Source organism: Protomyctophum bolini (assembly GCF_963924005.1).
Source record: "Protomyctophum bolini genome assembly, chromosome: 9".
NCBI classification, from domain to species: Eukaryota; Metazoa; Chordata; class Actinopteri; order Myctophiformes; family Myctophidae; genus Protomyctophum; species Protomyctophum bolini.
This window is the reverse complement of record NC_137870.1, coordinates 2270132-2414310: the sequence shown is the minus strand read 5'-3', so window position 1 is coordinate 2414310 and position 144179 is coordinate 2270132. Positions and strand designations below refer to the sequence as shown.

The 144179-nt window shown below is 42.6% G+C and overlaps 6 protein-coding genes across 7 annotated transcripts in view; all 6 read right to left on the bottom strand.

Moving 5' to 3' along the window:
• LOC308321257 (lysophosphatidic acid receptor 6-like) overlaps positions 1–4543 on the bottom strand; it is a gene marked incomplete at its 5' end in the record, with an annotated part of 8482 nt that extends 3939 nt beyond the window's left edge. The window contains one exon of the mRNA XM_080772096.1: positions 4425–4543. Within this exon, the coding sequence (XP_080628222.1) occupies positions 4425–4543 (119 nt within the window). The remainder of the gene's footprint in view (positions 1–4424) is intronic.
• A 621-nt stretch (positions 4544–5164) lies between these two features.
• On the bottom strand, positions 5165–17246 carry LOC308321256 (NLR family CARD domain-containing protein 3-like; the record flags this gene model as incomplete). The annotated part of the gene is made up of 6 exons (XM_080772095.1): positions 5165–5272; positions 11503–11693; positions 13112–13161; positions 14239–14385; positions 14768–14944; positions 16003–17246. 6 exons carry the CDS (start codon positions 17244–17246, stop codon positions 5165–5167), a joined length of 1917 nt encoding a protein of 638 aa, XP_080628221.1.
• Positions 17247–28320: 11074 nt separating this feature from the next.
• LOC308321255 (somatostatin-2-like) lies at positions 28321–30462 on the bottom strand (the record flags this gene model as incomplete). The annotated part of the gene is made up of 2 exons (XM_080772094.1): positions 28321–28554; positions 30295–30462. The coding sequence occupies 2 exons, from the start codon at positions 30460–30462 to the stop codon at positions 28321–28323; spliced, it is 402 nt and encodes a 133-aa protein (XP_080628220.1).
• Positions 30463–36956: 6494 nt separating this feature from the next.
• On the bottom strand, positions 36957–95019 carry LOC308321026 (uncharacterized protein). Its single transcript, XM_080771803.1, has 41 exons — positions 94167–95019; positions 89300–89374; positions 88311–88355; positions 86737–86799; positions 84484–84528; positions 83807–83860; positions 82914–82955; positions 81840–81921; positions 81251–81286; positions 80111–80275; positions 78108–78191; positions 76448–76543; positions 74609–74679; positions 71626–71814; positions 70801–70969; positions 69588–69680; positions 68506–68610; positions 67650–67744; positions 65517–65667; positions 63855–63968; positions 61018–61185; positions 60303–60392; positions 57371–57505; positions 56963–57061; positions 55432–55521; positions 52587–52726; positions 50416–50542; positions 49630–49710; positions 48747–48848; positions 46845–46892; positions 46092–46277; positions 45143–45273; positions 44442–44514; positions 43892–43963; positions 42973–43098; positions 42284–42382; positions 41632–41847; positions 39642–39819; positions 39397–39511; positions 38269–38441; positions 36957–37172 (listed from the first exon to the last, which is right to left on the bottom strand). Exons 1-41 carry the CDS (start codon positions 94209–94211, stop codon positions 37094–37096), a joined length of 4347 nt encoding a protein of 1448 aa, XP_080627929.1. The 5' UTR covers positions 94212–95019; the 3' UTR covers positions 36957–37093.
• A 462-nt stretch (positions 95020–95481) lies between these two features.
• LOC308320984 (small ribosomal subunit protein mS23-like) lies at positions 95482–102105 on the bottom strand. Its single transcript, XM_080771741.1, has 5 exons — positions 101985–102105; positions 101114–101308; positions 99608–99685; positions 99256–99382; positions 95482–95746 (listed from the first exon to the last, which is right to left on the bottom strand). Exons 1-5 carry the CDS (start codon positions 102026–102028, stop codon positions 95612–95614), a joined length of 579 nt encoding a protein of 192 aa, XP_080627867.1. The 5' UTR covers positions 102029–102105; the 3' UTR covers positions 95482–95611.
• Positions 102106–107561: 5456 nt separating this feature from the next.
• On the bottom strand, positions 107562–112569 carry LOC308321191 (lysophosphatidic acid receptor 6-like). 2 transcript variants are annotated; one of them, XM_080772033.1, is made up of 3 exons: positions 112541–112569; positions 111653–111766; positions 107562–108593 (listed from the first exon to the last, which is right to left on the bottom strand). In XM_080772033.1, the coding sequence occupies exons 2-3, from the start codon at positions 111664–111666 to the stop codon at positions 107603–107605; spliced, it is 1005 nt and encodes a 334-aa protein (XP_080628159.1). In that variant the 5' UTR covers positions 111667–111766; positions 112541–112569; the 3' UTR covers positions 107562–107602. The 2 variants fall into 2 exon arrangements, with proteins under 2 accessions (XP_080628159.1, XP_080628160.1); XM_080772034.1 differs by lacking the exon at positions 111653–111766 and having other exon boundaries at positions 112541–112548.
• Between the last annotated feature and the right edge of the window lie 31610 nt (positions 112570–144179).

Below are 144179 nucleotides of genomic sequence, written 5' to 3'. Positions count from 1 at the left end.
CTATATACCCATGCAATATCTCATTTTAAGACTTATATGACCTGGAGGCCTGTTCCTCTCTCTGTATGCGGTTACTCTGCTGAATCTTCTTGATATATTCTCAACACTCAAAAATCTTTGGAAGATTATTCAATCTACAACACACCGTTTGATGACAGAAAAGAGCCACAGCTATGTCCAGGTTTATTTACTGAAGGGGTTAGTATACAGTTTGACTCTGTATGCTTTAGTGTCGTTGTTGCCTCTGCCTCTGGTGATGCAATAATGCCAGTCGTGTGGTAATACTATTGCCAAGCGTATACAATCTCAACTGACAGACACAAGTTAAAGTATTATCATTATGCATGGAGGCTATTCGAGTCATGTTTGCTCCACCCAATAGGAGTACTGCTGCATGAACTTGCTGCTCATCACAATCAGTGTATTTGTCACATCACACTCGAAGACTTTTGTATTATTCTTTTGTCACAGATGGGTGAACAAATTCTGTCTTCAACATGACTGAAGTCCAAGGCCAAGCCCACTACAAACAAATCATAAAGTACATTTTGACTAGTGATTTCAATGCTTTTGGGGCTATCATATTTGAAAATATTATCATGAAATAAATAAATGGATGAAATCACATGATTTTATTCTGGCACACTGACGAAGAGTCGCGAGGAATCCACTGGGTATGACTTTTGTAAAGTTACTAGTAGTACCAATACAAAGTATTCGTTTAACTGGAGTGTGAAAGGGTATACTCTAAACTAAAGAGTTAGATTAACACTCGTCAATAACAGTTTGTGTTGTAGGCACTGAGAGACATTTTGGAAGAAAGTGAAACACTTACCTAATATTGTTCATGTCTCAAGTGGAAAACACAGCAGTTGCGCGGCCCACACACTCCAAGTCTGTGTCTGTCTGTCTGTCTTACTTCCCGTTTTTCGAAACCTCCTATCTCGTTCTTAAAGAGCCAATAATTATTATTTAATCATACATTATGTGTATTTTATTGAGCCAGGGACATTACATATAGCCTATAGTGTGCTGTCCAAATAAGTGTCGTGTTTAAATGCATGTGCATAAATGCATGTGGATCCTTTCATGAAACCACACATGCGCGCACACACACACACACACACACTCCACACAAGCACGCACGCACGCACGGACGCACGCACGCACGCACGCACGCACACACACACACACACGGTTTCATTTCGGTTCCTCTTTTTTTAAGAAAGAGTTGTGTGCGCTTTCCCCCCCCCCTGTCTGTGTGTTGGTATGGAAAGTATGAAAAAGTGCTTCAGCGAAAGCCTCCTAACTCCATTGGATCCTCAAACTATATCTGCCAAACCAACTAACTCCTCCACACACACACACACACACACACACACACACACACACACACACACACACACACACACACACACACAATGGCATACAAGACAATTAATATTTGAGTTCAACTCACCACAGCCTGTTTTATTGGTTTTGTTTAGATAATGGCCGGCCTGTTTGTCTGACACCTTAACCTGCAGTTCAATCCTTCCTTGAACATTTATTTTTTCCCCCTGAATTGTCTCCCATTACACCTATGATGACATATACCGCGGTATGTCCAGAATAGTGCCCCTATACGGTCCATGTGCTAAAAGCATGCATGTGACTATGTGTCTAAGCAAACAGTTGACTATTGTTGCGGGAATATAAATGACAAATACCTTCTATGCAAACAGACTCTCTACCTTCTATCCAAACAGACACCACGCAATTTCCATACTGCAATGTCTTTCTTCACCACATCCTCTTCTCTGCTTATAATAACAGGGTTTCGAACGCTTCAGCAGTCATGTGCTTCTTTTGCATTGTTGGTTGAACAGTTGGGCCTGGTTGAAATACAGGTGCCTGGTGACATTTCTTTCTTTCTTTTTCTTGACCTCAATTGCACGCAAACCCCCCCCCCCCCCCCCTGAACTTTGAACATTCAGTGGATTTTCTGTGGTCTGGGGTTTTCTGAATAATAAGCCTCACAAAGTGCTCTGCCTGTGGACGCTGATGTCACCAGTGTTGAGGACACAACGATTTCTGACCTGAGATCAGATTCTAAAAATGTCTTCTACACCGTGAAAGTATATATATATTTTATCCCACGATTTTGTAACCCATTTTTCACCCCTGTGCCAATCATCTACTGTGATCTTGGGCTCTACACACCCTCCGCCAACCTGGGGAGAGCAACGGACTTAACTCATGCTCCCTTCATGCCTGAGTGTCCAAGTTGCTCCTTTACACCTGACAGGGGGGAGTTTCCCTGGTTGGACGTAGCGCGTGGAAGGAACACGTTATTCCAACCAGTTCCTTTCCCCTCCATCAGGCGCCCCGGCTGGCCAGGGGGAGGCAGTTTAGTGACCAGGATTACTGCATGTTTTTTGTGAGGGTACCTACCCTAGGGGACACGGGGAGAACATGCAAACTCCACACAGAAAGGCCCTTTCGCCAACCCCCGCCTTCGGGTATGGGCACTGATGACGCGGAGGAGGAAACACGCCGCCAGCACCCACAGTGCCCCGAGCGGGAATCGAACCCAGGACCTTCTAGCTGTGAGGCGACAGCTATGTTTCTATGTCCGTCGTTCTTCGATCTTTTCAAAAATAGCAGACCTACAAGCTCGTAGCGTGCCACTCGGTGGCGCGCTATGAGCTTGACAGCTTGTAGATCTGCTATTTTTCAATAGCTAAAGCATAGCATAATGCTAACACCAAAAGGGGTTCCCGGCCCAAAATGGGTTTTAAGTTGGTGGCTGAGGAACTCTTTTGGATCAGTGAGTCACCGCAGGGGAAGCCCCACGTGTAAGTAAATCACCAAAATATGTTAGAGACATTTTCTATTTATGATAATTTGCATTTAATCTGATATCTATTGCCTGCTATATATGTATTGTTTATTTTGTGGTCATTTAAATTATTATAATCACGCTATGAATTTGATGGCTTGAATGGAGGTTTCCCCTCCCCCTTTTGTGAAATGATTTGTAGGTGCTATAGGCACGCAATGACAGACAGGTGACTCCCTGCTGGGAGAGAATGTGACAGACGGGGAAGCTCACAGTTTGTTGACCGCGCTCACAGGCTCTTTTTGTTTATTTTGAATACAAGTTTATGTTATGTTGAGAAGGAGAAATAAATATGATTTGTTCTGACAAAACAATCCGATCTCCGTGAGTATTTCAATCAAGAAGAGAGGCGACGCGAGTTATACAGCAACAATAGACTGCAACACCACCCCGACAAACCAGTGGCTTTATTTGTTTGCCAAGAAAGGCCACGATACAATCATACTGTAGTTGTTTGCATTCGATGGAAGTGCAGCACACCAAAAGCATCTCTAAGTTGACAGTATATCATAACCAGAGATGGTTCAAAAATACATCACAAAGTATTTTGGCATTATATTACAAATACTGGGTCAAAAATGTATCACAATTACAAATACAAAACACTGGCCTGAGAAATGTATTTGAGATACAAATACATATTTTGTACTACTAAAATACATGGAAATACGCATGTGGCTATTTGTTAAAATTGTGCAAATTAGTCAATTCATAGATTGATTGCCTAAATCATACAAATGTGTTTTTCATGGTGTTTGGTAAACTCTCTCTCTCACACACACACACACACACACACACACACACACACACACACACACACACACACACACACACACACACACACACACACACACACACACACACACACACACACACACACACACACACACACACACACACACACACACACACACACACACACACACACACACACACAAAAGTTGTTAAAATATATTCCACATTCGTCACTCATTTCCCAGATTTTTAAAATAAATAGCAGATCCTACAAGCTCACAAGCTGTTGTGAGCTTGTAGATCTGCTATTTTCAAATAGCCAAAGGGCTATTTTAAAATAGCAGTCTGGTCCAGGACTCGGCCCAGTTGGTTGTCCCCATTGACTCTGTCTATATATATCTAAGGCTCTGGTCAGGCCTACAGCTATTAGGCCTATAGCCTATACAAGCTATGGTTTGTACAGTTAGTTACTATTAGGCCTATAGCCTATACAAGCTATGGTTTGTACAGTTAGTTACTATTAGGCCTATAGCCTATACAAGCTATGGTTTGTACAGTTACGGGCGGTTATAATGATTACAACAATCTGGGATGGAGGTTCTACCTCGGCCTGCTGGGAATGTGTAGGCAAAGTTCTACGTCTAGACTAGTCAGACGCACGCACGCACGCATGTATGGACGCGCGCGCACACACAATCATAAGCAGAATCAAACTACACACAGCAGACACCACAAGCAGCAGCAGAATCAAACTACACACAGCAGACACCCCAATCAGCAGCAAACCAAAAAAAAGCACAATTCCTACCTTGAGACGTCTTCTACTCCGTCCGTCCGGCTGGTTCTTGATGAGCCCTCTCCAGCGGCGTCTCCTCCATCCTCTCCATCCTCTCCATACACCGGGCTATAGCTAGTACTCTCCTCCATACACCGGGCTATAGCTGGGCCAGTACTCTCCTCCATACACCGGGCTATAGCTGGGCCAGTACTCTCCTCCATACACCGGGCTATAGCTAGTACTCTCCTCCATACACCGGGCTATAGCTAGTACTCTCCTCCATACACCGGGCTATAGCTGGGCCAGTACTCTCCTCCATACACCGGGCTATAGCTGGGCCAGTACTCTCCTCCATACACTGGGCTACAGCTGGGCCAGTACTCTCCTCCATACACCGGGCTATAGCTGGGCCAGTACTCTCCTCCATACACCGGGCTATAGCTGGGCCAGTACTCTCCTCCCAGTATCAATGCTCCATACACCGGGCTATAGCTGGGCCAGTACTCTGCTCCCAGTACCAACGGCACCGAGTACCGACCGACCGGGACCCAGCTTCATTCTCCTGGCTGCCATCTTCTCACTGACTCAGCCTTGGATGTTTGGTACTGCAGCATTGTACTGTAGCATTCTGGTCTGGTGTGGTCTAGTGGCCCTGCAGGAGTTTATAGGGCAGGCTCTCTGGGGTCCAGAGCATGCAGAGTGGGTCCTCTAGGAGAAGAGAGCTGAGCCTGGGGGTCTCTCTGGGGTCCAGAGCATACAGAGTGGGTCCTCTAGGAGAAGAGAGCTGAGCCTGGGGGTCTCTCTGGGGTCCAGAGCATGCAGAGTGGGTCCTCTAGGAGAAGAGGGCTGAGCCTGGGGGTCTCTCTGGGGTCATCTACCTGTGGAGCAGGTTGAGAGAGACACAGATATGCTTTTTAGTATCTGCCTTTTTCATACGGCCCATAATAAGTCTTTGCGTTTGTGTGTGTGTGTGTGTGTGTGTGTGTGTGTGTGTGTGTGTGTGTGTGTGTGTGGCTGCATAAGTTCCTCTTCCTCTTGCCGTGTTGCCATGTTTTGCAAGAGAAACAAGTGGCCCAGGTCTATGAAAACACAAATGGAAAATGGAAAATAGCTGATCTACAAGCTCATTGTGAGGTTGTATACTGTCTGTTATTTAAAAAACACATTGAGAATAAATAGATTTTTTTTAAACATTTCAATAAGAAAAGGCACAACATATGTGCAGATGGATGTCCGTGGACAATTACATATTCATCTGGGGTTCCTTGATGTGAAGACATGTGGAAGCAAGCCCAAACAAGCAACTACTGTACTGTACAGAATCAAGACAAAAAAAAAAAAAGCAGACATGGCAACACGGCCTGAAGGAATCAAAGCAAAGCACACAATTCAATTCTATTCAATTCAAAGGGCTTTATTGGCATGAGAAAACATACGTTTACGTTGCCAAAGCAAAAAGAACAATACAACAATACAGTAATACAAAACAAAAATGTACACACACACACACACACACACACACGCACACACACACGGAGCCCCAGACAGTGCCTTGGCTTGGCCTGGCGGGGAAACACGTGGATAATAAGAAAGTAATTTAGAATGAAAGAAAGTACAGTATGCCGACCAAGAGCCACATACTGAACACTTCACAACTCACTTACTTTTACTCGTTTATAAAGCTCTCAATGGTCTCACACCGTCCTACCTGTATACTTGACTGCCTGCCTAAATATGTCCCAAACCGCCCCTAAGGTCTTCCACTGCTGGCCTGCTCGCTTTGCCTAAAAAAAAATACAGGTAAGCAGCTTTTTGCTTCTAGGGGCCGACGGCATGGAACAAACTCCCACTGTATACCTTCGACGTACAGGCAGCCTCTGTGGACATTTTTAAAGCACAGCTCAAGACCCACTTCTACACTCTTGCTTTTAATTGATCTTTTATTATTTTTTTATTTGTCCTCAATGTATTGCATTACTGCTATTGTTTTTTTAATGTTTATGCCTTGCTTTTCCTTTCCTTCTTTCTCCATTGCTCTGTAAAGCACTTTGAGCTGCATTTCATGTCATGAAAGGTGCTATACAAAATACAAATAAAGCTGTATTATTAGTATTACTAGCAGCAGACACCACAGCGGACAATGACACCAAACGTAGACCCTTGGGCAGATCCTTTTGGTTCAAAAGTTCAAGAAGACAAAAAAAACTAGGTGTGTTGTCGTCATTCATCTTTACTTTACTTGCACAAGTTGGTAAAACTGGTTACAGAAATACAAAATACAATAAATGATATGGTATTCACGTACAAACTTCTTGACACAAAATCACAAAATTATACAATAAACTTACAGCCGTGGCCTTAATCTGAGGGCTTCTAGTCAAAGGAAAAGGCAGAAAGTGAGCTCTGCACCAAACATTTCACACACTGAGCATCAGCACGCTGAAAACACACTAAGCTGAACCCAACTACTACTAATTAGGCTGAGCTAATACAATGAATGAGTGAGTTGCAAACTCAAAACACACCAGCAGGTGGCAAACTTTTCACTTGAACACAAAGGTTATCACAATTTCAGAATGCACTTCGATGTAGAATATAGCCATTGGCACCTACTGTAGGGCCATGACAATCTCAAGAGTTAAAGATCTATAAGGGTCCATTTGGTTACCAACCTCTCCTTCATTTATAAGTTTAGCTGGGGACCACCTGGAATCCCCTCAAGGACCACTGGTGGTCGGCCCCCCCTTCCATCTCTCTCCTCCATTTCCTGACAGCCTGATTGATTGATTGATTGATTGAAATATTTATTAACAGTTTGTAGAATTACAGTACATTTCAAGCACAAACTCAATACAAAGACTGTTAACTGTGAGTGGACGACCCAATTAAGCGTTACACTTGTTTACAACAGGGTCCACCTTGTTCAATTCATCAAAACATTTAGAGACATACAAATAGACACTTCTATGTAGTTAAAGAACAGAACAGGAATTCATCTTATAGGAAGCAAAAAGGGAAAAGATACATAATACAATACAGTGAGGGGAAAGGGATTCAGATTTTACAGAGGCCAGTTTATATAGGATACAGTATTGATGCTTTTACTTATTAGGTATAACATGCGAGTATACTTCTTCCATCACTCTCCAGGTGTGCCTGGTCCAGTAGGCCTTTTCATGCGTGTGTGTGCGTGCGTGCGTGCGTGCGTGCGTGTGTGTGCGTGAGTGCGTGTTATAAAAAATTGGTTACAGCGATCCCGTTTTATATCATTAAAAAAGCGTTAATGACGGAAAATTCCTTCAGAAACAGAATTCCTTCAGAAACAGAATTCCTTCAGAAACAAAATTCCTTCAGAAACAAAATTCCTTCAGAAACAGAATTCCTTCAGAAACAGCTTACGGTTGGATTTGATATGATGGGACTTTCTTAAGCCAGAAATGTGTTAATAAATTAATGGCAGTTAAACATTTTCAATGTGTTTTTCTGTTGGGTCCAGCTTAGCTTAACCCATTCTGACCTGAGGTCAGATTCTAAAAAATGTTCTTCTACATCCTGACAGTTTTCCATTCTGACCTGAGGTCAGATTCTAAAAAATGTCTTCTACATCCTGACAGTTTTCCATTCTGACCTGAGATCAGATTCTAAAAAATGTTCTTTTACATCCTGACAGTTTTCCATTCTGACCTGAGATCAGATTAAAAAAAAATCTTCTACATTCATGACAGTTTTCCATTCTGACCTGAGATCAGATTCTAAAAAATGTCTTCTACATCCTGACAGTTTTCCATTCTGACCTGAGGTCAGATTCTAAAAAATGTCTTCTACATCCTGACCAGTTTTCTGAAAAAGCTGTGTTTCTATGTCAGTCGTCAGTGGCGCGCTATGAGCTTGTAGGTCTGCTAATTTCAATCCGGGGACCCCCCTGGAGGACCCCTGTGGGTCCGCGGCACCACCTCAGTGCACCTTGACAAACTCACCCAAAACTACATAGAAATCAATCCGGACACTTCTATCATCAATAACCATTTATTTGATGTTATAGTTTCAGAAATGCTTACAGAGCATTAGGATTGGAATATAATAATGTAGCTGCTTATGAACGCTATAGAGTCTAGACATTTACAATGTACTTTATGAACGCTAATGTACTTTATGAATGCTAGACATTTACAATTGTATATGTCAATATTGTAATAAGAACATTACAGAGTACAACTAATCCAATTTTTTTTTTTTATGAAATAAAATACATGGAAAAAGTAATAAAAAACATGGCCTCCTCACGCATTAGAAGGACAATATCAGTCACCAGAAGCAGAGACGTGTGTTTCCAACCAGTCTAACGTTCATTAGAAGGACAATATCAGCCACCATGAAGCAGAGACGTGTGTTTCCAACCAGTCTAACGTTCATTAGAAGGACAATATCAGTCACCAGAAGCAGAGACGTGTGTTTCCAACCAGTCTAACGTTCATTAGAAGGACAATATCAGTCACCAGAAGCAGAGACGTGTGTTTCCAACCAGTCTAACGTTCATTAGAAGGACAATATCAGTCACCAGAAGCAGAGACGTGTGTTTCCAACCAGTCTAACGTTCATTAGAAGGACAATATCAGTCACCAGAAGCAGAGACGTGTGTTTCCAACCAGTCTAACGTTCATTAGAAGGACAATATCAGTCACCAGAAGCAGAGACGTGTGTTTCCAACCAGTCTAACGTTCATTAGAAGGACAATATCAGTCACCAGAAGCAGAGACGTGTGTTTCCAACCAGTCTAACGTTCATTAGAAGGACAATATCAGTCACCAGAAGCAGAGACGTGTGTTTCCAACCAGTCTAACGTTCATTAGAAGGACAATATCAGTCACCAGAAGCAGAGACGTGTGTTTCCAACCAGTCTAACGTTCATTAGAAGGACAATATCAGTCACCAGAAGCAGAGACGTGTGTTTCCAACCAGTCTAACGTTCATTAGAAGGACAATATCAGTCACCAGAAGCAGAGACGTGTGTTTCCAACCAGTCTAACGTTCATTAGAAGGACAATATCAGTCACCAGAAGCAGAGACGTGTGTTTCCAACCAGTCTAACGTTCATTAGAAGGACAATATCAGTCACCAGAAGCAGAGACGTGTTTCCAACCAGTCTAACGTTCATTAGAAGGACAATATCAGCCACCATGAAGCAGAGACGTGTGTTTCCAACCAGTCTAACGTTCATTAGAGTTGTAAAAGCGTCTGAAAAAGTCTCTCCTGCCGATAAGCTCCCGTCGCTTGCCGTGGATATCGCCGTGCCGACTGGTCGGAAACCCGTGGATGAAGAAGAGAGCATGTTGGGTGGCCGACCTGGGGAGGCGTGGCTGTCTGCGTGGTCGTTATGAGAGGGTCAATACACCTGGGGAGGCGTGGCTGTCTGCGTGGTCGTTATGAGAGGGTCAATACACCTGGGGAGGCGTGGCTGTCTGCGTGGTCGTTATGAGAGGGTCAATACACCTGGGGAGGCGTGGCTGTCTGCGTGGTCGTTATGAGAGGGTCAATACACCTGGGGAGGCGTGGCTGTCTGCGTGGTGGTGATGAGAGGGTCAATACACCTGGGGAGGCGTGGCTGTCTGCGTGGTGGTGATGAGAGGGTCAATACACCTGGGGAGGCGTGGCTGTCTGCGTGGCTGTCTGCGTGGTGGTGACTCCACTGTAGAGTGGATCTCTAGTCTGCTCGTCATGTTGTACAAAAGGTCTGTCTGGACCATATTCTCACTTCCTGAACCAATCCATCAACTCCAATTAAGCTCCAATTAAACACTAAATCAACTCCAATTAAACTCTAAATCAACTCCAATTAAACTCTAAATCAACTCCAATTAAACTACTACCAAAGCAAAACTATAGCGGATAAAATAAATGCCGTGTGTGTTTTGTTTCGGTCTCGGTGAAGCTAGCGCGCGGCTGCAACTTGCAGCGTCGGCAAAGCGTTTGGGGTTTGAGTTAAAAACGTTCGCTCTGAAAGAATATATATTCAAAGATTTACTCCACTTTCATGATTTTTCAAAAAATAGCTATTTTTTCAATAGCTAAAGTATAACATAATTAATGCTTAAAACACCAAAAGGGTTTTCCTGCTGTGAAATCACTTACTCTACCTTTAAACTACCCGCAACTATGGAGTATAATGGATATTTACAAGAGACTACAGGAAAACACAGCCAAAGTCGCTTACAATAAGCAGACCTGGCAACACTGCAAACCAGCGCTGCAGGCTAATTTGCATATGATCAAAAACCATGTTTGATTGGTCGGACCTCAACGTTCAATAGAAGGACAAGGTCTCTCTCTCTCTCTCTCTCTCTCTCTCTCCCCCCTCTAAACAATGTCTCTCTCTCTCTCTCTCTCTCTCTATCTCTCTCTATCTCTCTCTCTCTCTCTCTCTCTCTCTCTCTCTGGAAATTAGACCAACTTGTTCCCAAGATCTTTATCTTTAATTTAACATAAAACTTGCCACTAAATTAAATCTAAAAGTAGTTAAAGTAATTCAATCATTTGCTGGAGCAGGAGCTCATGTCTTCTGCTGCTTCTTCTGCTTCTTCTGCTTCTGCTGGCTCCTCTCTCTCTCTCTCTCTCTCTCTCTCTCTCTCTCTCTCTCTCTCTCTCTCTCTCTCTCTCTCTCTCTCTCTCTCTCTCTCTCTCTCTCTCTCTCTCTCTCTCTCTCTCTCTCTCTCTCTCTCTCTGATCAGAGACGTCGTCTGTCCTAACAAAGACACACTGAGGAGGAGTCCTCAAGCCTAAACGCAGGGTAGAGAGCTTCAGTGAATGTGGTCTGGAAGGTGTAAAGGTGTCTCAGTGAGTCAGAGGACACATCATAGAAGGACAGAGTCCCTGCAGGGCAGTCTAGATACACTGCTACTCTGTAGACAGACTCACCGCTCTCATCCACTGCTCTGCTGGAGACAGAGGGATCAACAGGGAGGATAGTCACCCTACTATTGTGATAGACAGAGTAACGGCCTCCACCACAGAGCAGACTCCAGGAATGATTGAATCCAAGCTCACTATCCTCTCCTCTCCTGCTGATTGCTCTGTAAGCCCCTCCTATCTCAACCAATCCCCTCCTCTCTACCTCCCACAGGTAACGGCCTCCAGAAAGACCCTCTGAACACAGAACCTGATTAACACTATCACTAAATCTATCAGGGTGGTCAGCGTATGGCTGAAGCTCCTCCTCCTCTGGCCTTGTGACCTTCCTGTTGTCGTCAGACAGACAGAGTGTTCTGCTTGCTGTGTTTGGGTCCAGAGTGAGACGATGGGAATCTGATGAGAAAACAACACAGTAGAAAACATTAAATATGAAACATATTTATACCTGTCTCACCTTCCTACACCCCCTCTACCACCTGTCTCACCCTCCTCCACCCCCCCCTACCACCTGTCTCACCCTCATCCACACAGCTACCACTAGCTACTACTAGTGTTGAATTTGTCGACTAAAACAAAATATACTGACAATTTTGTCAACAAATAAAAAACTAGACTAAAATGTTAGGGAGGGACTAGTGGAGAAGAGAACCAGTATAACTTAAAGACAAGTGATGACAAGTGTTGCATCGCAACGCGTTGAGCTTGTAGATCTGCTATTTTCAGCATGTAACCAAGTGTAAAATCAGCCATAACTATGACGACATCAAGGCCGCCAAAATACATTTTAGTCGACTAAGTCAATTGTAGATTTAGTTGACTAAAACTAGACAACATTTCAGATGACTAAAATATAACTAAAACTCAATTAAGTTTTATTCAAAAGACTATGACTAAACTAAAATCTAAACGTTGCTATTAAAATCAACACTGATACGTTTTGCAGAAAACGAATTAACCCATTAAGACCTGAGACCAGATTCTACAAAATGTATTTTTCTGTTTCCTGAAAAATGTGTCAGTGGTTCAGTCAGGACAACTCAAGAATGGATGGAATATATATTTATTGAATTGAAAATGAGCAATATATTTATTATGGTTTGGCGATGAATTGGATCTGCTTTTTAGATTCTCAGATCAAGCACATAGGTCCCAACCATAGGGACTCTGAATTTTAACAGCAACATTTTAGTTTTAGTTATATTTTAGTCATCTGAAATGTTTTTGTGTTAGTCTAGTTTTAATCAATCTACAATTGATTTAGTCGACTAAAATATATGTTGATGTGCCTTGATGTCGTCATATATTAATGGCTGACTGTACACTTGGTCACATGCTGAAAATAGCAGATCTACAAGCTCACAATGTGTCACAAGATATATATATATATATATATATTCAATCTGTGACACATTTTCACGATTTTTCTAAGTTAGCAGAAACATTGATAGAAAAACAACAGAAAATGTACAATGACCTATGACATCACACATCAATCAAATTATGCTCAACAAAGTGTTTTGTATTAATTATTTCAATCCGAAAAGTAACTAGCAACTAACACTTTTGTAATTAAATAAAAGTACAACATTTGCCTCGAAATGTAGTGGAGTAGAAGTACAAAGTATTGAGAAATGGAAATACGCAAGTAAAGTAAAAGTACCTCATTATTGAATTTAGATACATTACTTGAATAAATTTACTTAGTTACTTTCCACCACTGCACACAGACAGACAGACAGACAGACAGACAGACAGACAGACAGACAGACAGACAGACAGACAGACAGACAGACAGACAGACAGACACTCACATTGTGTAGGGAGTTGAGGATTAGTCCAGAGTTCTCCTCCATGTTTCACTCTGTAGGAAGTAGAACAACAATGCATCAATGTCTGACTGTCTAACACAACGTCTCTGACACTACAGTGTTTCTGCTACCATTATCTTCACCAGGGCAGGCAGCCTGACCGGACAAACTCACTGCCACCTGGCTTGGACCAGAGGACGTTAAAATACTTGTTGTATTTACATTTCTAATGTGATTTCTTCCCATGGTACTGGCCAGCAGGCTGTGGTCATACAACGATACACTGAGGACACTCAAATGGAAACTGTTATGAAATGACTGAGAGGGAACCTTCTGTGTCTTCTCCTGTTAGACCTGCTATTTGAGCTTGTAGATCTGATGTTTGAGCTTGTAGATCTGCTAATTGAGCTTGTAGATCTGCTTTATGAGTTCTCAGAATGCTTAGGCATACTAGAGTTCATCTGGTTAATCACGTTTATTTTTATGCCAAATTACAGTTTACATGTGAAGTATGCTACAATATCATCTTTTCATATAATTGTACGTTTCAATTAAAAGTATGTTCCTTACATCCAGCATTATTAATTTGTGTGTAAATATTAACTAAATCAATCAATTTAAAGTTGACTTGAGGGAGTAATGTTCAGATGTGCAGAGTGGGAAGTCGGTCACAATGGTTGTGAAAATCACTCTCATGTGAAGTGAGGGGCGCTCTTATCATCGTACATCATGAATCATCTCATACTGGCCAATCAGAATGCTTGTTTCCTGTTCTCACAAATTGACGTCATACTTGGCAGACATTTGATCTAATGTCTCCTTTCATTGTCGATGGAAAATATGAGACGTGTGCATGGGGACAAGATGACGTACATTTTTCCTTCATTGTCGATGACATTTAATGATTGTGTTGCGAACATTTTGTGGGGACAGAATCTGTATATAGGATTCCCCTCAAAAATACATGTCATCATAATTATGATTCCAAACTCTAGTCTATGAGGTCATAGATTACCCTGGATTCCATATTTGGGCATGCCTCACACGGAACTCCATGTATGGGCATAAAAGGGACACATAGGCAGGCAGACAGACAGACAGACAGACACAGACAGACAGAGTCTACTCACTTGAGCGTTTTCAGTCCAGAGAAGTTCTCCAGTCCAGACACCGGCAAGACGTTGAAGGTCAAGTCTAATTCTCTCAGATGAGGATTCGATCTGAGAGCTGAGGCCAGAAGTTCACAGCTTCCCCCCGACAACCAGCAGTTCATCAGTCTAAATGAGAAATAAAACAGCACATGTTTGATTTTCTGCTATAAAAGACATTATTCTGGATAGAAGACAGTGAAGCTGATAACTGGTGATGTCACAGACACAAGAAGGACATCTGCTGGAGCAAAAGACAATACAATTATTTGTATTATCGGCTATGTTTTTAAATCATGTAAAATGCTAAAATGTTCTCTTACGGGGTCACTAGAAGACCCCCCCCCCCCCCATGCAAATTTTCCCAGTCAATCACTTAATCCACAATACGCGCCTGACTGTACCTTATCATTATTCTCGTCAAAGTGTGTTACTAACTTACTATGATATCAACCTTATTCACACGTATTCAATATTAATACTATAATCACATAAATCAATAATATCTGACCGTAGAGTCTCCAGTCTACAATGTGGACTCCTCAGTGCATCACAGAGCAGGTCCATATATGGCTCCAGGTGGTTGGAACTGATGTCCAGGTGTCTCAGATGGGACGGATTAGAACTGAGAGCCGAAGCCACAACTTCAATGTGTTCCTTATTGAGCTCAATGCCAAAACCAACAAGTCTGTAATGACAGATTCAATGTAAAATCAGAGATGATCAAAACAGGTCAGACAAAGTTCACTGTCAAGGAAGTAAACTGAGAGATCTTCTATTGCAGATCTACAAGCTCAACAATGTGTCACATTGCGATGTTGCAGATCGGCTATTTTCAAAAAAATATTTAAGTAAAATAATTGACAATAATAAATTAACACAATTATGGTGTAGGGGTCCCTGGCACACAATGTATTCAGATAGAGGTCTGTTACATAATACATATTAATTCATACAAAGTCCTTGGTTTGAGAACCTCTGGTTTACATTAAACACTGCAGAATGAACTACTAAGGAGTCTTTTAACACATTTTAGACCTGAGGCCGATTCTTAGAAAATGGCTTCTAAATCATCACAGTTTTCTGAAAAACCCTGTTTCTATGTTCAGTGCACTAGTTCTCAAACCATTTCATGTCAAGGACCCCCAGAATTATATGTAATTGGCTGCGGACCCCCATCTGAAAATGTGTTGTTCCAGGGACCCCCCAGAAGCAAAGATTTGAGTTAAAAAAAATTGCTCTGAAAGAATATTCAAAGATTTGCGACACATTTTCACGATTAAAAAAATCTACAAGCTTGTAGCGCGGTGCGCTATAAGCTTGTAGATCGGCTTTTTTTCAATAGTTATGTATGTAGTATGACATGACTACATACTAACTAACATATATATCGCGGCACAAGGTGTGACGCTACGAGCTTGTAGATCTGCTATTTTTCAATACTTAAGCTGTATAACATAATGCTTAAAACACCAAAAAGGGTTCTCGTCAGAAATGGGTTAATTTGTGATGATATCACTTCTGTTTGCGTGCGTGAGTGCGTGCGTCCGTCCGTCCATGCATGCGTGTGTACAGTACGCATGTGTGTGTGCGTGCGTGCATGTCTGTTTATTATTTGTATTAATTTGTAATGAATGAATGTAGTATTTATAATAATTTTAAATATAGTATTTGTAATGAATGAATACAGTAGTAATATATGAGGGAATGGTGCTCAGTCATGTTGTTGTTCACAGGACTACTAACCTGGCTGTTGTGCAGTTCCTCACAGCTGGGATCAGTCTCAGTCGCCCCGCCTTGTCTGTGTTGTATTTGTCCAGGTCCAACTCCTCCAGAACCTCCTCCGACATCAGCAGCATGGAGGCCAGAGCTGAACACTGGGTCTCAGTGAGTTTCTTCCATGATCTGCTCTGTGACTCCAGGTACTGTTGGATCCCCTGACTTACTGACGGGTCGTTCATCTCCATCAGACAGTGGAAGATGTTGATACATCTGTCAGGAGATAAGTCACCATTCATCTCCTTCAGGTTGTTGATGGCTCTCTGGATCTCCTCTGGACTGTTCTCTGTCTGACCCAGCAGGCCTCCTAAAAGACTCTGGTTGGACTGCAGTGAGAGACCATGAAGGAAGCGGACAAAGAGGTCCAGGTGGCCGTTCTCACTCTTCAGGGCTTTCTTCATTGCAGCCTCCAGGAAGTCCTTCAAGGAACTGACACGGCTGGTTCCCAGGAATGCCTTCAGGACCTTCCTGTTCCTCCGGGTCTTCTGAGTGAAATGGTGGAACCATAGACTCTTGTTCTTCTGAGTGAAACAGTGGAACAGGTAGACTGCAGCCAGAAACTCCTGGAGGCTCAGATGAACGAAGCAGTAGACCGTTTGTTCGAAGAACTTTTCGTCTTCTTTGAAGAAGGTTGTGCAAAAGTCTGAGATCAGCAAGTCCTTGAACACATCAAGACCACACGCTTTCAGGTCTTTCTCATAGAAGATGATTCGTCCTTTGTCCAGTTGGTCAAACGCCAGATTTCCCAGCATCAGAAGGAGGTCTCCTGCATCCTTTAGGAGCTTCTTTTTGTCTGCCTTGCCTAGTGAATTCTTCATCTTCTCCCGCAGTGTCTCGCCTATCAGGAAGTGGCAGAACAGCTCAACCAGGGTTTTGGGCAGCTTTGTCATCCCCGCGTTCTGCACAATTCTAGCAAGGAACCAACAGAAGACTGGGATTTCACACATGGTGTGGAGGATCTTTGATTTCTGGATGTGTGAGAAGATTGAGCTGGCCTGGTTCTCATCACCGATGTTCTTCGTGAAGAACTCCTGCTTCTGGTCATCTCTGATGAACCCTCGTACTTCTGTCATCCTGCTAACAAACGCCTTAGGGATCTGATCGGATGCTGCAGGTCGTGAGGTTATCCAGATGTGAGCAGAGGGGAGCAGCTCTCCCTTGATGAGGTTTACAAGCAGATGTTCCACTGGGTACGAATCCACCAAGTTCATGGGTCCGAAATCTGTTTCGAAATCGAACTTTTCGAAACTTTCATCAAATCCATCCATAACAATCATGACTTTGAAGGGGCTCTCCTTGTAGTCTACTGACTTCTGCAATTCGTTAAAGATGTCATTAAGAACGTCTTCCTCAATAAATCTGGTTTCCGTGATGCAGTGGTGAATTAGCTGTGCCAAACGAAACGTTTTCCCCTTGAGCAGATTTAACTGGCGGAACTGGAGCGGGAACACGAGGTGTGGATCTTGGGGGAAACATTTCTTGGCCCAGTCAAACAGAAATTTGTGCACGAGGAAAGTTTTGCCAATTCCTGCACAGCCAACGGTCAGCACTGTTCTTATGATTAGTCCAGAACGGTCTTTGAACATTTCAATGAGTTGGATTAGGGTTCCCTCTCCTGCCTTCTTCGTCTCCATCTGTCTGACCTCATGGTGGCTGTGGATGTCTGTGTTTTTTATGTCTACATTGTAGAGCCAGATGAAGATATTTTCGAACACGACCATGAGCATTGTACCCAACCTTACACCCAGATATGTACTGCTCATGTTGCGTTGAAGCTGGTCTTCATACTCTGATGTTTTCTCCAACAGAGCTGTAGTGAACAAAGCACATTCCATCTTTAACAGCTTTGCCCAGAGAGAACATACCCCTCTCTGGTATGATGGTATTAGTAGGAGTAAATGGAGGATATAAACACAATGTACAGATGGTATTAGTAGTAGTAAATGGAGGCTATAAACACAGTGTACAGATGGTATTAGTAGTTGTAAATGGAGGCTATAAACACAGTGTACAGGACTGCATTTATTCTCAGAGGCTCTCTCTATGATTGCTGCCAATTAATCCTTCTACTAAACAGTTAGGAATCCTAAGCTAAGTATGTCCTTCTAGAAGTAGTGTTAGTGAACACAACTATAATAAATATCTTTGTCTAACTGTGAGGCACGCACGCACACACACAACTTACCTCTCAGTTTGGCGGCTCTCTCTCGTCTTGCCTTCTCTTCTAAAGCTGAGATGTGAGACAGTGATTGGTCAGAGTGGAGACACATCATCATATTGGGTCCGTCTCCGTGTGTGTGTGTGTGTGTGTGTGTGTGTGTGTGTTACATTAGACATTAAGATAAACTTTTCATGCTTTCAATGAATTATGCAGTCAAACAAAGTAGACGTTACATCCACCTGGCACAACAAATACAATTAAGCGCCTTTTCTTTACATTCTTACCTGGCAGCGCAGCAGAAGGATTCCATTCCTTGAGTCGTGGATACGTGACGAGAATCTCTGGCTCTTTGAGAAGTGTAAGGAACTGAGATGAAGTTCCCTCTCCTCCACTAATCACTGTATCAATAAGCTGAATACAAACCTCTTCTGGCTGTTCTATATTTCTCAGTTTATTATAAACTCTATCATCGATAATTCCCTCACACTGAGCATGCTGTAGAATGAGGAGATCTGATCTGAGCCACTTGATCAGTTTCATCTTGTTGGCCACCAATATGTCCACAGAGCCCTATAGGATGAGTAGCAGGTAGTATTATTTTCAATATGCAAATTAATTGTATTAAAGAACCTTATTTTGAGCTGCTATTTGCCCGTAAACCAACCTGTAGAGGATCTCCGTGAGAGGAAGCCATGGTCTTCTCTGGATGAGGAACAGCTGTTGAACAAAGAAGAAATGTAAACCTTTTCTCATTGGAGGGAGTGTAAACTCCACCTCATTGGACAGAACTCACTGGTCCTCATTCACAACGGAGAAATACGCCACAGTGTAACTGATGCGTAAACAGATGCGCATTGATATCGTATTAATCCGTCCGATCAAGCTACGAATTTTCGCCGTGCAATTCAAAGAGTGGTGTGTTGTACCACAGGTGCGCAGGCGTATCGCAGGTGTATGTCATACTGAATGCAGTGGGTGCAAAGTGATCGGAAAATCACCCGACAACCTCATCTGCATCGATCCACGCCCCATGTCGCACCATAAAAGGCTTCAAGCATGACTCAGCAGACAGCAGTTTGTCTGAGATCCGTCTGTCAAACAAAGAAAAGAGGCTTTGCACTGCAGCTCAAACCAAATGGAGGTCCCTGACGGAGGAACAACTAATCGGCTTCACAGATTAGGCTACTATAAAAATGATTGCTGGAAAGAAATCACAGCCATGGTCACTGCTGTATATGAATAGAATATAGTAGCCCGTACATATTATATATATATATATATATATATATATATATATATATATATATATATATATATATATATATATATTACAGCCGCGATGAGATTGTAGAGCAGTTCATTTTGACAGGCGGGTCTCTGCACGGACAGATCTTCAAGCAAACAGTGCGAGTTATATGTATATAATTATAAAGGAAACTTGGAACGCATTGCTTAATTGTTAAATGTCAGAACGTCAATAAGTTAACTGATGTTACAGTTTCACTTTCACATAATGAGAAAGATGTTCATTTGTAGCCTACTGTTCACCACACGACCAAATGCTATATTAAAACTCTATAAAATAAAGGCCCTATATTGATTAGCCTATACTGCGGTGATTGATTCCCTGCCCTGTCGGATTTGGAAAGCAAATATATGGACATGCATGGACAAAGGACATATTTTCTTTCTTTATTTTCTTGTGGGATTAATTTGTTTTTGGACTAAAGGCTATATTTATTTCATCCGATCCAACTTGTTGTATATGTTTCCTCAGCTGCAGGTAAGAGTTGGCTATTCTGTGTGGCGTCCGCATGTGATCAATATACATTATTATAAATTAATACCACGACGCAATAGGCAGATATAGGTGCTTGCAGCAAAGGCATTTAGACCTATGTGAAACTTTAATTGGCTGAGCGAGTTACAGTGGTAATACTAATCATCATCAACAGCCTTTCTTGTCTGTCTGTCTGTCTGTCTGTCTGTCCGTCAGTCATGTTTGTGAACAAGCGCGAGTGGAGGTGAGCTGGCTTAAAACTATGATATGAGCATAATGACTGGCCGACTTTCAAACACGCTGATGCCATTCATTCAGTAGGCTAATGTGGTCTTCTATTTTTTATATAGGGCTAATTAGCCCTAGTGACTGCTGTCTGTCTGTCTGTCAGACCGGCATGTAGGCTAGTCGGGGCCGGGCCGGGCTCACCGGGCCGTTATATTAATTTTCCAATGTGAATTTCACCCAGATTGTACTGGGTTCAGCGGCAGCATGCTCATGCTGTCTGCCCCCACACCGACAAGGATCTCCAAGGACCTCCGTATAACAGTTTAAATAGGCCTACTGCAGGTTACTACACTAAACAACGTTGGATTCGTACAGTGCAGAATGCAGATAAGTGTATGTTCTTATTATAATTGTGAGCAAATAAACAACTACACTTTAGAATCAAGACCAAATAAACAACTACACTTTAGAAACAAGACCAAATAAACAACTTCACTTTAGAAACAAGACCAAATAAAAACTTCACTTTAGAAACAAGACCAAATAAACAACTACACTTTAGAAACAAGACCAAATAAACACCTACACTTTAGAAACAAGACCAAATAAACAACTACACTTTAGAAGCAAGACCAAATAAACAACTACACTTTAGAAACAAGACCAAATAAACAACTTCACTTTAGAAACAAGACCAAATAAACAACTACACTTTAGAAACAAGACCAAATAAACAACTACACTTTAGAAACAAGACCAAATAAACAACTACACTTTAGAAACAAGACCAAATAAACAACTACACTTTAGAAACAAGACCAAATAAACAACTACACTTTAGAAACAAGACCAAATAAACAACTACACTTTAGAAACAAGACCAAATAAACAACTACACTTTAGAAACAAGACCAAATAAACAACTACACTTTAGAAGCAAGACCAAATAAACAACTACACTTTAGAAACAAGACCAAATAAACAACTTCACTTTAGAAACAAGACCAAATAAACAACTACACTTTAGAAACAAGACCAAATAAACAACTACACTTTAGAAACAAGACCAAATAAACACATACACTTTAGAAACAAGACCAAATAAACAACTACACTTTAGAAACAAGACCAAATAAACAACTACACTTTTGATGAATTGAACAATGTGGACCCTGTTGTAAACAAGTGTAATGCTTAATTGGGTCGTCCACTCACAGTTAACAGTCTTTGTATCGAGTTTGTGCTTGAAATGTACTGTAATTCTACAAACTGTTAATAAATATTTCAATCAATAAAAAAAAAGAAGCAGACTTCACGTTGTACAAGAAAGAACACATGGCTTCTGACAGGGCTGCCAATGTCTCACCCTTTGAGTGTGACAGTCACGCTTTACCACACAACACGCCACACATGCCATTTCACACGCATTATAAATAACAGTTTTCTCCGTGGCTCCGCCGCGTAATAACGCGCGCTCATGTGTGCCTCGATCCTCACAAAGGGTCAAATAGCCGATCTGCATGAGATCATGGCTGTTATATGGAAATGAGCCATGCGGAGTTTAACATAAATATAGCCCCCCACAAGTTACAACAAGTGAGTAATTAAGTGACTATCTCTCTTCTATACTGGTGTGTGGCGTCTGTTGCGTGATATGAGGAAGTAGAACGGTGCAGGTAGCCCGTGCACATTATAGGGACAAAGCCGTGTGTGTGTGTGTGTGTGCGTGCGTGTGCGTGCGTGCGTGCGTGCGTGTGTGTGTGTGTGTGTGAAGTGAAGGGGGAGGGCGAGTTGAAACGTATATATATCTCATTTACGTTTCAACTTTTTGACTTTCTTTTCATCAACAAACTTCATCCTAAATGAACTCCATAACCTCTCCATTCCTTCATCCGCTCCGAGAAATGGGACTCATTTTCAATTACTAAAATTATGTATCCATTATTTGGAACTATTAAACAAATAGCCTATATTTCAATCCACTTGCTAAAAAAAGAAAGCAATACAAATCTAAAAATCTAAAACGTAACTTAATTAATAACTTTACCAAGCTTTACCACGTGACTAACAGTTGATATACACAACATCATCCATGACTTTAAATGAATATACTACTGCTGCTGTTCCTACTAATAATATTAATTAGTCTAGTAATAATACTATGTAGGCTATTTATACTGCTTTCTACTAACTACATTAGTGACATATATAGTTAATGGGCTGACTAATGACCGAGTGTTGCGCCTCCATTACTGTGGCAATATAGAGCTTTTTAACAATTATTTGAACCAAAGATAGTCTCTTACTCTACTTTTAAAAACAATTAAAAAAAAGTAACGCAACATGAAAGTGGAAGTGAATAAACAGCAACATTAATTACCTCTGGATGGAAAAGCTGGCTGGTGGTTTTAAAGCGTGTCTTTCTGCAGTGCAAGTTCCCTCTTTCCTTCCTCAGTTTGATGTAGTTTAATTGTTTATAAAAACAGATTCAAAGCAGTTTGTCTAGAGTTATAAGGTTTGTGTCAGCAGCAGTGCAAGTTCCTCCTTCCTTCCTCAAAACAAACCTTCTTCTGGTTTCCGACAGACTCACCCTTAGTAGGCTAGTGTTGCCAGATTGTGTGAGAGAAACAAGCAACTAGTTGTAACAAGCCAAAAAGAAAGATACTATAGGCCCTATAGTATCTTTCTTTTTGGCTTGTTACGACTAGTAACACAATCTGGCAACACTAGTGTGTGATGTGTCTCTCACACACACACACACACACACACACACACACACACACACACACACACACAAGTTGTTAAAATATATTCCACATTTCCACATATATTCACAAGCTGTTGTGAGCTTCTAGATCTGCTATTTTCAAATAGCCAAAAGGCTATTTTAAAATAGCAGTCTGGTCCAGGACTCGGCCCAGTTGGTTGTCCCCATTCTCAATAGAAGTCAGAAGAGCCGCCATTGACTCTGTCTATATCTAAGGCTCTGGTCAGGCCTATAGCCTACAAGCTATGGTTTGTACAGTTAGTTACTATTAGGCCTATAGCCGATACAAGCTATGGTTTGTACAGTTAGTTACTATTAGGCCTATAGCCTACAAGCTATGGTTTGTACAGTTAGTTACTATTAGGCCTATAGCCGATACAAGCTATGGTTTGTACAGTTAGTTACTATTAGGCCTATAGCCGATACAAGCTATGGTTTGTACAGTTAGTTACTATTAGGCCTATAGCCTACAAGCTATGGTTTGTACAGTTAGTTACTATTAGGCCTATAGCCGATACAAGCTATGGTTTGTACAGTTACGGGCGGTTATAATGATTACAACAATCTGGGATGGAGGTTACCTCGGCCTGCTGGGAATGTGTATAGCAAAGTTTCACGTCCATCGGTCTAGCGGTGATGGAGGTTAGCAGCATGGACTAGTCAGACGCACGCATGCATGTATGCGCGCGCACATGCGCACACGCACACACACACACACACACACACACACACACACACACACACACACACACACACACACACACAGACATCTGTCTGTCTCCTTAAATGCAACTCTCTGGAGTTGCATATCAAGACAATTTAACTTCACATTATAAGACATAGACATGCAGTCTGGGCAGGTGGCCCTATTTTCTCAGCAAGCAATTCTCTCTCTCTCTCTCTCTCTCTCTCTCTCTCTCTCTCTCTCTCTCTCTCTCTCTCTCTCTCTCTCTCTCTCTAGTATGCTGTGATGAGGGATGCCTCTCCTTTTAAAGGTCCAGGCGGTAATAAAGAACATTTTAATTTAATCTAAGTCCTAGATCTTCTCATGTCCTCTCATTAAGCAGCCCCGTTCTGAATTGATGCGATGCCTTTCAGTAGCGAACCAACCACAAACCAGACACTAAAGTGCAGATGAGGGGTACAGGCTTTAGTTTAGAAACAACCACAAACCAGACACTAAAGTGCAGATGAGGGGTACAGGCTTTAGTTTAGAACCAACCACAAACCAGACACTAAAGTGCAGATGAGGGGTACAGGCTTTAGTAAACCAGACACTAAAGTGTAGATAACCGAGGGGTACAGGCTTTAGTAAACCAGACACTAAAGTGTAGATAACCGAGGGGTACAGGCTTTAGTAAACCAGACACTAAAGTGCAGATAACCGAGGGGTACAGGCTTTAGTAAACCAGACACTAAAGTGCAGATAACCGAGGGGTACAGGCTTTAGTAAACCAGACACTAAAGTGCAGATAACCGAAGGGTACAGGCTTTAGTAAACCAGACACTAAAGTGCAGATAACCGAGGGGTACAGGCTTTAGTAAACCAGACACTAAAGTGTAGATAACCGAGGGGTACAGGCTTTAGTAAACCAGACACTAAAGTGTAGATAACCGAGGGGTACAGGCTTTAGTTTCGACATACTCTTGGTCCGACTGTCATTAGAACGACAGCCTATAGAGTGTCGCAGTCCCGCCCCATAGGGTGACTAGATCCAAAGTGTTCATTTGAGGGACAGAACTATCACTTGTGTGGGACAGGGGTGACGGGACAGGGGGGACGGGACGGGGGGCGGAGTAGCAACTTATTACCTTAAAACCTTTGATTCTAACATGTAAACAAAATTAAATAAGAAGGTTGCCTCTTATATCCAATTCTGGCATATTTTCATATAATGCTCAGATTAGGAGCCCACATTCTGAGCTAGGGCTCATGGACTTCCGACTTGTTTTGGTATTGCCATTAACACCTGCATGCAGCCTGACTATACTGACGACCAGTAATGTAAACCAACCAGAATCTCAACTGAGAATACAGGTTCTGTTTCAAAGCTCCGTCTGTAAAGAGACACAATGTGAGAATACAGGTTCTGTTTCAAGCTATGTGGCCATGCAGTTCAAACCTGTCACCCTGCACTGCAGAGCCACTATTACATAGACTTCAAAGACAAGCACTTATACCTGTTGTTGTTCTGTAGCTGCTGATGCCCTTTTAGGACAACCAGAATCAAATCCAAACTGTTCATTTGAGGGACAGAAGTATTTGTGGGGGGGGGGGGGGGGGGGGGGGGGGGGGGCGGCCGGTCCCCACACAATAATTTTATTATTAAACCCCTCTGATCTCACATTTGGTTTTAAATGCACATTTGGTAATGGGTGGCTGACTTGGTAGGCTACCGTACAGCCTAGGGGATATTTCTCATGTTATTTTAACAGACTTAATAGTAGGCTACATTTTGTAGGAAAGAGGCAATGAGAGCTTTACAACAGAAAGCCAACTATTAGGGGACCAAAGGGCATTTGAACACTGCCAGTCACAATGTGGGACAGGGTCTCAATTTGTGGGACGCCTGAAAAGTCCTGGCAATGAGGGACTGTCCCACGCAAAGGGGGACATCTGGGGGACGATGAGGGACTGTCCCACGCAAAGGGGGACATCTGGGGGACAATGAGGGACTGTCCCACGCAAAGGGGGACATCTGGGGGACAATGAGGGACTGTCCCACGCAAAGGGGGACATCTGGGGGACAATGAGGGACTGTCCCACGCAAAGGGGGACATCTGGGGGACAATGAGGGACTGTCCCACGCAAAGGGGGACATCCGGTCACCCTAGGCCTTTCATGACGACGCCAGGCCCAGGAAATAAATCCCTATCAAAAAGTAAAATACCGTAATTTCCGGACTATAAGGTGCACCTGAATATAAGCCACACCAGCCAAATTTAGGGAAAATCCCGTATACAAGCCGCACCGGACTATAAGCCGCAGGTGGCCCTGATGAATATTTCCTACCAACAATCTGCTATTTTTGAAAAATCGTGAAAATGTGACGCAAATCTTTGAATATATTCTTTCAGAAGGAACATTTTTAACTGATATCTTTGCTTCTGGAAGGTCCCTGGTGGAACAACATATTTTCAGATGGGGGTCGGTGGCCAATTACATAATAGTTTTGGGGGTCCTTGACATGAAAATGTTTGAGAACGACTGACATAGAAACATGGGAGTGGCGCGCTACGAGCTTGTAGGTGTGCTATTTTTTATAGAAAGTTTTATACAAAGTTTTTCATGCAGTGTTTGGTGCAGGCATCCAAAATGTTTCCCAAAAATGTTTACCACTCTCTCTCTCTCCCTCTCTCTCTCTCTCTCTCTCTCTCTCTCTCTCTCTCTCTCTCTCTCTCTCTCTCTCTCTCACACACACACACACACACACACACACTTACACGCTTACTGCTTAAGGTATTCCATCGTGTCCGATGATGACTTCTGCTACAAGATACAATACAACAGTTGTATAAAGAAAGGGGTGGAATCATATAGACTTGATTGATTTTTTTTATTGGACAATAAAGACAGCTGCCACACAAAGAGCTCCATGCTGATTGGTGGTTGACTTGGTCAGGTATACAGGCCACCGTCTGTGATTGGTTGATTGGTGATTGGTCAACTAGAGGAGAAACAACAACCGCCGGTCAGAAACAGGGAGTCCCTTTAATATAGGCTATATTATATATGTCTATTTTATAATATAGGCTATATTATATATGTCTATTTTATATTATAGGCTATATTATACCAATGTCTATTTGTCTATTTTATAATATAGGCTATATTATACCAATGTCTATTTGTCTATTTTATAATATAGGCTATATTATACCAATGTCTATTTGTCTATTTTATAATATAGGCTATATTATACCAATGTCTATTTGTCTATTTTATAATATAGGCTATATTATACCAATGTCTATTTGTCTATTTTATAATATAGGCTATATTATACCAATGTCTATTTGTCTATTTTATAATATAGGCTATATTATACCAATGTCTATTTGTCTATTTTATAATATAGGCTATATTATACCAATGTCTATTTGTCTATTTTATAATATAGGCTATATTATACCAATGTCTATTTGTCTATTTTATAATATAGGCTATATTATACCAATGTCTATTTGTCTATTTTATAATATAGGCTATATTATACCAATGTCTATTTGTCTATTTTATAATATAGGCTATATTATACCAATGTCTATTTGTCTATTTTATAATATAGGCTATATTATACCAATGTCTATTTGTCTATTTTATAATATAGGCTATATTATACCAATGTCTATTTGTCTATTTTATAATATAGGCTATATTATACCAATGTCTATTTGTCTATTTTATAATATAGGCTATATTATACCAATGTCTATTTGGTAAATGTTTGTATTTTATTCTCTGTTTGTTCACGTTTCTCTTTTCTTTTTGTTTCTTTTTATTCATTTGTTTCCTCTTTTGTTTATCTTACTTACTTTACTATTTACGTTTCCTTATTTTGTTGTATTTAAATTTATTTTTAATTTCTTATGTTTTGCCTCCCCTACGACCCATGGGAGGGTGAACGGGAGGGTAGGCTGGGCAAGCGTGACCACTCTTGGTCACTCTGCCCAACCTAAGGGGAAGGGTTGCACAAAAAAAAAAAAAACGGGGAATGTCACCAATAACAATAATGATGTAAAACTAACCTTGTACATCCCCCTGAATAAAGAAATATATATATATATATATATATATATATATATATATATATATATATAAAAAAGAAAATAAATAGGAAGTCCCTTTGGTACTTCCAGCATCAAGCCTTCCTCAGCGTGTCTACAGGCGCTGGCTACACAACTCTCTTCTCTTCGTATAAGCCGTGCACCCGCCCGGCTAACTGCATTCTAAAGGCTGAGCATGCCCCGGCCTTTTTTTTTGTTTTCTACAGAAATAGGAAATGACTATATAGGGCTATCTCTAGCGCCACCCCTTACCCCTTATCCCTTACCCCTTACCCCTTATCCATGAACTTATTTGCCTTTTTTTTTTACTATTTTGAAAAAAACGTTTAAATCGTTTATCACCACGTGTCGATGTAGATCGGCTATAGTTGAACTATTTTAAAATGTTTTTCAAAATAGTAAAAAAAATGGCAAAGAAGTTTAGGGATGAAGATAGAGCCCTCGAGTGTGGAAAATAACTAACTGGAAACTAAGTCAAATGTTTATTTTTTTCCGTTTAATTTCTTATAATATATTACATTATCAATAATAATCATAGTGATTATTAACTGTGGTATACCATCAACAGGAGGTGAATCCTTTCCAGTAGAAGTTTTTACATCCAGCCTTCCTCTCTCGGGGCGAATCAACCGAGCGCTCTTTAGCCACGCCTCCCTCCACTTCTGTCACCACAGAGACCGCCTCCCCCTCGCCCGTTGCCCGGGCAACCAGCTCTACTGCTTCACGTTGAGCAGCATCGCCCCCTGGCGACGAGAGCTGGGACAGCAGGTCTTCTACAGCACGCTTCCTCCATTCCTACACGCACGCACACACACACACAGACACACACACACACACACACACACACACACACACACGTACAGACACACACACACACACACACACACAGACACACACACACACACACACACACACACACACACACACACACACACACACACACACACACACACACACACACACACACACACACACACACACACTCACGCACACACACGCGCACGCACACACACACACACACACACACACACACACACACACACACACACACACACACAGACACACGACTCATATATGACCCCTTCTCGAGTCACTTATCTAACTGAGGTTACTGAAGTAACCCGAGGTTAGGTTGTGGGTCACGGGCCAATTTCTAGGGGTCATCATGACCCATTTTATTTTCCCACATTCAATATCAAAGATTATTTTTATTTAAAATAATGTAAAAAAAGAAAAAGAAAAAACTATACATTTTAAAACATACAAACATACAAACAAAAAAAGATTTGAGAAATTCTACAAATAAAAAATAATAATAATCAAGAAGTATACTGTATAGAGCGATTCACAGAGGGGTGCCCTGGGCGCGGCCATTACTGAGGTGTAATCCATGGAGCAGCCATTACTGAGGTGTAATCCATGGAGCAGCCATTACTGAGGTGTAATCCATGGAGCAGCCATTACTGAGGTGTAATCCATGGAGCAGGTGCTCCGTATATAGGCCAGGTGTAGCTAATCAGTGCTGCTGTGCTTAATGGTACACCTCAGTAAATGGCCGCATCCAGGAAACCCTTTGTGAATCGGTCTATATAGCTGATCTATATAGCTCGAAACTTGCGCGCTTGTAGATCTGCTATTTTTATCAGTATACTGTATAGTTTGGGTCACAACGGTGCAATTATGTCTGATCTCTCTCTATAGTCTTAAGGCCTATACATAGTCTGGATTTTAGGTGATGGGGTGACCACCGCTTCACCCAAAACTACAACATGACGTCACTGAGCCGCGGTGAAGAGCAAACCACCGCTCCGGTGGTCAGTTCACCACCGGAGCGGTGGTCACCCCATCACCTAAAATCCAGACTATGTATGAGCCTTTATGGGTCACGTTGGGGGAATAACCACCGTCTGTGAATGTATGTCTGACCTGAGGAAGCAGAGCGACGGAGCGTGTTCTCTGTGAATGTATGTCTGACCTGAGGAAGCAGAGCGACGGAGCGTGTTCTCTGTGAATGTATATCTGACCTGAGGAAGCAGGAGCGTGTTCTCTGTGAATGTATATCTGACCTGAGGAAGCAGAGCGACGGAGCGTGTTCTCTGTGAATGTATATCTGACCTGAGGAAGCAGGAGCGTGTTCTCTGTGAATGTATATCTGACCTGAGGAAGCAGGAGCGTGTTCTCTGTGAATGTATATCTGACCTGAGGAAGCAGAGCGACGGAGCGTGTTCTCTGTGAATGTATATCTGACCTGAGGAAGCAGGAGCGTGTTCTCTGTGAATGTATATCTGACCTGAGGAAGCAGGGCGAGGGAGCGTGTTCTCTGTGAATGTATGTCTGACCTGAGGAAGCAGAGCGATGGAGCGTGTTCTCTGTGAATGTATGTCTGACCTGAGGAAGCAGAGCGAGGGAGCGTGTTCTCTGTGAATGTATGTCTGACCTGAGGAAGCAGAGCGAGGGAGCGTGTTCTCTGTGAATGTATGTCTGACCTGAGGAAGCAGAGCGAGGGAGCGTGTTCTCTGTGAATGTATATCTGACCTGAGGAAGCAGAGCGACGGAGCGTGTTCTCTGCAGTAATGGCTGCTGCCGCAGTAGAGGTTGGAGCTGCTCATGGTTCAGAGGTTGAGACGTGGCGGGGGCGGGGCTCGAGATCACCACGATGAGCGCGACCACCAGCAGGACTCTGGAAGTGGGGACTGACTGCATAGTCTGTATGAAGGAGGATAACATTAATAACTATAACCAGTGTTGATTTACTGCATAGTCTGTATGAAGGAGGATAACGTTAATAACTATAACCAGTGTTGATTTACTGCATAGTCTGTATGAAGGAGGATAACATTAATAACTATAACCAGTGTTGATTTTGTCGACTAAAACTATAAGACGAAAAAAACTGACGAAAACTTAATGGAAACTAAATGAAAGCTAAGCTATGATGACTAAAAACTATAAGACTAAATATACTGACAATTTCATCAACAAATAGACTAAGATGTTAGGAAGGGACTAGTGTGGACAAGAGATCCAGTAGAAGACATTTAACACTTGCAAATGCCGTCGCAGCGCGAGGCGTTGTGAGCTTGTAGATCGGCTATTTTCAGCAAGCGTAAAATATGTCATTACGACCGACGGCATCAAGGCATGGAACCGGCCGGTTGCCTTTAATAGTGTGAGATTTATAGATTTTGGGTCATAAGTAATATATTAGAAGCTTTTTTATTATTGATCAATGTCACCATGGTCTGTTATACCGTTAAGACCTGTTATACCATGAAATAGAAATGTAATAAATGACCTGTAACAATGACGAAATGTGCTGTGATGCCCGACATGACCCACCTGTGCACCGAAAAATAAAAATAAAAACAAACAAATTCCATTCAAGAGAGAGAGAGAGAGAGAGAGTTAAGGTGTTGTACTCACAGCTGTTGTGTTGTTTTTTATTCTAGATGGAGCTTTCTTTGCAGGTCTAGATGAGATTCAGAGATGATCTGGTCTGAGTCAGGTCAGTCAGAGATGAGGTGGTTTTCTGTATGTGCAGGGTCTTCTCCTTTTAAAGACCGTACGTCCACAGCTGGTCACATGATGCCATGATGTTTGACTGACAGCATGGGACTTATGCATGTCTCTGTATAGTGACGATGGAATGTCTCTGACTGTTTTAACGGGTTGTTATAGTTCATTTAACGTGTGTGACGTGTGCGACGTGTGTGCGTGTAATTAGGTCTGATGTATTTTAAATGGAAGCTCCATTAGGAAGGCCATAAAGTCATTATCGTCGAGCACACAGAGACAGAAACATTTAGTGCAACATGCCTTCCGTTTCACCGTGACTAACATGAGCGTCCTGTGGTCGCCAAACACTGGGTTGGGGCAGCCTAAATACCCCCCCCCCCCCTACACACACAGTCACACACACACACACACACACACACACACACACACACACACACCACCACCACCTCGCCCGCAGTTTACTAGAATGTCTTTAATTGTTAACGAATTTAGGCCTGACGTCAAAATTAAAAAAAAAAAGTCTTCTGAAAGAATATATTTTAAAAAATAGCAGACCTACAAGCTCGTAGAGCTTGTAGATCTGCTATTTTTCAATAGCTAAAGTATAACATAATGCTTAGTTAAAACACCAAAAGGGGTTCCCGCCCAGAATGGATTTTTAATACATTGTTATTATACTGTATATATACTCTATTTGTGTATTGTACTGTATGGATAGCATAGCCTCCCTCCCTCCCTTTTTATTTTCACATTTTGTGTTGTTCTGTGTCAGCCTGTCGGGCTGTTGTATTGTAATTTTTTTTTATAATAATTAAAAGAAAAAGAAAACAATTGAAGAAAAAAAGATTCTACAGATTTTCATCAATTTTTAAATTTGAGCAATGTCGATCGAAATCTATTAATGTATGTCTACAGTATGAGTGTAAGAAATAAATTAATAAAAACGTTGAAGAAGTATAGTGAACATAGCAGATCTACAACTACATTGTGAGCTTATATTATAGTCTTGATCAGCTATTTTCAACATACATTTTCTCTTTGTGGTTTTGAGCTACAAGGTTTAAGGAACCACTGTGATAGTCTAATACAGTCATACGTATCTTCAGAACACTTTTGTTTAATAAAGACAAACTTAACAATTCCAAGTTTTTACATTGTGTAATAATATAGTGTGGGGACACACATCTTTTATCAGTCAACAGAAATATATTTTATTAATCAGCAGTGAAACATTTGAACTTAATAAAAAAAACATTTGTCACAACAAACCAAACCAACTATTTTTGTATAAAGAATGTAAAATAATGTTAGAAGGCACAGTTTGCAAGCCAGGGTAACAGCAGGCAGACAGACAGACAGACAGACAGACAGTAAACAGCGGTTACCACAGAGATAGGAGAATTATGAGCCAATTATATTGTTTTAAAACAAACAGTCTCAAAATTAAACCATAATGCAACACAGTATGTCACATCTCCACAAAGCTACAGTACAGTATTATGTAACCCACCTCAGGCTAACTTTGTCTTGAGAATACATAAATGAGAGTTAATAGCTTGAATTCTTATTTCCAGTCAGGGTTAAAACAAAGCATGGCGTGCTAGAATTGTAGAGCTTTGTTAAACTAAACGTTACTTATACAACCAAACCAGACGATACTAGTAGTGCGACCCACTACATAGATAATAAATACTTAAAGAACAATTATAAAGACTGTAGCAAATCATTTGAATAACAGTGTCTATTCAGAGGAACCTTCCAGGACGACCAGCTAACTCAGTACCATGCAGGCCGTCCTGCGATACATCCTGCATTGTCCATCATTTGTGTTACATGATCACACTTATTACACAAAGATATACCCTCCGTTTGTCTGCTGCCAGACACATTCCTTTAACAACAATAACAATCTTCACCTACATGATCCTATACCGTTGACTTCTAGTCACCTGTCATGTTTGGAGTAGAAACAGATTATCTAGTACTTCTTGTGAGTGAAAATAGATTGAAAAGTCTGACATCAATGTGTTCATTCATCTTTGAAAGACTGACTAAACCAGACCTTATACACAGTTGCTGGATACAAATTTGTATCAATACCTCCACATCCTATTTACTTGCAAGCCTCACTTTGAGTAATGTAATGGTTTGGATAATTATCTTGTTTGCAATATTTGCAATTTGCAATAAAGTTTAGCTGCCAAAAAAAAAAAAAACATTGATCTATAATACCTGAAAAAAAAAAAAAATCTTTGGAGTTTTATGTTGCGTCAATATTACAATATCAAAGCAGAAGTCTGACTTTGTTGCTCACTTAAGCTCAATTTATGTATCGCACAACGGTGTTGCTTGCCAAAAAGAATAGCCGTTAATCTTATTAGCTCCAGTGCAAGCCAGATGTTTGTCAGTGTTGGTCACCTGCGCTGCTGTGCTACGCAATGTATAGATTTATGTGTAGGGTATCTGAGTCAGTAAATTACGTCATTGATGTCATTACTAACCCGGTACGTAGTTCTGTCAGGTTCTCCTCCGTCCAGACTGTGGAACCATTGGCGAACCTGTCTGTATGTTCGAAACTGAACATGGAACTCTTTTTATCGTATATTTCTTTCTATATTCATCTTTGCATCTATTATATTGTAGTTTTTTTTACTGTGATATGGATTCCCCTGAGTCTGCAATAAAGATTGAATTGAATTATTCGAAAGTATATATAGGGTGTGTTGGCTTGAAGATCTCGTTACCTGTCCATGTCAAAGTAAAGGTCACGTGAAATGTGCTACCGTATTTATGACAAGACACATGTCATTGTATTGTATTGGCATAGAGGCTGTGATGCAATTGACGTACGGTCATTTCAGCAAAAAACCGAAAGTACAATAAATAAATAAGAACGCATGAATCATCTTTTTTCAAAGGCTATAAGCAACGACATTTGACATGACTATTATTTTTGAGAGGCTGAGGTTGAAGGGCTTGTGATATCATGATACGTCCTGGATAATTTGTGCAAAGCATATATATCTAAAGATATCACAATGGCCTGGCCTGGCGTTTGACACGTGCACAATAAGATTAAAGAGTAATAGAGTATATTGCCGGCAGCAATTTTTTTTTACAGTTTTTCCGTAAACTTGTTTGCCATTTTTGACCATTTTGTAAAAACAAAAAAACAAATATAGTTCAACTAGCCCATCTACATCGACACGTTCATTGTGAGCTTGGAGATTGGCTATTTCAACTATCTTAAAAGGGTTTTTTTTTTTAAATAGTAATAGTATTTTCTGTATTGTAGGATCTGTGGCAGCTGTGTTTGAATGGATACAGTTCAGTGATTACAAGTGATTTCTATTACGGTATGTAAAAAAATACCGTTGTGGTGAATCTGGCACCACGATGAAGTTAGACGCTGTTAAAGTCTCATATTCATTTAGGAGTACAGTATGTTCTATGGCAGCTCAAACCATGAAATCAAGTCATAACTCCCTCAAATATTGACGGATTTACAAACGGGTCGGTTCATTACAAACATTATCAACGTAGCTACAGTATATGATTCAGGATCAGCTTGATGTTATTTATTGTATGTGAACGACGTCATATAAAAACATACATGATATAAAAGTCTCTAACATTCACAACGAACCGAACCATTTGAAAATCGCTTGTAAATTGAGAAAGTCACGGTTATTTAAAAGTACAAAAAGCCCCGAAATGCTCCGAGGTAAGATGACTGCCGCGTGACGACGTCGCTCTCCAGTGGGCAGCAGCGCGGGCGAGTCAACTAGCTTTCTTATATAATATATATATATATATATATATATATATATATGATAGCGACAGCTGTGCTACTCTGTTCCTTCCTGATGAAATTCAACAGGGCTCCCTTTAGGCTCAAAAGTGTATACACAACCCTTACCCAGACATTAACCCATTTTGGACTGAGGTCGATTTAAAAAAAAAAAGGCTTCTAAATCCTAAAGAAAATCTGAAAAGAAAAACATGTTTCTATGTCAGCGGTGCTCAACCTTTTTCATGTCAAGGACCCCCAGAATTATCTCTATTGGGCCACGGACCCCCCCCCATCTCAATCCCCATCTATGTAGTTCCAGGGACCCCCCCCCCCCCTAGAAGCCAATATTTTAGTTAAAAATGTCCGCTGTGAAATATATACCGGTATTCAAAGATTTGCGGCCCCTTTTTCACGACTTTTCAAAAATAGCAGAGTTTGTAGATCTGCTATTTTTCAATAGCTAAAGTATAACAATGCTTAAAACAACCAACAGGGGCTCCCGCCCCAAAATGGGTTAAGGGCTACTATAGTAATAGTATACTGTATAAATGCTACAGGGTACTGTAGTCTATACTGTAGAAACACTGTAGGCTACTGTAACTGTAGCTGTTGCCTCGCATTGTATCAACTCAGATTCCACTGAAACCATATTTCACTATACAAGACGAGAGCGTGTGCCTAACCTTTCAACTTGAATGCCGAGGTCTCCGCCCCTTCGTTAGTATTTACACTCTATACACAACCTGCTATAACTACAACCCTATGGATCATTCCAGGAGAAGAGATAGAATTGAAAGAGTGTGTTTTTGCTTTTACTAAAGATTATGTATATTTTGTTCCGCTAGATCGATAATGTTTCACAAGAGGATATATCGCGATACAGCAAAATGTATGGTTTATTTCACCCACCACTAATAACCGCTATAGATATCATTTTCCACCTACACCGAGTTACACACCTGTGCAAAATATCACCACTACCAGCTGTTTTAGCTATTGTAAGAGGTTTACTAATGCTAAACACTGTAGGGATATTGACATCTCATAACTCTGACTCTGCTTGTTAAACACATACACACGCACGCACGCACGCACGCACGCACACACACACACACACACACACACACACACACACACACACACACACACACACACACACACACACACACACACACACACACTGTATTGTCATCATAGTAACTCCATCATCTCCATTTTGTTACAGCGCTAACTCGGTTGCTGTGACCCAATACAAATTTGGTGGATTATGGGAGTTGTAGTCTAAATTCAGTTCAGGTGCATTCTGCCCCTGGTGACTGACAGAGGAAATGCAGCGTAGGGAACAGGGCGTTGGTAATGGTTACTTTCATGTGCTGATGTTGCTGCCAAGGTAGTCGTCATATGGTTCCCAGTGTTGTTGTTGTCCAAGTAGTCGTGAAGGTTAAAGGGACACTTCACCCTTTTTGCAAAAAAATATATGTTAATGACGTTTAGGAGCTTTAGAACACTTTCCTGGGGGTCTTTATGTGTGTGATATGTGGTTTTAGATATTTTATATTGTAGCAGTGAGCCTGTTGTCTCTGATGTCATGGACACTGGGCTCACTTCCTTCCTGGACTACATGTTGTCTCAGTAAGACAGCTCTCCCCCCTTTCCACAAGGAGGAGCAGTGCACCAAAGAATTATGGGAATTGTAGTCCAGGAAGGTAGTGAGACCAGTGTCCATGACATCAGAGACAACACGCTCACTGCTACAATCTAAAATATCTAAAACCACATATTACACACATAAAGACCCCCAGGAAAGTGATCTAAAGCTTCTAAACGTCATTAACATATATCTTTTTTCAAAAAGGGTGAAGTGTCCCTTTAACAGTACAGGTTGTAGTTGTTGTCCAAGTCGTGGTGAAGGCTAACAGTACAGGTTGTAGTTTGTTGTCCAAGTCGTGGTGAAGGTTAACAGTACAGGTTGTACAGTGAAGGTTACCAGTGTATGTTACCGATGTACAGTAGTCTCCGTGGACACTATTCTTTGATGCATACTCGACAGCGGCTGACGATGTTCCCTGGATGGTCTCCTTTAACTGTCTGGGGCTGGGGCTTACTGTGGGGGCGAGACACATAATGTCATATAGAGGTTAATGCTCATCATTTTGTTCATTTATTAATGTAGTTTACTGTAGTTTTACTGTTATTCGGTGTGTAGTCTGTCGTTGCTGTCCGACAGAAACCTTGTATATCCATATTTCAGTGTCACACTAAAGCAGTGGAAATAGCAGATCTACAAGCTCACATCACCGTGACACGGTGTTAGCCTGTAGATTGACATTTTTCGATATGTTTTTTTTTTTTAATATAAAATAAATAAAAACAGGAATGGTTTTAGACATACAAGGTTTCACCCGAAAGCAATGCTATGTATGTATGTGCTTTTGTATGTTACTGTTTTAGGGTGTGTGTATATATATACAATACATATATATATATATAACACTATACTCTACCCTGCCGTGAAAAATACTGCGTTGCGATTGTTCGGAAGGTGTGTGGGTGTGTGTATTTTCAGATAACCACACAGTATTATGGTCTTATAACCATTCTTGTCTTCCGATATTTTGTTCTGTTCTAATGTATGCTCTGAGTCTATTTTATTGTCTCGTTCATGCTTCTTGTTTATTTTGTATCAAAGCTTTATATTGCTTTGTTCTGTTGTTTTGACCATGTTCAGAACTTTGGGTCAGCCTTGGGCTGTTGTAAATGTGCTATAAGGTTTGATTTGATTTTCATTCTAAATGAATACACACTGCTCATACATTTTAATAGTCGGCAAGTGCCCATGAAATAGCCATACAAATTAAGTCCGAGCCTTCAGGTTATCAATTAGTTTCCACATTGTAATTACACAGTTCATCATGGATTATCCCTATCGTGCGTGCGTGCGCGTGTGCGTGCGTGCAAAGCAAAGCAAAGGTACCATGTTTATTGTTTACCCAGGATAACTGGACTAAGCTCAAGAACTTGTTTACAGCCAGGCCCTGCTCATAGAACATTTCATGGTAGGGGTTCAATGCCTTGCTCAAGGGCACTTCAGCGGTGGTATTTCTTAACGTCCGGGGATACGAACTAGCGACCTTCCGATATCAAGACCGCTCCGCAAACCGTTCGGGCCAACCGCTGCCGGCCAAGCGTTGCACGCTTACCTGAACATGTTGTTGGGGTCTATGGCAGCCAACCAATAGGAATAGGAGTCAGAGTAATAGTTGCAGGTTCCTCGGCCGTGACACTCGATGAACGGAACACGGCTGAAATGCTCCAGACAGGAGCCAGGAGACGCTAGAGGCTGACCAGAACCCTCGGAACCAACTCCAGTTTGCTACACACGCACGCACGCACGCACGCACGCACGCACACACACACACACACACACACACACACACACACACACACACACACACACACACACACACACACACACACACACACACACACACACACACACACACACACACACACACACACACACACACACACACACACACACACGCACACGCACACGCACACGCACGTGATACTGTTATTGACGTTCATTCAACCTGTATTTGAATTCTCTGAGAGATCATTGAGGGAGAGTGAGACCCTCATTTACAATGACGGAGAGATTGCAACAAACAACCATGCTACGACCACAACGAGAACAAAGAAAAACAATAAGTTCACCCATTCTGACCTGAGATCAGATTCATACGAGGTTTCCACTGGACACACACTGGTCTGATTAACCCATTCTGACCTGAGATCGGATTCTAAAAAATGTCAGTCGTTCTTCGATTTTTCAAAAATAGCAGACCTACAAGCTCGTAGCGCGCCACTCGGTGGCGCGCTACGAGCTTGTAGATCTGCTATTTTTCAATAGCTAAAGCATAACATGATGCTGACACAAAAATGGGTTCCCGTTCAGAATGGGTTATAACAACTGAAAACGGTTACAGGTCGACAGCGATCAGTTAAAACAGTGACATGCTGTACAGGTAATGAACGATTGTATTACCTGGCTGTATGTCCCTAAATTGGCCAATATTGCAAAATATTGTAAGAATTGGGTGCACCAATGCTGAGGTTGGCAAAAGGAGCCAGAAGTCCTAGCCAATCAGTGGAGAGCTGAGTGGTACGTAGACGATAAATAAATGACGATAAATGATGTCCAGCACAGATAAAAAAATGTGGCCTCAATGATCCTAAAATCCTATGTAGAAGACTGACTACGATGGGATGCTGTGCATTTAGCAACTGACGTTATGACATACGTACAGTATATGGAGAATACTTACCATGACAAAGGAGTATCCTTTCCACAAAGAGCGCCACCCACTGGGACATTGTGGAATTTGACATGTCTGACTGTGGACGGCGATGACGTTGGCTTTGGTCTCACATACAGAACACCTGAGCGAGAATAAACACACAAACGTTTGACAAAACATGTATAATCCTGTAGCTGAAAAAAAAAAACAGTGTGCGTGCGTGCGTGCGACGTGCGTGCGTGCGTGCATGTGTGCGTGCGTGCGTGCGTTACCTGCTGACGTATCCCTCTAGTGAATCTCCGGAGAGCAGGGCCATGTCACTGGGCATTGCTTTGTCAGTGGACAGCCAATAGGAGTAGTCGTTTCGTGAGGCGTAGCGGCATGTGTCGTCAGTGTTACAGAAGAGAAACGGCATCGTGGAAAAACGAGCAAGACAGCTGCCTAACGAACCTGAGAAACACACCTGCCATTAGTAGAGCCTTCACATTAACATGGAACGAACGACATGACATATGAACACGGAAAGACATGCTCTTAACACAGAGCCGTCACACTAATACCTATAGTGACATTACACCAACACAGAAAGCCATCACATTAACGAGTGCCACCTGGTGGACGAAGCCACGCGATGAGAAGCAATTCCACTATGACCATAGAGCAGGGGTGTCGAACTCATTTGGGGCGAGGTCCGCATTGGTCAAAAGGTCACTTGATGGGGGCCACAACCAGTTGCGGACGCACGCTCGATGTCTCAAGCCCAACACACACCGGCTCCGTCCGACGCGGCGCGTCAGCGCACGTCGGACGCCGCCGGTGTGCGATAGGTTCATTGAAAATGATGGAGGCGGCTGTTTTGACGCGCGGCGTTCGCAGACGGTGTGGGAGGCCCTTCAGTCAGTCACTGCTATAATATCTATCTATCTATCTATCTATCTATCTATCTATCTATGCTCAGACCCAGCCAGCCAGCCAGCAAGCCACACACATAGTGCTCAGACCCAGCCAGCCAGCAAGCCACACACATAGTGCTCAGACCCAGCCAGCCAGCCAGCCAGCCACACACAGTGCTCAGACCCAGCCAGCCAGCAAGCCACATACATAGTGCTCAGAGCCAGCCAGCCACACACATAGTGCTCAGACCCAGCCAGCCAGCAAGCCACACACATAGTGCTCAGACCCAGCCAGCCAGCAAGCCACACACATAGTGCTCAGACCCAGCCAGCCACACACAGCTCCGTAAGGGAGTGGTTGCACCACTCAAAAAATCTTCAAAAAACTGAAGAGGCTACTGGAGATTGGAGAACCTGATTTGGACATGATCTGATGCAGGACAATGTCACTATGACAGAAAGAGAAGATGGGTCTTCACACATTCACACACACACACACACACACACACACACACACACGACTTTGTCCCTATAATGTGCACGGCACCGTTCTACTTCATCATATCACACAAGAGACGCCACACACCAGTATGGAAGAGAGACTTACCTTATTTGTGTTGTTTTTGGCAGCACATTTTGATTTTAGTTTTAGTCATAGTCTCTTGAATAGTTTTAATTTAGTTTTAGTCACATTTTAGTCACATGAAATGTCTTATAGTGTTAGCTCACAGCGCGACGCGTTGTAGATCAGCTATTTTCAGCATGCAACCAGTTGTAAAATGACTTACACTGGACGAAATTGTCAGTATATTTAGTCTTATTTTTAGTCATCATAGCTTTAGTTTTCATTATATTTTCCATTTAGTTTTCGTCAGTGGAAAAAGAAAAGGTAAGTCGGACGAACATTTCTCATCTTATAGTTTCAGTCGAGGGAAATCAACACTGGTTGAGATTTGGATGACATGACTGCCTGCCTAAATATGTCCCAAACCGCCCCCTAAGGTCTTCCACTGCTGGCCTGCTCGCTTTGCCAAAAAAAATGGCAACTAAAGAATACGGGGAAGCAGCTTTTTGCTTCTAGGGGCCTTCGGCATGGAACAAACTCCCACTGTACAGTACCTTCGACAGGCAGCCTCTGTAGACATTTTTAAAGCTCAGCTCAAGACCCACTTCTACAACATTGCTTTTAATTGATCTTTTATTTTAATCTTTTTTGTTATTCATGTCCTCACTGTATTGCATTACTGCTTGTTTTTTAATGTCGTTGCCTTGCTTATTCTCCATTGTTCTGTAAAGCACTTTGAGCTGCATTTCATGTCATGAAAGGTGCTATACAAATAAAGTTTTATTATTATTATGTTGTGTTTACCGAGGTCTTGACCGTGCGCCCGGTTGTTCCCGTTGATGAACAGCAGGGAGTATCCGGTGTAGAGGCGGTCGGAGCCCTCGGGGCACGGCGGTACGTCCCGTCTCTGGCTGTGCTTGGTGAACAGGAAGCCGTCCGGTGCCTGGGGGGTGGAGCTGATGTGGCCCGGGGGCCCGCGGCGACCCTTCAGCCCGCCTGGGCCCTTTTCACCCTGGATACCTATAGACACATATACGCACGCAATGCACGCACACAATATGTAGAGTGTTTTTGTACTCTGTACAACATAGTTCAGTGATTCTCACCCTGTGGACTCCGTCGTGAGGATTATTGCAAGAAAAATGAGTTTTCATTGTGAGGCCGTTGATCCAAGACACAACACAATTGATTGATTGATTGCTTGCTTAACCCATTTTGACCTGAGATCAGATTCTAAAAATGTCTTCTACATCCTGACAGTTTTCTGAAAAAAGCCATGTTTCTATGTCAGTGGTTCTTCGATTTTTCAAAAAATAGCAGACCTACAACCTACGAGCTTGTAGATCTGCTATTTTTCAATAGCTAAAGCATAACATAATGCGAACACCAAAAGGGGTTCCCGCCTAGAATGGGTTAATTGATTGATCGACTGATTGATTGATTGAATGATTGATACCTTGCGGTCCAGGGAAGCCACCGTCACCCTTCACTCCGAGGAACCCAGGTAGACCTATCGGTCCGCCTAGACCCTGCTCTCCTCTGTGTCCCGGTACACCTGGAAACACAAAAACAATACGTCATATACACTGATCATATTGAACCAAAACCAACGTCAGGGTCAGTTAGGGGTCAGGGTTCAGTTTTAAGGTTGGGGGGGGGGGGGGCATCAAATTGTCAAGACGATGTTTCCTTTGCAACAAAAATGCAGACGCCCCGACGACCACAGGAGATGACCCCCCTGAGACCTGACAGGGTCATTCTATTCTGAAACCAAACAAAAAGGACTCCCTGTCCCCCTGTATCTCCTGGTGATAGTCAGGGTCACATTAACCCCCCCCCCCCCCCCCCCCCAGGTCCCCTGTATCTCCTGGTGATAGTCAGGGACACATTAACCCCCCCCTGTCTCTCCTGGTGATAGTCAGGGACACATTAACCCCCCCCTGTCTCTCCTGGTGATAGTCAGGGACACATTAACCCCCCCCTGTATCTCCTGGTGATAGTCAGAGACACATTAACCCCCCCCCCCCCCCCCCCCCCCTGGTGAAAGTCAGGGACACATTAACCCCCCCCTGTCTCTCCTGGTGATAGTCAGGGACACATTAACCCCCCCCCCCTCCCAGGTCCCCTGTCTCAGGGACACATTACCTGGAGGTCCAAACTCGCCCACGGCCCCGAGGTCCCCTGTCTCTCCTGGTGGCCCCGCTGGTCCCGCTGAACCCTTGTCTCCTGGCAACAGCTCAAGCTGTATGTGGAACTCCATTCCTCTGGGACCTACAGGGGGCAGTAGTGAGTAGTCGTTTTATCACTGTCATTGAGTGACACCCGTGACGGGAGCGTGACATTTCATCGTGCAGATCGGCTACTTTCCGAGTTTGATAAAACAATAATCACACCCGTGTGAAGTTAGGCTAAGTGGTGCAACTCTGTGTGGGCTTTGATTGATTGAAATATTTATTAACAGTTTGTAGAATTACAGTACATTTTAAGCACAAACTCAATACAGAGACTGTTAACTGTGAGTGGACGACCCCAATTAAGCATTACACTTGTTTACAACAGGGTCCACATTGTTCAATTCATCAAAACATTTAGAGACATACAAATAGACACTTCTATGTAGTTAAAAAACAGAACAGGAATTCATCATGAAATTCCCCCGGAACTTCCAGACCCACAGGAACGTGCCCAGGGTGCCGGTCCGGTTCCGGTTCGGTTCCGGCGACCGAAACGGTTGAGAAATGACAGAGTTACCGTGTGTGTGTGTGTGTGTGTGTGTTAGGCTGCGCAACAGTGACACTTGGTTGTGAAAACCAACCAAACCAACCAAAATGGAGGTATCAGGATCGGATCGGAAGCGAAACATCCCTAGTTGTACCCCAGCTGCCCTTTTTCTCTTCTTTCTAATCATTTGTTGGGCCCAAATCATTGTGTTTATTGTCATGATTTGTCAGGAGCCGAGTTGGCTTCGTCAGTACAGTATACTGTACCAAGAGTAATGATGAAAACGTATACAGACAAATTAACACAGGATGTTCAGATACTCACGAGTAATTAATAATGTTACCTGGCTTCCCAGGAAGTCCTAGAAGTCCCGACACACCATGGCTTCCTTCTGTCCCCTTATCACCATTCTCACCTGAAATATCAAACACGATCACTGGGCCTTTCCTCAACTAGGATCTGTACTTTGTGCGCCCTTAATATTGGTTGGTTGCAACATCTCTGATCTGGGATCTGAACCTTGTTTTAACTCTATAATTGCGGCTAGCTGTTAGCATAAACCTCAGTTCCCGGTGCCACCATACGCGTTCATTTCAAAAGACGGAGTTTCCCCCCCACACACTCGTAGTCGTTACATACACACTAGAAGTTAGGAAGGTGGACAAGAGATCCAGAATAAGTCATTTTACACTTGCATGCTGAAAATAGCCGATCTACGAGCTCACAACGCGTCGCACATTTCACCCGACTAAATCAACTGTAGATTTAGTCGACTAAAATCGCATTATATTTAGTCGACTAAAACAAGACTAACACTAAAGTTTCATTCCAAAGGCTACGACTAAAACTAAAATAGAAATGTGCTGCCAATAACAACACTGTCTGCCACTTACCAATAGGACCCATGTTCCCAATGTCTCCCATCAGCCCTTTGGGACCCTGGCCTCCCGGAGACCCATCCTCACCCTGATGGGAAAACACAAAGGAAACCAAAACCAAAATAGACTCATAATCAGTTTCTATATTCTGTTCTGTAATTGTACTCAAATATTATACACTAGCCCTTAACCCGTTGTGAAATACTTGCCGGGTATGCACCCTGGGTGCGTTTTCGCATTTTTTTTATTCACTAATAAATTAATTATTAATTTATAATGTGTTAAATTGGAAAAAAGGGCTTCGTTAAGACCTCCATATTATTATGGTCAATGCCTGAGTGAAAAGTGGGAGTGATTGGTGCAGGCAGTGAGGAGCTACGGAGGTGTTTCTGACACACAGACAGTCACACACACACAGACAGACATTGTCAGAATTATAGTATGATGATGATGATGATGATATAGCATTTGTTTTGTCTCACCGGTTGGCCAGGTAACCCAGGGTCTCCATGGTAACTTACCGGTTGGCCAGGTAACCCAGGGTCTCCATGGTAACTTACCGGTTGGCCAGGTAACCCAGGGTCTCCATGGTAACTTACCGGTTGGCCAGGTAACCCAGGGTCTCCATGGTAACTTACCGGTTGGCCAGGTAACCCAGGGTCTCCGTGGTAACTTACCGGTTGGCCAGGTAACCCAGGGTCTCCATGGTAACTTACCGGTTGGCCAGGTAACCCAGGGTCTCCATGGTAACCTGGAGTGCCCAGCAGTCCCATTGCTCCCTTGGCTCCATTGTCTCCCTTAAAACCTGGACCTGGCTCACCAGGGGGCCCCGACGGGCCCTCAGGGCCTACAGAAGATAATATAAACATGATATACACACACACACCCACCACAATAGAGCGCCGCAGTCCCTCCCCCTTTCAGAAAAACGAGTGGCCCAGGAAATGAAACCCCAATGCATTCTCCCATCGGCACTTCTTATTTAATTTATTTAAAGACGGTTACGCCGCGGACAAAGCCAACTCGGATCGTGACAAATCATGACAATGAACACAATGTTTTGGGCCGATCAAATAATTTATAAGACGAAAAACAAAACAAATAGTGTTGTCTCCTGACTTTCTTTTCTTCTTTCTAATGATTTGATCGGCCCAAAACATTGTGTTCATTGTCATGATTTGTCACGATCCGAGTTGGCTTTGTCCGCGGCGTAACCGTCTTTAAATAAATTAAATAAGAAGTGCCGATGGGAGAATGCATTGGGGTTTTCATTTCCTGCTTTGCTGGAGTATTTCCACTTCTCTGTACTTTTACTTCTACTCCACTACATCTCAGAGGCAAATATTGTACAGTACTTTTACTCCACTACAATTATTTGAAAACGTACCAGTTACTTTTTGTATTATCACTACAAAACATACATTAACCACTTCAGCCGTGCAGTGAATAATACATTTTATACATTAACCACTTCAGCCGTGCAGTGAATAATACATCTGTTATTTTTCAAAAGATTATTATAGATTTTATCCGTGTGAACACTCACGCAGATCAGCTATTTTCGTTGTTTGTATTAATACAGTGTATTTATAAATTGATACTTTTTGTATCAGTACATTGAGTACTTTTACCACCACTGATATATAAAATGTGTGTAAAGTGTACCTCTTTCTCCTGTTTCTCCAATGGGGCCCCTGTCTCCTTTGGGCCCCTGGATACAAGACCCATCTATGCCCGAACTGCCCGGCTCCCCAAGTTCTCCCGCCTGTCCCGTGGGACCTCTGTCCCCCAGTTCCCCTTGAGGACCCGGGGGTCCGTAGGCCCCTGGAGGCCCCTCGTCTCCTTGTATACCTTGACATGGGAAGAGGAGAAACGAATGGTTCCGTTGGTCTATGAACTGATAATGACGGGTTCATTATTGGTTATCGCTGGTTATCAAAAGAAACCACCAAAGTGGAAACAGTGGCACGAGAAGTGCCCATTTCTTTATCTGGGCTAACGTGTTTTGGGCCTCAGCCATTTCTCGCCGCAGATAAAAAATGTTAAATTATATGTTTCAATTCGTTGTTTTTTGTAGCACCCACTGTTGGAGAGATGTTCAGAGGAAGCGCAACCGCCCCATATACTGTACTGTCTGTACAGATGTAGTTACTAGTTCATTATTATTACATCAATATTATAACTAGCTACTAGTTTTTAACACTAGAAGGTCTAAGAGGTCATTTTGACCGTTTTTTTTATTATTTTAAAGTTGATTATCTTTGAGCCCATGAAGCTTTCAGAAGGTTCCCCTTCCATGAGCATCATCATCCATCACCATTCTATCATCTCAGAAAATCTTGACATCTGAAAAAAATTCTAAATGTGAATTTAAGCACATGCAAATTTAGCTGATTTTATTTCTTAAGGGAAACTCACCAAGTTGACCTTTTTGTCCGACTTGTCCGAGAGGTCCAACACCAGGAACTATAATGAACCAATCACAGCAAAGAATGCCACAATTACTAACTGGGATTCAGAAGTTCATTAAATAAAATAATAAAAAATCATTAACACAGGTTTATTGTAAATATAATGTAAATATATTTACAATATATTTTACAATGTAAATATATTGGTTTTTAGCAAGAATGCACCATCCGTAATCCCTGAAAAGTACCAATAACACGAAAAACAGGATGAAATACAAATAATTGTAATGCATAGATGGAAATGTAAAAATGAACTGCTACCAGACCACTCTGAGCTCTGAAATCGGAGCAGATTCTCAAGAGCGTATTTATGAATGCACCTTAATATCAGGCTATACATAATATGTGACTAAATTTGACGGAGGGACTGCCATTGATGCCAATTTTGAATTTTGAATTCATATGTCATATGAAAGCAGGGAATCATAGCTTCAAATTGACATATTGGTTGTTCAGTTTGACCCACCAGTTTTGGAGATATGGCTTAGAGAGTAATGTCTTGCAGAAAACAGCGAGTTGAGAAAACAGGCTTGTAAGGTTGCCGTCTATGGTTTCTCACATTACACCTAGCTACATGTTTGGGCATTTATTTCATATTTACATGTCTATTTCAGCTCCGATACTTATTTCAGACATGCTCTATGTGAAGAGTATGCCTGTGTTATTAACTCATTAAAAAAAAACCTTTCTCCTCTGGTGAAAAGCTGGAATTTGCGCGATGGCAGGCTCTCAGTCAAATCTGGTCACATATGATGCCATTCTGTTTTGTAACCATTGGTATAGGCTTAATATTCCTTTCGATAAACATAGGAATGTAAGACACAATGCTAGTATTAATACAATTTACAGTAGATATCTCTGCTGTCGAAAAGAAACCACCTAACTCCAAAATGTCAGGAAATGAAAAATATACATTTTTCAGCTTATATTTTGAAAACTCTGCCGTTGACGTTGTGACTTTATATATTGTCAATGACTTGCATGACGGGGGGAGGAGAGGTGGTGGAGTTAGTTGCTTGTAGCAGACAGTTTGAGGAGAGGTGGTGGAGTTAGTTGCTTGTAGCAGACAGTTTGAGGAGAGGTGGTGGAGTTAGTTGCTTGTAGCAGACAGTTTGAGGAGAGGTGGTGGAGTTAGTTGCTTGTAGCAGACAGTTTGAGTGTCCAATGGAGTTCCGAAGCGCTTTTTTACTACCGATACTTTTCATTGGTTCAATATTTCCAAAATAACACACAGAAGTAAGGGTGTTCAATAGCACTGATTTATGAAAAAGAAAAAAAAACAATTTTAGTTTTAGTCACATTTTAGTCACCTGGAATGTTTTAGTGTTAGTCTAGCTTCAGTCGACCAAATATCATAAGAATTTAGTCGACTAAATCTACAGTTGTTTTATTCGAACAATTTATTTTTTCTGCGGTCCTTGATGCCATCGCAATGACTGATTTTTTCACATGCTGAAAATATCAGATCTACAAGCTCACAAGCTTGTAGCTTGTAGATCTGATATTTTCAGCATGCATACCAAGTGTAAAATGACTGAATCTCTTGTCCACTAGTCCCTTCCTAACATTTTAGTCGAGTTTTTATTTGTTGACGAAATCGTCAGTATATTTAGTCTTAGTTTTAGTCATCATAACTTTAAGTTTTCATTTAGTTTCCATTTAGTTTCAGTCAGTGAAAAAAGGTAGTCGACGAACACTTTTCGTCTTAGTTTTAGTCGACGAAAACAACACTGCTGGTCACGCGACTGCTCCTGTATACAATACCTCCCATCTCTCCTCTTCTGCCTCCTACTCTCTCCTGTCCTCTCCTATCTCATATTATCGGACCTTTCTACAGCATGTCTCCTACCTCCCATGTCTCCTTTCTCTCCAGCCGGTCCTGGTATTCCATCTCGTCCTTGACTCCCTCTGGGCCCCGGAAGGCCCGGGTACCCGGGGTGGCCGTGGTTACCTATAGGTGACACACAGTCGTAGAGTCTTAATAACATGAAGTAATAACCATTTTTATGTAACCACCATGACTTCTAATAACATTACTGGAATAAATAGATACTGTAATACTGTAAATAAATACTGTAATATAATACGTAAGGGATAATATATGGCTAGGTGGTCAGTGTCGGGAGATAATTCACCGACAGGGAGTTTAACCACCGAGGCAAAGCTGAGCTGAGCTTCCTGAAATAAAATGGGCCACTTCAGAGCCAGCATTTCAGGATTAAACTTGAAATGTCCACCATTTCCATTTCCCTACACCTTTAAAAGAACTGAACTTTATTCCTATACAAAATCACGACCGTACGTTCACAGTGAATGAGTGGGCTGCCGACCGGAAGTGCACCGGCAGGCCCAAAGGGTTGGCTGCATATTATAGCCCATTGTAGGAGTTGAGGCATTACATTTCGTTGACTCGCTTCCACTGATAAATATTGTGAAAATAGCAGATCTACAAAGCTTGGAGACAGTGGCGTGCACAGAGGGTGTGTACAGTGTACAGTATGTGGGCCATAAAAAAAAAGGTTCTAATATATGAATTATGTTCCAAAATCTATAAATCTCACACTATTAAGGCAACCGGCCGGTTCCACGTGCTGCACAAGGTGCCCTTTTTTCACTTGAGCACCTGCCCCTCTAAATGTCTGTGCACGCCACTGCTTGAAGATTGGCCCACACACACACACACACACACACACACACACACCAGAACCATTGGGTATGCTATGCTGGGGTACCTGGGAGCCCATTGGGTCCATCGGCTCCCGTAGCTCCGGAGGCTCCGTCGACACCCTGCAGCCCGGGTATCCCTGGAACACCTGACATACAGAGATAGACACGTCGTTAGAAGTACATTCAAGTAATCCTGGTCTCTAAACTGCCTCCCCCTGGCCAGCCGGGGCGCCTGATGGAGGGGAAAGGAACTGGTTGGAATAACGTGTTCCTTCCACGCGCTACGTCCAACCAGGGAAACTCCCCCCTGTCAGGTGTAAAGGAGCAACTTGGACACTCAGGCATGAAGGAAGCATGAGTTCAAGTCCGTTGCTCTCCCCTTGTCCCCCATATATGGGGACTAGGTTGCTCTCCCCTTGTCCCCCATATATGGGGACTAGGTTGGTGGAGGGTGTGTAGAGCCCAGGATCACATTAGATGATTGACACAGGGGTGAACAATGGGTTACAAAATCGTGGGATAAAAAAGAAAATAAAAAATAAAAAAAGTACATTTAAGTACTCATTCATTTTATGAATTCATGGAACGACATTGACAATATTGACATCACGAACAAATCATTGCTATAGGCAGTTGCTACAGTAAATATAGTTTCTATTGTGTCTTCTAGCTAGACAGACGGACGGACGGACAGACAGACAGACAGACAGACAGACGGACGGACGGACGGACGGACGGACGGACGGACGGACGGACGGACAGACAGACAGACAGACAGACAGACAGACAGACAGACAGACAGACAGACAGACAGACAGACAGACAGACAGACGGACGGACAGACAGACAACCTCTTTCTCCAGCGTCGCCCTGTGAGCCTCTGTCGCCACCGGGACCGCTGTTTCCTGGCACTCCAGGCGTTCCTGCATCTCCCCTATCTCCCTTCACTCCTGCTGTTGCTCTAACTCCCACCACCCCCTGACAGGAGCACACAGTGAAAGGATATGGTCAAAAGGGTGTGTGTGTGTGTGTGTGTGTGTGTGTGTGTGTGTGTGTGTGTGTGTGTGTGTGTGTGTGTGTGTGTGTGTGTGTGTGTGTGTGTGTGTGTGTGTGCGACGTGCGTGCGTGCGTGCGACGTGCGTGCGTGCGTGCGTGCGCGCGTGCTGATATATCCTCCGTGTCTGGTGGGTGGTCAATTTCTTCATCAAACTATCAATTCTGCCAAAAGGAAACTCATGAGAGAATGAGATCTATACCAAGTCGGAGAACAATATATTGATTGATTTATTGATTGATTATTTTATTAGATAATGAAAAATGCAAACACCACAGGGTACAGTCTAGCATTTGGTCCAAAAGGATAGCACCGAAGAAAGACCTTGCAGTCTTCCATTCGGGTCTTATGCACGCACACGCAATCAAGACATGAACAATAAAGAATGGACAACAAAAATTGATCTAAAAAACATGACATCTATGTACAGGTTGGAGTAGAAGTAAGTCAGAAGGGGGTTAAAGAGGTGGGCGTGGGGGGATCATTTCCTCTCCTTTTGACCTGCTTACAGGTGAATTTCCAGGCCTGTTTTAACACTTTCAGCGCCTCCTGCTGGCCATTTGAAATGACCGCAGGGAGCCAGCAATAATTATACCCTATATAGGCGCCATTCTATTACCGTCAATACAGCCCAATACAACGAGTAGAGGCGCAAAAACTTTTCCGAGCAGCAACAGACATGTCTCAGGTTTCACCACAAGCGGTGACATGGCTGGCGCGATGCGACCAGAAATCACTGTTTACATCTGAACGGTTTGGACTAAAACAACAACAACCTTTGGAGTATTTTTCGGAGAAAACAAGCAACAAAGAAACGACAATGAGTGGATCCTTATGGGAGGCGAGCATTGATGCTCACGAGGTACCGTCTTGCAGCCTGGGCAGCACGGAAGGTTAGTGTTGAGCTTCGGCTGCATGGTACTAATAATATAACCCTTACTAAACGCCATCTGACGGGTTTGGCGACCTCCGGGGTTACATCTTAACCCCGTCATTTGACGGGTTGCGAGGCGATCTGGCGTCCATCGTGTTAAAGGAAGACATTGATTTGCTTGTTTTCAGGGCATTCCACACCGTGGAATGCCCTCAAAACAGTGCAGTGCTGTGGAAGGTGAATTTACCCATATTTGTTTTAAAACTGGATTCATGCACCAGTTCATTGTTCACGCTAGCTCTCGTATTGTGGCTCTGGGTGTTGCTCACTTTTTTTGTTTTGATTACCGTCGTGTTCTTGGCCACAAGTAGGCTACTGAGAGCAGGGAGGGCAGAGTGGCATGTACCATTTTTTAGTCAGTCCCATTTTCAATTGCTTGATTCTATCTTCTAACCGGAGCCAGCCTAATATTTATGCTATCAAAATGCGCTGCACAAAAGGAGGCTCATGGGCTCCAGGCCTAGAAGAAGTGGATAATATTTAGTTTTGGGATGTTTTTGGATGCTTAGTTTTCTGTGCTTCCCTTAAACAAAATGAAGAAGATGCAGTACTGCAACGTCCCGGAATTTAACTGCAGCTTCCTCCCCTGGCCTAGATGGCTCTAAAGGGCCCATACATTTATACTAGCAGGAGAAGTACACGGAATGTAACAGGCAGTCAATCCTTACATGGGCTTCATTCTATAGATGACTCTCACACAGTCGGCATCCGAGAAATAGGTTTTGCGTGAACCGCGGCTGTTAGTAAAGGGGTTGTCAGGAAAAGGAGTTTGTCAGAGAAGTGATGATGTCAGCCTCCTTGCCGAGGGTGACATGTTTCATCTACTAATACATTAAAAGAAACAATACCACGATTACTGTTACTGTTAAGGTGGTTGCACACCGGCCGCGTTTTTCGGAAAACCCGATGGAGAAACGCAGCTAAAAATCAGAATTTGCACCCGATTCGCGCCCGGTGTGTGGAGACCTTTACTGTGCGTGCAGCTGTGCAGGTGTGTGTGTGTGTGCGTGCACATGTGCGTGTGTGGATGCTACCTTTTCTCCCTGAGCTCCTTTGGGTCCTGGTCCTGGGATACTGGCTTCCCCTTTAGAGCCTTTAACTCCAGTGAGGCCTGGGACTCCGTCAGAACCGGGCTCTCCGCGGGAACCTGGGTCACCTTTGCCACCCTTTTGACCTGATGGAAAACAAAAACCCCAGACAACTTGTGAAAAATAAATGCACAAGAAAAATAACAAATACAAAAATATATAATCATAACTGCGCGTGTGCATAATCACAGGGGAATGCATCGTTTGCCTGATGTATGTGTATTATATTAATGAACAAGTATATCTATATACAAGTCAAATCAATATGAATATGTTAATCTATTTATAAATGCACCACATCTCTGTCTCTCTCTCTGTGTGTGTGTGTGTGTGTGTGTGTGTGTGTGTGTGTGTGTGTGTGTGTGTGTGTGTGTGTGTGTGTGTGTGTGTGTGTGTGTGTGTGTGTGTGTGTGTGTGTGTGTGTGTGTGTGTGTGTGTGTGTGTGTGTGTGTGTGCATGTGTGTGTGCGTGTGTGTGTGTATTTCATGAGATTATGTAATACAGGCGCAGACTATGTGTTAAATCTGTTATATGAAGCAGCAGTAATCACATACGCAGGACGACGAATCATGACGAGAATGACACGCGGCGGTTCTGACGCATATGTCACCGGGGACAGTGGTTTTATATACAAGGGGGCCCTGGTCATTTTTCAGTTCTTTACATATTATGAACCTGCACACTGTAACCTTTCATATGATCTATTGCTCATTGAAATTGGGGGGGAAATGAAGAAGATATGACCATTTGAAACTTGTTTAACTGAAAACACCAAAGTACAGAATTTGCCATTTTAAGATTTCATAGTATTTAGCATCTCTGAGCCCAGGAATGGGTGTGACAATAGATACTTGCCTCCACCCCTAGGCCTTGCATAAACACTCCCCCCATCCTCTAACCACTCCACACTGTCAACTGCACAGAATGACTTGAGTGGACACACATAATAAGGACATCTAAACTCTTAGAATAAAAATAAATAGAGATGAGAAAGTATCAATATTGCAATATAGAAATATAGGACGGACGTTGTTTAGTGTATGTTTTGTAATGATACAATCTAAAAAGTAACTAGTATGCTAATTGAGTTTTCAAATAAATAACACTGCAAGTAGGCTATAATTTATTCCATGAAGTTACTTGTAGTTTTAGACCCATGCTTTTAATTGCTAAATTCAAAACCTTACCAACAGAAAGTCAGGGGGAAAAATGGATTGATCAAATTATATAAAAGACGGATTTCACCGCGACTTTTTTTTCTCCAACGTTGGTGACATTATTGTAAATAAATCTTTAACAATTTCTTTTTTTGAATGGTGTATGTCATGCCTTTTTATTAGTAACGTATCATTGTGTTTACTATAGGTTAGTACAGCTAACTTGAATCACTTCAAACTGTTCAATTGTAACTGCAATAACATAGATGGAATGTATTTTACATTTACAAAATTTGCATTATTATCTAGTTTTCAAATCGAATCTAGTTTTGAGAAAATGTCCACCACATGGCATGGTGGCGCCCCCCCCTGGTCCTTACATTGAACAGCACTTGTCCTATGCTTTTTGTTTTCCTGCATAGGCCTACTGTTAATAGTAGCTGTTTTCAATCAATCATACCGCTACCTGAAAAGCAGATGATCAGTTCTCAAACTTCTCAGATCATGCCTTAAAAAACTACATCTATGCATGGGTCAAAACGATAACATGTATAGGTTTGTCAAATACGTTATTTCTTTTTTATAGAGCACCGAAGTCTGACGTCACTTTCAGTAGAGGGCGTCTGTCCCCAGGTTCATGTATTTTTTTAGTTGCATTGAAATCGCCATAGGAGGATTTTTAGATTGCTTCATATAAGAACTGTGTTTGAAAAATAAACATGTCATCCCGGCCGCTTCACTCATATGGATATGAAGAATCGACTGACTGAGAGAAAACGCTAATGTTACTGCTGCTGAATTAGTTACATTTTCGCTAGAAGCAGACTGTATCATATATGAGTGACTGACTGTTGCAAACGATACAGAGACACCTCCCAGACAATAACGCAGAGACAGCTTGTTTATTTTTGGACCACAACGCTTATAGTAGACGATATTAAGATCACCCCATGTTATTCTCCATAGAGAAATTACTTCCGCGAACCAGGAGGGGAATCGAAGGGATGAGCGAGTTACGTCAGGACTTCGGTAATCATCAATACGTGTGTGTGGGGCACACAATGTCATTGTAGTAATTTTTCTCAATACATCACATTTCTTCTCAAATAATTTGGACGTTTTATTATCATTGTCTACATCGGCCTAACTGCGTTCACCATGTTAAAAAAACTAAACAAGTTGTGCCCTCTCAGACCAGACCAATATAATCAAACAAATACCAACATTGATGAGGCAGACGTCACACCCCCTGAATTTAATTTAGTTCACTTTAGGGTGACTGTGAAATAACCTGTTTGAAGTTGACAGACGTGGTAATCTTTAGTTATAATCATTTGAGATAAGAACACAATTGTCTCTCTCTCTCTCCCGCTGAGGGGGAGATTGGGTAGGGGGGGGCATCTGTCTCCCCCTGCCCTCACACATGTCCCACAGCACATTACCCCAACTCAGCCCTCAGAAGATAAAAAAATGATGATGTAAACAAAATGGCGGCAGCGCCACGCCCACAAAGTGCCCTAGAAAAAACATGATGACGTAAACAAAATGGCGCCCACAAAGTGCCCTAGGAATAAAAGTCAGAAAAAACAATAACATTGTCCATATATGGACAGGGTAAGGGTGTTTTTTGTTACCTGGCAACCCCATGTCTCCTATGTTACCGGGGTGACCGTGGGCACCGGGGACTCCTTTGTCTCCATGTCTGCCCGCATCTCCGGGAGGCCCTACACGCACACACACACACACACACACACACACACACACACACACACACACACACACACACGCACACACACGCACACGCACACACACACACACACACACACACACACACACACACACCATTTCCAGTTCTGCCCTCAACATGTTCATTTTCAAAGGAGCAAACGTGAAAACCTCATATCTGCACACACTGATGCTCAAACATAGCAAATGGAAGTTGCAGTTCACACACATCCACAAGGGAGTGGTTTTTATTAATGGCCCTCATTTAGGATACCAGGATTATTATATTATTATATGCCACACCTGTGGAATCATCCCCTCATTAATATGCCAATATGACACAGTTGTGTCATACACTAGTATGACACAACTAGTGTTGTTTTCTAACCCATTCTGACCGGGCACCCATTTTGGTGTTAGCATCATGTTATGCTTTACCTATTGAAAAATAGCAGATCTACAAGCTCATATCGCGCCACCAAGTGGCGCGATACGAGCTTGTAGGTCTGCTATTTTTTAAAAATTCGAAGAACGACTGACATTTTTAGAATCTGATCTCAGGTCAGAATGGGTTCATCAGACCAGTGTGTGTCCAGTGGAAACCTGGTATGAATCTGATCTCAGGTCAGAATGGGCTAAGTGTTGAAACTAAGACGAAAAATGTTCTTCGACTACCTTTTTCCACTGATGAAAACTAAATGAAAAACTGAGGCTATGATGACTAAAACTAAAGATTAAATATATTGACAATTTCGTCAACAAACTTAGGAAGGGACTATAGTGGACAAGAGATCCAGTAGAAGTCATTTTACAATTAGTTGCATGCTGAAAATAGCAGATCTACAAGCTCACAGCGCACCACACTGTGACGCGTTGTGGGCTTGTAGATCGTCTATTTTCAGCAAGTAGGGGGAAAAAACAGTCATTACGACGGCATCAAGGCCCGCCAAAAAAATACATTTTGTTCGACTAAATCAACTGTAGATCTAGTCGACTGAAATCTTATGATATTTAGTCGACTAAAACGAACACTAAGACATTCCAGGTGACTAAAATGTGACTAAAACTAAATGAAAACAATTCAAGAGACGTAGGATTAAAACTAAAATCTAAATTAGCCACCAAAGACAACACTGGAATCAACTTGCAGAAGTCATTACTGTGATGTTGGTACACAATCCTAGAGTCTACCTGCTTTGCACACTTAATCAACTCTACAGCAAAATCTGTAAATATACTTAGCTAATAACAGATAGCTAACATAATAGACAATATTTGGAGTTCAGACTTTTGCAGTGTGCCATTGTTGAATGCATGTTGAACGCATAATATTGGATCATGTTAGAACTATGACCTTGTGTTTTTATGAATCATTCATGTAATTGTCACTGGTTTTACACTGTTGTTTAAAATGTGTTAAAAGATGAAGTGGTACTGTACCTTGGGGCCCAGCACTACCAGGGAGTCCATTGTTACCGTTGGGTCCTTGGGGTCCTGGTAAACCTTGCTCTCCCTTTGACCCTGTCAGACCCGAAGGCCCTGGAGACGACAGCACCAGATCACAAGGTTAGGTCTAGGTGTGCTGCCCCCTGTGGGAGGTTAGGTTTAGGTGTGCTGCCCCCGTGGGAGGTTAGGTTTAGGGTGAGGGTTTGAGATAGGTTGTAGTTGTAGGACTAATGACTGGTCTAACCAATGACTAGTCTAAACCAAAAACTGTCTAAACTAAGTACTGCACCCGATCACAACCACAGACAGACAGGCAGGCAGACAAGTAGGCACGCGTGCGCACGCACACGCACACACACACACACACACACACACACACACCTGCATTTATAGTATTAATACCTGGCTCTCCAGGGTTTCCCAGGTCTCCATGCACCTCTATGACAGTCTGGCTGCCTTTAGGTCCTTGGTTACCAGGCTCTCCTTCAGCTCCCTGCAGTCCTGGAGCTCCATCCAAACCATACACCCCTGTCGCACCTACAGACAGACAAACAAACAGACAGACAGACAGACAGACAGACAGACAGACAGACAGACAGACAGACAGAAGTTAGGGGATGCCGTGGCACAGCATACGGCATCCCCTGATCCTGTCAAAAGTGTCCTATAGTGTGCAAGACTCTGAAACCCCCCATTAAAACACATTCTGAACGGGAACCCATTTTGGTGTTAGCATCATGTTATGCTTTAGCTATTGAAAAATAGCAGATCTACAAGCTTGTAGGTCTGCTATTTTTGAAAAATCAAAGAACGACTGACATTTTTAGAATCTGATCTCAGGTCAGAATGGGTTAATCAGACCAGTGTGTGTCCAGTGGAAACCTCGTATGAATCTGATCTCAGGTCAGAATGGGTTAAAACACATTCCCCGCCATATGCTCCTGTATAGTGGTTTGTAATAGCTCGCCGTCGTCGTAGCGCCACGTGTACATTAGCATCGCGTTGCTAGGCAACGACGTAAACAGGAACTGTAATAACCGCAAGCAAGATGGCCGTGTGCATCCACTCGTTGTCGTTGTAAATGCATTCTGGGCGGGAAGGAACCACCTTTTGGTGTTTTCAAGATTCAAGATTCAAGATTCAATAATTTATTTGCCATGTCAACAAGTTGATAGGAATTTGTCTAGGTTCATACTCAACATATACAGACAACCATAGATACACAAACAAGAAGGACAGTACAATACAAAAACAAAAACCAGCAGCATAGGAAATTACATCCAGTTTTTTAAAGTGCTATAATTATGCATATACTATGAGTTCAGATGTCTAATGGCTACGGGTTAAGTGCTATCCCTGAAGCGACATGTTGAGCTCTGGATACTTCTATATCTCCTGCCCGATGGGAGGAGATTGCAGAGGTGATGTGCAGGATGGGAGTTTTGTCTGCAATGATTTTATTTCCTTCCTAATTATTCTGGTGGAATAGAGTGAGGAAAGTGTAGGGAGGCTGCATCCTATGTTTTTTGATGCGTGACGTACTACTCTTTCCAGCTTTGATTTGTCTTGAGAGGTTGTGTGACCAAACCAGACAAGCATGGAGAAGGTGAGAACACTTTCAATAGTGGCCCTATAGAAGTGAGTCATGGCTGCTTGGCTGACTTTGAACTTCTTAAGCTGCCGCAGGAAATAGAGACGCTGGTGTGATTTGCTTATTATGAGACTGGTGTTAAAATACCATGATAAGGATTCATGGATGGTGGTCCCTAGGAACCGGAAGGAGGAAACTCTTTCTACCTCTTCCCCATTGATGAAGAGGGGGGGGGAGGGGACACCATTTCTTTTTCCTAAAATCTATGAACATCTCTTTGGTTTTAGAGATGTTTAGAATCAAGTTGTAACTCTCACACCATCTCACCAGCTCCTCTACTGCTCTGCGGTAGTCGGTTTCAACCTCGTTGGTAATAAGACCTACTAAGGATGTGTCATCAGCAAACTTATACATCATAACTGTACTAAAGTGAGATTGACAGAAATGAGTGTATAATGAGTACAGAAGTGGAGAAAGGACGCACCCCTGGGGGGCCCCAGTGTTTAGGAGCCTCGACAGCGAGACGAGGTCACCTATTTTGACCTGTTTCCTGTCACATAGAAAATTAAAGATCCATTTACATAGATGTGTACTGACGCCTAGCTCCTGTAGGGTTGAAATCAGCTTCCCAGGCACTATTGTGTTAAATGCGGAGCTGAAGTCAACAAAAAGTAAACGAGCATAGGTGGATCTGGATTCTAGATGTTGAGTAATAGTGTGCAGACAGAGGGACACTGCATCATCTACACTCCTATTTGCTCTGTAGGCAAATTGGTGGGGATCTAGTGCTATGCTGGACAGGTGTTTACATACCAGTCGCTCAAAGACTTTCATAATGACAGATGTTAGGGCAACAGGCCTATAGTCATTAAGACAGGTGATATTATTTTTCTTTGGGACAGGAATGATAACCGCAGATTTAAAGCAAGCAGGCACAGTACAGAGTTCAAGTGACCAGTTGAAAATGGAAGTGAGGACAGGTGCAAGTTGGTCGGCACAGTGCTTTAGTGTGGCAGACGACACGCCATCAGGCCCTGCCGCCTTTCTGGGGTTTTGCTGACGGAGCAACAGTCTGACATCATGTTCATGTATGTTGGGTGGAGAGTCACCCTGCTCTCTTGGAAAAGAGGGGGACTGATGGTCTTCACTGTCGAACCGACAATAAAAATCATTAAGCCTCCCAGGAAGGGAGGGGTCCAGGTCTGGAACATGGTGCTTGGCTAAGCATTATGCTATACTCATAGCTATGCAGCTTCTCTTATTCTTTCAGAAGACTTTTTTTTTTTTTTTTTTCGACGTCAGGTCTAAATGGGTTAACCCATTCTGGGCGGGATCACCTTTTGTCTACAAGCTCGTAGCTTGTGGGTCTGCTATTTTTGAAAAAAGTCGTGAAAATGTGGCGCAAATCTTTGAGTATATATTCTTTCAGAGACAGACAGACAGACAGCCAGACAGACGGACGGACAGACAGACAGACAGACAGACAGACAGACAGACAGACAGACAGACAGACAGACGGACGGACGGACGGACGGACGGACGGACGGACGGACAGACAGACAGACAGACAGACAGACAGACAGACAGACAGACAGACAGACAGACAGACAGACAGACAGACAGACAGACAGACAGACAGACAGACAGACAGACAGACAGACAGACAGACAGACAGACAGACAGACAGACGGACGGACGGACGGACAGACGGACAGACAGACAGACAGACAGACAGACACATGCCTTTAGGTCCCTGGCGTCCGTCCTCTCCTGGTTTCCCATCAGAACCATGCTTCCCACTGGCGCCAGGAGGGCCCACGTCACCTCGGACCCCTACACACACACACACATTTATTAGCAAATGTAAATTGTGTGTGTGTGTGTGTGTGTGTGTGTGTGTGTTTGTGCGTGCGTGCGTGCGTGCGTGCGTGCGTGCGTGCGTGCGTGCGTGCGTGTGTGTGTGCACGTGCGTGCGTAGTTCTTTATGAGGACGGTAGAGAAGTGGTATGTTACATTATTTGACCACCTATAGTCTGGAAGAGGCGTTCCTCACCAACGGTGCTAAAGTAACAAGGCCTAAAAGGTCGCTATTATCATACAGATGAATCTACTATTGTTTGTGTTCAGGCGTGGTCCCTCAATAATAATCTGGACCAATTCCATTTTCCAATAATATCTACATAAAGCATATGTTCCCCCCACCTTCACTCACTGCGGCCCACAGGTTAATACCCGAATACTATTAAAATGTTATTGTCTTTTTTTATGTCCAAAAAATATAGCCGATCTACAAGCTCAAAACGTTGTCGCAGAGCGACACGTTTTGAACGTGTAGATCGGCTATAGTTTTTGCTCCTGCAGTAATTATGCAACGCGTCCCGCTCTGGAGTGAGTGTGGAAATATAGTGGCCGTCTCCGTAGTCAAAGTTGCACCACCCCTGGTCTATCTCTACTGTACCTTGGTTCCCTGGCTGTCCGTCTGTTCCAGGGAAGCCATCGGCCCCTGGTTCACCCCTGGTGCCTGGAGCTCCGTCAAACCCTGGGGGTCCAAATGGCCCGCGAGCGCCGGCCATGCCCTCCCCCGGCAGGCCAGAGTCTCCCTTCAGTCCCTTCACACCCCGAGGACCTGCACACACACACACGCCGTAGCCAAACAGAGTCAATGTACCACTACTAGTGTAGAGCTTAGACGTATATATTAATAGAGACGGCACCGGGTTTCTCCTCCCATCCGCTCAAAAGCGCACGAGGCGATTTCACTCCTCCTTTCTGGGTAAGAACAGAGTGCATTCTGGGATGGATTGGGCCCAGAAACACACGAACACGCTGGGCCGTTGACTATCAGTGCACGCGCAATACCAAATTCGGCCACTATGTCCATTTCGCCTCAGGGTTTCCTCCGGGTGCCATCTCTATTAATATATAGTCCTGACGTCACTCGCTCGTCCCCTCGATTCCCCCCCTGGTTCACGGAAGTCATTTCTCCATGGAGAATAACATGGGGGTCATCTTAAAGTCATTTCTCTATGGAGAATAACATGGGGGTCATCTTAAAGTCATTTCTCTATGGAGAATAACATGGGGGTCATCTTAAAGTCATTTCTCCATGGAGAATAACATGGGGGTCATCTTAAAGTCATTTCTCTATGGAGAATAACATGGGGGTCATCTTAAAGTCGTTTCTCTATGGAGAATAACATGGGGGTCATCTTAAAGTCATTTCTCTATGGAGAATAACATGGGGGTCATCTTAAAGGCGTTTCTCTATGGAGAATAACATGGGGGTCATCTTAAAGTCATTTCTCTATGGAGAATAACATGGGGGTCATCTTAAAGTCATTTCTCTATGGAGAATAACATGGGGGTCATCTTAAAGTCATTTCTCTATGGAGAATAACATGGGGGTCATCTTAAAGTCATTTCTCTATGGAGAATAACATGGGGGTCATCTTAAAGTCATTTCTCCATGGAGAATAACATGGGGGTCATCTTAAAGTCATTTCTCTATGGAGAATAACATGGGGGTCATCTTAAAGTCATTTCTCTATGGAGAATAACATGGGGGTCATCTTAAAGTCTTTTCTCCATGGAGAATAACATGGGGGTCATCTTAAAGTCATTTCTCTATGGAGAATAACATGGGGGTCATCTTAAAGTCATTTCTCTATGGAGAATAACATGGGGGTCATCTTAAAGTCATTTCTCTATGGAGAATAACATGGGGGTCATCTTAAAGTAATTTCTCTATGGAGAATAACATGGGGGTCATCTTAAAGTCATTTCTCTATGGAGAATAACATGGGGGTCATCTTAAAGTCGTTTCTCTATGGAGAATAACATGGGGGTCATCTTAAAGGCGTTTCTCTATGGAGAATAACATGGGGGTCATCTTAAAGTCATTTATCCATGGAGAATAACATGGGGGTCATCTTAAAGTCATTTCTCTATGGAGAATAACATGGGGGTCATCTTAAAGTCATTTCTCTATGGAGAATAACATGGGGGTCATCTTAAAGTCATTTCTCTATGGAGAATAACATGGGGGTCATCTTAAAGTCGTTTCTCCATGGAGAATAACATGGGGGTCATCTTAAAGTCATTTCTCTATGGAGAATAACATGGGGGTCATCTTAAAGGCGTTTCTCCATGGAGAATAACATGGGGGTCATCTTAAAGTCGTTTCTCCATGGAGAATAACATGGGGGTCATCTTAAAGTCATTTCTCTATGGAGAATAACATGGGGGTCATCTTAAAGTCATTTCTCTATGGAGAATAACATGGGGGTCATCTTAAAGTCGTTTCGTATAAGCATTGTGTTGTGGTCCAAAAATAAACAAGCTGTCTCTGCGTTATTGTCAGGGAGGTTGTCTCTGTTATCGTTTGCGACAGTCATTCACTCATATCATATATGATACAGTCTGTTTCTAGCAAGAAAATGTAACTGATTCAGCAGCAGTAACATTAGCGTTTTCTCTCAGTCAGGTTGATTTTTCATGTCCATGTGAGCGACATGTTTATTTTTCAAACACCGTACTTATATGAGGCGGTCTAAAATCCCCCTATATTATATGGGGCTTACAATGCAAATACAAAGTACATGAACCCGTGGTTCAACCCGTGGGTTTGCGCCCTCTATACCGACGTTGACGGTCAGACTTCGATGCTCAATTACAACCAAAATACTAATTTATTTATATGACTAATTCACTATTATTTATTTATTTTCCTAATAAAGTAGAAAAAGTACATGTTGAATCACTTAGAAAAGAGACACGTAAATTATTAGTATTATTATTATTATTCATTACTACTAATAATAACCCATTTTAGGCGGGAGAACCCCTTTTGGTGTTAGCATTACGTTAGCTTTAGCTATTGAAAAATAGCAGATCTACAAGCTCACAGCGCGCCACCGAGTGGCGCGCTACGAGCTTGTAGGACGACTGACATAGAAACATAGCTTTTCAGAAAACTGTCAGGATGTATAGAAGACATTTTTTTTTATCTGATCTCAGGTCAGAATGGGATAATAATCATGACACTGTTATATATATGAACATGATTAGAATCTGATCTCAGGTCAGAATGGGATAATAATCATGACACCGTTATATATATGAACATGATTAGAATCTGATCTCAGGTCAGAATGGGATAATAATCATGACACTGTTATATGAACATGATTAGAATCTGATCTCAGGTCAGAATGGGATAATAATCATGACACTGTTATATATATGAACATGATTAGAATCTGATCTCAGGTCAGAATGGGACTGTTATATATTTACCAGTGAAGCCGATGAGTCCTCTGTCTCCATCCTGTCCAGGAGGTCCTCGTTGTCCTTTAATACACAAGCCGACCACGCCCAGCGGTCCTGCCACGCCCACAGCACCCGCAGTGCCTGATGGGAAATAAGCAGTGGGGTTGGGAAATGTTCATTGGACGAGGGAGAGAGAGAGAGAGAGAGAGAGAGAGAGTACTGCTACTACTGACACCAGTTGAGTTCTATACTGAAACCATTTGAATTCTATTGAGGAGACAAAAAGGAACCAGAACAGGCCAGTATAAACAGTGAGCTTCAACTGTTTGCACTTTGCAGAATTTTGTTTTTTTATTCGATAGGGAAGAGGGAGAGAGATACAGCTGTCCCCGACTAAGGATTTTTATAGTATAAATTAATATGAATAAATTTGCTGTTAGTCGACTGATAGTCGACTGAGCACCCCCCCCCCCCCCCCCCCCATCGACATCGACTGAGAGGCTCATCTCAGCCAGATTGAGCACAGCAGGTGAGCTTGAGATTCTGTAGTCTATATCAGGCCAGCGCCCCCACTGTGCAAGTCACAGGCAGTGGCACATTGCCACACAGGCAGACACACTCCACATGCACATTGGAGATTGATTAAAAACAGTCAGAAAGCATGTTCAAATGTGTTTACTGTATGTCCCCCCGCAGACCTAGTGGAATAATACAATAATATTTAGACTGAGAGGTGGTCAGTCGACCGAGACCCGTTCCGATCGATTAGTCGACCATTCGGACTAATCGAGGTCAGCCCTGGAGTGACACGCAGCGAAAAGGCTGTCGGGGCTTGGGAGTCGAACCCGCGGGTGGCACGCCGTCCGGCTGGCTTGGCTAGCCTATAGGTGGCCCAGACGGTTCCGGGCCAGAATGACTTGGGCTTTCTGCCTGGGAACCAAATAACTTGGACCTCGAACCGTTGGTCAAAATGAAAGTCACGGACAAAATGACATCATCTCAGGAACGGATCAGTGATGTGGAACAAAGAGATGTTGGCAGTGGAAGGGATTTTATACCTCCTTATTCTAATTATTAGATGAGGGACGATCAGTCAACAAAAAAGGTTGCTATTCCCAAATACATCTGATTTATATTTTTCTGGATCCGGTTCCCAAAGTGGGGTCCTTGAGGCAAATGATAGTTATCAGCGCCGGGATTCCTTCAAAATAAGAGCTCTGGGGTGACGTTGACGGTCAGACTTCGATGCTCAATTACACCCAAATACTAATTTATATGACTAATTCACTATTATTTATTTATTTTCCTAATAAAGTAGAAAAAGTACATGTGAATCACTTAACACGTAAATTATTATTATTATTATTCATTACTACTAATAATAACCCATTTTAGGCGGGAACCCCTTTTGGTGTTAGCATTACGTTAGCTTTAGCTATTGAAAAATAGCAGATCTACAAGCTCGTAGCGCGCCACCGAGTGGCGTGCTACGAGCTTGTAGGTCTGCTATAGGTCTGACATAGAAACATAGCTTTTTCAGAAAACTGTCAGGATGTATAAAGACATTTTTAGAATCTGATCTCAGGTCAGAATTGGGTTAACCAACTGATATAGATCATAATAATCAACATGTAATACATGTGGCAGTACAGTATGAACTCTAGTCGTTGTGTATTATTGCATTGTGACCTTTAGGTCCATGCGGTCCTTCTTCCCCTGCTCGTCCATGACCTCCGTCAGATACAGAGGGTCCGGGGTCTCCTCTCTGCCCAACAGATCCATCCTCTCCCTGGGCACCGGGCCTACCCGCCTGGCCCGGGACTCCAATACCCAGAACACCCTGAAACAACACAGTCACAGTCACACAGTGGACTCCAATACCCAGAACACCCTGAAACAACACAGTCACAGTCACACAGTGGACTCCAATACCCAGAACACCCTGAAACAACACACACAGTCACAGGCTGCGTCCGAATTGCTAGGGTTGTTCCCTACTCCCTATCCCCCATACGGGGATCCAGATTCTAGTGGACTCTATAGTGATGATTTCGGACAATACTCCCTGTATGGGGAGCACCGACTCTGACGTCAATATCGATAGAGGGCGCTGTAGTTCCGCGGGTTCATGTACTTTTTATTTGCATGAAATCCCCATTAGGTTTTTTCAGATCGCCTCATAAAGAAGTTAAGAACTGTTTGAAAAATAAACAAATCATCCCGGCCATTTCACTCATTTGGATATGAAGAATCAACTGACTACAAGAAACCAATCAAAACGCTGCTGCTGAATTTCCGCTAGGAACAGACTGTATCAAATAAGTCTGGCTGTCACCTCCCTGCAAGGACAGTTTGTAAAGTTATTTTTAAATTCATGAATGAATAAAGGAAAAAATAGGTTAATGAAAATATGTTTGCAGGCATTTAGGCCTATATATCTATGATAAAAAGGTTATTTAGGATAATGGATATAGTCTAATATTAATTTATTGATAATAATCATAGGCCCATTGTTATGGGAAAACAGTGCACAACCTTGACAATATATGAAAATATCAGCAGCATGATTTAATCTTAACCACATGAACCCCCGCTAATCCTGTGGCGGGGGGGATACGGCAAAAATAGCCGATCTAAGCAACGCGCGACGTCCGTGTTGTGAGCTTGTATACTTTTACTTGGGTACTTTTGGTAAAGAATTGCCAAAAGTAGCCGATCTACAAGCTCTTCTCACAATACGGACGTTTGGTGTTAACAGAAACAGCAGTCCAATAAATGACTGCCTACACAATGAAGTTGCAATTTATTGCAATTCAATGAAATAATGTTAGATAGCATATTCATGGCAGGAATGAATGAATATTAATAAAACATATGTTCGGACACAATTAATATGTGTCTCACATGCATGTATTTAGCCTACGTTTGTGATAAAGAATCTCACAAATATATTCTACAGCAAGCAACTGATTGCTCTCCTAACGTCATGCGCTGGGCCTGGGTGATACAATTAATCAGATTAGTAATACTATTGCAAACGAGTAGATTTATTATAAATAAAATAAAACAATTTCAAATAAATGCACAGATCATTTGTCTCGAGATCTGTAGCTTCGAGATCCGCCAGGGAAGAAAAGAGGGGAAAACGAAAGTTTAAAAAGTACATTTGTGTTGATTTCTTTCGCTGGTTCAACTTCTGCCTCTTCTGAGTTGGAGCGCAATGAGCGCATGCATGCAGAAGCAGCGCACGTGCGCAAACGCGTGCATGTGCGCTCAAGAGCGAGCTTGCGCAATGCATTATGGGGCAGATTTGCTTCGCTGTGTTTTTGTAGTGACCATCGGATGCTCCCTACAATTCCCGGTGCATTGTGGGATACTTCAGTCCACTACGTTAGGGTGCAAAAATGCTCACTACATATTCGGACACTATAACAAAATGGCGGAACCTCAAAGTAGTGCACTATATGGGGCATAGGGAATGATTTCGGACGCAGCCACAGTCACAGGCCCGGGACTCCAATACCCAGAACACCCTGAAACAACACACACAGTCACGGGACTCCAATACCCAGAACACCCTGAAACAACACACACAGTCACAGACAGTCACGGGACTCCAATACCCAGAACACCCTGAAACAACACACACAGTCACAGTCACAGTCACACACACACACACACACACACACACACACACACACACACACACACACACACACACGCGCACACACACACACACACACACACACACACACACACAGAGAAATGGCCCCAGACAAACACACAGCAGCGTATACAGTACACACACACACACACACACACCTTAAGTCCGGGCATCCCAGGGGCCCCTGAGGGCCCCGGTCGTCCCACGATGCCAAGACCCGGAGAGCCAGGAGGTCCTGGTAGACCTGCATCTCCTGACCAATCACATTTAGACAACAAGACATCGTTCAGTTTTTTTAAGCCATTTTGGGCAGGAACGCCTTTTGGTGTTAACATTATGTTATGCTTTAGCTATTTTAAAATAGCAGATCTACAAGCGCCACGAGCTTGTAGGTCAGCTATTTTTGAAAAATCGAAGAACGACTGACATAGAAACATAGCTTTTTCAGAAAACTGTCATTTTCAAAAAAAATAAATAATCTGATCTCAGGGCAAAAATGTGTTAACACAACGTCGATAACATTAATACACTGAGAACATTATGGGCGTTACGGTTTTTACACAACAATGATAACATAATTACACTTTAACCCATGCAGCGCCAGGTCAATCCTACTACACTTCTGTCAAACAAATAAACAAGACGATCCTAGTTTTAAAAGTTAAAACCAAAACATTTGAGGTTTCTTCTAAATGGCTGACTGTACAGTCGTATACTTTGGCATTACGTGGTTGCCAACGCCCAGGGAGGATGTTCAGACATAATATGCGCTCAACTAACTGAAGTCCAAAAAAAAGTTTCCATAGAGACAGAGTAGATAAAGTATCATAAAGTATATTTATTCTGGCCGTTGTCCCATACTTGTGTCCCATGTGGCCCGCGGGCCCATGTATGCCTTAGGGCTTATAGGGCCGATTCATAACCTCAAATGACGTCACATTGTAGACTCTACAGAGCCCAACCCACTTTTATTCGGCTCTTAAAATAGGATGAATGGCGCTTCATTACACTGACCTTTAGATCCAGTATTTCCTGGAGGCCCCTGGACCGAGAGGCCCCGTTCCCCCTTCTCTCCGAAGCGGCCGGGGAAGCCCGGGAACCCGGGCATGCCTGTGTTCCCTAGAATAAGAATAACGCAATGAGAAGAACCAGCAATCCTATATGAGAATCAACTAGTGAAGCCAATGAAGAATGGTTTGTGTTGAGAACGTTTTCAGCATCGTGTTGTGCTTTAGCTATTGGAAAATAGCAGATCTACAAGTTCATAGCGCGGCACCGAGTGCCGCGCTATGAACTGCTAGGTCTGCTATTTTAGAAAAATCGTGAAAATGTGGCGCAAATCTTTGAATATTATATATTCTTTCAGAGCCAACGTTTTTAACTCAAATCTTTGCTTCTGGGGGGGCGGGGGGCGGGGGGGGGGTCCCTGGAACAACATATTTTCAGATGGGGGTCGGCGGCCAAATAGGCTACAGATAATTCTGGGGGTCCGTCACATGAAATAGTTTGAGAACCGCTGACATAGAAACATGAGGTTTTTCAGAATTTCGAAGACATTTTGAAGAATCGTCATCAGGTCTAAATGGGTTAATACATTTTGTAGTTTACATAAAGAAGCACACAATAGAGCACCGAAGTCTGACGTCACTGTCAGTAGAGGGCGCCAGTACACAGGTTCATGTTATTTGTTTAGTTGCATTGAAATCCCCATTGAGGCGATTTTAGATCGCCTCATATAACAACTGTCACCCCGGCCGTTTCACTCATATGGATATGAAGAATCAACTGACTGAGAGAAAACGCTAATGTTACTGCTGCTGAATTAGTCAGACTGTATCATATATTTATGAGTGACTGACTGTTGCAAACGATACAGAGACACCTCACTGACAATAACACCGAGACAGCTTGTTTATTTTTGGACCACAACGCTTATAGTAGACGATATTAAGATGACCTGCATGTTATTCTCCATAGAGAAATTACTTCCGCGAACCAGGAGGGGAATCGTCGGGATGAGCGAGTTACGTCAGGACTTCGGTGCTCTATATCGTACAACGATACAAACATGTCTGATAAAACGTCCTTGCTCTCACCTTTAGGCCCGCGGTTTCCCCGCAGACCCTTCTGACCCTTCTGGCCTGGCTCGCCCGGGGTCGTCTTCGTTTCACCTGGAGACCCTTTCTCACCTGGCAGGTATAGAGGCTATTAGAGGGTACGCGTGTGACATCATCATCAAACCAGGAAGTTATGCAGGAATGCCTACTGATAGTGGCAAAAAACTACTTTCTGGCCTTGACAGCCCCTGCGTCCACACAGAAAAGTCATATCTGATTGCATTAAACAACGTTAAACAATGTTAAACTCACTTTGCATGTTGCTTTGCCACTCGATGTGCCATTCAATTTAAGCATGCGCATAGCCTCTATAGAGCACCGAAGTCCCTCCCCCTTTCAGAAAAACGAGTGGCCCAGGAAATGAAACCCCAATGCATTCTCCCATCGGCACTTCTAATATAATTTATTTAAAGACGGTTACGCCGCGGACAAAGTCAACTCGGATCGTGACAAATCATGACAACGAACACAATGTTTTGGGCCGACAAAACAAATAGTGTTGTCTCCTGACTTTCTTTTCTTCTTTCTAATGATTTGATCGGCCCAAAACATTGTGTTCGTTGTCATGATTTGTCACGATCCGAGTTGGCTTTGTCCGCGGCGTAACCGTCTTTAAATCAATTAAATAAGAAGTGCCGATGGGAGAATGCATTGGGGTTTCATTTCCTGGGCCACTCGCTTTTCTGAAAGGGGGAGGGACTGCGGCGCTCTATAGAAGTAGCAACCATTGCATAACGTATTTATAACAATTGTTCTGGACCACAGTTAGCGGTCCAGGCACCTAGCCCTATATCTTGCTCCACCCCTTATCCCTAAACTTATTTGCCATTTGTTATTATTTTAAAATATTTTAAAAATAGTACAAATAGCCGATCTACAAGCTAACAACATGTCGATGAAGATTTAACTAGTTGAACTATTTTTAAATGTTTTAAAATAGTAAAAAAAATGGCAAACAAGTTTAGGGATAAGGGGTAAGGGGTGTAAGGGGTTGAACAAAATTCTCCACCAGAAACAGTAATGGCTGCATTATTAGTATGATGTGGAAATACGTATCGGAAGCTCTTTTATGTTACTGAATTTAATTAATCTAGTTTGTTTACTTTTTTTTTTACAGTCAAGTAAATAAATTCTACAATGTACACACAATTATAATAATGAAATCATATAATTAATATATATTATATATTACCTGGGTCTCCGGACCTGCCCCAGAGCCCCGGCACGCCGAGGCTACCCTTCGGTCCCGGCGTTCCCGACGGTCCGATGCCAGGTGGTCCCGGTGGCCCAGCCTGCCCTGGAAGACCTCTGGGTCCATCGATGCCACTCGGACCCCCGTCCCCCTTTGGCCCCGGAGGCCCCTGCAAGCAACACCCATCAGAAACAACAAATCACACAGTAAAAAACAAAAACATTACATAAACGAAATGTCCAATCGATTTATGGGTGAAGCCTGAGGTATGCTTTGGTTGCGCACCAAATATAGCCAAGCTAGGAGATCACTGTGTGTGTAGTTTGCAGTGGTGGAAAAACGTAATAATAATAATAATAATAATAATACATTTAAGGTTGTCCTACGACCTACAAGCTCATAGGACGGCACCGAGCTGCAAGCTTGTAGGTCTGCTATTCTTTGAAAAATCGTGAAAATGTGGTGCAAATATAATACATATTCTTTCAGCGTGAATGTTTTTAACTCAAATCTCTGCTACTGGGCGGGGGTCCCTGGAACTACATATTTTCAGATGGTGGTCGGTGGCCAATTACATATGATTCTGTCAAGGGGTCCTTGACATGAAATATTGAGCACCACTGATACAGAAACATGAGGTATTTCAGAAAACTGACAGGATTTAGAAGACATTTTTATAATATTTATTTTGACGTCAGGCCTAAATGTATTAAGTAGCCTAAATGTACTTCACACCACTGGTATATTGGCTATTGTTTTGTGTGCGACAGTATAAATAATAGCATAGGTATAAATCAGGCTTAAATGTCCTCTGCTGTCACTCACAGGATTACCCTTCAATCCAAGAATGCCTTTCAGTCCAGGGAGTCCAGGGGTGCCGTTAGTCCCGTCGATGCCAGCCTCTCCGGGGGCTCCTGGGGCACCCGTCCCCCCCTTCTCCCCCCCCGCCTCCATGAAACCCTGCTCTCCTTTAGGCCCCGGGGCCCCAATTACACCTGGGAAACCAAAGGACCCCTATACAGAGAGAGAGAGAGAGAGAGAGAGAGAGAAGACAAGACAGACAAAGAGCACAAAGACAGACATGTACAGGCAGATAAAAAGACAAGGCAGACAGACAATGCCCTTAGAGCAGGGGTGCCCACACTTTTTTGACTTGAGGTCTACTTTTAAAATTGCCAGCTCAAGGTGATCTACCAACCCAAAAAATATTATCCCATTGCTTAAAATACTCAAAATAAATAACATTAAGGCATTTGGACTGTTTCAAATTCAATTCTATTTATTTACCTTTTCAGTTACCCCACATTGCAAAGAAGAGATTTTTTGTTAAAGTTACTCTTTGTAATAACGTCAATCAATTTAAATTTGTAATATATTGCTCATAAAATGTTACAAATATTAAAAGTATAACACATAAAAAGCATACACAATCACATGAAGGAATAATGCACCACTCAACTCAACCAGAGCAGAACTCCCACCACAGGACTCTGGTAATCAATTAATACAGTTGAAACCACTATATTAATGGAAAGTATTTCATACAATTTAAGTTAAAAAAATCTGAACTATCCCTTTAATCAGATGACTGCTTGCAGCCTTGCACTGAATGGAGTCCGTCAGCGCTGCGTAATCCGGACAGTCACTGCTGACAGCTAGTCTAACAGGCCTCCAAATGATCGTCCGTCAACGTGGAACGATATTTGGACTTAATTATCTTCATGTGGGAAAACGCTGATTCACATAAATACGGTATGTGGAGCCAAATAACGCTGTGAGCGAGGCTGCACAAGTCCTGATGTTTGGATACTTTTCCTCCACGAGTAATTTCCAAAACTCTCCATCGCGGGCACGCAACTTTAACTGTATGTCAGCCTGCAGCGCCATGACCTCATTCTCCAACGCAGAAGAGTTCATGTTAAAAAGTGTTGCTATTTTCGAGGCAATGGAATCAACATCAGCTTCTGAATGGGAAGCACATGAATGTAGCGATGGGCTCGAGTAAAGGCAAACGCAGTTGGACTTGGAATGTGACATCGTGAAAAAATAATCTTCTTCCCACTCTGCATGGAAGTGATATGTTTTAGGCTTCTTTGCCGCGCGCATATTCCTATATGAACAATGATGGATAGATATCCTTTTAATGTGTTTGTTTAACAACATAACAGACCCGACGTTCCCCACACTTGAAAACAAGGCACTGCATTGTGGGGGGTTTTAAAGCCGCCGCCGCCGCGCCGCCGCCTGCCCGAGGCGAGGATTGTTGTTTTTTTGTTTTTTTTTTGCCATGCGGTCTACTTGCGGAGCGCTTGCGATCGAGTGGTCGACCGCGATCGACGTAATGGGCACCCCTGCCTTAGAGTATATACAGTATGAATAGAGACGGCACCCAGAGGAAACCCTGAGGCCAAATGGACATAGTGGCCCAATTTGTCATTGCAGCTCGAGCCAGCGCTGCTCCGTTGACTATCATTGCGCACGTTCATGTGTTTGTGACAAGCGGCACAATGATAGTCAACGGCAGCACGTTCATGTGTTTGAGGCAAATCCATCCCAGAATGCACTCTGTTCCTACACGGAAGGAGGAGTGAAATCGCCTCATGCGCTTTTGAGCAACTCAATGCAAGTGGATGGGAGGAGAACTCTGGTGTCTTCTCTATTCATACATAACTCTAAGACAATGCCAGACTATAATAATAGGACACTATTATGCCATAAGGTAGGCTAAAGACCTAAGATAATGTAAAAGGAAGTGAAGTCATGCTACAGGTGTCCAGGTGAATAATACCACTATATGAATGCAAGAGGTTGGAGAGTTTACAGGCAGACCCAGACAATCACAATAACGAGCGATAAAGACTGTGTCAAATAAATGCAGTAATGACACACCACAACTACAGGTAGTATTGTTGTTTTTGGCAGCACATTTTCATTTAGTTTTAGTCACATGGAATGTTTTAGTGTTACCGGTAGTCTAGTTTTAGTCGACTAAGGTGACATTCACACCTGAGAGCTTTGCTGCGATTAAAACGAATCCTGCTGCGCATTTTCAGAAAGTTTGTTTGGCAGGTGTGAATCCTAATGCCTATCAGTCCCAGACGGCACGACACATGCACGTCATGAGCATAATTTCAATAATCACACCATAGATTTCACTGTGTAGGCTAGTTTATGAATGGGACACATTGATAAAGGTCCCCCCTGCTGCGTTTCCAATTGCTGCGGATGACAGTGTGATGGCAAACCGCAGCAAATTACGGTAAATATGCAAGAATGCCAATTTCTCCGCCCATTCGCATCGAGTCTACCGAAGTATTAGGTGGGGATGTGACCTAAATATCATAAGATTATAGTCGACTAAATGTATTTTGGCGATCCTTGATGCCGTTACAAAATAGGCAATCTACAAGCTCACAACGCGTCGCGCTAGACTGTCTATTTTCAGCATGCAACTAATTGTAAAATGACTTATACTGGATCTCTTGTCCATTAGTCCCTTCCTAACATTTTAGTCTAGTTTGTATTTGTTGACGTAATTGTCAGTATATTTAGTCTTAGTTTTAGTCACCGTAGCTTCGTTTTAATTTCGTTTCCATTTAGTTTTCGTCAGTGAAAAAAAGGCAGTCGACGGACATTTTTCGTCTTAGTTTTAGTCGACGAAATCAACACTGGCTGAAAGCAGACTCAAGCAGTGACCTACCTATATTGTAGCTTGTTGAGTTTGTAATAGAGCTACCACGACGGTTGTATCTTGTCTCATGAAATCTCCTTTTTCTGACTACCTTTTTGGATTTGTAGAAAACTATACCTGTGGACCAGATGGTCCTGAAAGGCCTTTGACTCCTTGGTCACCTCTGCTCCCTGGGACACCAAATGGACCTGGAGAAAGACAGCAGAGAGTTTAAAGGCCTTTGACTCCTTGGTCACCTCTGCTCCCTGGGACACCAAATGGACCTGGAGAAAAACAGCAGAAAGTTTAAAGGCCTTTGACTCCTTGGTCACCTCTGCTCCCTGGGACACCAAATGGACCTGGAGAAAGACAGCAGAGAGTTTAAAGATGGAGTGCCACAATCTTTGTATTTTTTCCAGTTTTTCCATGTGTCTATGAGGTGACAGTACTTCATTAGACACCTGGGGAGTCGTTTTTATGTGCAATGGTGTATTAACTTTGTATTTAGGGTTTCTTCCTGGAGGCTGAACCCTTGACAGTCAAACGGGCCAATGAAATAAACAGTAATAGTGACATCACATTATTTGCCCCTCCCCTAACCCCTCCCCCTTTATCATACAACTACAGCTGTGGGTGTGGCTTCAGTTCAGGTGGATCACCACCCATCACCACCCACCAGGCAAACCAGGCATACTTAATGAACTGGTGGGCGTGTCCACATAAAAACAACATTTGAACAAATACTGTACACTTTTTTGAAAAGATTATACCTCCTTATATAAAAATCACGGCACTCCACCTAGGTCTGCTATTTTTGAAACATCGAAGAACGACTGACCCAGAAACATAGCTTTTTCAGAAAACTGTCATTTTCAAACTGGGTTAAGAGTTAAGAGTGGGTTAATGGGTTAAGAGTCTAGAGAGCCCCCAGAAAAAACGTGAAGGATGGTTGAAGAAGCCCTGGAGGCTAATTAAATCTGATGTTGTCTATCGTCTGAAACCACTCCTGCTCTAATTTGTACTGGAATGGAAGTACATTAGATTTAAAAAATGGTTTGTATCAGCATCAACTAAGATGCTGAACGAGGCTCTGAAACAGCAGTAACTACGTGAGGCTAGATTATCCCCATCATGTGTGCTATATGGTGTAATGTTGTGTCTTCCTCTGTAATGTATTTGTGTTGTCATTGATGTTTTATATGTGGCTGCAGCTGGGGTGAAAGCCCAAGACAAATTTCCCTTGTGCACAATAAAGTTTACCTTGACCTTGTACAGGTACTTCATGCGCTTGTGAGCAACTTTTATTGAAATGGATAGGTGGCTAAACTCTATGGTTTAGACATGATGATACTATACAACTAACTAAAAGAGGTTCTCTATAATATTGTCAGAATCAGCTATATTGTGACATCACAGGTTTACAGAAGTAAATAAGTCAGTATTATTTTCCATAGAAAATAATACTGACCATAGAAGACTCTTCACATACGGGAGCATGTCAGAGCTGAAATGTAAATATGAAATAAATGCTTAAACATGTAGCTACTGTAGCTATAGGTGTAATGTTAGAGACCACAGAAGTGAACCTTCCAAGCCTGTTTTCTCAACTCGCTGCAAGACATTATTCTAACAGCCATATATATCTCCAAAACTGGTGGGTCAAACTGAACAACCAATATATCAATTTGAATGATTCCCTGTTTTCAAATGACATGAAAAAAAAACCCGAAAATTAAAACAAATCCAAAGGCAGTCCCTCAGTCAAATGTGGTCACATATTTACATGGTACCTGAGATAATACTGTATATACAACATGGGTGAGCATAGCAGCAGATACCGTTCATGGTATATTTATGCCATGAAAGAACCATTGTTTCTTTAATGTACCGCAATGTTTGTTGACTATGGTTATTTACTCTGACCTTGCACTCCAACTGATTTTAAATTGTATATATCGTCATGTTTTGTGTCAGCACCTGACTCTCCAGGCTGGCCGGGCTCTCCAGAGGCTCCTGGTGGTCCTGGATCTGTGATAGTCCGAGTGCACAACACGCACACATCTCCCTTTTCACCTGACACACGCACACACGCACACGCACGCACGCACGCGCACGCACACGCACACGCACACGCACGCACACACACACACACACACACACACACACACACACACACACACACACACTTTATTTGAATCCACAAATTACAATTAATTTTTACAAGGAAACAAATATAAGTTTTGGGGGAATTAAAGATTCCCCCAAAACGTCTTGACTTCTTCCACAGACGACACAGTCATATTCTACGTATTGACAACATCTCTCAATCTCTGAGGTCTACAAATAGTGCCAATCATGAAAAATAAGATTACGTATGAATGATACTAGGTTGCAATGAAACCGATAAAACTGGAAATGAAGAAGTCCACCTCGCTCTCTCTACATGTAAACACATTTTCCCAGATAGCTTATTTTGTCCAAAACAAGCTTTATTCAAGGCATAACTAAAGTAGCCTCGGAAACCCAGACGTTTTTATTTCCAGGGAGAAAAAAACAAAGTCTGGGACCGGCAAACGTTGCTCACTCTCTGCTGATTTCTGATCGTCTGCACCTTTGTTAAATTGACTCACACGCACGCCTTCAAAATATGGGTATGCATAGCCTTATTTTGAAGGCAAAATGGTCCCGGGTCGTGAACTTTGAGGGTCACCCACTACATCATCGTAAAAATTCCATAGACTTGGCTGCGACATGACGTAACAGCATCCCCTTAAAAAGTAAATTAAATACATTGGTAGAAAAGTAAAAAATAATTAGATTCATGAACCTGTGGGCATTGGTTGCAGAGTGGCCGGATAGCAACCACAAGGTTGTCAGTTCGATCCCTGTGGGCTCCCCCAGAGTTAGTGTCAAAGTGTCCTTGAGCAAAGACACTGCATTGAACCCCTAATTGCTCCCGTTGTGCAGGTCGGTGCCCTGCATGGTTTCCTCCGTCATCGGTTTATAATGGATTGCATTTTTATAGCGCTTTTCCAGGTGCTCAAAGCGCTTTACCATGGTCCATTCATCCATATGGGGGGCGTGTGAATGGGTGAATGTAATTAGCCTGGTTAATAAACCAGACTAATATCGCACGGACCGCGGGATATTAGTCTGGGGAGGCTCAGCTTGGATTTCATTTCCAGGGCGGCGGGTTGAAACATTTTCTCTTTGACGCAATTGGTCAGAGCTACTGTCAGTCAAAGGTCTCAAGCATTGAAAGTCACTGTATCAAATATATTGCATACCGTGTCCCGATTGGCCGCCCCATTTCTCTGGTGTAGGAAATGGGCGTACAATTGAGCCTCTCCAGACCGTAATCCGCCGGCAGGCAATTTTCTTTTTGCCAACGGCTGATTCGGTGTGGTTTATTAACCAGGCTAGAATGTAATGGCTTCCATCTATGTAAGGCGCTGTAAATGCCCCATTTACAGCGTGGGCTTGAGTACAGCTCGCTACTCGATGATGATGTATTGACCCACATGACGTCACAGACCCAGCAGGAGAACGGGCCCGGGAATAAAGATGTACGAGGCTGGCCCACAATTTCATATACTGTACCATTGTAGTATTCATAATAATTGTTCATAGAATGTACCTCTTGGTCCAAAATTCCCTTGGTTCCCTGGAACCCCTGGAAGGCCACGGACACCTTTAGGCCCTGGATGGCCCCAGAATGATTCTGTTGATCACAATGAAGAAAAAAACAATCAACATTATGTCTGTCTGTCTGTCTGTCTGTCTGTCTGTCTGTCTGTCTGTCTGTCTTTCCAACTGTAACTTTGTCACAACTCTATTTGCACGGATTATATTTTTCAGCACTTTTCCGGTGTTTTTTGACATGGGTTAAGATTAGGTTTAGGTGTGCTGCCCCGTGGGAGGTTAGGTTTAGGGTGAGGGTTTGAGATAGGTTGTAGTTGTAGGACTAATGACTGGTCCAACCCAATGACTAGTCTAAACCAAATACTGTCTAAACAGAGTTTTAACTAGAACTAAGATGAGAGAACATATTACTCCAGTTTTGGCATCACTGCACTGGCTTCCGGTTGTTTTTAGGATTGATTTTAAAATGATTTTACTTGTCTATAAAGCTCTCAATGGTCTCGCACCTTCCTACCTACATGACTGCCTGCCTAAATATGTCCCAAACCGCCCCCTAAGGTCTTCCACTGCTGGCCTGCTCGCTTTGCCAAAAAAAATGGCAACTAAAAAATACGGGGAAGCAGCTTTTTGCTTCTAGGGGCCGTCGGCATGGAACAAGCTCCCACTGTACTTTCGACAGGAAGCCTCTGTAGACATTTTTAAAGCTCAGCTCAAGACCCACTTCTACAACATTGCTTTTTATTTTTGTTATTCATGTCCTCACTGTATTGCATTACTGCTTGTTTTTTAATGTTGTTGCCTTGCTTTTCTTTTATTCTCCATTGTTCTGTAAAGCACTTTGAGCTGCATTTCATGTCATGAAAGGTGCTATACAAATAAAGTTTTATTATTATTATTATTATTATTAAACTAAGTACTGCACCCTGTTTTTTCAATCTGTTTATTTTTATTTTTTATTAATTCTGGATTCCTGTACTGTACAGCACTTTGAGCTGCATCTTTATGTATGACAAGTGCAGTGGTGGAAAGTAACTAAGTACTTAAGTACTGTACTTAAGTACAATTTTGAGGTATTTGTACTTTACTTGAGTATTTCCATTTTCCAATACTTCTACAATCCAATTTCCAATTTCCAATACCACTACATCTCAGAGCCAACATTTTTACTTCTACTCCACTACAATTACTTGAAAACATTAGTTACTAGTTACTTTGGAGATTTTAATTTTGATTAAAAAACATACATTAACCACTTCAAATCCTATACATTTCGGCCATTTGAAAATAGCCGATCTACAAAAAAATAGCCAAGCTACAATCAATAGACTGTAAAAAATATGGACAAAGCGTTACCCGGGTCTAACATGAACGTAACATGAAGCCTGTCAGTCCTTGCAATGGAAGTCGCCATCTTTCTAGATCCGTTTGGGCCCAGCTGAGCCCATTGGCTGGCCCAGAAAACGAGGCGGGACTTCCCCCCTTCTTCTCCGTTGGTTTTTATTTTGACTCGAGTGGGTGGGGGATCCCGTTCATAGACTGTAACGGTAGCCACGCCCCTCAGAACATGCACGACTTTATGGTCTTTTTTTTTTATAAATGGGGCCATAATTTTCCAAAAAGAATATTATGACATGAGAAATGAGACTTTAAACTAGTGACTGGAAGCAGAAAGTATTCATGACCATGATTATTAAGGTAATACAGTCTAGGTGAAGTTGGGCCCAAATACATGGACTTCTATGGGGCTATGGGGTTTTTTTTGGGCCCAATGACAGCGCCACAACAGGCGAACTGTTCATTTTTCATCTTTCAACTTTCATTTCCTTAGTGGCTTCACAAAATATCTGTCTGACTGCCCCCCTGGTTGCGACGCATTGTTTGTAGCTTGTAGATCTGCTATTTTCAATAGATTTTGTGCACATTTTGAACTTGCAACGTGAAATGAAATGACATTCTGCACAATGAGTGAATTCCATGTGTTCCAGGTCATTTACCCACCTATTATTCCAGGTTCTCCCAGATCTCCCACAGGTCCCACGTCTCCTGGAGGTCCAGTGATGCCTGGAGGTCCAATAATAAATGGACCCGCGTCTCCTCGGTCTCCTTTGGTTCCAGGTAAACCCGATGGCCCAAGTTCACCTGTAGCTCCAGGTATAGGCACTCCTAAACACACATCATATTACGAGTAAGACGCGCGGAGGACGCGGGAAGTGAACGCAGCTCGTACATTGCAATAACAACAATTAGAATAAATTACGTACTTTAAAAAGGGTTTTTTTATTTTCTGTTCTTTTTCAAGTTTTCTTTTTTTAAGTTTTCTACTGTGTGTGTGCGGGCGGGTGGTGTCACAGCATGACACACAGACAGACATGTTTTGCTGGGTTACATACTGTAGTAAATGGCTCACTAAATTCGCAATTATTATTATTATTAGCAGTAGCAGTTCAGTTCAGTACATACAGTACATACAGACATACAGTACAGTTCATACATAGCACACATAGTTTCCATCTTTTCTGTGGCCCCTTTTCCACTGGGGTTGAACTGGTTCAGTTATTTTACCCCGACTGATATTGAACCAATTCAGAGCAGTGTTGTTTTCGTCGACTAAAACTAAGACAAAGAATGTCCGTCGACTACCTTTTTCCACTGACAAAAACTAAATGGAAACTAGATGAAAACTAAGACTAAGCTTGTAGATCGTAGTGTTAGTGTAAAAACAGTCATAACGACTAATACGACGGCATCAAGGCCCGCCTTGATGCTAAAATCTAATGATAGCTTTTTGCTTCTACGGGCCGTCGGCATGGAACAAGCTCCCACTGTACCTTCGTCAGGCAGCCTCTGTAGACATTTATAAAGCTCAGCTCAAGACCCACTTCTACAACATTGCTTTTAATTGATCTTTTATTTTTTATTTTTTTGTTATTCATGTCCTCACTGTATTGCAGTACTGCTTTTTTTTAATGTCGTTGCCTTGCTTTTCTTTTATTCTCCATTGTTCTGTAAAGCACTTTGAGCTGCATTTCATGTCATGAAAGGTGCTATACAAATAAAGTTTTATTATTATTATTATTAGCACTCCTGTGTACAGTATGTTTCTCTGAGAGATACAGCAAAAAACAGGTAAGCGTTTACCTGGCTCGCCCTTCATCCCAGGAAACCCAATGACCCCTGGATGTGAAAAGAAGACTATTTACTATGATAGATAGGTAATAATTATTACATCAACATAATATGACAATACTGTATATACGGTACATCATCACAAAGTATCTGAACCCAAACACAATCGTAAAACCACTCAAAACATAACTTTTCATTTCATAATAATTCACACTTTGGTACAGTTTAAATACATATACGGTCTATAGTACATCACTGTTCCATTATTAAAGTTGACGGATTACATTAATATCCATTAACCCATTTTGGGGCGGGAACCCCTTTTGGTGTTTTAAACATTATGTTATCATTTAGCTATTGAAAAAGCAGATCTACAAGCAGATCTAAAAGCAGATCTACAAGCTCATAGCGCGCCACCGAGTAGCGCGCTACGAGCTTGTAGGTCTGCTATTTTTGGAGGTCGGAGGCCAAATACAGATAATTCTGGGGGTTGATGGTTGTGACTCATTCAAAAAATATGTTTTCTTCAGGCTTTCTTCCTTAGATGAAATACATAATACGATACTTATAATACAATACAAACGGTGTGTGAAGTGTTTACCTGGCTTTCCCGGGTATCCGGAGGGTCCATGGGGTCCAGGTACACCTTGTTGCCCTTTCACTGGGTTTTTAACCCTAATCAACTGTGGGTTAAAAAAACATGACTTTGTTTTTAGTACAGGGCAGAATGTTGAGCATGCTCTTTCACATGTTTCAGAACCACACAAGTTACCCCAAAACACACAAATTACATTACATAAAAATCAATAGTTTGGTTAAAACAGTCCCTGCGTGTGGAGTTTGCATGTTCTCCCCGTGTCCCCTAGGGTAGGTACCCTCACAAAAAACATGCAGTAATCCTGGTCTCTAAACTGCCTCCCCCTGGCCAGCCGGGGGACGCCTGATGGAGGGGAAAGGAACTGGTTGGAATAACGTGTTCCTTCCACGCGCTACGTCCAACCAGGGAAACTCCCACCTGTCAGGTGTAAAGGAGCAACTTGGACACTCAGGCATGAAGGAAGCATGAGTTAAATTCCGTTGCTCTCCCCTTGTCCCCCATATATGGGTACTAGGTTGGTCTCCCCTTGTCCCCCATATATGGGTACTAGGTTGGTCTCCCCTTGTCCCCCATATATGGGGACTATAGGTTGGCGGAGGGTGTGTAGAGCCCAGGATCACATTAGATGATTGACACAGGGGTGAAAAATGGGTTACAAAATCATGGGATAAAAAAAATATATATATATTAAAAAAAACAGTCCCTGCTCTTGACAAAATTTAAACTATCTTAGACAGACAACTGTTTCTTAACCACCACCATACACACAGTAGATTAGAACATCGTTAGAGGAACAAATCCACAGGAGGGACCATCGTTAGAAACGGCCTGCGAAACACAGCCCCGCTAAAACCACAGCACTTTCATGATGTTTCAATCTTGGTAGATTTTCCATTGAGAATATGATTGCTATACGTGGTTGCCACACCCTGTCACATTCAACAATCACTGCCCTCCTTTTATATATGTCTAGAAACGTGTAATGCATCATGAACTGAATGGATGGATGTCTGTTGTCTGCCTGGCCTCTTCTTTCTCAAAATTAATCAACAATAGTATTATCATCATATTTCTCACCTCTCCAGGTTCCCCATTAAGACCATGGTCACCTTTCTCCCCCTGTGCACACACACGCGCACACGCACACGCGCACACACACACACACACACACACACACACACACACACACACACACACACACACACACACACACATACACAGACACACAGAGACACACACACACACACACACACACACACACACACACACGCGCACACACACACACACACACACACACACACACACACACACACACACACACACACACACACACACACACACACACATTAAACACACTGGCCTAGGAGATTGGACATCAGCATTTGCTTCCGGTCTTTGGTCAGATTAGACTTCAGAGGTTTCCCTAATCTGTTCATTTCGGTATCAAGGACAGGGAGGGGTTTTTTTCCACCCATATACTGTAGGTTTCAGTCTTTACGATTGTTTGGGCAATATATATGATGTTTATTTATTTTTTAATCTATAAACGATCTATCTATCGTTTACCAAAAAATTGACATTGGGACATTCATGCTAAAGTGCATTATTGTATGTGTATTATACTGTAGGTATGTGTATAGGTAAGTGTATTTCTAGATTTAAATGACTATATAAAAATGGAGATATGTTTTGCCAAAGGGACTTTTGTTGTGGCAGATTTTATTTGTCAAGCTTGGGAAAGAAGACAGAGTACTCTGTATAAATCTGAGTTGTAATATAATGAATTATGTAATGTAATCATACTGTAAATGCATGAATTATGTAATTTAAACATGCTGTAAATGAAATTGTGAAATGGTGTCTTATAAACCCATGAGGGTTGGGCACATTGTGAGAAGGACACGAAAATAAATAAAATCAATACAAAAATATTTCTATACACACGACCAAGTTGGTGAAAATTCCCAAACCTTAGATCCCTTGATTCCTTCCGGGCCCAGATCACCACGGTCGCCCGTTTCACCCTGAAACACAGACCAGGCCGACTTTAGGCTGAAGGAATTAACTGTCAAAAGAAGTGTGTCTGACTTTGGATGCGTCTAGTGTGTGGGTGTATAGTGTGTCCAGCGGTCACTTCTCACTCTCAAACGTCGCCACTGGCTCGCAGAATGCCAACGGGAGAGCCCAGTGCGTTATCGTCTGTCCCTGCCAGCCTCTCTGACGGCAAGGTCTAATATGTAGTGAAGTGCTTTCACCTGTGTCGTTTTGGGCAACAGATTTAGATTTATGTTGCAGTCATAGTCTTTTAATGTGTTGACGATATTGTCAATATATTTAGTCTTATAGTTTTAGCCATCATAGCTTAGTCGGCCCCAGACCTTTTTCTTCTCTCCCTGAGTTTCCGAGGCTTATATATAGTTAAACTGACTCAAAGAAAAAAGATCTAATCAACTAAAAGTACGGTAGATGCACTCTGAGTATGAGAAGCAGTTATTTTCATATTTTCTAAACAAATGCAGCTTTGAATACTGTATTCACATTTCTGTTTTACAACAATATTATGTAATAGCAATTATAGCATGTCCCCTGAGCACATGGTACAGTAGCTGTTACAGTAGCTGTTACAGTAGCTGTTACAGTAGCTTACCAATGGACCAAAAAATCCGGGGACGCCGTCTTTCCCTTGTTTACCCTGAAATAACATCAACAACAACATAATCAATAACAAGTACAGTAACAAGTTAACAACACAATGAGCAGTATGTGTTGGGCAACTTACTTTACTAGTTTCTGCTCTCAAAAATAAATTAGGTATACAAAGGAAAGTACATTTTCTGTTTTAACGTTGCTTCATTACTAATGCACTGTATACTGTTGCATAATGTCTATTATGTTTTCATGTCGCTGTTCACAAATAGGCGTGTCCTTGATTGGGAATGCGTAACCATAATTGAACATGCGTGCGTATTCCTCCATGTTACATTTGGTGCGGGCTGTAAAACCCGGTTTAAAGAGTTGTTTCAAACCATCAATACATTTTTCCAGACCATCGGAACCATCTGTAGGATATACAGACAGACAGGGCTGATTGATTGATTGATTGAACATTTAGTTTGTAGAAATGGGTACAAAAGAAAGTACAGGTCAATACAAAAACTACTGCAAGGATATATCCAGGAAAAGCACTAAGACTTGTGTACATCAGGGTCCTCCATTTATAATATGCACTTCCAAATATACACTTCCATGAAAAACAGGAAATCATCCTATATACAGCCAGTTTACAGTTTATAAATTCAGCCGTCCGTAGGTGCGTAGGAGTCTAGGGATTCATATTTCTTAACGGCTGTTGGTAGGGCGTTCCACATTTTAGTGGCATATAGGAGCAAACGTATCCCTTGTTTGAGCCGAATCGGGGGTTGCGCGTGGCTTGTTGAACGCCCTCTGGTGTTGCGATTGTGGACTTCGTTGACATTTAAGGTAAAGTATTTGGAGTAGCTACATGGATGTCTTGGTGGTGTGACTAGAGTGAGAGTAGGAATTGGATCATATCGAAATGTACAGTATGTAGCACTACGCCTGGAGGAAATGTATGTGCCCTGATATAAAATACCAATGGTATTTTATATATACCATGACTCTGCATCTGAGCGGAAAGAAAAACCAATGACCTTCCCCAAGTGATTAAACAAAAAAACATTAACCCTCCCCTAAAAATAACATGACATTTACTTAAATAAAATGAGGCCTAAAACCCCAATCTTCTCAGTAGAAGTAGAATTCTATCGGGAAAAAAAAGTTAATTCACCGCAAAAATCGCGGAAGATTATTGTCCGCTGTGATATTAAATCTCGCAGACCATGGTCTTGTAGTCCAATGCTTAACACAGTACGCTATCCAGACCATGGTCTTGTAGTCCAATGCTTAACACAGTACGCTATCCAGACCATGGTCTTGTAGTCCAATGCTTAACACAGTACACTATCCAGACCATGGTCTTGTAGTCCAATGCTTAACACAGTACACTATCCAGACCATGGTCTTGTAGTCCAATGCTTAACACAGTACACTATCCAGACCATGGTCTTGTAGTCCAATGCTTAACACAGTACACTATCCAGACCATGGTCTTGTAGTCCAATGCTTAACACAGTACGCTATCCAGACCATGGTCTTGTAGTCCAATGCTTAACACAGTACACTATCCAGACCATGGTCTTGTAGGCCAATGCTTAACACAGTACACTATCCAGACCATGGTCTTGTAGGCCAATGCTTAACACAGTACACTATCCAGACCATGGTCTTGTAGTCCAATGCTTAACACAGTACACTATCCAGACCATGGTCTTGTAGTCCAATGCTTAACACAGTACGCTATCCAGACCATGGTCTTGTAGTCCAATGCTTAACACAGTACACTATCCAGACCATGGTCTTGTAGTCCAATGCTTAACACAGTACGCTATCCAGACCATGGTCTTGTAGTCCAATGCTTAACACAGTACGCTATCCAGACCATGGTCTTGTAGTCCAATGCTTAACACAGTACACTATCCAGACCATGGTCTTGTAGTCCAATGCTTAACACAGTACGCTATCCAGACCATGGTCTTGTAGTCCAATGCTTAACACAGTACGCTATCCAGACCATGGTCTTGTAGTCCAATGCTTAACACAGTACACTATCCAGACCATGGTCTTGTAGTCCAATGCTTAACACAGTACACTATCCAGACCATGGTCTTGTAGGCCAATGCTTAACACAGTACACTATCCAGGCTAACGAAAAAATATGGTTTGTGGAAGTTACTTGAATGTGACACCGCTCATACGCAGCGTTCATAATGAATTCAAAGCAATAATACTTTTTTTCAAAGATGTATTTTGTGTGTGTTACCAGTGGTCCAGGGGCTCCTATTTCTCCCTTGTGTCCTTTGATGCCCTCTCGCCCCGGGAGACCCTGAAATAAACAATATTCAAGATAATGCAAATAGTTTAACACTAGTCCAGTAGCTACTGTAGTAATGGTAAGCAAATAGTTTAACACTAGTCCAGTAGCTACTGTAGTAATGGTAAGCAAATAGTTTAACACTAGTCCAGTAGCTACTGTAGTAATGGTAAGCAAATAGTTGAACACTAGTCCAGTAGCTACTGTAGTAATGGTAAGCAAATAGTTTAACACTAGTCCAGTAGCTACTGTAGTAATGGTAAGCAAATAGTTGAACACTAGTCCAGTAGCTACTGTAGTAATGGTAAGCAAATAGTTTAACACTAGTCCAGTAGCTACTGTAGTAATGGTAAGCAAATAGTTTAACACTAGTCCAGTAGCTACTGTAGTAATGGTAAGCAAATAGTTTAACACTAGTCCAGTAACTACTGTAGTAATGGTCAGCAAATAGTTTAACACTAGTCCAGTAGCTACTGTAGTAATGGTCAGCAAATAGTTTAACACTAGTCCATTAGCTACTGTAGTAATGGTCAGCAAATAGTTTAACACTAGTCCATTAGCTACTGTAGTAATGGTCAGCAAATAGTTTAACACTAGTCCAGTAGCTACTGTAGTAATGGTCAGCAAATAGTTTAACACTAGTCCAGTAGCTACTGTAGTAATGGTAAGCAAATAGTTTAACACTAGTCCAGTAGCTACTGTAGTAATGGTAAGCAAATAGTTGAACACTAGTCCAGTAACTACTGTAGTAATGGTAAGCAAATAGTTTAACACTAGTCCAGTAGCTACTGTAGTAATGGTAAGCAAATAGTTTAACACTAGTCCAGTAGCTACTGTAGTAATGGTAAGCAAATAGTTTAACACTAGTCCAGTAGCTACTGTAGTAATGGTAAGCAAATAGTTGAACACTAGTCCAGTAGCTACTGTGGTAATGGTAAGCAAATAGTTTAACACTAGTAGCCAGTAATCCAGTAACTAGTGCAGCAATTAGTCTGATAACTGTCTAATAACCAATAATTAGTCCAGTGACTAGTCCACTAAGTAGTGCAATCATACAGATTGTTAACTAATAATTAGTCCAGTAACTGGAGCGCAGTGGATATTTAAATGACCTATTCCAGTAACTATAGTGCAATACATGTACAGTACAGTATGTACAGTAACACAATGAGACCTAGTGCAATAACTAGACCAATGAGTAGTCTAATAACTGAGTGTAGTACAGTATGTGTACTGGATAACAAAGTATTGTACCACAGTACATATTTAAAATGCATTGATGTTGCCATTGAGGCAATTTCAGAACGCCAACCTAATCTTAATTGCGTTTATTTTTTAATAGCATTGATGTTTTTTATCTGTCTTTCTCTGCATGAAGAGCATGTTGCAACTCTAATAACCATACATGCTTTATAATGTTCTATACAGTATATGAGGAATTTCATTTGGGATCGATACAGTAACAAAAGAGGAGAGTTTATCTATGCAAGTATTGTTGTATAATTTGTGTCGTTCTGTAATACATTCTGTCCAAGACAGCCTTTGTCTCCAATGTCTCCAGGTTCTCCCTGAAAAAAAGAAAAAAAACACAAAATGCCAATATATCAATTTCAGTCAGATAACTCACAAATAGATTGAACAAATATTTATTATAGAATGAGAATAAAAGTGTTCATATAATATTTTATGTTGGTGTTCGGCTCTGCTACATTTTTCTCCCTATGCAGCTCGGCACAATCATCATCAATAACACGCCAGGATATCGCCGCATTCAACCCTTATTTTGAAGATCCAAAACACTGCGACCGGATGTTGTGTCAGCTTAATGGTGTGTGTGTGTGTGTGTGTGTGTGTGTGTGTGTTGTCGGATCGATTGTTATTGTTTCACAAGCCGATGAGAAGCATAGGCCGGCACCATTACTGCAACCGCCAAGGCTCTGTGCAATAAGCGTTGTTTTGACCAATGAAATGCCGCCTGGGAGGGGGATTTGGAGACTAAAGTGACTGAAAGCGTGCGTGCGCAATCAAGATGGCGCAGTCCAGTGTCTCTAAGCTAACAACAGATAGCCATCCGAAGCTAATGTGAGTAGCCTTTCCACTAACACACAACACATTTATACAACTGAATACGTATTTTGGCAGCGTCACTTCCCGACAAATAACGCAGGCTATGTTTTTTGGCGGGGAAAACGGTTAAGAGCAGGGAGATAGATAGGCTATACAATAACACCCCCAATAGCAGAGCCCTCCGGTGGTGCTGGGGTGGCGGTGGGAGCAAGCAGTACATAACGACACCAGGAACGCAGGAAATATGCAGTCTTAGGTGAATACGTAGGTGAGCTTAAATACGCTGCCCAATTTTCAGGGCAGGATGATTACCTATAGTCATCGTACGGCATGTGGGTCTGCAGAACACTGAATACATCCCTCGAGTATATCTGACTGAACGAACTCCGCAAGCTACGTATCATTTGTTGAAAATCATAATACAGACAGATGCAGACAGTTATACCTTCAGTTCTGTTGGACCTTTGGCATAGAGCTTGATGCCTTTCTGACCAGGGAAACCAGAGGGACCACGTTCACCCTGGCAACAGCAAAACAGTCAGATGTAAAACTGTGTTCACATTAGGGACAGAATGTATTGGTCAAATGCACTTCTAACTGTACGATACCAGGAGAACCAAACCAAACCGACTTCTGATTCTTACTACAAGTAGTGTTGACAGTGAATTTAGATTTAGTTTAGTCATAGTCTTTTGAATAAATTGTCATTTACTTTTAGTCAACAAAATCAACACTAGCTACAACCAGTGTTGGGACGTAACGTAACGTAAATAACGCGTTACAGTAACGCCGTTACGTTCGGCAGTAACGGTTGCTGTAACGCGTTATTTTTTTAAATTCAGTAACTTGTTACAGTTACTACATGGTGCGTTATTCCGTTACTCTTCCGTTATTTTTCATGTAGTCTCGATCGGGGGAGAATGAGAAGAACTGTCATGCTTGCCTTGCGGGAGAGAAGGGGGAGGAGGAGGAGTGTGTGTGCGTTTGTGTGTGTGTGGGTGTGTGTGTACTACACGTGGTGATGCGCAAGTTTGTTTACTCTGACTATAGTGTCATGGCGGCGCCCATATCGCAAATGGCTATATTCCTCCTTATTTCCTTCAGCTGCTCCAATCCAGCACAAAGTACAGTCAAAGTAAGTTGTTGAGTCCCAGCAAATGATGATGATCCCATTCCCACCGGCTATACCACCGTGTGTTTGTTTATGTCGGTCGCGCGTGTGTGTGTGTGTGTGTGTGTGTGTGTCGTGTGCGCCGTATATGCACATCATGTGAGCGAGCGAGCGAGAGAAAAAGAGAGAGAGAGAGAGAGACACTGAAAGAGGCTGCACGTGTGCGTTCGTGGGTGCGTGTGTGTGTGTGTGTGTGTGTGTGTGTGTGTGTGTGTGTGTGTGTGTGTGTGTGTGTGTGTGTGTGTGTGTGAGACAGTGCGTAGCCTAGCTACTTTTGAGCGAGAGAGAGAGACGGACAGATACTGAAAGAGACTTTGCGCGTGTGTTTGATTATCAAATATTAATTCTGGTTTTGGTCTTACTTTGTTTATAAATCCAGACTCAAATTAGTATTGCCACCACCACCAATAAGAGCAGCTATGAGCTATATCAGCCTATCTGCACAGTATACAACCTTCACTGGAGCAGTGGAAATGGAACCCTCATGTTGTTGGTTGTAGCCTACTTGTATTTAGTTGTTTGCTATAAATATGTATTGATAGGCCTACATAGCATCATAAAAATCACCACCAGTCCCCCCTGCTATTGGTATATTATTATCACTGTACTGAACTGAAGGCATGAATGAATGGCCTGGAAGTGGGAGCCCGTTTTTCTTTTTGAGTGGTGCTATTATAGACAACTATGTGTGTCCCTGGTTGGCTGGCTGTGTCCCTCGGTCTGAGCACGGAAATAGCATATTTTCTCCACCAAGTGTTTTGGATGCGGGGCGGCTCGCCGGAACCGGCACCGGCGAGCCGAGCCGAAAAGTAACGAAAAAGTTACTTTTTGAAGTAACGCTTTACTTTTTGGTTTAAGTAACAGTAAAGTAACTAAGTTACTTTTGAAATGATGTAACTAGTAACTGTAATTACTAATGATGTACTAATTTGTATTACACTTTAACTCTTACAACTCTGTCAACCAGATGAAATGAATGTAATTCCACCAGTTACAAACAAGTCTGAGTCCGTTATGCACAGCTGAATCATTTAGTATTCCAGGATCCTAGCCAAGACTCTGACAGAAAAAGTGAAAATCACTTGACTGGAAAATAAGTCTTGATATTATTTATTTTTTTGCGTGCCAGCATCACACAATGAAGTATAACTCAGGCATAAATCACTCTTGGAAAAGTTCCAACTGCTGTCCAGTCTCCTTTGACTTCACAGTGTGCGATTGCTGTAGTTCCCCCCCCCCCCCCCCCCCCCCCCCCCGGTCTGCAGACAGAATGCAGTGCAACTGGAATTTAAAATGGCTTTTCTTTTTTCTATAATTCTTATCACACGATTTTCTTTCACCCAGTGTCGATTATCTAATGTAATCCTGGGTGCTACACATCCTCTGCCAACCTGGGGGTCAGCTGACTGACCTCATACCTTTTCACCTGACAGGGGGCGGGGGAGTTTCCCCGGCCGGACGTAGCGCGTGGAAGGAACACGTTATTCCGACCAGTTCCTTTCCCCTCCATCAGGCGCCCCGGCTGGCCAGGGGGAGGCAGTTTAGAGACCAGGATTACTGCATGGTTTTTGAGAGGCTACCTACCCTAGGGGACACGGGGAGAACATGCAAACTCCACACTGAAACCCCTTTCGCCAACCATACATATACATACACACACACTCTGGAAAAGTGGGTATAAGCACAACAGGAATGAATATACAGAGGCAGCGTGCGTGCACTGTTGCAGCCAGACAGACACGGGGCTCACTCTCCTCTCCTCATTCTCCCTCTCTCTCCGTGTTCATTAGGCCAGGGGCAGTGGCCCAGCCTAGCTATCAGCCGCAGGATTGCTTTCTCTTTGACTGTGCACAGACAATCACCCATTCCATTAAAGTGGCGATATCATTTCTCCTCCTTGTGCAGGTGCAGAATAGAGGCCTTGGAGATGGACAGTTTTCTCTCTCTCTCTCTCTCTCTCTCTCTCTCTCTGTCTCTGTCTCTCTCTCTCTCTCTCTCTCTCTCTCTCTGTCTCTCTGTCTGTGAACGGGGAGATGTCGGGTGTCAAGGTCATCTCTTCAGCAGAGGGAACAAAAAAAAAAACGCATGGCAACTCTTCATCTGTAGTGTTGCTTTTGTGAGAGGTGAAAGCGATTGGTTAAAAAGGCGCCTGGGAACATTTCGTTGTCTTTTATCCACCCCCCCCACCCCCCCAAAATACCAGCAAATCTCAACTGTGCTTTCAACAGGGCATGGGGTTAGGGTAACAAAGACAGTCAGAGCACAAGCATATTGATATGCCACACTGGGCTCTTGGTAAGTGGATTTAGCTTACACTTCTGTGAGCAATGTCCTAATGCTTCATTTGTTGCTCGGCCGTACGACCGCATCACGCGGCAAACAGAAAAGATCTGCAAGTTGCTGCGATGCGTTGGGACCTGGCTTGTAAGATCGGCTATTTTCAGCATGTAACAACCGCCGTACGGGAAAGTGTAAATGGTGGATTAAGCTATGGTCATAATAAGGATGTTCATTAAAATACCATATTTCTATGCATAAAATGTAATGGTCCTGTATTTGTCATTGCCTCGTCTGCACTCAGCTGATGGAGAGCATGCTGGGGGGGGGACGGGGGGACGGACGCTGCTTATTTATTGAACATAGCTAAATTACATCCACATCAATACGTGTTCCAGTCCATAACGTTGTACGCTTTCATGTGACCTTGTTTCACTCTACGGCCCTACATGGATTTATTAGATGTGAAGAGCAATAGGGTCTATGTATTGTAAACCAGTGGTTTTCAACCTAGTGGTCCGGGGGCCACCAGTGGTCCCTCGAGGGGGTTCCAGGTGGTCCCACATGCTAAATGACGGAGAGTTGGTAACCAAATGGACCTTTATAGATTCTTTGGGCTGTATTTTGCGTGTCTTAAGTACCAGGTCTTATTACCTAACTTGAGTAAACTAAAGACATGGAGACGTGATCAATGCTCTTTGGCCACTCAGAATAGCCAAATGGCATTGATCACGCCTCCAGGTCTTTAGTTTACTCAAGTTAGGGAATAAGACCTGGTACTTAAGACACGCAAAATACAGCCCTTTAACTCTGGAGTGTAGAACTCCAGAGTTAAAGAATGTTCATTTTACACTCTCAGGAGTTAAATTATTGCTAAACATCTTGCATTACTTAATTGACAAGAAGTCTACACAATTAGAACATGTAGAATGATTGCTGTTTTGATCGACGTTTGCCAACAGCATGGAATTGTGTGTCAACTATAACAAAATATTCCTTCGTTTGAGGCTAAACGTCATCAAATGGTGGTCCGTGGCTCCAAGTTATAATGCCTAATAAATAACGGTCCTTGATATGAAAAAGGGTTGAAAACCACTGTACTGTAAGTACAGTAGACTCATACTATAGTTCGTCTCGCTGCAGCATGACTTGCATTTGACTGTGTCAATCACAGCTACAAGATATAACACGCAACTGGTGGACACTTCAATAAATAAAAAATGTGGACTTTTTTTAACATGTAGCCTACATGCATTTATAATTGTGTGTGAGCGCGCGCGGCCGCGCTCGTGTCTTGCACATTTTTAAGCACTATACTGTAAATGTACGTCTTAAATGTTTGTTTACAAACACAGACAGATGTATATTTTCGTCCCTCACACTTTTGGTGAACTGCTTTACCTTTAACTAGCTGGTTGACTGCAGTCGTTTTAAATGTGCTCTGTAAATAGTTTGATTTGATGGTGGCGGCTATATCTGTTCTAGTCGTATTTTTCAATGAAATAATTGCGGTTTTATAGGGCCAATCAAAGCCAGACCGCTTCTTTCAAACCAATGACAAAGGCAAAATAGCCTCACAGGGTTTGCAAAATATTGTCCATAGACCTTCATGTAGTTAAGACTGAGAGAACATGCATGGCATTGTTCTTCTACATTATCAATATGATTGAGTATTAGGCAAAATAAAGCAATCCCTATGAAAGAAAATGCCATGTTGAATTCCAGACAGCAGAAGTATACCGGTAAACACTCTCTCGCTCTTTCCAACAGAGACTGAACTTTACTGTAAATGGTGCTGAAGCATATATACCCATTCTGAGGACTCTATTATGCCTTCTTCATATTGTTCATTTCTCATACTTACATGCTGGCATCTGGAGTGGCTGCTAAGTACTTTGAGGCTGAACATTAGAACTGTGAGGAAAAGAAAAAAGAAAAGAGAAACTTGCGGTGCATGACGAACAGTGGTGATCTGTTAGGAGACTGGAGGGGTAACTTCAAGTCTAATTAAAAATTCTGCAATTTCCTGCTGAGTTAGCGGAGTGCACATGCACTAACCCATTTTGGGCAGGAACTCCTTTTGGTGTTTTAATCAATATGTTAACTTTAGCTATTGAAAAATACCTACAAGCTCGTAGCGCGGCACTCGTCTGCTATTTTTGGGGGAAAAATCGCGCAAATGTGGCGCAAATCTTTGAATATTCTTTCGGAGTGAACGTTTTAACTCAAATCTTTGATTCTGGAGAGGTCCCTGGTGGAACAACGTATTTTCAGATGGGGGTCGGTGGCCAATTACATATACATTTTTGGGGTCCTTGACATGAAATATTGAGAACCACCGACAAAGAAGTTTTTCAGAAAACTGTCATGATGTAGAAGACATTTTTTAGAAGATCGTTCCCAGGTCTAAATGGGCTAATGGAGTACGTACATTTTGCATCTCCGCCTTCCCCACACGCTTGGACTCAACAGATTATTGCATGGACACTCACTATGCAATGGGAGGACTGACTGACATGCCGGTCTGTACAGGTCAGGACAGATACAGTGGGCCGTATTGCTCCATATTAGCTTGAAATATTATTGTTTTTTTATTTGGAAGTTATGACAACACAAAAAAAGTATTTACAAATAAAGTTAATAAAATAAAAATTGTAAAGAAACAACCGTCCCTCCACATGAACCCATTTTGGGGGTGGGGAACCCCTTTTGGTGTTTTAAGCATAATTTAGCTATTTTAGCTATTGAAAAATTGCAGATCTACAAGCTCATAGCGCGGCACCGAGTGCAGCGCTACGAGCTTGTAGATCTGCAATTTATTTTTTAGAACATTCGTGAAAATGTGGCGCAAATTAGGAATATATATTCTTTCAGAGTGAACATGTTTAACTCAAATCTTTGCTTCCATGGGGGGGTCCCTGGAACTACATAATTTCAGATGGGGGGGGGGGGTCCGGTCCACGTCCAAATACAGATAATTCCAGGGGTCCTCGACATAGAAACATGAGTTTTTGTTCAGAAAACGGTCAGTATTTAGAAGACTTTCTTCTTTTTTTTTTTATCGGCCGCAGGTCTAAATGGGTTAAGAGAGAATTGTTTAAGTGCATCCTCCATGTCAGAAACACAGCGGGTGTGTGAATGCAGAGGAAAGGTTGCAACCATTTTGTCCTGGTGTCACAGTAGAGAGGTCCGTGCTGCGTGTCACTGTGGAGACGTCTGTGCTGCGTGTCACTGTGGAGACGTCCGTGCTGCGTGTCACTGTGGAGACGTCTGTGCTGCGTGTCACTGTAGAGAGGTCCGTGCTGCGTGTCACTGTGGAGACGTCCGTGCTGCGTGCACCACCTCCGAGTCCTCCTGCTTCTCAGCGGAACCGGCTCCATGCTGCTCTTCCAGTGTGTCTGCCAGCTTTACCCCCAGCACTGGATTCCTGGACTCTGCTGCCACCTGCAGGAGAAAAGCCAAAAGGGGACATTTTTGGGGAGGGCGTTCAGATGTAAGGTACAATTGTAGTTTATATCGTCACATCTTTGCCTATATCTTTGTCATAATAATATTTGTTATTCATCAAAACACAACAAATGTACCCAATATTAAAAGGTTAATGCCGTCGTGTTCTTATTTTGAAGTCCGCTGACCGGAAGTCTAATTGCTTAACTTGACTAGTAATGTTTGACGAACCTGCTATACAAACAGGAAAATCCCTAATCATTCAGCATACAATTTTTTTTTATAATCGTCATGGGGGGGCCCGCCCCCCCCCACTTATTTGTAACACTTTTCAAACGTGTCCCACTGCACAGTGTTTAGATTACAAACAGAAGAGCATGTTAAAAAATGCCATGATTGCACCGAGTCATCTGCCCCGGACAGTGAGGACAAAAGAGTCGTTCAGACTTCAGACTTGGATGGTTAGAGCGGCGCGATTACATTGCATACAAAGTCAATGCAAAGACGAGCATTGCGCGAACGGGCGCGTCACGACCTGCCGCGGTACAAAGGGGACGAACCGAGGTCTAATTCCTCATGGGGGCTGGAGCCCCGCCGCCCCCACGGAGTCTACGTCACTGTCATTCAGTGTCCAACAGACTACACTACTGCTGTAAAGCATTTTATATAGAAGGCTTTGCTAAGCTAATTGCTGCATAAAAAGGTCTTTCACAGAGTTTAACGTTTAACTTTTTTATAGCATGGAACCTGGGGGGCAAGCCATCATCAAGAGTAGATTCTTGTCTTATTGTTGTAAATATTATGACAACATGACATCCGAGATCCACACGGAAGATTATTAGACCCCATTATTTTATTCTTTATCCTACCAAAATAAAATAGTCTTTTGCGTACAAAATTGCATAATAATTATCCAAAGGCCATTTATAAATGCCATCTGTAACAGCAGGGGTCAAATAACATTGTGTCTTTCCTGATTGATCTCTGACATCATGTTGATTACATACTGTATCGATGATGTCAGTGTTTCCCAAATATGGAAGGACAGTGGGATGGTGGATCTGAAACCCTCGACAAAATGTAAAAAAAAATATTGACACACACACACAAAAAGCCACATATAATATTGTATATTGCATGTGCCCAATGTCCATCCTAGGAGCCACGCTATAAAAAATAATTTGCCAGGGAAAGGAACACGAATTATGACCCTTTCCGGCTTTTCATAGAAGTATGCTGCAACACGTTCTCTGTCCTCCATGGCAAACATCAGTTTTGTGCTTCTGTGCGCAATAAGTCAGTAATAGAAAACTGTGATTTGTTTAAGCAGGAACCCCTGTTGGTGTTTTAACTAAGCATTATGTTATAATTTAGCTATTGAAAAATAGCTAAATCTGCTATTTTTGAACAATCGTGACAATGTGGCTCAAACCTCTGAATATATATTCTTTCAGAGCGAACATTTTTAACTCAAATCTTTGCTTCTGGTGAGGTCACTGGAACTACATACAGTATTTTCAGATGGGGGGGGGGGGGGGGGGGGGTCGGCGGCCAATTACATATATATTTGAGGGTCCTTGACATCAGTGTTGTTTTTGGCAGGCTTTTTTTAAATTTAGTCAGTCTTAGTCTTTTGGACGAAATGCTTATTAGTTTTAGTCACTCTTAGTCATTTGGACAAAATGCTTAATTAGTCTTAGTCAGTCTTAGTCATTTCTATCCTTGATAGTTTTAGTCGACGAAAACTCTTAAGAGTTTTAGTCATTTTATTCGACGAAAACGTAAAAGGTTTTAGTCCAGTTTTAGTTAAAAAAAAAAAGAACACCACTTTAATGCATGGCCAGCGCATGAGCGGCACGCGCCGTCATGGTTCAGTGTCTGTGTGAGAGTGAGAACGGTGCTATTATCGCCGAAATAAAGGATATATGTAGCTCACGTTAGACTGTTAATGTACCATTTCCATATCATTCTAATGGATTCCATTTGCAGTGGTGGTGAGTACTAGCTCCCCTTAAGTTTCCTCTGAAGTGAAGCTATATGTCCAAGACCCCGAGTATCGTCCCCGTTCGGTGTCCAAAAGAACAAACAAAGTTTACAAACCATCCATGCACCCGCTCATGGCGTGTCTCGACAGCTTAGAGATCTGTTATTTTAAATGGGGCACATATAACGAGGAGCGCCGCTGCCGCACAGAGGGACGGCGGTTATAATACTAATCATTTTGTAAATCAAATAGCCTGCAGTGGACTGTAATATTGCGTGGTCAGATCATACACTACAGAATGATATGGATCGGTTGGTGACTATTATGACTTTGATAATAGGCCTAATGATTAGGTTATGCATCGCAGCAAGCTGGGTTTTAACGAGATGGCTCAGTGCAACTGTTTTCGTCATGTTGCAGTCTATCGTGTGATAATCCGATTGATTTATAAAATATTTAGCATATGAACTGAAGCTCATTTGGTGCGCCGCAAACCAGAGGCCCGCCAGCGGTATAAACATTAACCCATTCTGAACGGGAACCCATTTTGGTGTTAGCATCATGTCGTGCTTTAGCCATTGAAAAATAGCAGATCTACAAGCTCATAGCGCGAGCTTGTAGGTCTGCTATTTCTTTTTTAATCGAAGAACGACTGACATTTTTAGAATCTGATCTCAGGTCAGAATGGGTTAATCAGACCAGTGTGTGTCCAGTGGAAACCTCGTATGAATCTGATCTCAGGTCCGAATGGGTTAAACAACCACCCCACCCGGGCCGGCCCACCGTTCACTTCTCATTATGCATGCGTGTAGTGATGGGCGTGACCAACGAGGAAAGGAGAGGAGGATAGCAGTGAGAGCAGCATTTGTCGGCGGAACATTTTCATGCATTTAAAACTTTGCTCGTCAATCCACTAACATTTTCGTCTAGTCTCGTCAACGATAAGACACACACACACACACACACACACACACACACACACACACACACACACACACACACACACACACACACACACACACACACACACACACACACACACACACACACACACACACACACACACACACACACACACACGCACACACGCACACACGCACGCACGCACGCATCTCGTCAACGTCATAGTCATCAAACAGATGATTTAGCTCGTCAGCGTCAAGTCTTGTCCCGAACTATTTCAGTGTCGTTCGTCAACGTCACGTACTTAGTCCTGTAAAAACTAAAACAACACTGCTTGACATGAGGGTTTTTCCAGAAAACTGTTAGAAGACATTTGTAGAATCGTCCTCAGGTCTTAACCCATTTTGGGCGGAAACCCCTTTTGGTGTTAGCATTATGTTATGCTTTAGCTATTGAAAAATAGCAGATCTACAAGCTCATAGCGCGCCACTGAGTGGCGCGCTACGAGCTTGTAGGTCTGCTATTTTGGAAAAATCGAAGAGTGACTGACATAGAAGACATTTTTAGAATCTGATCTCAGGTCAGAATGGGTTAACGGGATAAGGAGAATGCCTCTCACCACGGGAGCTCTGTCTCGTCTCCTCAACACAACTCCTTCTGCCAGCAGGGCCTTTGCAGTCTCCTCGAACAAACTGGATTCCTCCAGCGACCCACTCCTCTCCAATTCTGTGTACCTCTCCACAAACCTTAAAAGGATGTAAATAGAACCCAGAAGAAAAAAGAAAAACTATATATTTTTACAGTGGTACATGTAATAAAGATTAACACAGTAATCCGTCAAGATAATAGTACTTGGACTATTGCAAAGTCTACACACAATAAAGACAATTCTTTATTATTACCCATTTATTACATGGATAGCTTTAATTATCGCAATTTTAATTCAATAAAAAAACGATACATTGACATACCTTTGGCATGAAGAAACGAAGTTTAGTCTGGAAAGATCCAATGGTCTAGGTCCAGTCGCATACACCTCATAGAATTTCCTAAAATCAGACATTAATTCTCATTATAAAACATTAAATATACACTTGCTGGCCACTTAATCAGGTACACTTGTCCAACTGCTCTTTAATGCATTTCTAAATCAGCCAAGACATGGCAGAAACTCAATGCATTTAGGCAAGTACACACATGGTCAAGACGATCTGTTGCAGTTAGCTTCAAAACTGAGCATCCCAATTAGGGAAAAGGTGCGACTAAGTGACTTTGAACATGTTTGTGACGACACCAAACGGGGCTGGTCTGAGTGTTTCGGAAACCTGCCGAGCTACTGGCATTTATACCTACAAACATCTCAAATTGTGCTCGTTCGTAATTGTACCCACCCCGATATATCAATCAATAAACTTTATTTGTTCAGACTCAAAATCCAATAACGGACAACATAAAACACTACATACAGAGAAGAAACACCCCTAAACCATAAAAACATAATTTTACAATAAACATTCATACTCACTGCTCCACCTCGGTTTGTTCAATAGTATACGCACGCAATCATTATAGGCAACCTGCAGTTTATACAAACTTGCTTTCTTATATTTTACCCACAAGGGGGCGGTATAGAGGAGAGTACAGTATGCTCTGAAGGGTAACAAGATGACTCGCCCCGTTTCTGTTTTCCTCCCAGAATTTTCCCCAGTGAGGGGTGGGTGGGAGAGGCTGGACAGCAGACGGCTGGACTTTGAATTTCTCCAACTATAAACTTTCATGACAGCAGAACAGCCTAAGTAAGTACAAATATAATTTATGAAAAGCTACTACAGTAAAGTCTGTTTCACAGAAGTTGTTGTAGGATATGTGGGGATTATCTGACGAGGTACCATTTGAGTGGGCAAAACCTTACATATACTAAATAATACTACATTGTTTATATAGGGTCAATATAAGTCAAATAATATAGCCTTTCCACAGGAGTATCTTTTTATATTTTTCCAAAAAGAATACAAACAGCCAATAGCATATTACAAAGTTATCCTGTTATCCAGTTATACACTGCTGAAAATTCCAGGAGGAAAAACGGGCAAGCACCGGGGCGAGTCATCCAGTATTGAAGAGATTAACCTTAACCTCAAGTGAACATGAGCGTCATTTCCTCCCCAGCATGTTTGCCTGAGCATACAGTAATTACAGTATACGGCGCTGCCTATACAGATCCTCATCATCAGACAGTTGGTCAGTTATCACATGTCCCAGATACTTAGCTTTACTGCAAATGGATACCACCTGATCTGATAAATAAGAGGAGGGAAAGGAGAGGTCTTTATCCCCTTTCGTTCTGCAGAACAATTACTACGCTCTTTTTGGCATTATATTTAACATCATACGCTACCCCATATCCAGAGCATACATTTAGCAGCTGTTGAAAGCCAGCACTACTGGGAGAAATATAAGAATATAATAATACTTACGCTCTAACCAAGTCCTCTTTGTAAAAGATGTCAGGCACGGCGTCCTCCTTCTTCCCATACGACTCGCGTCCATATGACTTGGGGTAAGTTCTGACGTAAAGGGGGTTCCTCTTGGGTGGAAAGGCCTTGTACACCTCGTACCATATGGGTTTGTCTGCCTGCTTGATGATCCCGGAGCGCAGCAGGTCTCGGACCCTGCAGGGAATCAACCATGTGATTGAAAATCATGAATGATAACAATAATAATAATAATAATAATAATAATAAAAGTTTATTCTAAAATCATTCAAAACATTATAGAAACAAATGCGGGCAATTTTGCAAGCAGCAATCATTCACACCACCCGTCCACAATTCAAATTATACAATATTTACAGACAGACAGACAGACACTATTAGTACCAATAAAGGCCTGTAATTTATGTTGTGATGATGGTATGATATAGGTATAAAAGCAAGTTCTGGAATGTACGTCGGGGGGTTCTGCAGAGCAACAAAAATGCTAGCCCCTCTCGGAACCCTACATAAAGCTTTTATGAAACTTTACTACATTCGGGTTCTGCTTGCGGGGCTACAAAAATGCATGCATGGCTTAGCGTTAGCGCTGTTAAGAGACCCTATAATTCCTTAATGGGATAAATGGCTCACAATGTTTTCTTCTTCTAAAGAACTAAACAAAAGAAAAACCTTCGCCGTCGCTATAAGTTCACTACCCCATGTATGTATTTAACTTGGCAGAAGAGGAGTTGATAACCTTGACAGGAGACTTGTATTGAGTTCACAGCACCACACAAGACAGATGCTAATCGAATTTATAGCTGGATTAGCTATAAACTAAATGTGTCAACCTTATGAACCTTTAGTGGCTTACCGTGTGTATATTGTCCCAAATTTCTCAAGCCTGCTGCCAGCCATTCTAGTGTAGAAAGAAAGCACAATTAAGTGATTGAAAGTGTGTTATTATTGCTGCTGGATAAACGTGTAGTAGGGCCTTACTCTAAGAGTAGGGCAGCCGACATCAGCTCCGACGAAGAAGAAGAAACTCTTCTTTGGTGTTTTATTATGGTAGCTTGCATTGCAACGTTGCAATGCTGCCACCTAATGGAATTTACGTTTGAAGTTTATTTCTACTTCAGTGTACTGTGTGTAGTCTGTAGTGTGTGTGTGTGTGTGTGTGTGTGTGTGTGTGTGTGTGTGTGTGTGTGTGTGTGTGTGTGTGTGTGTGTGTGTGTGTGTGTGTGTGTGCCACGCACGCACGCAATACACATGCACATGCACGACATGCATGCGCACGTGCACGTGCGCATGTGTCCTCTTTTTGGTAATTCAGAATATGGTATGCCTATGGTAGGCCTAAAGTTAAGTACAAAGGTAGCATATCTGGAGCCAGTTGCACCACCTCACACATATAAATTCAATCTTAGCCTATATATATACAGTAGTTATAGCTATTAGCTAACTATATTGATCTTAGCGTGGTGCAACTGGCTCCAGCTGGGTTGTAAGGCCAGATACCTTAACCCATTTTGGGCGGAAACCCATTTTGGTGTTAGCAGCCATCATGTCGTGCCACCGAGTGGCGCGCTACGAGCTTGTAGGTCTGCTGTTTTTGAAAAATCGAAGAGCGACTGACGTTAGAAGACATTTTTTTAATCTGATCTCTCGGGTCAGAATGGAAAACCGTCAGGATGTAGAAGACATTTTTTAGAATCTGATCTCAGGCCAGATACCTTAATTCAATTGGCTCGTATGGGTTGAGATTGAGATGTGCTCGATCGTGCTCCTCCACCTCTACGTGAGCGAGGTCAAAGGTCTTGAAGGTAGAGTCTGGAAGAGGTGCGATGTGTCCTGTCGTGTCGTGTCGTGTCCACATGTGTCTGAGAAGAGTCCTGCTGGAGATTCTGCGGAGAAGGTATAGATTCTGGGGAATTGAGATCTTCGGCGAGTCCCGAGTGCGTTTGTTGGAATCTGTTATAATTGGGGAGGTCTGCTCCTCTTGTACTATATTCTACTGAGCTGGTCACGTGACGTCCATCCTGCTGATCTCAGAGTGACGGCGGCGTCTTCTCTATACTATGGAGATCCATGATGATGTTAATTCAGGTTCTAACTTCTGCTCCATATACAGAGATCCAGATGATGTTAATTCAGGTTCTGCTCCATATACAGAGATTCAGATGATGTTAATTCAGGTTCTGCTCCATATACAGAGATTCAGATGATGATGTTAATTCAGGTTCTGCTCCATATACAGAGATCCAGATGATGTTAATTCAGGTTCTGCTCCATATACAGAGATTCAGATGATGTTAATTCAGGTTCTGCTCCATATACAGAGATTCAGATGATGATGTTAATTCAGGTTCTGCTCCATATACAGAGATTCAGATGATGATGTTAATTCAGGTTCTGCTCCATATACAGAGATTCAGATGATGTTAATTCAGGTCCTGCTCCATATACAGAGATTCAGATGATGATGTTAATTCAGGTCCTGCTCCATATACAGAGATTCAGATGATGATGTTAATTCAGGTTCTGCTCCATATACAGAGATTCAGATGATGATGTTAATTCAGGTTCTGCTCCATATACAGAGATTCAGATGATGATGTTAATTCAGGTTCTGCTCCATATACAGAGATTCAGATGATGATGTTAATTCAGGTTCTGCTCCATATACAGAGATTCAGCTGATGTTAATTCAGGTTCTGCTCCATATACAGAGATCCAGATGATGTTAATTCAGTTTCTGCTCCATATACAGAGATTCAGATGATGATGTTAATTCAGGTTCTGCTCCATATACAGAGATCCAGATGATGTTAATTCAGGTTCTGCTCCATATACAGAGATTCAGATGATGTTAATTCAGGTTCTGCTCCATATACAGAGATTCAGCTGATGTTAATTCAGGTTCTGCTCCATATACAGAGATTCAGCTGATGTTAATTCAGGTTCTGCTCCATATACAGAGATTCAGATGATGATGTTAATTCAGGTTCTGCTCCATATACAGAGATCCAGATGATGTTAATTCAGGTTCTGCTCCATATACAGAGATTCAGATGATGATGTTAATTCAGGTTCTGCTCCATATACAGAGATCCAGATGATGTTAATTCAGGTTCTGCTCCATATACAGAGATCCAGATGATGTTAATTCAGGTTCTGCTCCATATACAGAGATCCAGATGATGTTAATTCAGGTCCTGCTCCATATACAGAGATTCAGCTGATGTTAATTCAGGTCCTGCTCCATATACAGAGATTCAGCTGATGTTAATTCAGGTTCTGCTCCATATACAGAGATCCAGCTGATGAAGAGTCGAGGTTGGTCAGCTTCATATATGGAGATCCAAGTGATGTAGGATCTATGTACGGAATCTATGTACCAATGTGGAAAGGCTTTGTAACATGTAACAGGATAACTGTCAGGAATGCATTACAGGTGGACCCAAGAGCAGGCAACAGGATGCAAAGCAGACTATCTTCAAAGTGTTTATTTCAATAAACCAAGATAGGGCAAAACAAAGGCACAGCAAAACATGTACACTCACTTGACAGAGGTCTATGGACCAACCAGGACACACTGCAAACAAAGGGCTTACATAGACACTAGACAGGGGTAACACTGAGGACACAGGTGAACTCAAAATACAATCAAACACAGGATAGGCTAGGGGACTAAAAGGACACAGGTGGACACACTGACAAATAACAAGGTAGGATAGACAAGGTAACTAACAGTAACTAGGAAGACAGGAAACACTAGGAACAATACTACAAAATAAGATACACAAAACTAAGGCAACAACAGAGTAACAGAAAACCAAAACCAACGAGAAACAGTCAGGAATACAAGAGCAAATACATACAAGACATAAATACATATTATAGTCCAAACTCAAAATAAGGACATTCAAAGTTCACGGTCCGAGGAGCGGATCGTGACAATAACTGTGTATACTGTAGGTGCAACAACTGTATAACAAAAGGCTTTCATTTATTTTACTTTACAGTTTTTACTCATGCGGCTCATTGACGATTCCGAATGATATTCTTATCATTAACGGTATTAAACCGAATAGTTGTTAGTATAACTTGACTGTAGGGAGAGAAAAAAGATGTTTCAAAATAGTTAAATACTGGCAAAAATGTATTGTAAAATATATTTAGGACCATGCATGGAAGTAACTCTCCCATATAAAGATCATACTTTATTTACATTTTCTTTGTATATAAAAACATGTGCTTTATACAGAACAAGATAAATAGCAATTCACAGTAAATAATAAGTCTTACAGCTCTGTACTGTATGCCTAAAATAATTGCAGCCGTTCTGCACATGTGTGAAGATTTAACAACGTTGCCGTCCACAAAGTTTCTCTTTGGCTTTTGGAAATTCATTGAAAACCGCTATAGGTTAATGCTATAGGGTTGTTATGTCAAAGCAAGTAACCGAGGCTGATACTAGACATGACTCATGAGGGTTATTATAAAAAAATACTTTATACAGTTATACTGTATACTTGTTCTGTTTTGCATGTGTCTATCATATACATTACTCTGATAGACCAACAGGTGCATGGTTAGAATATTGAAATAATGATAATAATAATTTCAATCAAACCTTGTACCTTACAGTCTAATTTCCCTGAAGGGCCCCTGAGAGCCAAGAGCCCCTGGGCCACGGCCCCACTGGCCCAATGGCTAATTTGTCCCTGATCACATATTGTGACATCACAATAACATCCCCTCCCCTTTTGTCATAATGTTGACATACAACAAACATCACCAGCCACCTGAAAACCAGGCATATTTAATGCACCGGTGGGTGTGGCCAAATAAGTGCTATTAACACTTTCTGTACACTTTTTGGGAAAACTCTTTCTCCTATAGTACAAGTATGACACCCTGAGGGAGAGAAGCGACATCGCTCTATAAAAGGACGAGGTCACGCTGAAACAACAGAGCTTCTTAATATGGCACAGTTGAGAAGCAGGAGTTAAACTAATAGTAATCTGGTGTCAGATGTGAGGTCAGATGTATATAGAGTTGCTGGCCGGCTCCATAATATTGCAGATAGTATAGTCAAACCATGTATGGCTATCCAGGGTTCGATGAGGTCAGTGTTGTGATCTTCACATTATGCAGATCCATGTGTTGTATACCTTGACTTGGTTCATTTTCAAGTGTGACTCGCGTCGCGGCAACCACACTGGTTTATCATGAGACGGTCACAATATGGCCCTGTATTGACACTGCCATATATGGGCTTATAATCTTGATGACATCAGAGACCTCCATATATGGGCAAAACGGGGATTGCGTTAGGGGGCATCGGCTGGGTGGGAATGCCCATATATGGACCTTTTTCACATGGATACATATATATATATTTTCATTCACCTTTTCGGTCCGGGTAGGGTGTGAAATGTGTGCTAATTGCAAACGCAGTGATTGCGAACGCAGTGATTGCGAACGCAGTGAGCACTTACTATGAGACCTAGCAGATCATGTCTGTCTGTGTGTCTGTCTGTCCGTGTGTGTGTGTCCCCTTTGTGCCCATATATGGAGCCGAGTGATTTGTTTGTCATTGATGCAACACACTCCATATTTGGACGTATAGCTGCTTTGGGGACTCCTTATATGGTTATGGCTGAGTCATGGTGAATTGTTATTGCAATTTACGATCTGCGTTCCCTTCCCGCGTTTGCGCGTCTTACTCGTTAGTAAGGCCATATACAGTAAGTAGCCTATATGGGCATATAACAGGGATTGTAGGCGTGACGTCACGAGGCGTAATGGACTGGCAACCATATTTGGAGGCGCCACGTGACTACCGGGTTTTTCAAGTTTCCATAGTAATCTGCGACCTTCGGTGGCAATAATGATATAGTGTCTGATGATCATGTCTTGGGGGGGGGGGGGCCCGGGGGGGGGGGGGGGGTAATCACGGCATAACCGCTTTATGACATATTAGACTTATTATTATATACAGACTTATTTAGACTGTGTAAAATGTCAAAATTGTTAAATTGTTCCCACCTGGGAAGCAGAAGCCCCGGCAATGTGTCGAGGTGTCCTTAACACAATATTTGCCACACACGCCAAGTCTCACGATTCGAGCTCGCAGCCGTCTTTGCCAACACGAGATCTCTCGGGTTTGTTTAATGTCATTTAATGGTCATTTATTTACCGTTTTTAGCAGCCATCGTTAGCCACGTCCGGGTCAGAAGTGTCACTAGCCCATCGTAGTGGCATGGAGTCACCCTGAGACTTAACACCTGGTTTCAAATGTATACACGTTTTCATGCTTCTTCCATGCAGAGTTACACTCACAAATCTGGTTGGTGTAAAAAAACAATGATTTGCTTAAAAATAAATTGTACAAATCTATTATATTGTATAAAATAAAGACAATAAAGAAATCATCCAAACAGATATTCTGACACTGTATACGTCCGGGGGACCTCTGGTCTGATATCAATAGGCTGCATTCAATTTCTCCAAGTCCATTTGAGGTTGTTCGCTCAGTTTGTCAACAGAGTTCCTCACTGTGGTCCCTCTGCTGGACAGCCTCCGTCTCTCCAGCTGTGCGGACTGCAGACTCTCCGTCAGAATGAGGTAGTAGCACATCCCATCCGTCAGGCAGTTGATGCTGCTCAGAGACGTGCTGATGTGCACCACCTTCCTCAGCGGCCCGATCACCCCGTCTCCCAGGTCACTGTGCTTGGCCAGGAAGTAGACCAGCGCTATGGCGTGGTACGGGACGAAGCACACCAGGAACGCCACCAGGTTCCTGAGGACGATCTTCACCGACCGGTTGCCGCGCAGCTTGCCGTCCAGCGGGTTCCTGCTCCTCAGCTTCCTGAGGATCTGCATGACGCGCACCGAGAGGTACAGCATGGTGACGGCGCAGACCACGAAGACCGCCTCCATGACGCCGATGATCCAGAGCCGCGACCAGGTGTTCTCGGAGAAGCCCTGGAAGCAGTACGTGTGCGTGCTGTTGTTGTTCCGGTCGTCGTTGTGGAGCGTGTGGACGGGCGCCGTGCCGATGAACACCAGCAGCCACACCGCCAGGCTGACGAGCGCGGCCCGCTGCGACGAGCACAGCGTCTTGTACCTGAAGGGGAACTGCAGGGAGACGAAGCGGTCGCCGGAGATGCACACGGTGAGCACGATGCTGCCGTAGATGTTGACGAAGACCAGGCTCTCCAGGAAGGTGCAGAAGCCTCGGCTCAGCTCCCAGTGCGGGTTGTTGTAGGCGTACATCTTGAAGGGCAGGGAGAAGATGAGGAGGCAGTCGTTGACGACCAGGCTGGTGAGGTAGACCACGGAGCTGGTCCAGCGGCGGATCCGGAACAGGATGAGCCACAGCGCCGCCAGGTTGAGCGGGAGGCCGAACACGAACGCCGGCACGGAGATCATCCACTGGACGACGCGCACGGCGGGGTCGTCGGACATCGTCTCACTGCAGGGTGACACAACACACTGAACACTGAGAACGTCTCACTGCAGGGTGACACAACACACTGAACACTGAGGACGTCTCACTGCAGGGTGACACAACACACTGAACACTGAGAACGTCTCACTGCAGGGTGACACAACACACTGAACACTGAGAACGTCTCACTGCAGGGTGACACAACACACTGAACACTGAGAACGTCTCACTGCAGGGTGACACAACACACTGAACACTGAGGACGTCTCACTGCAGGGTGACACAACACACTGAACACTGAGAACGTCTCACTGCAGGGTGACACGACACACTGAACACTGAGAACGTCTCACTGCAGGGTGACACAACACACTGAACACTGAGAACGTCTCACTGCAGGGTGACACAACATACTGAACACTGAGAACGTCTCACTGCAGGGTGACACAACATACTGAACACTGAGAACGTCTCACTGCAGGGTGACACAACACACTGAACACTGAGAACGTCTCACTGCAGGGTGACACAACATACTGAACACTGAGAACGTCTCACTGCAGGGTGACACGACACACTGAACACTGAGAACGTCTCACTGCAGGGTGACACGACATACTGAACACTGAGAACGTCTCACTGCAGGGTGACAACATACTGAACACTGAGAACGTCTCACTGCAGGGTGACAACATACTGAACACTGAAACGTCTCACTGCAGGGTGACACAACACACTGAACACTGAGAACGTCTCACTGCAGGGTGACACAACACACTGAACACTGAGAACGTCTCACTGCAGGGTGACACAACACACTGAACACTGAGAACGTCTCACTGCAGGGTGACACGACATACTGAACACTGAGAACGTCTCACTGCAGGGTGACACAACACACTGAACACTGAGAACAAAGCTTTCTGAAACGTATAGCTTTCATTATTATTTATTTACCAATTCTGACCTGAGATCAGATTCTAAAAATGTCTTCTACATCCTGACGGTTTTCTGAAAAAGCTATGTTTCTATACAGTGTTTCTACGTAATCACTCAGCTCCATATATGGGCACAAAAGCGGGACAGACAGACACACAGACAGACATGATCTGCTAGGTCTCATAGTAAGTGCTCACTGCGTTCGCAATCACTGCGTTCGCAATTATGAGTTGCTATACAAGTGATACTGACATGACACTGTCGACGACTGTAGGTCACAGTTTACTATGAAAATCTGCCTAACCTGTCAGTCAGTCCGTCAGTCACACCTCGTGATACGCTCCATATTATGGCCAATACAGAATTCATTCCATATGTTGATCTGACCTCTGACCTCATCAAACCCTGTACACGGCCACCGCTGCCACCATCACATCTCCATATATGGAGCTGATCTGTTCTGAAATTCCGGATGTTGATCTGACCTAATCAAACCCTGGCCAGTACAGAATTCATTCCATATCTGACCCCCCCCCCATGCCAAAGCGCCAGCGCTCGCCCAGCAGTCTGCCGTCACCCAGGCGGGTGCGTGCACGTCACCTCAGAGGTCTTACTGGCTATGATACTATGATACTGGCATGATACTGCCCATAATATTGACATGATATTGTAATCGTACCATGATCTGACATGATTCTGACCATGATACTGCATGGGCAGCAACATGTCAGTATCGTGCACATCGTTATTTATTATGACTACGAGTTGCTATACTTTCATCATGATCATGATACTGACCATGATACTGAAACATACTACAATTGTAATGGTTATTTTAGAATGCCAAATAGATATGCCAAATATAATGTATCATTCTATATTTGTCAATCTCAGTCAATAGCACTTTTGCCACTTTTCACAGTACATCAATGTACTCATTCTGACTCCAACTGCAGATGTCAATCTAACAGCTGACCTGACTTCTCCATGCTTGCTATCACTATGTCAGCGAATGTGTACTTGTGTAACTATGTGTGTGTCGCCCTTATCTTTAGCACAGATCCTTAACTCTTTGACAGATCAGCTGATTTCATTGGAGTTTGTAAGATTCTCTATGGCAGAAAGGCGTTTTTGAATGATTTATTGAAAATTCTCTGTTGTGACTGTGCGACAACGAAAGAAGCCATTTAAAAGAGCCTGCATTTCCCCCGTGTAGTGTTTCTAGGACAACACAAAAAAGTTATGGCTGTTTGAAGTTTTATTTTCGAAATAACGTTTTTTCTACTGCACCTATATACCCATGCAATATCTAATTTGAAGACTTATATGACCTGGAGGCCTGTTCCTCTCTCTGTATGCGCTTACTCTGCTGAATCTTCTTGATATATTCTCAACACTCAAAAATCTTTGGAAGATTATTCAATCTACAACACACCGTTTGATGACAGAAAAGAGCCACAGCTATGTCCAGGTTTATTTACTGAAGGGGTTAGTATACAGTTTGACTCTGTATGCTTTAGTGTCGTTGTTGCCTCTGCCTCTGGTGATGCAATAATGCCAGTCGTGTGGTAATAGTATTGCCAAGCGTATACAATCTCAACTGACAGACACAAGTTAAAGTATTATCATTATGCATGGAGGCTATTCGAGTCATGTTTGCTCCACCCAATAGGAGTACTGCTGCATGAACTTGCTGCTCATCACAATCAGTGTATTTGTCACATCACACTCGAAGACTTTTGTATTATTTTTTTTGTCACAGATGGGTGAACAAATTCTGTCTTCAACATGACTGAAGTCCAAGGCCAAGCGGGTGGGTCTCGAATAGCCCACTACAAACAAATCATAAAGTACATTTTGACTAGTGATTTCAATGCTTTTGGGGCTATCATATTTGAAAATATTATCATGAAATAAATAAATGGATGAAATCACATGATTTTATTCTGGCACACTGACGAAGGGTCGCGAGGAATCCACTGGGTATGACTTTTGTAAAGTTACTAGTAGTACCAATACAAAGTATTCGTTTAACTGGAGTGTGAAAGGGTATACTCTAAACTAAAGAGTTAGATTAACACTCGTCAATAACAGTTTGTGTTGTAGGCACTGAGAGACATTTTGGAAGAAAGTGAAACACTTACCTAATATTGTTCATGTCTCAAGTGGAAAACACAGCAGTTGCGCTGCCCACACACTCCAAGTCTGTGTCTGTCTGTCTGTCTTACTTCCCGTTTTTCGAAACCTCCTATCTCGTTCTTAAAGAGCCAATAATTATTATTTAATCATACATTATGTGTATTTTATTGAGCCAGGGACATTACATATAGCCTATAGTGTGCTGTCCAAATAAGTGTCGTGTTTAAATGCATGTGCATAAATGCATGTGGATCCTTTCATGAAACCACACATGCGCGCACACACACACACACACACTCCACGCACACACACACACACACACACACACACACACACACACACACACACACACACACACACACACACACACACACACACACACACACACACACACACACACACACACACCACCATTTCGGTTCCTCTTTTTTTAAGAAAGAGTTGTGTGCGCTTTCCCCCCCCCCTGTCTGTGTGTTGGTATGGAAAGTATGAAAAAGTGCTTCAGCGAAAGCCTCCTAACTCCATTGGATCCTCAAACTATATCTGCCAAACCAACTAACTCCTCCACACACACACACACACACACACACACACACACACGCAACATGGCATACAAGACAATTAATATTTGAGTTCAACTCACCACAGCCTGTTTTATTGGTTTTGTTTAGATAATGGCCGGCCTGTTTGTCTGACACCTTAACCTGCAGTTCAATCCTTCCTTGAACATTTATTTTTTCCCCCTGAATTGTCTCCCATTACACCTATGATGACATATACCGCGGTATGTCCAGAATAGTGCCCCTATACGGTCCATGTGCTAAAAGCATGCATGTGACTATGTGTCTAAGCAAACAGTTGACTATTGTTGCGGGAATATAAATGACAAATACCTTCTATGCAAACAGACTCTCTACCTTCTATCCAAACAGACACCACGCAATTTCCATACGGCAATGTCTTTCTTCACCACATCCTCTTCTCTGCTTATAATAACAGGGTTTCGAACGCTTCAGCAGTCATGTGCTTCTTTTGCATTGTTGGTTGAACAGTTGGGCCTGGTTGAAATACAGGTGCCTGGTGACATTTCTTTCTTTCTTTTTTTTGACCTCAATTGCACGCAAAAACCCCCCCCCCTGAACTTTGAACATTCAGTGGATTTTCTGTGGTCTGGGGTTTTCTGAATAATAAGCCTCACAAAGTGCTCTGCCTGTGGACGCTGATGTCACCAGTGTTGAGGACACAACGATTTCTGACCTGAGATCAGATTCTAAAAATGTCTTCTACACGGTGAAAGTTTTCTGAAAAAGCTATGTTTCTTTTTTATCCCACGATTTTGTAACCCATTTTTCACCCCTGTGCCAATCATCTACTGTGATCTTGGGCTCTACACACCCTCCGCCAACCTGGGGAGAGCAACGGACTTAACTCATGCTCCCTTCATGCCTGAGTGTCCAAGTTGCTCCTTTACAACCTGACAGGGGGGAGTTTCCCTGGTTGGACGTAGCGCGTGGAAGGAACACGTTATTCCAACCAGTTCCTTTCCCCTCCATCAGGCGCCCTGGCTGGCCAGGGGGAGGCAGTTTAGAGACCAGGATTACTGCATGTTTTTGTGAGGGTACCTACCCTAGGGGACACGGGGAGAACATGCAAACTCCACACAGAAAGGCCCTTTCGCCAACCCTGCCTTCGGGTATGGGCACTGATGACGCGGAGGAGGAAACACGCCGCCAGCACCCACAGTGCCCCGAGCGGGAATCGAACCCAGGACCTTCTAGCTGTGAGGCGACAGCACTACCAACTGTGCCACCGTGCCCCTTGAAACGTATTCCTGAAGTTAGGAGAAAGACACATTTAACCCAAACCCAGAAGACAGAAGAAAACTTTTTTTTTTTACCTCAAATCAAAATCAAGTTATACTGTATGCCGAGTTGTGTGTCCTCTTACTGTAGCTGCCTTTACACACAAACACCACTGTACTGCACCACTATACACTACTGTACTACACACCACTGTACACTACTGTATGCAGAGTTGTGTGTCCTCTTACTGTAGCTCCCTTTACACACAAACGCCACGACCAGTGTTGTTTTCGTCGACTAAAACTATGACTAAAAATGTTCGTCGACTATACCTTTTTCCACTGACGGAAACTAAATGGAAACTAAATGAAAACTAAGCCATGACGACTAAGACTAAATATACTCACATTTCGTCAAATAAAAACTAGACTAAAATCTTAGGAAGGGACTAGTGGAGAAGAGATCCAGTATATGTCATTTTATAAGTTGGTTGCATGCTGAAAATAGCCGATCTAAAAGCTCACAAGCTTGTGTAAAAGTGTAAAATCAGTCATTACGACGGCATCAATGCTATTTTCAGCATGCAACCAAAGTGTAAAATATGTCATTACAACGACATCAAGGCCCGCCAAAACACATTTTGTTCGACTGAATCAACTGTAGATTTAGTCGACTATGAAATCATATGATATTTAGTCGACTAAAACTAGACTAAACACTAAAACATTCCAGGGTGACATTAAAATGTGACTAAAGGAAAGCTATTCAAGAGACTAATGACTAAAACTAAAATGAAAATGTGCCGCCATAAACCACACTGACCACGACACAAGCCACGCTCCTAACAATGTGCTACTTACTGTAACTATAAGCTCACAAGATGATTATAAGGGCCAATGTTTGCTGCATTATCAGGGGTATCGGCTCCATTAGAAAATGCATTAGATACAGGGCACTGAAACTCGTACGTTCCTCCCCCAGACAAACACACGGTCATCGGCACGCTGACTCCCGTCAGCGTGGTGACGGTTCCAGCAGAAGAACCCTGGGAGTATACGGTCCATATTTACGCCACCAGAGTTCAATTAAGACTCTGGATTTTACTGTATTTTGGCAGACTTGCATGATTTTCTGCCTTGTTCCGCCTTGATTATGTTGAATTTGCTAAAACGTCATTTTTGGAAAAAGAAAACTAAAAACAAACATGATAATACTGCCCTGCAGTCACCATGCTGTGATGTTCCTTTTTACTGACACCAAGTTTAAAATAAGAATTTAACTCTGAAACAACTGAAAAACATGTTATTTACAACGCACACGTTCAACTGCAGATAAAACACAGCATATACAGTAACAGTACACACTGAGGATTCAAGTCAGCATTCAATTCAGCTTGAATCAAACTACACACAGCAGACACCACAAGCAGCAGCTTGAATCAAACTACACACAGCAGACACCACAAGCAGCAGCAGAATCAAACTACACACAGCAGACACCACAAGCAGCTTGAATCAAACTACACACAGCAGACACCACAAGCAGCAGCAGAATCAAACTACACACAGCAGACACCACAAGCAGCAGCAGAATCAAACTACACACAGCAGACACCACAAGCAGCAGCAGAATCAAACTACACACAGCAGACACCACAAGCAGCAGCAGAATCAAACTACACACAGCAGACACCACAATTCAGCTTGAATCAAACTACACACAGCAGACACTACAAACAGCAGGTTGAATCAAACTACACACAGCAGACACCACAAACAGCAGGTTGAATCAAACTACACACAGGAGACACCACAAGCAGCAGCAGAATCAAACTACACACAGCAGACACCACAAGCAGCAGCAAACAAAAAAAAGCACAATTCCTACCTTGAGACGTCTTCTACTCCGTCCGTCCGGCTGGTTCTTGATGAGCCCTCTCCAGCGGCGTCTCCTCCATCCTCTCCATCCTCTCCATACACCGGGCTACAGCTGGGCCAGTACTCTCCTCCATACACCGGGCTACAGCTGGGCCAGTACTCTCCTCCATACACCGGGCTACAGCTGGGCCAGTACTCTCCTCCATACACCGGGCTATAGCTGGGCCAGTACTCTCCTCCATACACCGGGCTACAGCTGGGCCAGTACTCTCCTCCATACACCGGGCTACAGCTGGGCCAGTACTCTCCTCCATACACCGGGCTACAGCTGGGCCAGTACTCTCCTCCATACACCGGGCTACAGCTGGGCCAGTACTCTCCTCCATACACTGGGCTATAGCTGGGCCAGTACTCTCCTCCCAGTACTCTCCTCCATACACCGGGCTATAGCTGGGCCAGTACTCTCCTCCATACACTGGGCTATAGCTGGGCCAGTACTCTCCTCCATACACCGGGCTACAGCTGGGCCAGTACTCTCCTCCATACACTGGGCTATAGCTGGGCCAGTACTCTCCTCCCAGTACTCTCCTCCATACACCGGGCTACAGCTGGGCCAGTACTCTCCTCCATACACTGGGCTATAGCTGGGCCAGTACTCTCCTCCCAGTACTCTCCTCCATACACCGGGCTACAGCTGGGCCAGTACTCTCCTCCCAGTACTCTCCTCCATACACCGGGCTATAGCTGGGCCAGTACTCTGCTCCATACACCGGGCTATAGCTGGGCCAGTACTCTCCTCCATACACCGGGCTATAGCTGGGCCAGTACTCTGCTCCCAGTACCAACGGCACCGAGTACCGACCGACCGGGACCCAGCTTCATTCTCCTGGCTGCCATCTTCTCACTGACTCAGCCTTGGATGTTTGGTACTGCAGCATTGTACTGTAGCATTCTGGTCTGGTGTGGTGTAGTGGCCCTGCAGGGGTTTATAGGGCAGGCTCTCCGGGGTCCAGAGCATGCAGAGTGTGTCCTCTAGGAGAAGAGAGCTGAGCCTGGGGGTCTCTCTGGGGTCCAGAGCATGTAGAGCGTGTCCTCTAGGAGAAGAGAGCTGAGCCTGGGGGTCTCTCTGGGGTCCAGAGCATACAGAGTGGGTCCTCTAGGAGAAGAGAGCTGAGCCTGGGGGTCTCTCTGGGGTCCAGAGCATACAGAGTGGGTCCTCTAGGAGAAGAGAGCTGAGCCTGGGGGTCTCTCTGGGGTCCAGAGCATGCAGAGTGGGTCCTGGGGGTCTCTCTGGGGTCCAGAGCATACAGAGTGGGTCCTCTAGGAGAAGAGAGCTGAGCCTGGGGGGTCTCTCTGGGGTCATCTACCTGTGGAGCAGGTTGAGAGAGACACAGATACGCTTTTTAGTATCTGCCTTTTTCATACGGCCCATAATAAGTCTTTGCGTTTGTGTGTGTGTGTGTGTGTGTGTGTGTGTGTGTGGCTGCATAAGTTCCTCTTCCTCTTGCCGTGTTGCCATGTTTTGCAAGAGAAACAAGTGGCCCAGGTCTATGAAAACACAAATGGAAAATGGAAAATAGCTGATCTACAAGCTCATTGTGAGGTTGTATACTGTCTGTTATTTAAAAAACACATTGAGAATAAATAGATTTTTTTTAAACATTTCAATAAGAAAAGGCACAACATATGTGCAGATGGATGTCCGTGGACAATTACATATTCATCTGGGGTTCCTTGATGTGAAGACATGTGGAAGCAAGCCCAAACAAGCAACTACTGTACTGTACAGAATCAAGACAAAAAAAAAAAAAGCAGACATGGCAACACGGCCTGAAGGAATCAAAGCAAAGCACACAATTCAATTCTATTCAATTCAAAGGGCTTTATTGGCATGAGAAAACATACGTTTACGTTGCCAAAGCAAAAAGAACAATACAACAATACAGTAATACAAAACAAAAATGTACACACACACACACACACACACACGCACACACACACGGAGCCCCAGACAGTGCCTTGGCTTGGCCTGGCGGGGAAACACGTGGATAATAAGAAAGTAATTTAGAATGAAAGAAAGTACAGTATGCCGACCAAGAGCCACATACTGAACACTTCACAACTCACTTACTTTTACTCGTTTATAAAGCTCTCAATGGTCTCACACCGTCCTACCTGTATACTTGACTGCCTGCCTAAATATGTCCCAAACCGCCCCTAAGGTCTTCCACTGCTGGCCTGCTCGCTTTGCCTAAAAAAAAATACAGGTAAGCAGCTTTTTGCTTCTAGGGGCCGACGGCATGGAACAAACTCCCACTGTATACCTTCGACGTACAGGCAGCCTCTGTGGACATTTTTAAAGCACAGCTCAAGACCCACTTCTACACTCTTGCTTTTAATTGATCTTTTATTATTTTTTTATTTGTCCTCAATGTATTGCATTACTGCTATTGTTTTTTTAATGTTTATGCCTTGCTTTTCCTTTCCTTCTTTCTCCATTGCTCTGTAAAGCACTTTGAGCTGCATTTCATGTCATGAAAGGTGCTATACAAAATACAAATAAAGCTGTATTATTAGTATTACTAGCAGCAGACACCACAGCGGACAATGACACCAAACGTAGACCCTTGGGCAGATCCTTTTGGTTCAAAAGTTCAAGAAGACAAAAAAAACTAGGTGTGTTGTCGTCATTCATCTTTACTTTACTTGCACAAGTTGGTAAAACTGGTTACAGAAATACAAAATACAATAAATGATATGGTATTCACGTACAAACTTCTTGACACAAAATCACAAAATTATACAATAAACTTACAGCCGTGGCCTTAATCGGAGGGCTTCTAGTCAAAGGAAAAGGCAGAAAGTGAGCTCTGCACCAAACATTTCACACACTGAGCATCAGCACGCTGAAAACACACTAAGCTGAACCCAACTACTATTTGGCTGAGCTAATACAATGAATGAGTGAGTTGCAAACTCAAAACACACCAGCAGGTGGCAAACTTTTCACTTGAACACAAAGGTTATCACAATTTCAGAATGCACTTCGATGTAGAATATAGCCATTGGCACCTACTGTAGGGCCATGACAATCTCAAGAGTTAAAGATCTATAAGGGTCCATTTGGTTACCAACCTCTCCTTCATTTATAAGTTTAGCTGGGGACCACCTGGAATCCCCTCAAGGACCACTGGTGGTCGGCCCCCCCTTCCATCTCTCTCCTCCATTTCCTGACAGCCTGATTGATTGATTGATTGATTGAAATATTTATTAACAGTTTGTAGAATTACAGTACATTTCAAGCACAAACTCAATACAAAGACTGTTAACTGTGAGTGGACGACCCAATTAAGCGTTAGACTTGTTTACAACAGGGTCCACCTTGTTCAATTCATCAAAACATTTAGAGACATACAAATAGACACTTCTATGTAGTTAAAGAACAGAACAGGAATTCATCTTATAGGAAGCAAAAAGGGAAAAGATACATAATACAATACAGTGAGGGGAAAGGGATTCAGATTTTACATAGGCCAGTTTATATAGGATACAGTATTGATGCTTTTACTTATTAGGTATAACATGTGAGTATACTTCTTCCATCACTCTCCAGGTGTGCCTGGTCCAGTAGGCCTTTTCATGCGTGTGTGTGTGCGTGCGTGCGTGCGTGCGTGCGTGTGTGTGTGTGTGTGTGCGTGAGTGCGTGTTATAAAAAATTGGTTACAGCGATCACGTTTTATATCATTAAAAAAGAGTTAATGACGGAAAATTCCTTCAGAAACAGAATTCCTTCAGAAACAGCTTACGGTTGGATTTGATATGATGGGACTTTCTTAAGCCAGAAATGTGTTAATAAATTAATGGCAGTTAAACATTTTCAATGTGTTTTTCTGTTGGGTCCAGCTTAGCTTAACCCATTCTGACCTGAGGTCAGATTCTAAAAAATGTTCTTCTACATCCTGACAGTTTTCCATTCTGACCTGAGGTCAGATTCTAAAAAATGTCTTCTACATCCTGACAGTTTTCCATTCTGACCTGAGATCAGATTCTAAAAAATGTTCTTTTACATCCTGACAGTTTTCCATTCTGACCTGAGATCAGATTAAAAAAAAATCTTCTACATTCATGACAGTTTTCCATTCTGACCTGAGATCAGATTCTAAAAAATGTCTTCTACATCCTGACAGTTTTCCATTCTGACCTGAGGTCAGATTCTAAAAAATGTCTTCTACATCCTGACCAGTTTTCTGAAAAAGCTGTGTTTCTATGTCAGTCGTCAGTGGCGCGCTATGAGCTTGTAGGTCTGCTAATTTCAATCCGGGGACCCCCCTGGAGGACCCCTGGGGGTCCCCGGCACCACCTCAGTGCACCTTGACAAACTCACCCAAAACTACATAGAAATCAATCCGGACACTTCTATCATCAATAACCATTTATTTGATGTTATAGTTTCAGAAATGCTTCCAGAGCATTAGGAATATAATAACATGTGTAGCTGCTTATGAACGCTATAGACATTTACAATGTACTTTATGAACGCTAATGTACTTTATGAATGCTAGACATTTACAATAGTATACGTCAATATTGTAATAAGAACATTACAGAGTACAACTGATCCAAAAAAAAAATTATGAAATAAAATACATGGAAAAAGTAATAAAAAACATGGCCTCCTCACGCATTAGAAGGACAATATCAGTCACCAGAAGCAGAGACGTGTGTTTCCAACCAGTCTAACGTTCATTAGAAGGACAATATCAGTCACCAGAAGCAGAGACGTGTGTTTCCAACCAGTCTAACGTTCATTAGAAGGACAATATCAGTCACCAGAAGCAGAGACGTGTGTTTCCAACCAGTCTAACGTTCATTAGAAGGACAATATCAGTCACCAGAAGCAGAGACGTGTGTTTCCAACCAGTCTAACGTTCATTAGAAGGACAATATCAGTCACCAGAAGCAGAGACGTGTGTTTCCAACCAGTCTAACGTTCATTAGAAGGACAATATCAGTCACCAGAAGCAGAGACGTGTTTCCAACCAGTCTAACGTTCATTAGAAGGACAATATCAGTCACCAGAAGCAGAGACCTGTGTTTTCAACCAGTCTAACGTTCATTAGAAGGACAATATCAGTCACCAGAAGCAGAGACCTGTGTTTTCAACCAGTCTAACGTTCATTAGAAGGACAATATCAGTCACCAGAAGCAGAGACCTGTGTTTTCAACCAGTCTAACATTCATTAGAAGGACAATATCAGTCACCAGAAGCAGAGACGTGTGTTTCCAACCAGTCTAACGTTCATTAGAAGGACAATATCAGTCCCCAGAAGCAGACGTGTGTTTCCAACCAGTCTAACGTTCATTAGAAGGACAATATCAGTCACCAGAAGCAGAGACGTGTGTGTTCAACCAGTCTAACGTTCATTAGAAGGACAATATCAGTCACCAGAAGCAGAGACGTGTGTTTCCAACCAGTCTAACGTTCATTAGAAGGACAATATCAGTCACCAGAAGCAGAGACGTGTGTTTCCAACCAGTCTAACGTTCATTAGAAGGACAATATCAGCCACCATGAAGCAGAGACGTGTGTTTCCAACCAGTCTAACGTTCATTAGAGTTGTAAAAGCGTCTGAAAAAGTCTCTCCTGTCGATAAGCTCCCGTCGCTTGCCGTGGATATCGCCGTGCCGACTGGTCGGAAACCCGTGGATGAAGAAGAGAGCATGTTGGGTGGCCGACCTGGGGAGGCGTGGCTGTCTGCGTGGTCGTTATGAGAGGGTCAATACACCTGGGGAGGCGTGGCTGTCTGCGTGGTCGTTATGAGAGGGTCAATACACCTGGGGAGGCGTGGCTGTCTGCGTGGTGGTGATGAGAGGGTCAATACACCTGGGGAGGCGTGGCTGTCTGCGTGGTGGTGATGAGAGGGTCAATACACCTGGGGAGGCGTGGCTGTCTGCGTGGCTGTCTGCGTGGCTGTCTGCGTGGTGGTGACTCCACTGTAGAGTGGATCTCTAGTCTGCTCGTCATGTTGTACAAAAGGTCTGTCTGGACCATATTCTCACTTCCTGAACCAATCCATCAACTCCAATTAAGCTCCAATTAAACACTAAATCAACTCCAATTAAACTCTAAATCAACTCCAATTAAACTACTACCAAAGCAAAACTATAGCGGATAAAATAAATGCTGTGTGTGTTTTGTTTCGGTCTCGGTGAAGCTTGCGCGCGGCTGCAACTTGCAGCGTCGGCAAAGCGTTTAGGTTTTGAGTTAAAAACGTTCGCTCTGAAAGAATATATATTCAAAGATTTACTCCACTTTCATGATTTTTCAAAAAATAGCTATTTTTTCAATAGCTAAAGTATAACATAATTAATGCTTAAAACACCAAAAGGGTTTTCCTGCTGTGAAATCACTTACTCTACCTTTAAACTACCCGCAACTATGGAGTATAATGGATATTTACAATAGACTACAGGAAAACACAGCCAAAGTCGCTTACAATAAGCAGACCTGGCAACACTGCAAACCAGCGCTGCAGGCTAATTTGCATATGATCAAAAACCATGTTTGTTTGGTCGGACCTCAACGTTCAATAGAAGGACAAGGTCTCTCTCTCTCTCTCTCTCTCTCTCTCTCTCCCCCCTCTAAACAATCTCTCTCTCTCTCTCTCTCTCTCTCTCTCTCTCTCTCTCTATCTCTCTCTCTCTCTCTCTCTCTCTCTCTGGAAATTAGACCAACTTGTTCCCAAGATCTTTATCTTTAATTTAACATAAAACTTGCCACTAAATTAAATCTAAAAGTAGTTAAAGTAATTAAATCATTTGCTGGAGCAGGAGCTCATGTCTTCTGCTGCTTCTTCTGCTTCTGCTGGCTCCCCTCTCTCTCTCTCTCTCTCTCTCTCTCTCTCTCTCTCTCTCTCTCTCTCTCTCTCTCTCTCTCTCTCTCTCTCTCTCTGATCAGAGACGTCGTCTGTCCTAACAAAGACACACTGAGGAGGAGGAGTAATCAGCCCCAAACCCAGGGTAGAGAGCTTCAGTGAATGTGTCCTGGAAGGTGTAAAGGTGTGTCAGTGAGTCAGAGGACACTTCATAGAAGGACAGAGTCCCTGCAGGGCAGTCTAGATACACTGCTACTCTGTAGACAGACTCACCGCTCTCATCCACTGCTCTTCTGTAGACAGAGGGATCACCAGGGAGGACAGTCTCCCTACTATTGTGATAGACATAGTAACCGACTCCACCACAGCCCAGACTCCAGGAATGATCATTCCATCCAAGCTCACTATCCTCTCCTCTCCTGCTGATTGCTCTGTAAGCCCCTCCTATCCCAACCACTCCCCTCCACTCTACCTCCCACAGGTAACGGCCTCCAGAAAGACCCTCTGAACACAGAACCTGATTAACATCATCACTAAATCTATCAGGGTGGTCAGCGTATGACTGAAGCTCCCCCCCCTTTGACCTTGTGACCTTCCTGTTGTCGTCAGACAGACAGACTGTTCTGCTTGCTGTGTTTGGGTCCAGAGTGAGACGATGGGAATCTGATGAGAAAACAACACAGTAGGAAACATTAAATATGAAACATATTTATACCTGTCTCACCTTCCTACACCCCCTCTACCACCTGTCTCACCCTCCTCCACCCCCCCCTACCACCTGTCTCACCCTCATCCACACAGCTACCACTAGCTACTACTAGTGTTGAATTTGTCGACTAAAACAAAATATACTGACAATTTTGTCAACAAATAAAAAACTAGACTAAAATGTTAGGGAGGGACTAGTGGAGAAGAGAACCAGTATAACTTAAAGACAAGTGATGACAAGTGTTGCATCGTAACGCGTTGAGCTTGTAGATCTGCTATTTTCAGCATGTAACCAAGTGTAAAATCAGCCATAACTATGACGACATCAAGGCCGCCAAAATACATTTTAGTCGATTAAGTCAATTGTAGATTTAGTCGACTAAAACTAGACAACATTTCAGATGACTAAAATATAACTAAAACTCAATTAAGTTTTATTCAAAAGACTATGACTAAACTAAAATCTAAACGTTGCTGTTAAAATCAACACTGATACGTTTTGCAGAAAACGAATTAACCCATTAAGACCTGAGACCAGATTCTACAAAATGTATTTTTCTGTTTCCTGAAAAATGTGTCAGTGGTTCAGTCAGGACAACTCAAGAATGGATGGAATATATATTTATTGAATTGAAAATGAGCAATATATTTATTATGGTTTGGCGATGAATTGGATCTGCTTTTTAGATACTCAGATCAAGCACATTAGTCCCAACCATAGGGACTCTGAATTTTAACAGCAACATTTAGATTTTAGTTTAGTCATAGTCTTTTGAATAAAACTTAATTGAGTTTTAGTTATATTTTAGTCATCTGAAATGTTTTTGTGTTAGTCTAGTTTTAATCAATCTAAAATTGATTTAGTCGACTAAAATGTATGTTGACGTGCCTTGATGTCGTCATATATTAATGGCTGTCTGTACAGTGTACACTTGGTTTTGTATTAATTATTTCAATCTGAAAAGTAACTAGCAACTAACACTTTTGTAATTAAATTAACATTTGCCTCGAAATGTAGTGGAGTACAAAGTATTGAGAAATGGAAATACGCAAGTAAAGTAAAAGTACTTCATTATTGTATTTAGATACATTACTTGAATAAATGTACTTAGTTACTTTCCACCACTGCACAGACAGACAGACAGACAGACAGACAGACAGACAGACAGACAGACAGACAGGTACTCACATTGTGTAAGGAGTTGAGGATTAGTCCAGAGTTCTCCTCCATGTTTCACTCTGTAGGAAGTAGAACAACAATGCATCAATGTCTGACTGTCTAACACAACGTCTCTGACGCTAAAGTGTTTCTGCTACTCTTATCTTCACCAGGGCAGGCAGCCTGACCGGACAAACTCACTGCCACGTGGCTTGGACCAGAGGACGTTAAAATACTTGTTGTATTTACATTTCTAATGTGATTTCTTCCCATGGTACTGGCCAGCAGGCTGTGGTCATACAACGATACACTGAGGACACTCAAATGGAAACTGTTATGAAATGACTGAGAGGGAACCTTCTGTGTCCTCTCCTGTTAGATCTGCTATTTGAGCTTGTAGATCTGATATTTGAGCTTGTAGATCTGCTAATTGAGCTTGTATATCTGCTTTATGAGTTCTCAGAATGCTTAGGCATACTAGAGTTCATCTGGTTAATCACATTTATTTTTATGCCAAATTACAGTTTATATGTGAAGTATGCTACAATATAATCTTTATTATAATTGTACGTTTCAATTAAAAGTATATTCCTTACATCCAGCATTATTAATTTGTGTGTAAATATTAACTAAATCAATCAATTTAAAGTTGACTTGAAGGAGTAATGTTCAGATGTGCAGAGTGGGAAGTCGGTCACAATGGTTGTGAAAATCACACTCATGTGAAGTGAGGGGCGCTCTTATCATCATACATCATCATGGATCATCTCATACTGGCCAATCAGAATGCTTGTTTCCTGACGTCATACTTGGCGGACATTTGATCTAATGTCTCCTTTCATTGTCGATGGAAAATATGAGACGTGTGCATGGGGACAAGATGACGTACATTTTTCCTTCATCGTCGATGACATTTAATGATTGTGTTGCGAACATTTTGTGGGGACAGAATCTGTATATAGGAGGGGCTAGCGCCCCTCAAAAATACATGTCATCATAATTATGATTTCAAACTCTAGTCTATGAGGTCATAGATTACCCTGGATTCCATATTTGGGCATGCCTCACACGGAACTCCATGTATGGGGCGGGCGGGCGGGCGGGCGGGCGGGCGGGCGGACAGACAGACAGACTCACTTGAGCGTTTTCAGTCCAGAGAAGTTCTCCAGTCCAGACACCGGCAAGACGTTGAAGGTCAAGTCTAATTCTCTCAGATGAGGATTCGATCTGAGAGCTGAGGCCAGAAGTTCACAGCTTCCCTCTGACAACCAGCAGTTCATCAGTCTAAATGAGAAATAAAACAGCACATGTTTGATTTTCTGCTATAAAATACATTATTCTGGATAGAAGACAGTGAAGCTGATAACTGGTGATGTCACAGACACAAGAAGGACATCTGCTGGAGCAAAAGACAATACAATTATTTGTATTATCGGCTATGTTTTTAAATCATGTAAAATGCTAAAATGTTCTCTTACGGGGTCACTAGAAGACCCCCCCCCATGCAAATTTTCCCAGTCAATCACTTAATCCACAATACGCGCCTGACTGTACCTTATCATTATTCTCGTCAAAGTGTGTTACTAACTTACTATGATATCAACCTTATTCACACGTATTCAATATTAATACTATAATCACATAAATCAATAATATCTGACCGTAGAGTCTCCAGTCTACAATGTGGACTCCTCAGTGCATCACAGAGCAGGTTCATATATGGCTCCAGGTGGTTGGAACTGATGTCCAGGTGTCTCAGATGGGACGGATTAGAACTGAGAGCTGAAGCCACAACTTCAATGTGATCCTTCTCGAGGTTACAGCCAAAACCAACAAGTCTGTAATGACAGATTAAATGTAAAATCAGAGATGATCAAAACAGGTCAGACAAAGTTCACTGTCAAGGAAGTAAACTGAGAGATCTTCTATTGCAGATCTACAAGCTCACATTGTGTCACATTGCGATGTTGCAGATCGGCTATTTTCAAAAACATATTTAACTAAAATAATTGACAATAATAAATTAACACAATTATGGTGTGGGGGTCCCTGGCACACAATGTATTCAGATAGAGGTCTGTTACATAATACATATTAATTCATACAAAGTCCTTGGTTTGAGAACCTCTGGTTTACATTAAACACTGCAGAATGAACTACTAAGGAGTCTTTTAACACATTTTAGACCTGAGGCCGATTCTTAGAAAATGGCTTCTAAATCATCACAGTTTTCTGAAAAACCCTGTTTCTATGTTCAGTGCACTAGTTCTCAAACCATTTCATGTCAAGGACCCCCAGAATTATATGTAATTGGCTGCGGACCCCCATCTGAAAATGTGTTGTTCCAGGGACCCCCCAGAAGCAAAGATTTGAGTTAAAAATGTTTGCTCTGAAAGAATATTCAAAGATTTGCCACACATTTTCACGATTAAAAAAATCTACAAGCTTGTAGCGTGGCGTGCTATGAGCTTGTAGATCGGCTTTTTTTCAATAGTTATGTATGTATGTAGTATGACATGACTACATACTAACGAACATATATATCGCGGCACAAGGTGTGGCGCTACGAGCTTGTAGATCTGCTATTTTTCAATACTTAAGCTGTATAACATAATGCTTAAAACACCAAAAAGGGTTCTCGTCAGAAATGGGTTAATTTGTGATGATACCACTTCTGTGTGCGTGCGTGCGTGAGTGCGTGCGTGCGTGCGTGCGTGCGTCCGTCCGTCCATGCATGCGTGTGTACAGTACGCATGTGTGTGTGCGTGCGTGCATGTCTGTTTATTATTTGTATTAATTTGTAATGAATGAATGTAGTATTTATAATCATTTTAAATATAGTATTTGTAATGAATGAATACAGTAGTAATATATGAGGGAATGGTGCTCAGTCATGTTGTTATTCACAGGACTACTAACCTGGCTGTTGTGCAGTTCCTCACAGCTGGGATCAGTCTCATTCGCCCCTTCTGTTTTGTGTTGTATTTGTCCAGGTCCAACTCCTCCAGAACCTCCTCCGACATCAGCAGCATGGAGGCCAGAGCTGAACACTGGGTCTCAGTGAGTCTCTTCCATGATCTGCTCTGTGACTCCAGGTACTGTTGGATCCCCTGACTTACTGACGGGTCGTTCATCTCCATCAGACAGTGGAAGATGTTGATACATCTGTCAGGAGATAAGTCACCATTCATCTCCTTCAGGTTGTTGATGGCTCTCTGGATCTCCTCTGGACTGTTCTCTGTCTGACCCAGCAGGCCTCCTAACAGACTCTGGTTGGACTGCAGTGAGAGACCATGAAGGAAGCGGACAAAGAGGTCCAGGTGGCCGTTCTCACTCTTCAGGGCTTTCTTCATTGCAGCCTCCAGGAAGTCCTTCAAGGAACTGACACAGCTGGTTCCCAGGAATGCCGTCAGGACCTTCCTGTTACTCCGGGTCTTCTGAAAGAAATGGTGGAACCATAGACTCTTGTTATTCTCAGTGAAACAGTGGAACAGGTAGACTGCAGCCAGAAACTCCTGGAGGCTCAGATGAACGAAGCAGTAGACCGTTTGTTCGAAGAAGTTTTCGTCTTCTTTGAAGAAGGCTGTGCAAAAGTCTGAGATCAGCAAGTCCTTGAACACATCAAGACCACACGCTTTCAGGTCTTTCTCATAGAAGATGATTCGTCCTTTGTCCAGTTGGTCAAACGCCAGATTTCCCAGCATCAGAAGGAGGTCTCCTGCATCCTTTATGAGCTTCTTTTTGTCTGCCTTGTCTAGTGAATTCTTCATCTTCTCCCGCAGTGTCTCGCCCATCAGGAAGTGGCAGAACAGCTCAACCAGGGTTTTGGGCAGCTTTGTCATCCCCGCGTTCTGCACAATTCTAGCAAGGAACCAACAGAAGACTGGGATTTCACACATGGTGTGGAGGATCTTTGATTTCTGGATGTGTGAGAAGATTGAGCTGGCCTGGTTCTCATCACCGATGTTCTTCGTGAAGAACTCCTGCTTCTGGTCATCTCTGATGAACCCTCGTACTTCTGTCATCCTGCTAACAAACGCCTTAGGGATCTGATCGGATGCTGCAGGTCGTGAGGTTATCCAGATGTGAGCAGAGGGGAGCAGCTCTCCCTTGATGAGGTTTACAAGCAGATGTTCCACTGGGTACGAATCCACCAAGTTCATGGGTCCGAAATTTGTTTCGAAATCGAACTTTTCCAAACTTTCATCAAATCCATCCATAACAATCATGACTTTGAAGGGGCTCTCGTTGTAGTCTACTGACTTCTGCAATTCGTTAAAGATGTCATTAAGAACGTCTTCCTCAATGAATCTGGTTTCCACGATGCAGAGGTGAATTAGCTGTGCCAAACGAAACGTTTTCCCCTTGAGCAGATTTAACTGGCGGAACTGGAGCGGGAACACGAGGTGTGGGTCTTGGGGGAAACATTTCTTGGCCCAGTCAAACAGAAATTTGTGCACGAGGAAAGTTTTGCCAATTCCTGCACAGCCAACGGTCAGCACTGTTCTTATGATTAGTCCAGAACGGTCTTTGAACATTTCAATGAGTTGGATTAGGGTTCCCTCTCCTGCCTTCTTCGTCTCCATCTGTCTGACCTCATGGTGGCTGTGGATGTCTGTGTTTTTGATGTCTACATTGTAGAGCCAGATGAAGATATTTTCGAACACGACCATGAGCATTGTACCCAACCTTACACCCAGATATGTACTGCTCATGTTGCGTTGAAGCTGGTCTTCATACTCTGATGTTTTCTCCAACAGAGCTGTAGTGAACAAAGCACATTCCATCTTTAACAGCTTTGCCCAGAGAGAACAGACCCCTCTCTGGTATGATGGTATTAGTAGTAGTAAATGGAGGCTATAAATACAATGTACAGATGGTATTAGTAGTAGTAAATGGAGGCTATAAACACAGTGTACAGATGGTATTAGTAGTAGTAAATGGAGGCTATAAACACAGTGTACAGGACTGCATTTATTCTCAGAGGCTCTCTCTATGATTGCTGCCAAGCAATCCTTCTACTAAACAGTTAGGAATCCTAAGCTAAGTATATCCTTCTAGAAGTAGTGTTAGTGAACACAACTATAATAAATATCTTTGTCTAACTGTGAGGCACGCACGCACACACACACACACACACACACACACACACACGCACACAACTTACCTCTCAGTTTGGCGGCTCTCTCTCGTCTTGCCTTCTCTTCTAAAGCTGAGATGTGAGACAGTGATTGGTCAGAGTGGAGACACATCATCATATTGGGTCCGTGTGTGTGTGTGTGTGTGTGTGTGTGTGTGTGTGTGTGTGTGTGTGTTACATTAGACATTAAGATAAACTTTTCATGCTTTCAATGAATTATGCAGTCAAACAAAGTAGACGTTACATCCACCTGGCACAACAAATACAATTAAGCGCCTTTTCTTTACATTCTTACTTGGCAGCGCAGCAGAAGGATTCCATTCCTTGAGTCGTGGATACGTGACGAGAATCTCTGGCTCTTTGAGAAGTGTAAGGAACTGAGATGAAGTTCCCTCTCCTCCACTAATCACTGTATCAATAAGCTGAATACAAACCTCTTCTGGCTGTTCTATATTTCTCAGTTTTGTATAAACTCTATCATCGATAATTTCAATACCCTGAGCATGCTGTAGAATGTGGAGATCTGATCTGAGCCACTCGACCAGTTTCAACTTGTTGGCCTTCAATATATTCACAGACGAGCCCTATAGAAATGCAGAGTAGCAGGTATTATTAATATTATATTTTACAATATGCAAATTAATTGTAACAAATACACCTTATTTTGAGCTGCTATTTGCCAGTAAACCAACCTGTAGAGGATCTCCGTGAGAGGAAGCCATGGTCTTCTCTGGATGAGGCACAGCTGTTGAACAAAGAAGAAATGTAGATTAGAAACAAGCCAAAAAAAAGAAACATCAACCAGTGAACCACCAATATTTACAAGCAACAAAAACAAGCCCAAAGTTGCTTATAATAAGCAGACATGGCAACACTGGGTCACTTCCATGTGTATGTGTTGTTTGTAGAAAATGGGAGGATAAAGTCACACCCTCCCCCTGAGGAACAGCGCAGCAAAGCATTATGGGCATTGTAGGAATTCAGCAATCCACAAAGACCCCTTTTTTACCGGTTGGTTCCCAATGGGAACCGGTTCAGTTCTTTTTGGTTTTTAGTCCATGAGCCAGAGCTCCAAAATTGGTGGGCAAACTATACCCTATATTAAATTGTTTATAGGATCAATACAAGTACATTAATACATGATAACCCTTCCACAGTAGTAGCCTTTTCATATTTTTGATTATTTAGCATATTTTCCTACATAATGCCTCATTTGCATATTTAAAAATGTAAAATGTAATACAATAAATCATTGTCTTCTCAATTGGGGAAGTTTAATGGTGATAACAATCTAATATAGGTATGGTTTTGCCCACTCAATTCATAATTAACGTTTCAATTTTGGAGCTCTGGCTCTAAGTGACCGAAACTTTCCCTCTCTCTCTCTCTCCCCCTCCCTCCATAAGTCCGTATCTCTCTCTCTCTCTCTCTCCCTCCATATCTCTCTCTCTCTCTCTCTCTCTCTCTCTCTCTCTGTTCCTGTTCTGTTCTTTAACTACATAGAAGTGTCTATTTGTATGTCTCTAAATGTTTTGATGAATTGAACAATGTGGACCCTGTTGTAAACAAGTGTAACGCTTAATTGCGTCGTCCACTCACAGTTAACAGTCTTTGTATTGAGTTTGTGCTTGAAATGTACTGTAATTCTACAAACTGTTAATAAATATTTCAATCAATCAATCAAAACTCTCTCTCTCTCTCTCTCTCTCTCTCTCTCTCTCATAACGCGGGAAGCAAACGCAGCTCGTACATATTTGGGGTTTTTTAAGTTTTTTTTTTTTTTTTTTTTTTTTTTAAGTTATTATTTTTTTAAGTTAAGTTTTTAACTTAGCCATAACCATATAAGGAGTCCCCAAAGCAGCTATACGTCCAAATATGGAGTGTGTTGCATCAATCACAAACAAATCACTCAGCTCCATATATGGGCACAAAGGGGACACACACACACAGACATGATCTGCTAGGTCTCATTGCGAACGCAGTGATTGCGAATGCAGTGAGCACTTACTATGAGACCTAGCAGATCATGTCTGTCTGTCTGTCTGTCTGTGTGTCCCCTTTGTGCCCATATATGGAGCTGAGTGATTTGTTTGTGATTGATGCAACACACTCCATATTTGGACATATAGCTGCTTTGGGGACTCCTTATATGGTTATGGCTAAGTTAAAAACTTAACTTAAAAATAACTTAACTTAAAAAAATAATAACTTAAAAATAAATCTTAAAAAACCCCAAATATGTACGAGCTGCGTTCGCTTCCTGCGTCTGCGTGTCTTACTTGTAAGTGCTCATTGCGTTCGCAATAATATAGTCCTCACCTTGGACATTGGCCTATAGAAGCTGTAAATCAGGCGGGGCTGCGGGGAGGCGGGGGCCCCCGTGAGGATCATGAGAACTCTTCAGCTCTGCTGTAGGCCTACTGCTGCTGTTGCAGCTACTACTAATAATATTAACATTAGTCTAGCAATAATACTGTGCATTTATACTGCTTTCTACTAACTACATTAGTGACATAGTTAATGGGCTGACTATAATGACCAAGTGCTGCGCCTCCATTACTGTGACAATATAGAGCTTTTTAACAATTATTTGAACCAAAGATAGTCTCTTACTCTACTTTTAAAAACAATTTAAAAAAAAGTAACGCAACATGAAAGTGGAAGTGAATAAACAGCAACATTTACCTCTGGATGGAAAAGCTGGCTGGTGGTTTTAAAGCGTGTCTTTCTGCAGTGCAAGTTCCCTCTTTCCTTCCTCAGTTTGATGTAGTTTAATTGTTTATAAAAACAGATTCAAAGCAGTTTGTCTAGAGTTATAAGGTTTGTGTCAGCAGTGCAAGTTCCTCCTTCCTTCCTCAAAACAAACCTTCTTCTGGTTTCCGACAGATTCACCTTTAGTAGGCTAGTGTTGCCAGATTGTGTGAGAAAAACAAGCAACTAGTTGTAACAAGCCAAAAAGAAAGATACTATAGGCCCTATAGTATCTTTATTTTTGGCTTGTTACAACTAGTAACACAATCTGGCAACACTAGTGTGTGATGTGTCACACATTTTAATCATTTATTTATGTCCATAAGAGATACAAATACAAGGACACAAATATTTACAAGGTGCCGTACAGAATGCAATCAGCAAATCCCGAACAAGTACCCACACACCCTTCAGGGGTACAGGTAACAGCGTCTTCGCCATATTTGGCGGCTACCGATAGTGGAAGATATTGCACAGAATTTCGCAAGCCGTTTGGCTGCTTTTTTTGGCATCCCAAGTTGTTGGAAGCCTCTTACAACCAAACTGTGTACATGTCCTAAACTGCCGAAGATAAACACATATAGATTGCACCTATAGCCTAGTTCAATGATGGTCTGGAGGACCACACACACACACACACACACACACACACACACACACACACACACACACACACACACACACAGTTGTTAAAATATATTCCACATTTGTCACTAATTTCCCAGATTTTTAAAATACATAGCAGATCCTACAAGCTCACAAGCTGTTGTGAGCTTGTAGATCTGCTATTTTCAAATAGCCAAAGGGCTATTTTAAAATAGCAGTCTGGTCCAGGACTCGGCCCAGTTGGTTGTCCCCATTGACTCTGTCTATATATATCTAAGGCTCTGGTCAGGCCTACAGCTATTAGGCCTATAGCCGATACAAGCTATGGTTTGTACAGTTAGTTACTATTAGGCCTATAGCCTATACAAGCTATGGTTTGTACAGTTAGTTACTATTAGGCCTATAGCCGATACAAGCTATGGTTTGTACAGTTAGTTACTATTAGGCCTATAGCCTACAAGCTATGGTTTGTACAGTTAGTTACTATTAGGCCTATAGCCTATACAAGCTATGGTTTGTACAGTTAGTTACTATTAGGCCTATAGCCTATACAAGCTATGGTTTGTACAGTTAGTTACTATTAGGCCTATAGCCGATACAAGCTATGGTTTGTACAGTTACGGGCGGTTATAATGATTACAACAATCTGGGATGGAGGTTCTACCTCGGCCTGCTGGGAATGTGTAGGCAAAGTTTCACGTTAGACTAGTCAGACGCACGCACGCATGTATGGACGCGCGCGCACACACAATCATAAGCAGAATCAAACTACACACAGCAGACACCACAAGCAGCAGCAGAATCAAACTACACACAGCAGACACCACAAGCAGCTTGAATCAAACTACACACAGCAGACACCACAAGCAGCTTGAATCAAACTACACACAGCAGACACCACAAGCAGCAGCAAACCAAAAAAAAGCACAATTCCTACCTTGAGACGTCTTCTACTCCGTCCGTCCGTCCGGTTCTTGATGAGCCCTCTCCAGCGGCGTCTCCTCCATCCTCTCCATCCTCTCCATACACCGGGCTACAGCTGGGCCAGTACTCTCCTCCATACACCGGGCTATAGCTGGGCCAGTACTCTCCTCCATACACCGGGCTATAGCTGGGCCAGTACTCTCCTCCCAGTATCAATGCTCCATACACCGGGCTATAGCTGGGCCAGTACTCTGCTCCCAGTACCAACGGCACCGAGTACCGACCGACCGGGACCCAGCTTCATTCTCCTGGCTGCCATCTTCTCACTGACTCAGCCTTGGATGTTTGGTACTGCAGCATTGTACTGTAGCATTCTGGTCTGGTGTGGTCTAGTGGCCCTGCAGGGGTTTATAGGGCAGGCTCTCTGGGGTCCAGAGCATGCAGAGTGGGTCCTCTAGGAGAAGAGAGCTGAGAGGGGGGTCTCTCTGGGGTCATCTACCTGTGGAGCAGGTTGAGAGAGACACAGATACGCTTTTTAGTATCCGCCTTTTTCATACGGCCCATAATAAGTCTTTGTGTGTGTGTGTGTGTGTGTGTGTGTGTGTGGCTGCATAAGTTCCTCTTCCTCTTGCCGTGTTGCCATGTTTTGCAAGAGAAACAAGTGGCCCAGGTCTATGAAAACCACAAATGGAAAATAGCTGATCTACAAGCTCATTGTGAGGTTGTATACTGTCTGTTATTTAAAAAACACATTGAGAATAAATATAATTTTTTAAAACATTTCAATAAGAAAAGGCACATGGATGTCCGTGGACAATTACATATTCATCTGGGGTTCCTTGATGTGAAGACATGTGGAAGCAAGCCCAAACAAGCAACTACTGTACTGTACAGAATCAAGACAAAAAAAAAAAAAGCAGACATGGCAACACGGCCTGAAGGAATCAAAGCAAAGCACACAATTCAATTCTATTCAATTCAAAGGGCTTTATTGGCATGAGAAAACATACGTTTACGTTGCCAAAGCAAAAAGAACAATACAACAATACAGTAATACAAAACAAAAATGATGTACACACACACACACACACACACACACACACACACACACACGGAGCCCCAGACAGTGCCTTGGCTTGGCCTGGCGGGGAAACACGTGGATAATAAGAAAGTAATTTAGAATGAAAGAAAGTACAGTATGCCGACCAAGAGCCACATACTGGACACTTCACAACTCACTACTTTTACTTGTTTATAAAGCTCTCAATGGTCTCACACCTTCCTACCCGTATACTTGACTGCCTGCCTAAATATGTCCCAAACCGCCCCTAAGGTCTTCCACTGCTGGCCTGCTAGCTTTGCCTAAAAAAATACGGGTAAGCAGCTTTTTGCTTCTAGGGGCCGACGGCATGGAACAAACTCCCACTGTACCTTCGATGTACTCTCGTACAGGCAGCCTCTGTAGACATTTTTAAAGCACAGCTCAAGACCCACTTCTACACTCTTGCTTTTAATTGATCTTTTATTATTTTGTATTATTCATGTCCTCACTGTATTGCATTACTGCTCTTGTTTTTTTAATGTTTATGCCTTGCTTTTCCTTTCCTTCATTCTCCATTGCTCTGTAAAGCACTTTGAGCTGCATTTCATGTCATGAAAGGTGCTCTACAAAATACAAATAAAGCTGTATTATTAGTATTACTAGCAGCAGACACCACAGCGGACAATGAAACCAAACGTAGACCCTTGGGCAGATCCTTTTGGTTTCATTCTACGTGTGTTTTAAGTGTTATTGGCCTCCCTCTACACTGCAGGTGATCCAACAGCTCAACCATTCAAAAGTTCAAGAAGACGAAAAAAAACTAGGTGTGTTGTCGTCATTCATCTTTACTTTACTTGCACAAGTTGGTAAAACTGGTTACAGAAATACAAAATACAATAAATGATATGGCATTCACATACAAACTTCTTGACACAAAATTATACAATAAACTTACAGCCGTGGCCTTAATCGGAGGGCTTCTAGTCAAAGGAAAAGGCAGAAAGTGAGCTCTGCACCAAACATTTCACACACTGAGCATCAGCACGCTGAAAACACACTAAGCTGAACCCAACTACTACTAATTAGGCTGAGCTAATACAATGAATGAGTGAGTTGCAAACTCAAAACACACCAGCAGGTGGCAAACTTTTCACTTTAACACAAAGGTCAATCACAATTTCAGAATGCACTGACATTCTATGTAGAATATAGCCATTGGCACCTACTGTAGGGCCATGACAATCTCAAGAGTTAAAGATCTATAAGGGTCCATTTGGTTACCAACCTCTCCTTCATTTATAAGTTTAGCTGGGGACCACCTGGAATCCCCTCAAGGACCACTGGTGGTCGGCCCCCCCTTCCATCTCTCTCCTCCATTTCCTGACAGCCTGATTGATTGATTGATTGATTGAAATATTTATTAACAGTTTGTAGAATTACAGTACATTTCAAGCACAAACTCAATACAAAGACTGTTAACTGTGAGTGGACGACCCAATTAAGCGTTAGACTTGTTTACAACAGGGTCCACCTTGTTCAATTCATCAAAACATTTAGAGACATACAAATAGACACTTCTATGTAGTTAAAGAACAGAACAGGAATTCATCTTATAGGAAGCAAAAAGGGAAAAGATACATAATACAATACAGTGAGGGGAAAGGGATTCAGATTTTACATAGGCCAGTTTATATAGGATACAGTATTGATGCTTTTACTTATTAGGTATAACATGCGAGTATACTTCTTCCATCACTCTCCAGGTGTGCCTGGTCCAGTAGGCCTTTTCATGCGTGTGTGTGCGTGCGTGCATGCGTGCGTGCGTGCGTGCGTGTGCGTGAGTGCGTGTTATAAAAAATTGGTTACAGCGATCCCGTTTTATATCATTAAAAAAGCGTTAATGACGGAAAATTCCTTCAGAAACAGAATTCCTTCAGAAACAGAATTCCTTCAGAAACAAAATTCCTTCAGAAACAAAATTCCTTCAGAAACAGAATTCCTTCAGAAACAGCTTACGGTTGGATTTGATATGATGGGACTTTCTTAAGCCAGAAATGTGTTAATAAATTAATGGCAGTTAAACATTTTCAATGTGTTTTTCTGTTGGGTCCAGCTTAGCTTAACCCATTCTGACCTGAGGTCAGATTCTAAAAAATGTTCTTCTACATCCTGACAGTTTTCCATTCTGACCTGAGGTCAGATTCTAAAAAATGTATTCTACATCCTGACCAGTTTTCTGAAAAAGCTGTGTTTCTATGTCAGTCGTCAGTGGCGCGCTATGAGCTTGTAGGTCTGCTATTTTTCAATAATTTCAATCCGGGGACCCCCTTGGAGGACCCCTGGGGGTCCCCGGCACCACCTCAGTGCACCTTGACAAACTCACCCAAAACTACATAGAAATCAATCCGGACACTTCTATCATCAATAACCATTTATTTGATGTTATAGTTTCAGAAATGCTTCCAGAGCATTAGGAATATAATAACATGTGTAGCTGCTTATGAACGCTATAGACATTTACAATGTACTTTATGAACGCTAATGTACTTTATGAATGCTAGACATTTACAATAGTATACGTCAATATTGTAATAAGAACATTACAGAGTACAACTGATCCAAAAAAAAAATTATGAAATAAAATACATGGAAAAAGTAATAAAAAACATGGCCTCCTCACGCATTAGAAGGACAATATCAGTCACCATGAAGCAGACGTGTGTTTCCAACCAGTCTAACGTTCATTAGAAGGACAATATCAGTCACCAGAAGCAGAGACGTGTGTTTCCAACCAGTCTAACGTTCATTAGAAGGACAATATCAGTCACCAGAAGCAGAGACGTGTGTTTCCAACCAGTCTAACGTTCATTAGAAGGACAATATCAGTCACCAGAAGCAGACGTGTGTTTCCAACCAGTCTAACATTCATTAGAAGGACAATATCAGTCACCAGAAGCAGAGACGTGTGTTTCCAACCAGTCTAACGTTTTAGGACAATATCAGTCCCCAGAAGCAGAGACGTGTGTTTCCAACCAGTCTAACGTTCATTAGAAGGACAATATCAGTCACCAGAAGCAGAGACGTGTGTTTCCAACCAGTCTAACGTTCATTAGAAGGACAATATCAGTCCCCAGAAGCAGAGACGTGTGTTTCCAACCAGTCTAACGTTCATTAGAAGGACAATATCAGTCACCAGAAGCAGACGTGTGTTTCCAACCAGTCTAACGTTCATTAGAAGGACAATATCAGTCACCAGAAGCAGAGACGTGTGTTTCCAACCAGTCTAACGTTCATTAGAAGGACAATATCAGTCACCAGAAGCAGAGACGTGTGTTTCCAACCAGTCTAACGTTCATTAGAAGGACAATATCAGTCACCAGAAGCAGAGACGTGTGTTTCCAACCAGTCTAACGTTCATTAGAAGGACAATATCAGCCACCATGAAGCAGAGACGTGTGTTTCCAACCAGTCTAACGTTCATTAGAAGGACAATATCAGCCACCATGAAGCAGAGACGTGTGTTTCCAACCAGTCTAACGTTCATTAGAGTTGTAAAAGCGTCTGAAAAAGTCTCTCCTGTCGATAAGCTCCCGTCGCTTGCCGTGGATATCGCCGTGCCGACTGGTCGGAAACCCGTGGATGAAGAAGAGAGCATGTTGGGTGGCCGACCTGGGGAGGCGTGGCTGTCTGCGTGGTCGTTATGAGAGGGTCAATACACCTGGGGAGGCGTGGCTGTCTGCGTGGTCGTTATGAGAGGGTCAATACACCTGGGGAGGCGTGGCTGTCTGCGTGGTGGTGATGAGAGGGTCAATACACCTGGGGAGGCGTGGCTGTCTGCGTGGTGGTGATGAGAGGGTCAATACACCTGGGGAGGCGTGGCTGTCTGCGTGGCTGTCTGCGTGGCTGTCTGCGTGGTGGTGACTCCACTGTAGAGTGGATCTCTAGTCTGCTCGTCATGTTGTACAAAAGGTCTGTCTGGACCATATTCTCACTTCCTGAACCAATCCATCAACTCCAATTAAGCTCCAATTAAACACTAAATCAACTCCAATTAAACTCTAAATCAACTCCAATTAAACTACTACCAAAGCAAAACTATAGCGGATAAAATAAATGCTGTGTGTGTTTTGTTTCGGTCTCGGTGAAGCTTGCGCGCGGCTGCAACTTGCAGCGTCGGCAAAGCGTTTAGGTTTTGAGTTAAAAACGTTCGCTCTGAAAGAATATATATTCAAAGATTTACTCCACTTTCATGATTTTTCAAAAAATAGCTATTTTTTCAATAGCTAAAGTATAACATAATTAATGCTTAAAACACCAAAAGGGTTTTCCTGCTGTGAAATCACTTACTCTACCTTTAAACTACCCGCAACTATGGAGTATAATGGATATTTACAAGAGACTACAGGAAAACACAGCCAAAGTCGCTTACAATAAGCAGACCTGGCAACACTGCAAACCAGCGCTGCAGGCTAATTTGCATATGATCAAAAACCATGTTTGATTGGTCGGACCTCAACGTTCAATAGAAGGACAAGGTCTCTCTCTCTCTCTCTCTCTCTCTCTCTCTCTCCCCCCTCTAAACAATGTCTCTCTCTCTCTCTCTCTCTCTCTCTCTCTCTATCTCTCTCTATCTCTCTCTCTCTCTCTCTCTCTCTCTCTCTGGAAATTAGACCAACTTGTTCCCAAGATCTTTATCTTTAATTTAACATAAAACTTGCCACTAAATTAAATCTAAAAGTAGTTAAAGTAATTCAATCATTTGCTGGAGCAGGAGCTCATGTCTTCTGCTGCTTCTTCTGCTTCTGCTGCTTCTTCTGCTTCTGCTGCTTCTGCTGCTTCTGCTGCTTCTTCTGCTTCGGCTGGCTCCCCCCTCTCTCTCTCTCTCTCTCTCTCTCTCTCTCTCTCTCTCTCTCTCTCTCTCTCTCTCTCTCTCTCTCTCTCTGATCAGAGACGTCGTCTGTCCTAACAAAGACACACTGAGGAGGAGTCAGTAGAAACCCCAAACCCAGGGTAGAGAGCTTCAGTGAATGTGTCCTGGAAGGTGTAAAGGTGTCTCAGTGAGTCAGAGGACACTTCATAGAAGGACAGAGTCCCTGCAGGGCAGTCTAGATACACTGCTACTCTGTAGACAGACTCACCGCTCTCATCCACTGCTCTGCTGGAGACAGAGGGATCAACAGGGAGGTGAGTCACCCTACTATTGTGATTGACAGCGTAACTGCCTCCATCACAGTACAGACTCCAGGAATGATCATTGGTTCCAAGCCTCCTACCCTCTCCTCTCCTGCTGATTGCTCTGTAAGCCCCTCCTATCACAACCATTCCCCTCCTCTCTACCTCCCACAGGTAACGGCCTCCAGAAAGACCCTCTGAACACAGAATCTGATTCTCATCATCACTAAATCTATCAGGGTGGTCAGCGTATGGCTGAAGCTCCTCCCCCTTCTTTGACCTTGTGACCTTCCTGTTGTCGTCAGACAGACAGAGTGTTCTGCTTGCTGTGTTTGGGTCCAGAGTGAGACGATGGGAATCTGATGAGAAAACAACACAGTAGAAAACATTAAATATTAAACTTATTTATACCTGTCTCACCCTCCTACACTGGGGTATTTTCTAAAACTAGACTAACACAAAAACATTTCAGATGACTAAAATATAACTAAAACTCAATTAAGTTTTATTCAAAAGTCTATGACTAAACTAAATCTAAACGTTGCTGTTAAAATCAACACTGATACATTTAGCAGAAAACCAATTAACCCATTAAGACCTGAGACCAGATTCTACAAAATGTACTTTTCCGTTTTCTGAACTTGAGTAAATGTACTTAGTTACTTTCCACCACTGCACATGCCAGTAGCAACACATAGCAGACAGACAGACAGACAGACAGACAGGCAGGCAGGCAGGCAGGCAGGCAGGCAGGCAGGCAGGCAGACAGACAGGCAGGCAGGCAGGCAGGCAGGCAGGCAGGCAGGCAGGCAGGCAGGCAGACAGACAGACAGACACTCACGTTGTGTAGACAGACAGACAGACAGACAGACAGACAGACAGACAGACAGACAGACAGACACTCACATTGTGTAGACAGACAGACAGACAGACAGACAGACAGACAGACAGACAGACAGACAGACAGACACTCACATTGTGTAGACAGACAGACAGACAGACAGACAGACAGACAGACAGACAGACAGACAGACAGACACGTTGTGTAGACAGACAGACAGACAGACAGACAGACAGACACTCACGTTGTGTAGACAGACAGACAGACAGACAGACAGACAGACAGACAGACAGACAGACAGACACTCACGTTGTGTAGACAGACAGACAGACAGACAGACAGACAGACAGACAGACAGACAGACAGACAGACAGACAGACAGACAGACACTCACATTGTGTAGACAGACAGACAGACAGACAGACAGACAGACAGACAGACAGACACTCACATTGTGTAGACAGACAGACAGACAGACAGACAGACAGACAGACAGACAGACAGACAGACAGACAGACAGACAGACAGACACATTGTGTAGACAGACAGACAGACAGACAGACAGACAGACAGACAGACAGACAGACAGACACATTGTGTAGACAGACAGACAGACAGACAGACAGACAGACAGACAGACAGACAGACAGACAGACAGACAGACAGACAGACAGACAGACACTCACATTGTGTAGGGAGTTGAGGATTAGTCCAGAGTTCTCCTCCATGTTTCACTCTGTAGGAAGTAGAACAACAATGCATCAATGTCTGACTGTCTAACACAACGTCTCTGACACTACAGTGTTTCTGCTACCATTATCTTCACCAGGGCAGGCAGCCTGACCGGACAAACTCACTACCACCTGGCTTGGACCAGAGGACGTTAAAATACTGTTGTATTTACATTTCCTGCTATTTGAGCTTGTAGATCTGATGTTTGAGCTTGTAGATCTGCTAATTGAGCTTGTAGATCTGCTTTATGAGTTCTCAGAATACTTAGGCATACTAGAGTTCATCCGGTTAATCACGTTTATTTTTATGCCAAATTACAGTTTACATGTGAAGTATGCTACAATATCATCTTTTCATATAATTGTACGTTTCAATTAAAAGTATGTTCCTTACATCCAGCATTATTAATTTGTGTGTAAATATTAACTAAATCAATCAATTTAAAGTTGACTTGAGGGAGTAATGTTCAGATGTGCAGAGTGGGAAGTCGGTCACAATGGTTGTGAAAATCACACTCATGTGAAGTGAGGGGCGCTCTTATCATCGTACATCATGAATCATCTCATACTGGCCAATCAGAATGCTTGTTTCCTGTTGGCACAAATTGACGTCATACTTGGTAGACATTTGATCTAATGTCTCCTTTCATTGTCGATGGAAAATATGAGACGTGTGGGGACAAGATGACGTACATTTTTCCTTCATCGTCGATGACATTTAATGATTGTGTTGCGAACATTTTGTGGGGACAGAATCTGTATATAGGAGGGGCTAGCGCCCCTCAAAAATACATGTCATCATAATTATGATTCCAAACTCTAGTCTATGAGGTCATAGATTACCCTGGATTCCATATTTGGGCATGCCTCACACGGAACTCCATGTATGGGCATAAAAGGGACACATAGGCAGGCAGGCAGGCAGACAGACAGACAGACAGACAGACAGACAGACAGACAGACAGACAGACAGACTCTACTCACTTGAGCGTTTCCAGTCCAGAGAAGTTCTCCAGTCCAGACACCGGCAAGACGTTGAAGGTCAAGTCTAATTCTCTCAGATGAGGATTCGATCTGAGAGATGAGGCCAGAAGTTCACAGCTTCCCTCTGACAACCAGCAGTTCATCAGTCTAAATGAGAAATAAAACAGCACATGTTTGATTGTCTGCTATAAAAGACATTATTCTGGATAGAAGACAGTGAAGCTGATAACTGGTGATGTCACAGACACAAGAGGGACATCTGCTGGAGCAAAAGACAATACAATTATTTTTATTATCGGCTATTTATAATTTTATTTAAATCATGAAAAATGCTAAAATGTTCTCTTACGGGGTCACTAGAAGACCCCCCCCCATGCAAAATTTCCCAGTCAATCACTTAATTACAATTTAGGCATTTAGCAGACGCTCTTAATCCAGAGCGACTTACATTAAGCAAGAACAAAAAAGCATGGGAATACATCACAAAAAAACATTTATCATGAAACATGCGTAAGCTAAGAAAGTAACAGTGGAATATCTATAATGAAACTATACATATAAGCTATACATCTATACTACTATGCTATACATATGTACTATGACGTGCTATGACAATAGCACATACAATGCACGTATGCTGTCTACATAACATGCTATAAGTCTGTATCAAATGCTATCTAAGTCCACAGAATTGCTATCTAAGGGGGTGGGGTAAGTGCTATGGGCCATGATGGAGTCTGAAAAGGTGGGTTTTCAGACTACGGCGGAACCCACAATACGCGCCTGACTGTACCTTTTCATTATTCTCGTCAAAGTGTGTTACTATGATATCAACCTTATTCACACGTATTCAATATTAATACTATAATCACATAAATCAATAATATCTGACCGTAGAGTCTCCAGTCTACAATGTGGACTCCTCAGTGCGTCACACAGCAGGTCCATATTTGGCTCCAGGTGGTTGTAACTGATGTCCAGGTGTCTCAGATGGGACGGATTAGAACTGAGAGCCGAAGCCACAACTTCAATGTGTTCCTTCTGGAGGTCAACGCCAAAACCAACAAGTCTGTAATGACAGATTAAATGTAAAATCAGAGACGATCAAAACAGGTCAGACAAAGTTCACTGTCAAGGAAGTAAACTGAGAGATCTTCTATTGCAGATCTACAAGCTCACATTGTGTCACATTGCGATGTTGCAGATCGGCTATTTTCAAAAACATATTTAACTAAAATAATTGACAATAATAAATTAACACAATGATGGTGTGGGGGTCCCTGGCACACAATGTATTCAGATAGGTCGGTTACATAATACATATTAATTCATACAAAGTCCTTGGTTTGAGAACCTCTGGTTTACATTAAACACTGCAGAATGAACTACTAAGGAGTCTTTTAACACATTTTAGACCTGAGGCCGATTCTTAGAAAATGGCTTCTAAATCATCACAGTTTTCTGAAAAACCCTGTTTCTATGTTCAGTGCACTAGTTCTCAAACCATTTCATGTCAAGGACCCCCAGAATTATATGTAATTGGCTGCGGACCCCCATCTGAAAATGTGTTGTTCCAGGGACCCCCCAGAAGCAAAGATTTGAGTTAAAAATGTTTGCTCTGAAAGAATATTCAAAGATTTGCGACACATTTTCACGATTTAAAAAAATAGCAGATCTACAAGCTTGTAGCGCGGCGCGCTATGAGCTTGTAGATCGGCTTTTTTTCAATAGTTATGTATGTATTTAGTATGACATGACTACATACTAACTAACATATATATCGCGGCACAAGGTGTGGCGCTACGAGCTTGTAGATCTGCTATTTTTCAATACTTAAGCTGTATAACATAATGCTTAAAACACCAAAAAGGGTTCCTGTCAGAAATGGGTTAATTTGTGATGATACCACTTCTGTGTGCG

Bases quoted from the DNA above. Each gene is read 5' to 3' on its own strand.
- LOC308320984 (XM_080771741.1), bottom strand. From the start codon at position 102,028: ATGGCTGGCAGCAGGCTTGAGAAATTTGGGACAATATACACACG. The intron at 101,309-101,984 runs GTAAGCCACTAA...GATTCCCTGCAG, and splicing joins TTTGGGACAATATACACACG to GGTCCGAGACCTGCTGCGCT. The intron at 99,383-99,607 runs GTATGTCAATGT...CATCCTTTTAAG, and splicing joins TTCGTTTCTTCATGCCAAAG to GTTTGTGGAGAGGTACACAG.
- LOC308321026 (XM_080771803.1), bottom strand. From the start codon at position 94,211: ATGTTCAGCCTCAAAGTACTTAGCAGCCACTCCAGATGCCAGCAT. The intron at 84,529-86,736 runs GTAACACACACA...ATGTTATTTCAG, and splicing joins TAGGAGCCCCTGGACCACTG to GGTAAACAAGGGAAAGACGG. The intron at 45,274-46,091 runs GTACACTTTACA...TATCTTCTGTAG, and splicing joins TGGAGAAACAGGAGAAAGAG to GCCCTGAGGGCCCGTCGGGG.